Source organism: Heptranchias perlo, chromosome 8, assembly GCF_035084215.1.
Source record: "Heptranchias perlo isolate sHepPer1 chromosome 8, sHepPer1.hap1, whole genome shotgun sequence".
Taxonomy (NCBI): Eukaryota; Metazoa; Chordata; class Chondrichthyes; order Hexanchiformes; family Hexanchidae; genus Heptranchias; species Heptranchias perlo.
This window is the reverse complement of record NC_090332.1, coordinates 34,199,695-34,309,569: the sequence shown is the minus strand read 5'-3', so window position 1 is coordinate 34,309,569 and position 109,875 is coordinate 34,199,695. Positions and strand designations below refer to the sequence as shown.

The following is a 109,875-nucleotide window of genomic DNA, read 5'->3' as shown; positions in this document are numbered from 1 at the left end:
GGGCAGTCACTTGTCCTCCTCCACCAGAGCAGGCAGTCATTGCTGCGTTCTGCAGCCTTCCCAAACTGGCAGGTGCCAAAGATGCACTTCGAGTGCTGCAGGTGCCCACCAGGATTGTTTAAATGAGGGATCCTCTCCTGACCCCAGAAAGTCTGGCCGGGTCATTGGTGGAGGTTCCCAGCACTTATGCCGGGGTCAAAGACCTGCAGTTTTGCAACCCCCTTATTTTTAACAACTGTTGAAGAACCACTTAACTTATTTTTAAAAGGGATTGAGATGCATTTCCACATAAGTTTTTCACAAAATTCTATTTCAACTGAGAGGAAAAAAGTTGAAATCACTACACTGAAAATATTAGAAGCTTTAACATTTATTTTTGTAATTTATTATTCTTTTCCCAGTGCCACACCCCATTCCCAGCTAAGAGATGTGTTTGAAGACCTGTTCCTAGGCCTCTGCTAATGTCACTCTTTAGTCAGACACCGTCACGTGTATGAGTGTGAGTGAAGCAAGATGGCTGACCCTTCAAATAATGTCCGACCTCTGCTCACTCCCTCCCTGCTGCTAGTGCTGTTGTAGATTCTGTACATCACTATTAAAGCTGATTATCCTGATACTTTTGATGTTCTACCTATATGTAACATTGAAGAACCTCTGTCCCAGATATGTAAAGGTTTGACCTTAAGAATGTTACAAAAGATGTACTGTTAAGAGTAATCTCACAGCAAGAGAACCAATCCAGTCTGTAAATACTGTAACACAATTTCAGGTTAATGGCTAAAACCTTCCTATAATAGTACAGTACATTAACTGACTGACATACAGTCCTTTCAAGCTCAAATTCCAGTAATGGTGATTTCAGTGCATAAGAGATCCAAAATGCAAGCCCTCTGCACTACTCATAGCACTTCTTTGACATCTAAGCTAAAATATATGCCATTAAAAAGGACATTTAAAATCCAGAGTGCCATTTGCAGAGAGCCAGAGTGTGTTTTAGAATGAGAGGGAGTCACTTTTGTGAAATAATTGTAACATATAGTTCATTAAATATGTCGGTGTAAAATCCACATGAGTATACATGACTGAAGACTACAACAAAAATCTCATGCAACATTCATCAGATTTTACTTAATCATATGAAGGTGAGCTCAATGCATTTGGAAATATTCCTTATAGCCTTAGATCCAACATTAAGTGAGTCCAACTGCTCTAGTGTGCTTACATTCACAATACCATATGCTACATTTCTTAAAAAGCAGGCAACCCTCTTTAACAACTGCTTAAAACAGCCATCATGATTCTTAATGTAAGTGGATCCAGTCCTCCAAGTCATATTTTATCAAATTAAATGGCTTATTAAAGTTATGTTTAGAGCTTCTATTTACTTGAAGTTGGCAGTGATGTCGATGTAACTGAGCTTACTGTGCATTATAAGAAGTCAGATTGAGGATAATTCAAAAACTATTTATCATTTACTACAAACCACAATACACACATACAGTGATCACTAGCAGCAATTCTACATTCATTTTGCTCTTATGTGCAAAGTCCATTTTGGCCCATTTTTCATTTTGCTGGGACCATTGTGCATCCATGTACTTTGCAGTGCCCTAAAGCTGGCCTTGCCACCAACAACCTGTGGATTTCAACACAATCCTGACGTTGATGTCAATCACTGATCAAGCAACAATAAATGACAACAGTAACATAAACCCCACCCACTGAACTGGTCAATAAATTATGAAACCCTTTTTTCCATCACCTAGAGAATGAGAAATAAGTGCCTTAAATCACTATTATCAAGCCTTAATGAACCACAATCTAAAAAAGTCTGGAGATAATTAGAATGTAATTATGCTGTTGGGGGAGATGGTATGCTATTTTGTTAAATATCTTTTATTCAAACCTTTCTAATAGCTCATTAAACAAACTGAGAACGAACAAAAAAAAAATCAAAAGAATTTTCAAACTGCCTGAGACTGAAGTATCCTAACCCATCAGCAATGTTTCATATTAACACTGGCAGCTGTTATCATGTAACAACCCTTTTAAAATTCCTGATATCCTGCCATTAAAGGAAGGATGGCCTGGTCTTCATGGTCTCGAGCACACAGCTCCACACCAACATACAACTGAAATGCTGAGTGGGAGATAATCAGAACAGCATCCCCTCAAGGGGCTCAAATTGAGTCTTCTGTTTAACTCATCTGGTTCAGTTCCTGGGCCTTGCGCTTTTGTTGTCTCTTTTTAATTTTGATCATCCATTTAACACTCAAGTTTGCAAACTCTGCTGCCTTGAACAAAGCCAAGAAGACACCACACAGGATGGCAATCGTGTTCCACTGATTGGCTGTGATTATCTGCAAACATTCAAAAATGAAACAATAATTAAAACAGACCGTTTGGGACTTCTGTATAGCATGCAACAGTTTATATTAGATGTATGTAATACTTTACTTTCTATAGAGTACTGGTAAATACACTAGTGGTATTTCATGAATGTGGAAAATCTTTACCTCAAATACCACAAGCACAAGTTACAACAGTGATTTGCATCAACTTGTTACCCCATGAACAATTTAATAATTGTATTTTGTTTGTTCAATCAAATTCAAACAGAAGCTTATTTTACTCATTTGTCCCATCATTTAGAAGTTATATTTTCCTCTTCACTAATTTAACAAAAACGCAGAGCCAGGGATAAAGCAGGAAGCCTTGCCAGGCCACCCGAGATCCTCTAATTCTGATCTCTTAGCAGCCGTGCCTTCAGCTACCTAGGCCTTAAGCTCTGAATTCCCTCCCTAAACCTCTTTGCCTCTCTATCTCTCTCAATCCTCCTTTAAGAATCTCCTTAAAACCTACATCTTTGACCAAGCCTTTGGTCACCTGTCCTAGTATCTGCTTATGTGGCTTGGTGTTGAATTTTGTTTGTTAACACTCCTGTGAAGCATCTTGGGATGGCTTAATACTTTAAAAGGTGCTATGTAAATTAAAGTTGTTGTTGTTGAGATGACCACTTGGAGGTGCAGTGTAATGGTCTATTGTCAGCTTTCCCTCAAATATTCCCTGCTCTCTGGAAAACCATGGGCCTCAGCCAGTTAAAACGTAAAGACAAACAGCGAAAGCTGAACACACTTACATCTCGGACTTCCTGAATGAACGGATCCTTCCACTCAAATACAACAAAGAACAACTGGTCACTTTGTTCTGAATCAAGCCGGTGGTCATTATACCTCACAAGAGTAGACTGTGTGAACAGTAAGAGAGTAGTTTAGAATAAAAGCAAACATTAAATGAGTGTTCCCACAGTAATTTCAAAATGTATTCAGATTGGGACAGTGTAGGTCTAAATGGATTTATTAGCATTTAATCTGGACATCGGATGCCAATTCCAGGTAACAAACACATGAAGCTCCACTTGAATCTGAAGTTATAAATTATGCAATCCCCCATGAAATGTGTAGGCATCAGCTAGGCTCAGTTGGTAGCGCTCTCACTTCATTGTGGTTTCAAGCCGGACTCCAAAATAAGCACATAGCCTAGGCTAACACTGTAGTACAGTACTGAAGGAATGCAGCATTGTCAAGGGTGTCATGCTCTTAATGAGAAATTAAAACCAAGATCCTGTCTGCCTGTTCCTGTGGTTTAGGTGGATAGTAAAGATCCCATGGCTCTATTTGATGAGGAGCAGGGCGTTTTCCCCGTGTCCTTGTCAACATTCTCCCTCAGGCAACACCAACAAAAATGTCATTCATCTCATTTGCTGCTTGTGGAACTTCGTAGTGTGGCACATTGGCTGCCACATTTGCCTACAAAACAGTACTGCACTTCTAAAGTAATTATTGCTGCAAAATGCTTTGGGACATATTTTAGAGATGTAATAACATGTTTTAAAAATACAAGTTCTTTTGAAAGGATGATTGAGGTAACACTGGTGTGTTGCCCCAGATCCAAATCTAGTAATTCAAGTCACTAATAGAAAGAAGATGTTTAGTCTATGCACTCATTCTTGTGCCAGACATAGAGGACCTGGTAACCAAAGTTTGACTGAGTCAGAGCTTTTTAAACAGATGAATGTCAAAGATCAAAAGCAGGACGGCCAAACAGAGCCAAGACCAGAATCGTATGATCATTGATCCCCTCCTTTTTCTTGTTTACATTCTTTCCCTCAGACATTACCTGTTGACATGTTATCTGTTTTCACATGGATGCTGATGAAAAAAACCTACCTCTTAACTACAGTCCTAGATTCCACCATGTTGTCTAACTGCCTATTTGACATCAAGTCATGGGTAAGCCAGTAGAACATGGCGAAAACTGAAAGCATCTTATTTGCCTCCCACTAAAAATGCTGCCCCTTTGCAACCAACTCCATCTCCCTCCCTGACTACTCACTCATGTTAAATCAGATAGTGTGCAACCTCAGTGTGCTGTTCAACCTGATGTTAGCTTCAAATCCCATGCCCAATCACCAACACAGCAAATTTCAGTCCTGCAACATTGCTCTCCTTTGTCCCTGCCTCACCCACTCTGCCACTGAAAGCTTTATCCACACTTATGTTACCTCAAGACTCGGCTTCCCAAATGCTCCTCTTGCCAGCCTCAAGCTCTTGTTTACAAATCCCCTCTACTTCTTCGAGCCCAGTGTCCCAATCCATGCCCTACAGTACTCAGATTCTGGTTTCCTATGCATTCCCTCCATGCCCACGACCTTCACTTGGTTGCAGACTAGGTCCTACTCTGGAATTCCTTCCCCAAACCTCTTTGCCTTACTACTTCTCCGCCTCCCTTTAAAAGCCTTCTCAAGTCATCTATTGACCATGATTTCTATTATCTCTCCTAATTCTCCCATGAGTGCTCAATCTATTCTCTCATAAGTTAGGTGTCTTGGGAATTTTATTAAGGTAAATTTGCTATACAAATGCAAATCGTTTCTAATTTAGTTTTGAAGTATTTCACTGTGGTGACCCTTCTTCTCCCTACAGTGTTTGAAGCAAAGACACAATATACCAATGAGTTATCAATTACAACTCTCCTACCTGCTTGTTTGGTTCATAATAAAAGTAGAAAGGTGTCAGAGACTGCAGTAAGATTGCAGACTCCAAGCTGAGAGGGTAGGTCCAATTATATTTTACTGACTTAGGAACAAGAAATCAATCCAACATTTGTTTGATGTAGCAAAACTTTTATCAAAGGAGATAACATTATGACATTCCTGCAATACTAGCAGATCTATCCAGGCCCTAATCACAGCGCTCTCATTACCTCTTGTCGGAATTCCACCGATTCGCTTCCATCTTCCTCCGTCGTTTTCACCTGAGACATTTTGACCCAAGTACGAAAACCCCCGGAAAAAGTCCAGATAGAATAAGAACTTTCACAGTCCTGCATGAATTGCGCTTTATCAGAACTGAAAGACAAATGCAAACACAATATTCTCTGTTCAGTTTATAGGACTACTCTGCTATCTTATACAAAAACAATACAGAACAGCAGAATTCAGCTAGTGTTCATCCCTGCTCATCGATCAGTGTCACAGTGTAACAAGAGTTTAACTTTGTCACTTTTAAACGTGACATTAACTTGGCAGAAATAAAAGATTCTGTGTTACTGCCAAATATGTGGTAGAGAAATAGGTTGTCAGCTAGCTGGCCTCAGCGCTGCCCACAATATAAAACAGAAAATCAGTTGACATGTTGGTACTTCTCTCAATGCACTCCAATAGACAGTAATTCCCTATTGCCACCATTATAGGCAGTAGGAAAACTTGACAGTTTCTTAAAAACAGATAACAGGAAAGGGGAAGCTAGCTAAGTACATGAGGGAGAAAGGAATAGAAGGGTATGCTGATAGGGTTAGATGAAGTAGGGTGGGTGGAGCATAAACACTGGCATAGACCAGTTTGGCCAAATGGTCTGTATCTGTGCTGTAAATTCTACGTAACCTGTTGGTATCCCTACCCCAGACTGCTGCCAAGAGAGAAATCAATTAATTACTAAAATCCAGGCTACGGGAGAGATTAGCCATAATTTTTAAAAAGCTTGACAGCATGGATCTATTTAAATTTACATGTCATCTGCTAATATTGAACTGTTGAATTTTATGATATTCTGGTAACTAACAATGTTGTGCAAATAATATTGAGTAAATACATTTGAAGTGTGTTCGATTGATCGGCTGCTGCAGGCAGACTCCACGATTTGATACACAGGTAATGTACTTCAGCCGTTTCAAAAGTAGCCCTTAATAATAACAGACTTCAACAAAATATCAATTCTTCCCACCCCCCACAGAAGGAAAGACGGAGTGTGCTCCATATACTAGTTTCTCACCTCTCTTGAAACTCCTTGAACGATGAGAATAAGAGATAGCTGATAGCACTAAAATCTTGTTCAGTTTCATTTAGATGGAACTGCAAGAACACCAGCTCTTTCTTTCTCACATCTTGTGGTCCACGGATAATCAGGGCAGATTTCTACAGTCACAAAGAGCAACACAACTAATTGAATTTAAAATGGCCTAGTACTTTTTCTAAACAATGCAAGCTTGGAATTTAATCTGCAGTAATTAAAAATACAGTGAGGAAGAACCAGGCATCATTATTTATTCCAACCAGCTGGTCTTCAGATTGTAAACCATCCTGTGCCGCAGAAAGACTTACTGTGAACATAACAGAAGACATGTGGCTTGCTAGCAAATTTTAAATGTTCCCATTTATTGGCAATATTTCTCATTGACCTAAGAGATGCATTTGTTGAAAATTAAGAACTGTATTGTTGCACTATAGTCAGTCAGTGACATAATGAATAATCAACTGCAAACTTTCACTACTGAATCTCCCTGCTTGCTGCTCTTGATCTGCTCTCCCGACTAGAAATGATATTGAATATTCATAGAATCATACAGCACAGGAGGAGGCCACCCATTGTGCCTGTGCGGGCTCTTTGGAAGAGCTATCCAATTAGTCCCACTCTCTTGCTCTTTCGCCATAGCCCTGCATATTTTCCTTTTCAAGTTAATATCCAATTCCCTTTGGAAAATTTCCATTGAATCTGCTTCCACCACCTTTTCAGGCAGTGCATTCCAGATCATAACAATCTGTTATGTAAAAAAATTTCTTCTCATTTCCCCTCTGGTTCTTTTGTCAGTTATCTTAAATCTGTGTCCTTTGGTTACTGACTCTCCTGCCACTATAAACAGTTTCCCCTTATTTACTTTATCAAAACTCCTTATAATTTTGAACACCTCTATTAAATCTCCCCTTATCCTTCTCTGCTCTAAAAAGGAGAAAAATCCCAGTTTCTCTAGTCTCTCCACATAACTGAAATCCCTCATATTACAGAACAAATTGATGTTATTTGCATGAAAGCACTTGTGAGTAACATTGTTCACTAGTTCTCCGCCCCGCTTCAGCTCATCTGCTGTTGAAACCCTCATCCATGCCTTTGTTACCTCTAGACACAACTATTCCACCCTCTATAAACTTGAGCTCATCCACAACTCTGCTGCCTGTAACCTAACTCACACCAAGTCCCATTCACCCATGTGCTCGCTATTCTCATCCTCGTTTTCAAATCCCTCCATGGCCTCGCCCTTCCCTATCTCTAACCTCCTCCAGCCCTACAACCCTCCGAGATCTCTGCGCTCCTCCAATTCTTGCCTCTTGCGCATCCCTGATTTTCATCGCTCTACTATTGAGTGGTCGTGCCATTAGCTGCCTAGGCCCTAAGCTCTTGAATGTCCTTCCCAAACCTCTCCGCTTCTCTACCTCTCTCTCCTCCTTTATGATGCTCCTTAAAACCTACCTCTTTGATCAAGCTTTTGGTCACCTGTTCTAATATCTCATGTGGCTCAGTGTCAAAGTTTGTTTGATAATGCTCCTGTGAAGAGCTTTGGGACGTTTGACTAGGTTAACGGCGCTATATCAACGCACGTGGTGGTGGTGGTGATGGTGGTGGTGGTGGTGGCGGCGGTGGTGCTAGTAGCTTGACTGTCCAAATGCCCAAAATCTGTGACAAGGTGGCACAGGATGGCTAAAGTAGTTACTGAAATTGTAATTTTTCTAGCCCCAATCTGACAAAATATGGCAAAATTAGACAGACTAAAGAACGAACTTGCATTTATAAGCGCCTTTCATGACTTCAGAACATCCAAAAGTGCTTCAGTCAATGAAGTACTTCATTGAAGGGTAGTCACTGTTGTAATGTAGGGAAATGTGGCAGCCAATTTGCACACAGCAAGTTCCCACAAACAGCAGTGAAATGAATGACCAGATAATCTGTTTCAGCGATGTTGGTTGAGGAATAAATATTAGCCAGGACACCAGGAGACCTCCCCTGCTCTTCTGTGAATAGTGCCATGGGACCTTTTACATTCATTTGCGAGGGCAGACGGGGCCTCGAGTTAATGTCTCATCCGAAAGACGGCACCTCTGAGACTCCCTCAGTACTGCACTGGAGTGTCAGCCTAGATTATGTGCTCAATTCTCTGGAATGGGGCTTGAACCTACAACCCTCCGATTCAAGAGTGAGAGTTCCATCACTGGTCAAAAAAAAGCACAGCTGCTTAAATATATAGTATGAGAGACGCCAATCAGTACTTCAATTGTCATAGTTTCATGTTTTGTTTTCCGCTAAATTAGTTGTGGCTAAAGCAAGGTTTAGGTATTAGGCACTACATCAAGCATAGCCAATATTTGCTGACAATCTTAGTCGATAAGAAAGCTAAAACTTACTGAATGAAACTGCTCTAGTTGCTTAAAAAAAGTCACATTTAAGCCATCACATGAAGAATCAGCAAGAACACAGTATAAAACGCACACAATGTGTCATCTGCAGTACAACAGATGACTATAGGTCAAATGGGAACACATAATTAGGGATGGGCAATAAACGCTGGCCTCGCCAGCGACGCCCACATCCCGTGAATGAATTTTAAAAAATAATAATTGTAGCCCCGAAAGAGTTAAATCAACAGATGCATGCTGTACTTTACCAGTGTTTTGTTTCTGTATGGGTCTGCGTAACTGACATGCTCCTTGGTGCAGTTTATTTCTCCTTGTTGGCCTGGATTCACCATAAACTGAACATGATCATGATAATGATGCTTACAGCTCAGGAGCTCAGCCTTACCAAGATACAGTGCTATACCTGTGAAATGGATTGAGATACATTCATCAAGCTGACAATTCCAGAATGATTCAAATTTTATATATTTTCATCCTCTTCTCAAAAGAAACTTCCTTTTGCCAATTCCCTCTCTTTCCCCACCCATTCTGCTACCCTACCTGCAGCCAAGCCTCCACCAAAGCCCCTCTCCAGCCACTAGAAGGGCATGCAAGTGCCCTAGGGTCAAATCACCCTAAAAATTTTTCTTCTTTCTGTGAGAAGCACTTGGTCTCTACTTGGAACGTCCTTCCAGAAACCAGACTAAAAGTTGGTACTTGACGGTGCATCCTACCACAGCCATGGCATTGCACAATAATGCTCCAAATGTGCCATGCATTTCAGCACCCTCCCCACAAGCCATTTCCGTGCACCATACACCATAGACTGGGGAATCTGAATGGCAAAGGCCTGGAGGCAAGTTGATTGTCCATCCTCTCATAGAAGTGGTAAGCATTGTAGGAAACCAACAGGGAGGAGGGGAGATAACATTTTCTATTTTTCCAAATTCATTGTAATCTGTGAAATAAAGCTTTTATCTTTTTGCTAAATTTCATTCGTAAATAATGACAAACAACAAAAATGCAGTACATTCAGACTTTTTTCAATTCACAAATAAAAATTAGAAGGATTTGACTCTAGAATCGGCATTTTGGGAAGATGCGGGGGGGGGGGGGGGGCGGGGGGGTGGAAGACGTCTTTAAGAAAGAATCGCTGGAGACAATGTAGAACATTTTGTGGCAAAGTGCTGCAGGAGACAAAGTGCAATTCCTATTGGGAATACGAAGCACATGAAGCCCCACTCCAGAGACTTGAGAATATAATCGAGGCTGACAATTCAGCAAACATCACTAAAACAGATGATCTGGTCATTTAATTCATTTGCTGTTTGCGGGGCCATGCTGTGTGCACATTCGCTACCGTATTTCCCTACATTACAATACTGACTACATTTGTAGTCATTTATTGCAAGGGGAATGGAATACAAAAGTAGAGATGTTTTGCTACAGTTGTACAGGGCATTGCTGAGACCACATCTACAATACTGTCTGCAGTTTTGGTCTCCTTAAATAAGAAAGGACATAATTGCTTTAGAGGCGGTTCAGAGAAGGTTCACTCGGCTGATTCCTGGGACGAGGGGGTCATCTTATGAGGAAAGGTTGGGTAAGTTGGGCCTGTATACATTGGGGTTTAGAAGAATGATCTTATTGAAACATATAAGATCCTGAGGGGACTTGAAGGGGTAGATGCTGAGAGGATGTTTCCCCTTGTGGGAGAGACTAGAACTACGGGCCACAGTTTAAAAATAAGGGGTCTCCCATTTAAGACGGAGATGAGGAGACATTTTTTCTCTCAGAGGATCATGATTCTGTGGAACTCCCTTCCCCAGAAAGCGGCAGAGGCAGGGTCGTTGAATATTTTTAAGGCTGAGTTAGATAGATTCCTGATTAAGAAGGGAGTCAAAGGTTATAGTAGGTAGGCGGGTAAGTAGGGTTGAGGTCACAATCAGATCAGCTATGATCTTATCAAATGACTGAGCAGGCTCGAGGGGCCGAATGGCCTACTCCTGCTCTTAATTCGTATGTCATTAGTACTTCACTGTGTGAAGTGCTTTAGGACAACCGAAGGTCATGAAAGGTGCTATATATACATGCAAGTTCGTTCTTTCACATAAGAATTTTGGAAGTGAGGGCTCGAATAAGGTTGTCATGCAGTACTACTTTCTGCCATTGGGTGGCATGAGCACACTTAGTAAATTACTGAACAGTTCAGTCAATCAGCAATGGTCTGATTAACAAAGGGCCTAATTCCTATTGAGTCCACATAGGCCTCTTGCTACCAGTAAGAATCAGCCAGATTTTTCCCTTGGGCTCAATCTGCTTGCTGGTGGAAGAGACAATACCAACCATCGGCATTTTGGGGGCACAGTCCTCATGTTAGCTTTTGCTAACAAATTAGTACGGATTTAGTGCCTTTCCCCTTAGTACTTCTCTGACAAGAAGGGGAGGAGGACTACGACTAGTACTTATAAGACGACAACTTGCATTAATATAGTGCCTTTAACCTGAAAAACATTCCAAGGCGTGCCATAGAGACGTAATCAGACAAAAATGGATGACGAGCTAAAGGAGGAAATTTTAAAAGGGGTGACAAAAAGCTTAGACGAAGAGATGGATTTTAAGGATGGTCTTAAAAGAGGAGAGGTAGACGGAGAGGTGTTGAGGTTTAGACACAGAATTCCAGAACATAGGTCCAGACAGCTAAAGGCACGGCCGCCAATGGTAGAGTGAAGGGGCGAGATGCACAAGAGGCCAGAGTCGGAGCAACGCAGAGTGCTGGCGAGGTGGTACGGCTGAAGGAGGTTACAAAAATATGGTGGGGCGAGGCCATGGTGAGTTTTAAACACGAGGATGAGAATGTAAAACTGGGAGCATTGGGGGACTGCAACATAGGTCAGCAAGCACAGGGGTGATGGATGAATGGGACTTGGTGCTTGATAGAATACGGCCAGCAGAGTTTTGAATGAACTGAAATTTATGGAGGGTGGAAGATGGGAGGCCGACCAGAAGAGCACTGGATTAGTCAAGTCTGGAGGTGAGAAAGGCTTGGGTGAGGGTTTCAGCAGATGGTCTGAGGCGGAGTGGAGATGGGCGATATTATGGAGGTGGAAGTAGGTGGTCTTTGTGATGGAGAATATATGGGGTCATAAGCTCAGCTCTGGTTCAAATAGGACGCTGAGGTTGCAAATAGTCTGGTTCAACCGAGACAGTGGCTGGGAAGGGGGACGGAGTCGGTGGCAAGGGGACGGAGTTTTGGCAGAGGCCAAACACAATGGCTTTGGTTTTCCCAAGAAACTGCGGCTCGTTCAGGGCTGGATATCGGACAAGTGTTCTGTTTGGTCTGTTGGAAATGCAAATGTCATTTTTCTTTTTAGATTAAAAGTTGTAAAGCCTAAAAGTCCTTAATATTAATCAGAAAGCATCATTTTCAATATAAAACATTTTTTTTACCCGGGGATCCAGTAGGAATGCACCATCAATTTTGTACCTTCAGTATTTGGATTTCCCCTTCAGGTTATTACTTATGTTTTTTTCCCCCCAAGTGAAGAAATATTATGTGTACCTGCAACTTAAGTTACAAAGCCCATGTCATTACTGGTTTTCACATGCCATAGGCCAATAATCAGGGCTGTTCTAGAATTGCCAGTTTTTTGGGGCCATGTTAGCTTTTTTGAAGCTGTTGGTCAGCGTTTGCCAGGTTGGGGTGCATTGAGGATGGATTTAAATATTAAAAATTTATTACCAAACATCAGACATTTTACACAAAATATGTGGGTTCCAGGCAGCCAGAGGTAAGTTTCAGGGAGTGATGCTCTGTTTGGTCTGTTGAAAATTCCCCCAAAAACTGGCAACTGATTATAGGTCTCTTTTTTTTTTGAGAAATAAGCAGTTGCATGGCTTTGTAGCTTAAGCTGTAGATATACCTGAAACTCTTCTACTTTTATTGGAGGAAAACAGCAAATACTCAAAGCTTACGTTTATTAAAACAAAGTCCTGATTGTAGGAAAAGGCACAACAGCAATTCCCCATCGATGCCCACAAGACTCCTGCCATTTTGAACTGTGTTGAGGGTTATTTTTAATTTGACTGAACACCATTGCAAAACTAAAAGGCAGAAATTATGGCAGTTGTGAGAATTAAACCTCGAGAGCACTGAGTCGAAACCAACAGGCGCTTTACCACTTGATGCTAGTGGGCCAGTAAGCACACTGTTCACCTAAAGATGGGCCTCCTGATCTGTAATAACAGACGGTCAGTATGGCTGAGGTCAGATTATCGACAATAAAAAAAATAGCGACAAAGTTTGCCCAGATAATATTTAGGCCTTAGACTGAATTATTTTGATGTATGAAATAGTACATAGAAAGGTTACTTTCTCTCTGACAAGAAGCAAGATTTGACAGGACTGGGTGAGCTTGAATAGAAACTGCATATGTGCAATTAAGACACTACTATGACTAAATCAGAATGAAATGTCATCTGTTTTGATATTCTCACATGTTAACAATTTTGAAATGCTAATGCAATCTTACTATTACTAATGGAATATTACCCATGGAGCCAGATTTGCATTTAAGGGACAAAGTTGGGACAGTACAGAATGTACATTACTCTTCATCTAATTCATGCTGTATTTAAACCTTAAAAATACTAATTTTCCACAGATAAAAAAAAAACATTAAAAAAATGAATATTTGAAACCTACAGTCACAGATAAGGTCAGAGAATAAGGTATTAAATACAATATTTTATACATTGGTAATCTTAGCTGGGTTAGGGATGAAAGAAGGAGAACTTGCATTTAAATAGCACATTCCACAAGATGTTCCAAGGCACGTCAGAGCCAATGATTTTTTTTTGGAAGTACAGTCACTGTTGTTATGTACATAAACATGGCATCAACTTGCACACAGCAAGGCCCAAAAACAGCAATCAGATGAATGACCCAGTTAATCTGTTTTGGAGGTATTGGTTGAGAGATGAATGTTTGTTGGGACAACAGGAGAATCCCCTACATTTCCTCAAAAAAAATCTCAACAAGCAAACAGAGCCTTAGTTTAACGTCTCACCTGAAAGACATCTCTGACAATGCAGCACTCTCTGGGTACTGCACTGAAGCGTCAACCTAGATTATATATGAGGTGACGTTTACTGTGCACAATTGGCAAAAATGAAGTTTCACAATCAAGTAGTTATGGGAGAACATAAGAAACAGGAGCAGGAGTAGGCCATACGGTCCCTCGAGCCTGCCCCTCCATTCAATAAGATCATGGCTGATCATCTACTTCAACTCCACTTTCCCGCCCTATCCCCATATCCCTTGATTCCCTTAGTGTTCAAAAATCTATTGCTCTCAGTCTTGAATATACTCAATGACTGAGCATCCACAGCCCTCTGGGGTACAGAATTCCAAAGATTCACAACCCTCTGAATGAAGACATTTTTCCTCATCTCAGTCCTAAATGGCTGACCCCTTATCTTGAGAATATGACGCCGAGTTCTAGACTCTCCAGCCAGGGAAACAGCCTCTCAGCATCTACCCTGTCAAGCTCTTGAAGAATTTTATACGTTTCAATGCGATCACCTCTCATTCATCTAAAATCCTGAAAATATAGGCCCATTCTACTCAATCTCTCCTCATAGGGCAACCCTCTCATCCTAGGAATCAATCTAGTGAACCTTCATTGCACCCCCTTTAAGGCAAGTATATCCTTCCTTAGGTAAGGAGACCAAAACTGTACACCGCACTCTAGGCTTGGCTTGGTGGTAGCCAAGATGAAGTTACTTAGAAAAAGGCAAGTCCCATGAAGACCATCTCCCTGAACTGTTAGGGAACGGAGAAGGTATTCTCCCAGAACTGCAAGGAGCTCCAGTAAAATTGAAGTCAATGGGAATCAGGAGGAAACTCTCAGTGGCTGGAGTCATGCCTAGCACAAAGGAAGATGGCAGTGGTTGTTGGAGGCCAATCATCTCAGCCCCAGGACATTGCTGCAGGAGCTCCTCAGGGCAGTGTCCTAGGCCCAACCATCTTCAGCTGCTTCATCAATGGCCTTCCCTCCATCATAAGGTCAGAAGTGGGGATATTCGCTGATGATTGCACAGTGTCCAGTTCCATTTGCAACCCCTCAGATAATGAAGCAGTCCGTGCCTGCATGCAGCAAGATCTGGACAATATCCAAGTTTGGGCTGATAAGTGGCAAGTAACATTCACACCACCCAAGTGCCAGGCAATGACCATTTCCATCGAGAGTGAGTCTAACCACCTCCCCTTGACATTCAACAGCATTACCATCGCCGAATCCCCCACCATCAACATCCTGAGGGTCACCATTGACCAGAAACTTAACTGGACCAGCTACATGAATACTGTGGCTACAAGAGCAGGTCAGAGGCTGGGTATTCTGTGGCGAGTGACCTCCTGACTCCCCAAATGATAGAATATTCTCCATTTGCCTGGATGAGTGCAGCTCCGACAACACAAGAAACTCGACATCATCCAGGACAAAGCAGCCCGCTTGATTGGCACCCCATCCACCACCTTAAATACTCACTGCTTCCACCACCGGCATACCGTGGCTGCAGTGTGTACCATCTATGAGATGCCCTGCAGCAACTCGGCAAGGCTTCTTTGACAGCACCTCCCAAATCCGCGACCTCTATCACCTAGAAGGACAAGGGCAACAGGCGCCATCACCTGCACGTTCCCCTTCAAGTCACACACCATCCCGACTTGGAAATATATCGCCGTTCCTTCATCGTTGCTGGGTCAAAATCCTGGAACTCCCTACCTAACAGCACTGTGGGAGAACCTTCACCACACGGACTGCAGCTGTTCAAGGTGGTGACTCACCACCACCTTCTCAAGGGCAATTAGGGATAGGCAATAAATGCTGGCCTTGCCAGCGACACCCACATCCCATGAATGGAAAAAAACTGATGTCTTTCTCCTCCACTGAGAAAGTTATAAAGCAAATAGCTTGTTGAATATGAGGAGGAAGATTTTCTCTGGGTGCTATGTATAGCAAAATCAGAAACAGTGCTTTTTTTTTTTAAGATCACCTTTATGATTGCGCTACATGCAGTTCACAAAGGAAACCATCCCTGTTTCCTATTCCACTCCCAAGTTCTGAGTTGCCAACAATTCTCTAAATTTTGCTTTCTCTCTACTTATTGTTAAGAAGAAAAACAATAATTTGAGGCCTGAGACATAGTTTCAGGTCAGAGGGCACGTATTAATGACAGGCCCAGCAACTTAACTTTTGTAACAAAAGTAGTAGTCGCCAGTAACTCAAAATGTCCTCTGCAGAACACAGCTGATTCAAATCACTAATTATATAGTGAGCCTGTTGAAACAGGCCTAATTAAGTGCACTCATCAATTTGCTTCCAACTCAGTAATTAGGGCAACAAATATCAGGAGATTTCAACATACTGCTTGAAAAGCCAAGCACTACTTCACGTCAGCAATTTTAATAAGAAAAAAAACTGTAGTCTCACCAGGAGCATCATATTTCAGAACTTCCTGGAAGGAGACAGACATGACAGGATGCTTGAGCTTCTCTCTGAAGTCTGTGATGGTCTGATAGGCCAGGAACACTGCCACGGACATCAGGAGCAGGTATATGAAGATAAGAATCACAGAAAAAGTGTTCTTCAGACAGGCTTTACCAAAGACGGAAGAGTGACTTGTGGAGCTAACTTCATCATCTAGAACAGGGGAAAATAGTAATTTAACTGCTAATTCCTTCCCTCGTGTAATGACTTACTGTTCAGATCTAACATTAACACAACAAAGTAACAATTCATTCACATTTCACAGTGGCTATTGTAGGATTCAGTGTCAGCTCCTATACATTTACACATTAAGTCATACTCACTGTAGCAGAGAACTTAATATTCAAGGGATAGATGATGGAGCAGCAAGTTTTTCTTTCTGCTGCCCCAGTTGGACATAGCAGTTGTGTATATGGTTCCTACACAAACTGGTACAACTACCATATTTACACAGGGCCTTAAATGTAGTAAAACGTCCCACGGCTTCAGAGCCGAAAACACATGCTGAGCAGTAGTAGGAAGTGGCTGAACTTGTTGAAGAAATAGATTTTGATGAGTCTTTTGTAGGAAGAAAGGGGTTGGCAAGGCAGAGATGTTTAGGGAGAAGATTTCAGAGGTTGGGGCCAAGAGACAGTTGAAGGTTCAGCCGCCAAAAGAGAAGTGGAGTGAGGGGAGAATGCAAAGAAGGCCACAGTCGGAAGAAGAGGGCATGTTGTAGTGTATATAGAGGTGGAGCCGGTTGCAAAGTTGGGGAGCATCAACATTGCGGAGGGATTTGTAAACGAGAACAACAATTTTGAATTCAATACATTGGGAGATGGGGAGTTCAAAGGAGGTTGGTGAAGATAGGGATGAAAGGGGAGTCGACTTATAGCATGCAATATAATGCAGACAGTGGAGCTTTGGGTGATTTACAGGTTATGTATGTTGGGAGTCTGTTGATGGGAATGTTGGATCAACTGAGGTCAGAAAGGTGTTGCTGAGGGTTTCAGCACTGGTGGAGATGAAATAAGTACAGAGGTGGGCAATGTTATGGGGGGGGGGGAAATAGTCTTGGCAATGGATAGGATATGGAGTTTGAAACTCAGCTCAGGATCAAACAGAATACTGAAATTGTAGATGATCTGGTTCAGCCAAAGCGAACAACCAGCTAGGGGAATGGAACTGGGGTCTAGGGTACGGAGTTTCTGGCAAAAGCCAATCAGAATGTTGGAGAAACTTCTCGCTCATCCATAACTTGATGTCAGACAAGAGCTTGTGAAGTTGAAGGTGATGAGGAAGATTGAAGGGTTGGATGTCATCAATACACATATGGGAGCTGACCCCATGCCTACAGATGCTGTTGCAGAGGCAGCGTGTGAACAAAGAGTAGAAGGCCTGAAGGATGGAATCTCGGGTGACTTAAGATGAGCATGGAAGGGTCAAGTGTGTCAAATGTTGAGGAAAACCAAGAGGGGAAGCCTTCATGATTATACTCAAAAGGATGTTTTACCATGTAATTTTGGAGAAAACTGGACTGAGGAGATTCAAACAGGTGGCAATGGGAGAAATGAACAAGAGCTGGGTAGCGTTGACATATTAAAAGGATCTTAGAGAGAAAAAGATTGGAGAATTGGGGCGTTAGATGGAAAGGGCAGAGAACAAGGCTGTTGACCACAATTGTGAAAGTTTAATGAACAAAGCCTAAGGAAAGGGAGTTGTTGATGTCAGGGAACATTGGGCCAAGGGGAGAGTTATGTGGTCAGGAAATTTATCAGGAGGAGGTTGAGGGCATAAGGTGGATTTCCTGGAGGAGATGAGCTTGATGAGTGTTGGAAAAATGAAAAAGAGAGGGGAATAAGCTAAATCAATGAGTGTCTGGTCTGGGAGAAGAGGGAAGAAATTAAGGAAGGATGACCTTGAAACAAACAGTTTTACAAGCTCCTCACAATTGACATCTGAGGTGTAGATGAAGGGACCACAGGGTTTATCATTCAAAAATTTGAGATTGTCCTTACCCACCAAGGAGTAGTCGGGGAGATTTAGCATTGGAGGGGAAAGATATCCTATTGCTTAATGTAGTCCAGGCAGATCTGGCCGCACCAGGTGCACACAGACTTAATTCTCAGATGTAAAGGTGCAGTGATAGGAATGGTAATAAAAAAATGGCAGGAGTGGTGGCCATGTTGGGGACAAGATCATCAAAGGAAGAACCAAAGAAGCTGTTAAGCAGTTGAACAGCAGAGTGATGTCATGGCAGGTGAAGGGCCAGATGGGAAAGAATGTTAGAAAGGGACCTTGGCGGTACTTTTTATCCGGGGACAAAGGGTGAGGATAGTGGGGCTGGAGACAGGTAGGGAGATGTGGATAATGAGTGAGGAAATGATCAATGATAACCTTGTCAGTGATTGAAACCTCAGGAAGTTGAAGAAGTGACTGTGGACAGAGGTCATAAACAGCAGGGTAAGGTTCACTGATGACAGGAGTGTGGAGAAATTGGAATGGGGGGGGGGGCGGGATTTAGCTCATCGAGGATCAGGAGCCGTTCAATGCAGAGGTTAATTGAGGAAAAGAGGGAAGAGATTTAGTGCAGGAAGTTATGTAAAGACTTGGGAGGGCAGTGGACGAGAAAGACTTTGAAGGACAGGCAGAAAGGTGCAGAAAATGCCAGAAGAGGAAGGGAATGGGTCGGGTGAGATAGTAAGCAGATAACTAAATTACTTTTTTTCAATATACATATTTTATGGTAGTGCTGTTCTACAAGCATGTTTCATCGTGTATAAATTCACTTTCAACTGCTGGAGACATGTTTTTAGTTTGATAAGTAAATGTTTTCACATTGCAGTAAGTTACAAGGTAAAAAAATTCCCTCGAACTGTGATATTGTGCCCTGAATATAAAAGTGTATCTGAAGGACACAAAAAAAAATAAAGATAAAGATGGCACTGGAAGCATGAGCTCATGTCTGGCTCAGTCTTTTTTTTAAAAAAAGCATTCTCACTAACAAATAGTCAAACAAGTCCTGCCTCTCAAACACATAGCTAGGTGTTGAGTAATATTACTGTAAACTAGATAACATTCACACATGTAAACAGTCTCACTATCATCGCAGAGATTTAAAATGGAACCAGGGAATGCCGACAGCCTAGATACATCCCCTCAGCAACCCAAGACAGAAAGCAACTTCAGAACTGTCACAACAAGACTCAATTTGCTGACCGTTTCTTATAACCAACAAAAACCAGAGACAATGCAGCTATTATACTGGCCTTATTTTAATTAGGAATTCAGACACCAGCTGCAAACTGGCTCTCAACATTTGCACGACTAAATCCAGCAGCTGTATCCCAGTGGCAGACTCATGTACCCAGACTTAGCTGCGTATATGCCAGGAGCTGGTTCAAGGAAGCCACTTTTATGAACTCCAAATTAAAACAAGTATAAAAGCAGTTTAAAAACTTACCTTGCTTCCAAAAGAGCCCTTACAAGCAAGTGTGCAAGATACCAAATTAATGGATAATGTATCACACAAGAACTAAGGAGAACACTCGGTTTTATTTACATCAGTTTTTTTTTAAATGGAAGTGTAGTGCCATAGAATGGTGAGACGCGGGCAAAGTTTTTCAGTCTGCCTCATTCCTAACTGCACAACTATGGAAAAGTACAAGAGAGAGACCAGGTGCTTTCCTGCAGGGAGAGAAGGAATGCTAAGTAGAGCGCTTTTCTCAATACTTGTTTATACCTCGTATTACTGCTCCATTTACATCCACTTGCTCTGGATTAGTCTCATCACCGAGTTCAGAACCATAAGTTGTTTCCTCCGCTGTGTCATCTGCAAACTGCAGAAAAAAGTAAAAAATTTTAAAACATAGTTTTCAGATTCATTAGTAAACTGATCACGAGGGGCTCAAATATCCAGTGATCAGAGAACCTGAGGCCTGTGGAGATCTGGAGACTTTAGCATAGCAGCAACAACAACTTGCACTTATATAGCGCCTTTAATGTAGTAAAACATCCCATGGCGTTTCACAGGAGTGATTATCAAACAAAATCAAGGGCCCAAAGACTGTACCAATTGAAATCAGCTAATGTTCATTCAGGATTTTATAATTCATTATTCTGCACAGGGATTGAGAAAGAATTGATCCACTTTAGGGCATGAGGGAGACTGGCATAACCCATCCTCTCACAGCATTTTGCAAAGCTCATCGTGAACGTAATGGAGAAGTGGGAAGAGAAACAGCAGCAAGTACACGTCTATTTGAAGCAGGCTAGAGATGAAGACAGAAAAGGGGGCAGAAACCAATTCTGACAAAGAGTCTACACCCTGTTTTTTCCTCTTTTCAGATGCTGACAGGCCTGCTCTGTATTTCCAGCATCTACTGTTTTTAATTGTAGATTTTCAGTTCTTTTTCTTTTTATCTCAACTGGATATTTTGATGTGTTTATTTTCTTTTTAAAATATGCACGTATACAATAGTGGTTGCGGATAGGTAACATTTAGTTGGCAAATCACACCCATCTCCTTCATGTTTACTGTAGGAGTCACAATCTGAAAACATATCTGCTCAGCTATTATAAAAATATTATGAACAACATGTGATACTCCACCTTTCTCAGGACTCCTTCCTGAACACAAATATACCAAACCACAGCCATAAATTTTCACACCTACAAGTGTTCAATTGTTCATGTCTGGAATCTCTAGCCAGTCCTGTGTATAAAAAAAATACAAGGACATAGACTAGTTCTGATGGGATTTTCCCATTTATAAATCAGCCTAATCCCAAAACAGCACTGGACTGGAATCAGAACACCACCTCCCCAGGCCTTTAATTCCAATTCAATCTGAATTAAACAAATTTTAAATCCGTAACCCAGTTGCACTCACCTAAAACTCCAATTCTTGCTCTCTAAGTAACAGATGAAAAAGAAGACGACTAATTGCATTAGCCTCCAATTTGACATTTGCAGCTGCTACATTGAGTTACATCAAAACTACAGCACAGAAACAGGCAATTTGGCCCAAATGGTCTATGACAGTGTTTATGCTCCACACGAGCCTCCTCCCTCTCTACTTAATCTAACCCTATCAGCATACCCTTCCATTCCTTTCTCCCCCATGTGCTTATCTAGCTTCCCCTTAAATGCATTTTTGCTATTTGTCTCGACTATTCCTTTTGGTAACACATTCCAAATTCTTTGAGAAAAGAAAAGAAGTTTCTCTTGAATTCCCTATTGGATTTATTAGTGCCTATTGATGACCTCTAGTTTTGGACTCCCTGACAAATGGAAACATTTTCTCTACATCTACCCTATCAAACCCTATTATCTTAAAGGACCTCTATCAGGTCACCCCTCAGCTTTCTCTTTTCAAGGGAAGAGAGCCCCAGCCTACTGAGTAATTTGAATCGTTTAAAAATGGAAGTTATTGGAAAGTCCTACTCAGTTTACTTTTGGCCTGTGGTTCAACCTAATGTCTATAAATCCAAATTTTTTTTCTATTGTATTTTTTATTATTACTTTTAAAATAATAGTAATTCCCCTCTGGGAAATGTAGTACATTGAAGTCCTTGCCACATAATGATCAAATCTCAATTTACCGCTGTACCCTCCTTATCTCAAACATGCTGCTGTACAGAACGTCAAGCAGAGGCCATGCATTTCTTCATAGGTAAGGCCAGGAGAGGAAAAACAGCAGGACACTTCACCTAGGCCACCATCAGCATCTCCTAGCCGTTGAGTGTACAGTTGACACTAATGAATATGTGCCCACCTCTTGGCCAGGGATCGTGCCCAACACAGGGACATGCAACAAGGTGGAGGAGGAGGCAGGGGTGCTGGAAGCAAAATGACAATTGTAGAACAGACTATCCAAATGAGATATTTCTGATTCACCCATTTTCTTCACCCCTCACATGACTCCAACGATTGCTCCACAATCCCCCTGGATAACAGCACATGCAACTCTAAATCTGCAAGTCCCATGGATATTGGAAGAGATCAGACACCTTTGCCTCAAAGGGGGATCCCATCTCCAGCAAAAAATTGTTTTAAGATTCCTTAGCGCCACATACTATTCTCCAATATGGACATGGGTAAGCGACTAGCACTGAGGCAGAACTGTCCTGGAAGATGGAAGATGGGGTTTGGGAGAATTAGTAGTAGTGTTCTGAAACCTGGGTGTGAGTTGTTGAATTCCAGATGTACTGGGGGTACAAAAGGAAGCTGGGATTTGGGAGCATCAGAGAGGGGAACCTGGAATGTAGAAGCAATGAAACAGGGGATATAAAATCTGACAGTGGTTTGGGGGAAAACAGCAAAGGAATAACATGGAAGATGTTTCCAGGATATGGGAACAGAAGCAGGGGATGGGATTTCTCACTGTAGACTTTGGGGGAGCGCAGGGCGGGGGAGATGGGGGAGCGCAGTGTTGGGTCTGATATTATTGGAAGGAGGGCTCTGGGATATAGCAGTGCAGGGAAGGTGGTCCTGGTGTCTTAGTATGCTGGGAGTGGAGATGGGGAGTGTAACAATGGGACCAAGCCTTGGAGCATGGGGGCAAGAGGGAGAGTCAGTGGCTATGGGAACACTGGAAAGGGGATCCTAGGGAAAGGGGATTCTAGGGTCTGGGAGGAAGAGAAATTAATCTGGGAGTAGGTCTTGTCAATATTGGAGAGATCGAGGGCCAGCAGTGTTGAGGGGGTTGATAGCACCGGGGCGGTGGGGAAGAAGGGGTGTCCAATAGACTGTGATCCAACAGTGTTCCTACTGAGTTTAGGCTGTAAACTTCAGCTCACCAGACCCTTAACTTGAGAAGCAGTGGTGTGCTGACTTACCTCATGTTGAAATTGAACACGTGGGTATACCTGGAAGTTGGGTATCAGGTGTTGGAGCAGCAGAGGGAGTGCCAGGCTCTGTAGAATTAGGAGGGGGCTCATACCATGAATGAGGTAATGGGACCTGGGAGCAGAGTCGTGGTCTGTATGGTTGAGGCAGTGTTAGGCTGCAGGAGTACTACGAGGGAGATTCAAGGGCTTGTGAGGATTATGGGAGAGTCTGTTGTTCTGGGGGCAGTGGGAGCGATGTATTGGAGGTATGGAACTGGTAGGAGAAGTGTGTTTGGGGGGTGGTAGTGCTGCAAGTCTGGTTGCGTGATCCAGGAAGAATGGGAAGGGGTGCCAGGGTTTGGAAACAATGGAGTAGGTGCCCAGGTCTCAGAGCATTAGGGAATGCAAGCTGTGGGTGAGAGAGTAGTGAAGAGCAGTGCCAGAGTCAGAAACTACTGATGAGGAGAACTGGATGTGGGAGCAAGTAGGAGGGGTGGTTGTGGGTTGTCAGGAAGCATTAGAGGATACTGCAGTTTGGTAGTGTTAGGGGTACTGTATTTTGGGGGGAGGGGGGAAAGATACATTCTGGTAGTATTTAAAGAAAGGATATAGGAAAATGGAGGCTATGAGCTTTCCTTCATTCTCCCCTCCTCCCCCCCAATTTAATGTACACAAGTTTAAATGTAGTATTACAGGCAATTTCCCAATACTGAGCGCTGTGAACAAGTTTTTGGTTAATAAAGCACTTTGTGCACTTATACTATATTTGCTGACTGAAGCAGGTGCTATGCTTTTCTACGAACAAAGAGCTGGTTACTGACTCAACAACGTACATTTATATAGTACCTTTAATGTAGAAAATAAATCCCACGTTTCTTATATAGTGGCATAAGGAAAAAATGAATATCGAGCCAAAGAAAGAGCAATTAGGAGGGGTGACCAAAATGTAGGTTTTAAAGAGGGCCTTAAAGGAGGAGAGGGAGGTGATGGGGTTTAGGAAAGGAATTTAAGAGCCTACAGCTCTGGATGGCTGATAGCATGGCCGCCAAGGGTGCTGTGATGGGAGGGGGATGCAAAAAAGGCAAGAGTCAGAAAAACAGAGGGTTCAAAGGGGGTTGTAGCGCTGGAGAAGGTTAGAAAGATAAGTGGCAGAAAGATCATGAAGGGATTTAATTGGAGGATTTGGGGGGAGCAGGAACCAATGTGGGTCAGCGAGCACAGGGGTGATGTATGAGCATGACAAGTTATGGGTAGCAGAGCTTTGAATGACACTGGAAGATGGGAGGCCAGCCAGGAGAGCATTGGATTAGTCAGGTCTGGAGATGACAAAGGCACAGATGAGACTTTCAGCAGCAGATGGGCTCAGGCAAAGGTGGAGTCAGGCAATGTTATGGAGGTTGAAATAGACAGTCTTTGTGATGGAGAGGATATGAGGTTGGAACTCAGCTCAGGGTCGAACAGGAGAGAATGAGAGAAAATTGACCAACTTTTTGAAGTATCTACTGGAGCCACAAACTATGTTCCCTAGCCACCAACTCCATCCCTCTCCCTGGCCGCTGTCTGAGGCTGAACCAGACTGTTCACAATTTTGCCGTTCTTTGACCCTCAGCTGAGTTTCCAACCCCAGATCCTCCATCACCAAAACTGCCTACTTCCACCACCGTAACATCGCCGGTTTCCACCCCTGCATCAGCTCATCAGCCACTGAAACCCTTATCCATGCCTTTGTTACCTCTAGGCTTGACTATTCCAATACTCTCCTGGCCAGCCTTCCATCTTGCACCCTCCGTATACTTGAATTCATCCAATATATGCTAACTCGCACCAAGTCCCATTCACCTTTCACCCATTCTTGAAGACCTACATTGGCTCCTGCTCTGACAACACCTCAATTGTATTTTTCTCATCCTGTTTTCAAATCCCTCCAATGCCTTGCCCCTCCCTATCTCTATAGCCTCCTCCAGCTCTACAACCCTCCAAGATCTCAGTGCTTCTCCAATTCTGGCCTCTTGCGCATCCCCGATTTTTATCGCTCTACCATTGGCAGCCGTGCCTTCAGCTGCCTAGGCCTTAAACTCTGGAATTCCCTCCCTAAAACCCCTCCACCTCCTTTAAGATGCTTCTTAAAACCTACCTCTTTGACCAAGCTTTTGGTCACCTAATTATGTGACAGTGTCAAATTTCCTCTGATAACACTCCTTTGAAGCATCTTGGGACGTTATACTATGTTAAAAGGTGCTGTATAAATGCAAATTGTTGTTGTATCACTGATAATCCCATTTTCTATAAAATACTGTGCATTTCAAATGCAGACCCTTGATCAGACGTGTCTAAACCCCAGAAAGTTAAACTACCTTTTCTCTTGACAGATGGTGACCGACCTGGTACAACCCATCCTTTTAAACAAAAATGACTGGTATTTCCTGGTTTTAAATTGTTTTGACGAGGCTAAGAAGTGACTTTGGCCTGGTGCAACTTAAAGACGATGTGAAGTTGGAAGTTGCAGCCGATCTTCGGACCTTATTCCGGGAAGCCTTCCTACTCGGTGCTGCCGACCATCACTGCGGCCACATGAGCGAAGCGTCAGCAAGTTTCCGGGGCTACTCCCTCTACCGTGCGGCGGTGAAACCAGTAGTTTATCCCCATTTAAAGGTATTATCATATGAAAATCTATCAAAAGTAATTTTTAAACGGTATTGCCAATAGAGAAAAAGTATGTGATACACACTGTAAATAAAACCGGTAGGGAGTCTTTGAAACTATTTCAAACTTATTTTACATCCCCCCAAAAAACTTTAGGAAACTATAGTTTAAACTCAATGAAAGCCCGAAGCCCCCGCCTTTAGCGGCTGGTTTTAGTAAACAGCCTGTGGGAGGATCCCGCTCCTCCCGCCCCGTCCAAGCCTTTACCTCTCGGTAAGAGCCGGCGATCTGACTCCTTAACATCGCCGATGCCATCGGGAGCACTTAAGTCAACAGCCGCAGCCGGGCCTCGCACCCAGGAGACGGACAAATAACATCCTTCGGAACTGTTCACCCAGCCGGCGGCGAATGAAATGCCGAGTAACAAGTGAGGCGGCAGCAGCTGAAGCTCAGCGAGCGAGGGATGAAGTACAGGGCCGAGCACACCACTGAGCTCCCGGGGTGGAGCTCGCATCGCTGCTCACTGCCTCTTACCCAGGTTCATCTGTCCTCATTAGTCATTCAACCCTTGGTGCTGCGGCCTGGACCAGTCCGTGTTTCATTTGTTCACCGGGTGTGGGAGACTGCAGCCCCTGTTTGATTATTTGGAGGGGTTGCTCCTCAAGTTCTGGCTGCACTTCAGTCCCATGCTCCTGATCTTTGGCCGCCCGGTGAGGAGGGGGGCGGGCAGGTCGGCGGACGTCCTCCTGGGCCTGTCCAAGGTGGCCATCCACAGGTCCAGGTTGGTCGTGTCCCGTGGGGGCGGTCGCTCGGACTGTCTGCCTCTCTTCCGCGGAATTCTCTGCGCCCGGGTGGCCCTGGAGATGGAGCACGCGGTGTCTGCCGGTACGCTTGAGGCTTTCCGCGACCGGTGGGCACCGCAGGGGCTGGAGTGCATCCTGGACGAGGAAAATAAAATTTTAATTTGATACTTGGTTTTGGTTTCTTTGGTTTTTAGTATTTGAGCACACCCTACACCCCACCTTCTTATAAAAGGGGGGCCTAAAATCACAAAAAAAGGGGGAAAAAAAGAAAAAAAAAGTGCATCCTGGATCGACAGAATAAAATTATTATTTGTTAAAAAAAAGAAAAAAAAACCCTTGGTGCTGCATATTCACTGGGGATCCCCAAAGCAGTCAAAATTAGGGGCCATGAATAAGTGATAGTCACCAATAAATCCAGTAGGGAATTCAGGAGAAACATCTTTACCCAGAGAGAGAGGTGAGAATGTGGAACTTGCTACCACAGGGAGTAGTTGAGGCAAACAGCATTTAAAGGGAAGCTGGATAAGTACATGAGGGAGAAAGGAATCGAAGGATATGCTGATAGGGTTCGATGAAGTAGTTTGCTCGTGTGGGCATGGACCTGTTGGGCTGAATGACCTGTTTCTGTTCTGTAAATTCAATGTAATTCTATGTAAGTAGGGGTATCAATAAACTACTGCATATAAACAGCTGGCGGATCCAACCAGGCAATGTACTCAAGATTTGGCTACTTGTTCTTTAAATATGGTATCACATCGAGGTCTCTGGATGAATTTTGGACAATTTGGACCCCTCTCTTCAGTTGGAGCCTATAAATACTGAATTCTCCAGTTCCCCGTGTTGTGTTGAGTGTTAATGCAGTTATGCCTCTGTGTCAATGCAAAATTGCATTTGCACTCTCCCCTGATGTTTTATCCCCTGATAGCAAATAACTTGGTGTGGCGATATTGTGAGTACATGCAGGGTAATTGTCCTGTACTTGACTACAAATGAATGCATTAATAATGCAGATAAGGACCATCTCAAGTGTCATAGATATTTTAAATATGCATTAATTCCTCCCATGAATAACATCTGGTGTGAGTAATAACCCTGGGTTCATGCATGCGTACACACTCAAAATATTATCATGTAATTTAAATAATAATTATCATCCCATCTCCTGGTCAGATAATTGCAATATTGTAGCATTACAACTATTTATTCTCTACTAATCCAGTGCTTATTTTTGCAATTATGGGGCGGCTTGGGAGGGGGGTTTGGTAAAATTGAATCATGACTGTTCCTCAGAAATAAAAATTGTAATGTTCTAAAGATAATGAAATGTGTTACAGTGTAATATGCAAATCTATAATCTTGTTAAAAATTTTATGCCTGCACACATTTCCTGTTTACAAAATCTTACCTCCTGTTGTTACTTTCTCACACTTTTGTGTCAACCCTTTTCCATTATAAATTCCTACATCCACGTTTATAATGGAAATTGCCTATGTAAGCTTGGAATTGCACAATCTGGCTATGGGTGGTGTAGTATTATCCTTTCCCACAAATTGCTCAAAATTCTGAAAATTTTTCAAATGTCATTTCTTTCTCAATAACTGAAATTTCTAATGTTCAATTTTTTTTTAAAAAGTTGACTTTGAAGTAAACTAAATACATAGATTACATAGAATGTACAGAAACATGCCATTCGGCCCAACAGGTCCATGCTGGGCCTAAATTTTAACTAAGAGGCGGGATCTCAGCGGGGGGGGGGGGGGGGGGTCAATAATCGGGTGGAAAACCTGGAGAAAAATAATTGTGCGGTTTCCTGAGTGATCGCGACTAATTAGAAGCCACTTAACTCAACTTATGGGTTTCACGTCCTCAAGCTGCGCAGTGGGCAGACTGCACACCCGCATGACACGTTTAAAGCCCACTATTTAAAGGGCCACTCCAACAATGCAATTTGAAGGAGAAAGGAGGCTACAATCACCATGCCATGTTCCAGAGCCAAGCCAGCTCCCAGGTTCTCCAACGCCACCCTGGCGACATGGCTGGGTGCAGTGAGAAGCAGGAGGGAGGTGCTTTATCCACCAGACAGGAGGAAGAAACCTGGTTGCCACAAAGAAGCCGTGGCTGGAGGTGGCAGACCAGGTCAGCAGCAGCAGCACGGTGCCCCGGTCGTGGCTGCAATGCCAAAAGAGATTTAATGACCTTACCAGGTCAGGAAAAGTGAGTACAGCTACAAATTGACCTCCATTCCGTGGTGAACATTACCCCCCCTCACACTGCCCTGCAAAGCTTACTCCATCACATCACTCCTCACACCCACTTAAGGCTTAGTGTCAATTTACCTTCACTTTCTGTGCACTTCTTCACCCCCCACCCCTGCCATTTGTGCACCCACCTCTCCCACTCACCCCAATCCTGATCCAATGTGATCAATCTGTCTGATCGTCACCCTCTGATGCAACTGCTTCATTGTCATCCTGATCCAAAGCAATGCATCCATCGGGTAACCCTGTCACCCTCACTCACTCACGTGACTGTACTTTCTCCCCTTGTAGGAGGAGAGCAGAAAATGCAAGGGAGAGAGTGAGGACTGGAGGGAGGCCTCTACAAATCGTGGCCCTCACAGAGGCGGAGGAGGAGGCCTTGGAGATAAGCTGGACAGTAGAGTGCCTGGCCGTCGGGGATGCCGAGACTGGCACCCCACAAACATCTGGTGACAAAACTTTAACATCCTTCACACACAACATGGATTGATGTTATCAATGATTTATCTGTTGCACACCTCAGTATGCTCATCGCAACATTACTTCTGTGATGATTGTTAATACTGCTGTACGTTCTTTTCCAGGGGCGTCACGGACTGAGGGTGGTCGAGTGCGATTCCTCAGAAGAGCTCCCTGCCTCTGAGGGCGCACCGTCACATCTTAGCGAGCTATCCAACTGCACAGATACACCTTGGTGGGTCCTATTAGAGAGGTAGTTGGGTTGTCACCTGGTGAGTCACCACACACGAGTGAGCACGAGCAGACACTGGTGGCAGGGGCATCAGTGGAGAGTCCGCATTGGTGGGCTACTCCTCTCCAAGCTCTGCTCAGCTTGGCACAGATACTGAATCCCGGGGGCCAGCCTTTAAAAGGAGAATGTTAGAGGTGCAGGGGCAACTTTGAAAGGGAGTGGGAAAAGTGCCATGCACACTCTCCACAATAGCAGAGAGGATGGAGGAGTCCAACTCCATCGCTAGTGGGTTGGTGGCGCAGGAAAGTACAGGAATATCTGCAATGGAGAGAATGGCAGCCTCCATTGAGCTTCAACAAGGCTTACAAATAAGTCCATTCAGGCCCTGGCAATGACTGTGCAGACTCAGGGCGAACTACGTTCTGCTGCCTTAGACATGCAGACAGCTACGCTAACACTGGCCTTACAAGGCATCACACATGTCCTCCACACTGTTGTACAGCAGAGTGGTAGGAGTGATGTGGCCCTGGCCTAGGAGAGGGATGATGGCGAAAGGGGACATTGAAGTGGGGACGCCACTCAAAGTGCTCCCACGTCTCACCTGTTGCCCCCCCTCAACTGGTACCTGCAATGCTGCCTCCTCTCCAGAGGGCCGAGTTCGCCCCTGCACAGGTGCAGGTGCAGCAGTCTTTGGAGGGGTCCTCATGGGCTCCAAAAGCCAGAGGTCATAGGCCGAAAGCAACTAAGCAGTCAGGGCATGAATCTGAGCAACCTGCCACTACCTCTGCTGCAGCCACAGGGGATGCACCACGGAGAAGCGGTAGGAAGAGGAAGTCGAAGGTTTTGTAATCACCAAGAGTATATGCAAGGGTGTCTGAAAGACTGTCATGTTTTATTTGTGACTGTTATATTTGGTTTATGTTAATCATAACATTAAATGTGAAATTATCACCACCATTGCCACGTCTTGCACATTTTTGAGTTCCTTTCGTGAAAGCGCCCTTACATGTGGCTGCTCATGAATGGCAAGACTTGATGCCATTCATTGGGTGCATTTGCAATGGGTGTATGTGTCGTTGTATGACTGTTTTGTGCAATCTGGGGTGGGGGGGGCGGGGTTTGTGGTTGTGGTGGTCCTTACAGGTGGTCTGAGTACTTGGCTGTAGTCACTTTGCAAATCTCTCTATGAGAATCTATCAAATATGAATGACTCCCTGGCATGACGAGCAGCCAGGTGAGATGCTGCTCTGCTGATGGATCGCCCATCATCATCATCCTCCTCCTCCTCCTCATCTTCTACTTCAATTTTGAAGACAGGTGCGGCTGCTACTAGAGCGCATGGGACCTCATCCACCTGTAACCCTCTCTGTTGAGCGATGTTATGCAGGACGCAACACACGACTATTATTCTACACACATTCACTGGTGAATACTGAAGGGCTCCCCCAGATTGATTCAGGCCCCGGAAGCGCATTTTCAGCGTTCATATGGCTTGCTCTATGACAGACCTGGTGGTGATGTGACTGTCGTTGTAACGCCTCTGTACTTCACTGGTGGGGTTCCTCACAGGTGTCATGAACCATGTCTGCAGGGGGTATCCCTTGTCTCCAAGGAGCCAGCCCTTAAATGTGGAAGAGGGCCGGGATGTTGGATTCATGCAGAATGAGGGAATCATGGCAGCTGCCAGGGAATCTGGCACACACCTGCAGAAACCTCTTCCGGTGGTCGGAAACCAGCTGTGCATTGATGGAGTGAGATCCCTTTCAGTTAATGAACAGTCCTGGCTCATGTGGAGGTCTTCGGGTTGCTACATGTGTGCAATCAATTGCGTCATGTACCCGTGGGAAGCCAATCAGAGAGTGGAAGCCCACTGCCCTCTCAGACTGGCTGATGTTGTCGATGGGGGAGTTAACGTGGTGGGATGCCCTGGCAAACAAGCCATCCGTGACCTGTCGTACGCACTTATGGGCAGACGACCGAGAGATCCTGGTGATGTCACCGGTGGCGCTCTGGAATGATCCAGAGGTGAAGAAGTTGAGGGCAGTGGTGACTTTAACTGCGATGGGCAACGTGTGGCCAGCAGGCCCAGCCGGGAGCAGATCTGCATAAAGGAGGCCACAGATGTCTGCGACCACCTGGTGACTCAATCTGAGCCTTCATAGGCACTGCTCCTCAGAGAGGTCCAGGAAGCTCAGCCTCTGCCTGTAGACCCTCTCGTGGGTAGTGCCTCCTGTGACGTCGGGCCCTCCGTTGTCTCCTTCTCTGCTCTTCTGCAGGTCCCTGTGACGCACCTCTGTTTTGTGGAGCTGTAACTCCCAGAACTGCACGTCGTGCCTGCCACGGACAGTGATGTGCCTCCTCCTCAGATATAGTGCTGAATACATCCATTGCATCCCCCACCCTGATGGTGTCGGTTCGAGGGGGTCCAAAATGCAGACAAATATGTCTGAACAGAAGAATTCTGAGTTTGAACAAAGAAATCTCAGTCTAAACACTAAGAATTCCCAGCTAAATGTTTGTCTGAGAGAACTGCTTGTCCTGCTGCAAAAACTCATCGTTAATCCCCATTTGTCAATCACTGGTTTAAATGTCCCAATGACTGCCGGCTACAACTCGCCTCTATTTCCACGGCGTGTTTCAGAGGCCACGGGGAAACACATTCAGGCAGAGTTATAATCGTTTGTCTGCCTCAATCCCCACAAATTTAATTGAATTAAGAACTTCAACTGTCTTAATTCCCCCTTTAAATGTCATCCCGCCGGTTTTAATTGCCGATGGGACTTCCGTGTTTCTGAACTGCACACGCACCAAGATACGTCTGGGTGAAACTCATTTTTCGGACGTTGTAGTCGGGACTCGTTCCCACTCCCAATCTTTAAAATTTTTACTGCCCCCCCCCCCCGCCCCCAACCCACCCGTTCTTCGGGGTTAAAATCATGACCTTGGTGTTTATGCTCCACACGAGCCTCCTCCCTCCCTACTTCATCTAACCCTATCAGCATATCTTTCTAGTCCTTTCTCTCTCATGTGTTTATCGAGCTTCCCCTTAAATGCATTTATGCTAGTCACCTCAACTACTCCTTGTGGTAGTGAATTCCACATCCTAACCACTCTCTGGGTAAATGCCGGTGATGGACTGGGGTTGACAATTGTAAACAATTTTACAACACCAAGTTATAGTCCAACAATTTTATTTTTAATCCCACAAGCTTTCGGAGGCTTCCCCCTTCCTCAGGTGGTGTGGAAATTTCCTTTGTCATGAGTCTGCTATGTGTACCTTATCGAAGGCCTTTTAAAAATCCAAATATATTACATCTACTGCATCACCCTTCTTCCAAAATTCCCTAGATTCTAGAATGGTCCCAGCAGATTGGAAGGTAGCAAATGTGACCCCGCTATTCAAGAAAGGAGGGAGAGAGAAAACAGGCCAGTTAGCCTGACATCAGTCGTCAGGAAAATGCTGGAATCCATTATTAAGGAAGTGGTAACAGGGCACTTAGAAAATCATAATATGATTAGGCAGAGTCAACATGGTTTTATGAAAGGGAAATCAAGTTTGACAAACCTATTAGAGTTTTTTGAGGATGTAACTAGCAGGGTAGATAAAGGGGAACCAGTGGATGTTGTATATTTGGATTTTCAAAAGGCATTCAACAAGGTGCCACATAAAAGATTGTTACACAAGGTAAGAGCTCATGGGGTTGGGGGTAACATATTAACATGGACAGAGGATTGGTTAACGGACAGAAAACAGAGAGTAGGGATAGATGGGTCATTTTCAGGCTGGCAGGCTGTAACTAGTGGGGTGCCGCAAGGATTGGTGCTTGGGCCTCAGCTATTAACAATCTATATTAATGACTTAGATGAAGGAACTGAATGTAATGTATCCAAGTTTGCTGACGATACAAAGCTAGCTGGGAAAGTAAGCTGTGAGGAGGACACAAAGAGTCTGCAAAGGGATATAGACAGGTTAAGTGAGTGGGCAAGAAGGTGGCCGATGGAGTATAATGTGGGAAAATGTGAGGTTATTCACTTTGGTAGCAAGAATAGAAAAGCAGAATATTTTTTAAATGGTGAGAAACTATTAAATGTTGATGTTCAGAGAGACTTGGGTGTCCTCCTACAAGAATCACAAAAAGTTAGCATGCAGGTACAGCAAGCAATTAGGAAAGCAAATGGAATTTATTGCAAGGGGGTTGGAGTACAAAAGTAAGGAAGTCTTACTACAATTGTACATGGTTTTGGTGAGACCTCACCTGGAGTACTGTGTACAGTTTGGGTCTCCTTATCTAAGGAAGGGTATACTTGCCTTAGAGGCAGTGCAGCGAAGGTTCATTAGATCAATTCCTGGGATGAGAGGGTTGTCCTGTGAGGTGAGGTTGAGTAGAATGGGCCTATACTCTCTGGAGTTTAGAAGAATGAGAGGTGATCTAATTGAAACATATAAGATTATGGGGTGACTTGACATGGTAAATGCTATGGGGTTGGTTCCCTTGGCTGGAGAGTCAAGAACTAGGGGCCATTGTCGCAGGATAAGGGGTCGGCCATTTAAGACTGAGATAAGGAGGAATTTCTTCACACAGAGGGTTGTGAATCTTTGGAATTCTGTACCCCAGAGGGCTGTGGATGCTGAGTCGTTGAATATATTCAAGACTGAGATAGACAGATTTCTGGACTCTAGGGGAATCAAGGGATATGGGGATCGGGCAGGAAAGTGGAGTTGAGGTCGAAGATCAGCCTTGATCTGATTGATTGGCGAAGCAGGCTCGAGGGGCCATGTGGCCTACTCCTACTTCTTATGTTCTTATGTTCTTACCCTTGTCTACTCTTTCTGTTACTTCTTCAAAGAATTCAATAAGGTTGGTCAAGCATGACCGTCCCTTTTGAAATCCGTGCTGTCTATTCTTTGTTATATTTTTGGTTTCTAGTTGTTTTTCTATTACATCTTTGAGTAAGGATTCCATTATCTTTCCTACCACCAAAGTTAAGCTATAGTTCCTTGGACTGGTTCTTTCTCCCTATACTTCTTCCCGACTCTATTGATTACCGTTTTAAATGTTTCCCACTGCTTTTTTTTTTGTTTATTAGAAAATTTTTCCAGTTTTATTTTCCCTAGTTCCATTCTCATCCCCTGAAAATCAGCTTTCTTCCAATTTATTACTTTGGTCTTTGTCTTACTTATGTTATTCTCAATCTCCATCTTAAAATTTATTATGTTGTGATCACTATTGCCTAGATGTTTCCCTACGCTTACTTCTCTTATCTGTTCTGGTTCATTTCCCATTATTAGATCCAGCAGTGATTCCTCTCTTGTTGGGCTTTTTACATACTGGGTAAGAAAGGAATCCTGCACACATTGTAAAAACTCCATTCCATGTACCCCTTTACCTACCTCTTCTTGCCAGTTTATTTGGGGATAGTTAAAATTGCCCATGATTATTATTCAATATCTTTGACTTATTTGCTTACATATTTCTTCCTCCACCTCCTTTCCACTATTAGGTGGTCTGTAGTATACCACTATTAGTGTCGTCGATCCCTTATCTTTTATTTTAATCCATATGGATTCTGTTTCTATCCTTGTTAGTTATGTCCTTTTTATCAACTGCCATTATGTTATCTCTAATTAGTATATCTCACCTGTGTTTTGTTGACAGAAAAGATAAATATTCTAATTGCTAACACCCGAGAGAGAGAGAGACTGACACACATGGAGGCAGGGAGACTGTTTTTCCTCTTTCTAATTAGATTTTTAAAAAAGAACCAAGCAAGTTGAAATTTGAAAGCAAACAAAGCTGTTTGCGGGAAATGGGTTAGCAGGCAAAGTAGGAGGGAAACAAGTTGAGGGCAAGTAGACTATCCTTGCCATCCACTCTTGGAAGAGAGTGGCTGGAGGGTTAAGGGTGGGAGAGTGGCAGCCAAAGAAGGAGGAGGGGAGGATACAGGGATTGAGTGGGTAATTCGAAGGGGAAGGGGAAGAGGTAGAGGTAGTTATGGGTGTGAGGGGATAGTGGGAGATGATGGGATAGGGGATGCAATGGGAGCAAAGTGTTGGGGATGGGAAGGGAGTTGCTGAGGGCCATATTTTTGCCACAACCCCTTCCCCAAATGCAGCGTGCTGCCGTTGGCAGCTTCTTTCCCCCCACACCACAATACCCACTACCTCCCACCTGACGGGATTGAAGATAAAAATAGAGGAAAAAGCAGAAGAGGACAGAGAAACGGAAAAAGGAGTTAAGAGAAGAGAAAAGAGAGACATGAGCAGAAGAGGAGAGATAGAGAGAAACAGTAAAACTAAGACAATGGAGATACATAACCAAAAGAGCATATTCTACGACTTACCATGTATATATAGTATAAATGCATTTAAACTTGAATTTGACAATTGAATTCTATGACAAAGTTTCCACATTTGGATCCATAACTAACTTCACTAACAGATTTTCAAATTTTTTATCTAAGCAAGTTGTAGTTATAATACTGTTCTTCATAAAAGAAAACATCTCAAAGCACTTTCGGTGGAAAAAATGAGGACTCCACCCAGGAAAAAGAGGAAATTTTTCTTGAGATGGGATAGCAAAGGTATGGCTAAAGAGTTGGGTTTTTAGGAGGCTCTCAGTTTTGGTCCTTGCAACTCTATTTCCAATCTCCATATTTTATCCTCTAGCACCTTCTGTTCTAAAGTTATAATGTTTCTGAACTGATTTTAAAGGAACTACATTTTTTCTAAAAATATTAACTTAATGTGCCACAAGGTTCTTTTAAAATACTGGTTATTTTTTATTTTTTACAGTAAGGGGACTAATTCTCTAAAGTTGCTTTTACCATTTTCCATGTATCCTTTCTGAGTTAATTCAATCGATAGGCGCCATATGAGCTTATCCCATCCGTCACTGTACTCCGTGTTATCTGGAAAACCAGGTCAAGCTACACTTGGGCAGTAATTGTTTTTGATTTTTGTTTCCTTTCCAGTTTTTTTCTTTACAAGTTCAGAAGTACAAATTACCACTGAAGTGATACAAGTGTGTTGTCACTTCTCTAAGATTATAACTGGAACTGCATCAATTAAGCCAGCCTTTTATGTTTAAGCCAAGTAACCCAATAACTGCAGCACCTTATATCTCAACCTTCTGAATTGATCCAAAAAGCACGCACAGAATGCAAGTGATAAAATTTCACAGACTGTTTCTCCTGCTTGCGCAACTGTCTCCCAAGTAGTGTTATCAAGGAAACTTGTCCTTTGTATGTAGCAGTTTAAATGCAGAGTTAACTATCACTTACTGAGATAGTGTTGCTGTGTGGTCCCAGCAATGTCTTCCTGGCTAAAGCCCTCTCCCACCCCCATCCCCATCCAGTCCCTACCCCTTTAAATCATGGCACGTCTGATATCATATGTCACTTTGACAATTTCAGATTCTCTAGACCCACTCATCCTTTCACCATAGACACGGAGGCTCGCTAGATCTCCATCCATCTGCAGGACCTCCACTTTTCCCCAACAGTGGCCCAACCAATCCCCATTCAACATCACCAGCCTCCACCTGGCTGAACTTGCTCTCACCTTAAACAACTTCTCTTTTAACTTCACTCGCTTCCTCCACATAAAAGATGTTGCAATGGGAAGCCACATGGATTCCAGCCATGCCTGTCTAATTGTAGGATATTTGCAACACTCTTTGTTCCAGTCTTACTCAAGCCCCCTCCCTGGCCTCTTCCTCCATTACACCGACAACTGTGTTGGTGCTGTTTTGTTTGCTTTCACACTAATCTTTATTAACTATCCTTCCAATTTTGATCCATGCCTCATCTTTACATTGTCCATGTCTGAAACTTCCCTTCCTGGACTATTTTCTCACCATATCTAACAACAGACATGTATCACGAGCCTACATACTCCAACAATTATCTGAGTTATGCTAATCAAGTTAATCTCTTCCAGGAGACCCACCTCACCAATCAACTCCAGACTATTCAACTATCCCTTCAGGGCCCCATGCTAGCTGACATTATTAATGGATCCCTTTCCTCACACATCATCCCTCATCCTTTCAAAACTGCAATCATCTCCCCCAATTCCCCCCCCCCCCAAAAAAACTGGTGACCCATCCGTCCTCTCTAACTCCTGCCCGTTTCTAACTTCCCTTCCCTCTTTAAGGTCCTCAAACATAACTCCCCCCTCCATGCCTATCTGTCCAAAAATGCAGTGTTCCTATCTCTCCAGTCTGGGTCCTGCCCTGTTTGTAGCACTAAAACTGCCCTGACCAAAGATACAAATGACATTCTATGTGACTGCGAGTGGGCACGTTATCCCTTCTTCAACATCTCTGAAATGTTTGAGAAGGTTGACCATGTCATCCTCCTCAATCACACCTCCGCCACTGTCCAGCTCTGTGGGACTGCCCTTGCGTGGTTCCATTTCTGCCAGGCTGAATGTAGCCAGCACATTTCTGGCAATGGCTTCTCTTCCTGCCCCTGCGCCATGTAAGTGTGAGATTTTAAAGTGCAATTTTAGTATGCCTTGTATTATATACAGGCCTACCAAAGATAGAGGCTATTAGATTCTGAATTTAAAATAATCATGTAACTTTTGAATTGAAGCTGACCCTAACAGCACCAGCAGTTTAATTAGCCTTTTTAATGTTAACAATCCTCTCACAAACATACAAAGACCTTGGGAACCTCTGGAACCTGAGTGCATGTGAGACAGTGTGGCTACTTGCCAGCTCATCCATCTTCCCAGCTTCACAGAGATAGAGGGGATTGAGTCATTTTTATGATAATTAGGTGCCATCATGGAATGGTGCAGTGACAAACTGACATTCCCCTCACAGGAAGAAATGTTTTGTGTATATAAGTAAATATTGCCTTGAAATCTAATTAGTTGAGAAACCATATGGTTTAGCGATTGGTTTGAGTTTTCAGTTCAATTAGTTCCTGAAGCACAGCATTTGATCATTGGAAAGAGGACGATTAGTTGCAAAACAAATCTACAAGGCCGACATCTGTGAAAAGAATGTGCTGGCTGATAAAAGAACAGCAAGAGAATCCATTCCTTCAATTAGATTAGGTGGTCTTTCTTAGCTCATTAATTTTACCTTCTGGGATTGTTTGTTCTTTAACTTTTCCTTGGTATAATAATGTGGCTGGCAGATGTGTCAACAGTCACATAAGCTGTAGTTTGAAGCCTTAAATAGAGAGGCAGTTAGCAGCCTAGTTGAGTGTGTGACCTGGGATAAGAAAACTGACAGCAACAGTCACGGTAGAACATCTTCCGGTACCTTCCACATTTGGTAACTATCAATCTGTTCAGTTTGCGGATACAGCTTGTTAAATGAAGAACTTTACTACATGTATTGTCTTATTATATGAATTTTATACTAAGTGAATAACAATTTTTGAAGAATTTCTTGTATGGAATTACATAGAATGTACAGCACAGAAACAGGCCATTTGGCCTAACAGGTCCATGCTGATGTTTATGCTACACATGAGCCTCCTCCCACCATTCTTCATCTAATCCTATCAGCATATCCTTCTATTCCTTTCTCCCTCATGTGTTTATCAAGCTTCCTCTTAAATGTATCTATGCTAGTCGCCTCAACTACTCCTTGTGGTAGCGAGTTCCACTCTCTGGGTAAAAAAGTTTCTCCTGAATTCCATATTGGATTTATTAGTGACTATCTTATATTTATGGCCCCTAGTTCTGGTCTACTCTGCAAGTGGCAACATCTTCTTTATGTTTACCCTACCAAACCCTTTCATAATCTTAAAGACCTCTATCAGGTCAACCCTTAGTCTTCTCTTCTGTAGAGAAAAGAGCCCCAGCCTATTCAGCCTTCACTGATAAGGAGATCCTCTCAGTTCCGGTATCATAGGTTGTTACATAAGGTTAAATCTCATGGGATCCAAGGTGAGGTAGCCAATTGGATACAAAATTGGCTTGACGACAGAAGACAGAGGGTGGTTGTAGAGGGTTGTTTTTCAAACTGGATGCCTGTGTCCAGCGGTGTGCCTCAGGGATCGGTGCTGGGTCCGCTGTTATTTGTTATTTATATTAATGATTTGGATGAGAATTTAGGAGGCATGGTTAGTAAGTTTGCAGATGACACCAAGATTGGTGGCATTGTGGACAGTGAAGAAGGTTATCTAGGATTGCAACGGGATCTTGATAAATTGGGCCAGTGGGCCGATGAATGGCAGATGGAGTTTAATTTAGATAAATGTGAGGTGATGCATTTTGGTAGATCGAATCGGGCCAGGACCTACTCCGTTAATGGTAGGGCGTTGGGGAGAGTTATAGAACAAAGAGATCTGGGAGTACAGATTCATAGCTCCTTGAAAGTGGAGTCACAGGTAGATAGGGTGGTGAAGAAGGCATTCGGCATGCTTGGTTTCATTGGTCAGAACATTGAATGCAGGAGTTGGGATGTCTTGTTGAAGTTGTACAGGGCATTGGTGAGGCCACACTTGGAGTACTGTGTACAGTTCTGGTCACCCTGTTATAGAAAGGATATTATTAAACTAGAAAGAGTGCAGAAAAGATTTACTAGGATGCTACCGGGACTTGATGGTTTGACTTATAGGGAGAGGTTAGACAGACTGGGACTTTTTTCCCTGGAGAGTAGGAGGTTAAGGGGTGATCTTATAGAAGTCTATAAAATAATGAGGGGCATAGATAAGGTAGATAGTCAAAATCTTTTCCCAAAGGTAGGGGAGTCTATAACGAGGGGGCATAGATTTAAGGTGAGAGGGGAGAGATACAAAAGGGTCCAGAGGGGCAATTTTTTCACTCAAAGGGTGGTGAGTGTCTGGAACGAGCTGCCAGAGGCAGTAGTAGAGGCGGGTACAATTTTGTCTTTTAAAAAGCATTTGGACAGTTACATGGGTAAGATGGGTATAGAGGGATATGGGCCAAGTGCAGGCAATTGGGACTAGCTTAGTGGTATAAACTGGGCGACATGGACATGTTGGGCCGAAGGGCTTGTTTCCATGTTGTAACTTCTATGATTCTATGATTCTATGATCTTTGTGAATCTTTTTTGCACCCTGTCCGGTGCCTCTATATCCTTTGTATAATATGGAGACCAGAACTGTGCACAGTACTCCAAATGTGGTCTAACCAAGGTTCTATATGCGTTTAACATACCTTCTTTGCTTTTCAATTCTATCCCTCTAGAAATTAAACCCTAGGGCTTGATTTGCCTTTTTTATGGCCTTATTAACCTGCGTCGCTACTTTTAGTGATTTGTATTTCTGTACCCCCAGATCCTTTTGCTTCTCTATCCCATTTAGACTCTTATTATCCAAGCAGTATGTGGCCTCCTTATTCTTCCTAACAAAGTGCACCACCTCACACTTATCTATATTGAAATTAATTTGTCAATTGCACGCTCATTCTTCAAGTTTATTAATGTCCTCTTGCATTTTGATTCATTCTTCCTTTGGCATTATCCACACCCCCAATTTGGTGCCATCCTCAAATTTTGAAATTGTACTTCTGATTCCCGAATCCAAATCATTAATGTAAATTGTGAACAATGGTCCCAACATCGATCCCTGTGGAACACCACTTCCTACCTTTTGCCAGTCTGAGTAGATACCTTTAACCCCTACTCTCTGTTTTCTGTTTTGTAGACAGCTTGCTATCCATCCTGCTACTTGTCCCCTGACTGCACATGCTCTGACCTTAGCGATGCGTTTACTATGTGGTACCTTATCGAAAGCCTTTCAAAAATCCAAATATATTACATCTACTACATTACCTTTGCTTACTCTTTCTGTTACTTCTTCAAAGAATTCAATAAGGTTGGCCAAGCATGACTTTCCCTTCTGAAATCTGTGCTGACTATTCTTTATTATATTTTTGTTCTCTAGATGTCTATTACATCTTTGAGTAAAGATTCCATTATGTTTCTTACCACCGTTATGCTAACTGGTCTATAGTTCCCTGGACTTGTTCTATCTCCCTTTTTAAATATAGGAATCACATTAGCTGTCCGCCAGTCCTCTGGCACTATTCCTTTTCTAATGAATTTTTATATATATATGTAATAGTGCCTCTGCTATCTCCTCCCTAACTTCTTTTAATATGCGTGGATTCAATCTACCTGGACCAGGGATCTTATCCTCCCTAAGTTTGATTAGTTTATCAATGATCTCCCCCCTTTATATCTTAAATGTTTTAATATCTTTTTCGATCTCTTCTAATGTCCTGCCCACCTTGTTAATCTCCCTGGTAAATACGGAAGCAAAGTAACTATTCAATATTTCTGCCATTTCGCTGTCATTACCTGTGAGTTTATGTTGTGTATCCTTTCGTGGCCCTATCTCCATTCTGATGTTTCTTTTGTTATTTATGTGTCTGTAGAATACTTTACTATTTCTTTTTATATTCCTTGATAATTTAATCTCGAGGTTCCTCTTTGCTTTCCTAATTTTTTTTTACTTCTTTCCTAACCTCTTCCTATTCCGTTGTCATCCTCTCTTTTATTGTTTTTGTGTTTAGAGTATGCCTTTCTGTGCTAAAGGCACTATATTATATTAAGTTATTGTTATAATATTCTTTTCATTGCCTCACAGAGATGATCTTTCAGATCCTCTTACAGTTTGCGATTACCAGGTTGCAGATCATTATGAATGGAGTTTCTGTTGTTTCTCCCCCTTTTTGCAGGACTTGTAATGGGCCTGCTTATTTTCCAGTTCTAATTAAATGTAACACTCGAAACATTAACCTATTTTATCTGCACATCTTGACTTGACCGCTTTTTATTTCCAGCAATTCCTGTTCTCTGTTTAACAGGCTGGTTATTGGCTGAGTTCAGAAAACACTTTTCCGGTTGGCTTCAGTGTTTAGCAGGCTGGTTATTACTATCTGTCTGTATAATGTAGCAGGCTGGTATTGACTGGCTGTAGTGTTCCTGCAGGGATTGGTGTGAATAATCACCCCGCCCAGCAGTGGTAAAGGAGGCTGTTTGTGAGTTGGTTTTCCTGGTTAGGCGGCTGGTTATTTGCTGGTTGTATTGAATGACAGCCGGTATCAGTGTTCTGGGTGGGTTGTTCCGAGCCGGTATTTCCTGGTCTGTAAGAACTCGGGGACTTGACAAAGTGGAGAAATATGTCGGTTCTTGGAGTGAGGTGGTGCGTCCGTTTTATTTTTATTACTACGGCCACTTTAAACGTGTTGCTGGCGGAGGAAGTTACACTGAAATATACATCTTCTCCGCAGAAAGCCGTCCGCCTCTTCACTGACTCGGATTTGGCCAAATACAATGGCGAAGAGGTGAGCAAGTTTGTAAAAGTGACTTGTTAGTAAATTATTTTCTGCTGCAAGTTAAATTCTTCTCGATTTGTGATGCATATTTTTTTCAGTGGTTTCAATAATATCTTGTGAGATGCATAATGAATTGATGTATCATTCCATTAATTTGGAAATGTAGTTTTCTATGATCTGTACTAACCCTAATATTTCCCAATAATGAATTGTTCATTATCACTTGATAGTAAACATAATAGACCAGATTTTGCTGTAAGTTAGACTTGCACTGGCCCATAGACTTTTCCTGTGGTTTTGTAAGTTACTGTCAGTGGGAGGTCTACAGGGCATCAGGGATCTGTGTAAACAGGGCAAGCAACTGTGTACCTCCTTAAACAATCAGATTGAAGAATTGTTAATGCAGCGAAGAGTCTGAACCAGGAGGTGTAAGTTAGAATAGTGAATAAAATGTCAAATCAGGTACAGAAAGCAAAATAAAGAGGGGGGAAAAGATTGGATTAAGAGAGAGAGATAAAAGTGACCAGAAAGAAAAAGTAAAAAAAAATTTAAATTAAAAAAAAATCTTATCACACTGTTAAAAGGGTGCTTTTAGACTGGAATGGACAAGCCCAACCTTTTGTGGCGAGTTTAGTCCATATCTGCGATGTCAGTACAGGAACTTCACGCCGTTCAATACGTTTGAATGGTGAATCAGATGGCGAGATGCTGTTTTCGTGCAGTTCTCGGAGGAGCGATGCATCTAGGACGGCAACTTCTGGATTTTCACATTTCACTATACGTCACTGCTTGCCGGAAGTTACTGTCCGATTTGCGCATAAATAATGGTGAGCGCTATTAGCCTCACCGTTATTTTCACAGTAAAATCTGGGCCAATGTGCACATAGATCATAATCAGTTTAAGAACACTAAGCATTGCTTTCTGTTCTGAAAGTCCCTAGTGGTAAAAAAAAACTTCAAAAACAGAATAAAACTTTGCTGTGAACGTTACAATATTTTTGATAAAATTTTATATAATTATTAGATTGCTCATATTGTCCATTTGTGTCCTGAGCATCCAGACAGGGTAAATCTTATTGGATTAGTTGTTTTTCTTCTTCTATTGGTTAACTGTTTTCTAATTGATTAGGTTAGTTACATTAGTTTTATTATTCACCAATTAACTTGGGCAAAACCTTTTTCCAAAGTTACAATCAAAAATTTCTATTCAATCACATTGTAGCAAAAAATAATTATATCTTACAGCTACTATGCCCCGCCTCAAACTCAGACTGAGAAAGGAGCTTTTGATGGTAGCATTGCTTTAAATGTGGATTGATGTGTACTCCCAGGAATAAAATAGAGGTAACAACAACAGCTTGCATTTGTGTAATGGCTTTTAACGTTAAAAAAAAATTCTAAGGTGCTTCACAGAGGTGTAAGGGTAAAATGGATGCCAAACCAAAGCAGGAGATATTAGGTGGTGTGACAAAGCTTAATCAAAGAGGTGGCTATTAAAGACGGGTATAGGGAGGAACTCCAAGAGGATGAGACCTAGATGGCTGAAGGCATAGCTGCCAATCATGAGGTGAAGTGAGGGCATGAACAAGAGGCCAGAGTCAGAGAAACAGAAACAGTATTCAGGGGGTGGATTGAGAATTTTAAATCTGAGGCAATGGACGACTGGGAGCCAATGTTGGTCAGTGAGGACAGGGGTGATGGGCATGCAGGACAGGACATGGCCAGCAGAGATTTGGATGAGCTGATGTTTACAGAAGGTGGAGGATGGGAGCTGGCCAGGAAAGCATTGGAATAGTGGAGTTTGCAGGTGACAAAAGCATAGATAAGGGTTTTGGCAGCAGATAGGCTGAGGTTAGAGCAGAGGTAGGCAATGTTATGGAGGTGGAACTCTATGGTAAGGCCTCCACAAACCTCAGACTCAATTTAAGGAGCCTGTTCCCTGCTATGTGCTTAGCTCCTGGCCTTAACTTTATTTATTTAACTGACTTTCTTTTATAAATCTACCAGCCTCGCCTAGCCCTGTTCCGTGCACTCCTATCTTAATCTAGCACTAACCCTCGAGTCATGGTGTGGTTTCCCCCTGCCACCCAGACCCATCTGCTCCACGTGTGGCCTCACCGGGTACATATCGTCCACACCCTACAAGCAATGTTGCAAGAGATCCAAAGTTTTTTTTAAAAGTTAATATACCTCAGAATGATTTTGAGGCAGGATTGGCAATGCTATTTCTGCATGTATTTTGTGTGGGGCTGGTAGTTGGGAATTATGTTCCTTGTTCATGCAGAAAGGCACAGTTGTGATCTCATGACCGTATAAGTTGAACAGTAGCATCTCATGTTGATGAATTATCAAAGTGGAATGTTCTTTCATCACAAGTGGCCCTTGTAGGAAAGGATGGAGATGGCTTTTCTGAAGTGTGTTACTCAGCAATTGACATCTTTGTCTTTGTGGAGAATAATGAGATCCAGAAAGATTGATTTGAAAGTGCCAATTGAATTGTAAACATTTTTCTTTAAACTTTTATTTTAATAAAAGTAAAACCTATCTGAGGACTGCCCAAGATCTTAGAATTGAATAATGTTCTACAAAAGCTTGTCTTCATGTAGACTTATAGTATTTTATTTTGTCATCCTGTTCATGGTTGCACTTGTCTTATGGGCGTCTGATTTCAGGACCTTGAAGATTTTTTTTTACAGTGGTCTGCTTAATATTATTCCTCAGTACCAACTATCTGCAACAAGCGGACCTCACATCTCTAAATGGGGAATGACTTCTAGGATCAGAAAACCAATACTGTATAGCATATCAATTTGTTTTACTGATCTAATTTATTTTAAGAATTTAATTTGCACAAATATATTTTTCTACGTCATGATCTGCCGTCTTATGGAATTTTGTACTCTGCTGTACTGTCTTCTAAATTACCAGCTAGTTCCAAAAATTTACTGAACACATTTTTGGCCAATTTTTTTTGGAACTGTTCCCAGTGAAATTTTCTTTTTTGAAGGATAAGTGTGAGTGAATTGTCCAAATTCTATTTGGTAAATTTTCAATGTGCCATTAACTCTTTATTTTGCTGTTCTTAGGAAAATCAGCCCATCTACATGGCAGTGAAGGGAGTTGTGTTTGATGTCACGTTGGGAAAAGGTAAACACTATTTTGCACATAGCAACTGCCTCTTTCTTGGTTCTGCATTTAAGTTAAAAGTTTGTGTGTTAAATCTGCAACTGAAGCCTGATGGTAAATCTGTGATATTAAAAGATGTGTTTTTTTTGTAGATCAAATTTTTAATATCCTGATTGTCTGCAACATCATTATGGGTTCAATAAATAACACTGTTCATTCTGAATAAAATGACCTAAAACATTTTGTTAAATTTTTTGTATGGCTTTGTACGATTAATGTAAACTTTTGCGTGTGTGCGTGCACGTGTGTACGTCAGTGCATCTGGTGCAAAACTGGTTTAGCCATTCATCGCCATATCTGTCTGGGCTACATCAAACACTGTTGTGCCTTGCTCTTCACTGCCAAAGCTACTCCCTACTGGAATGCCAGGGTGACCCCCTGGCTTTTCTCCACTACAAACCATCCCCTTAAACCCCTGCCCTCTTCCACCCTCACCTCCAACAAGTATGAGGAGCTCAAGGAATGCTTTGTTACTAAGATTGAGACCATCCATTCAGCTACCTCTGTCACTTATCCACCAAGCCAAGCTTTCCCCAAGGTTCCCCCTTGCCCTACGCCTGAATCTGCATCTATCTCTAGTTTCTCTCCTATTTCCCCTTGTGCCCTCTGTGAGCTCATCTTGTCCGTGAGACCCACCTCCTCCACGCTCGACCCTATTCCCATTAAACTGCTGCCCACCCAACTTCCCTTCCTGGCCTCCATGCTAGCTGACATAAACGGTTCCCTCTCCTCAGATACTGTTCCGCTCTCTATCAAAACTGCCATCATCACACCTTCCTCAAAAAAACTGACTCTTGACCTTCCTGTCCTTGCAAACTACTGCCTCGGTGTTTGTTTTTGTTGTTGTATTGGATAGGGCAAGCTAGATGGGCCTGATGGTATTTTCTCACTCTTGTATGATTTGAAAACGTTTCTTTCTATTTTTATTCTCCACACTGACATAAACTGGGTGCAGTGTATTTTGCCACTACAATGTTTTTATCCTTTTTGTGGCAAGACTTCAGGTCTTGAAAGTCGAGAGTCCTTTTACAAGTGATTGTGATACTGCTATAATACTCTATGAATCTGGTGGATGGAGTGACTGTCTACTGTAAAAATGCTTTCTAATGCATTGGAAAGGAGGGAATTGTTCTAATGGCAAGGTGTATTCGCCAAACCTTTTACGAAGACATCGCGAGTACTTTGTGATATAGTGAAGACTAGGGATTTAATTCAAATCTCATTCATCAGCAAATATCATTATCTATCTCATACACTTCATTAATAATTTAAGTAATTGCATAAGTACCCAGGTCGTGAAGTTTAAATATTCATTTTGAGTCATTGTTTTTAAAAGTTTGATTTTGGGATATTTTTCCACCCCATTAACCAAAATGTACCACCTCACATTTATTGACATTGAATTCAATCTGCCATATTTTTGCCCATTCTACCATCTTATCAATATTCCCTTGCAGCTTCCTTTTAGTATTGTCTACAAATTTGTACACCATTCCCTCTAGCCCTATATCCAAATCATTGATGTAGGCAGTAAACTGAAGTGCTTCAGAACAAAACTCTGGGGCACTGTTATCCATTTCCAACCATTCTGAGAAACTGCCCTTAACTCCTACTTTCTGTTTGCTCCCTACTGAATGCCTTTCAATCCAATATGCTACACCACCATTTCTCCCCCCCGCCTTCTTTCCATACTATCTAATCTCCGTTGTGGTACCTTGTCAAAGGCTTTCTGAAAGTCTATGTACACCTCATTAACTGCATATTACCCATCCAGTATCTGATGGTGGGTGCAAAGACAAAAAACAGGGTCGGGGGTGGAGAGAAGAGAGAAGAGAGAAGAGAGAAGAGAGAAGAGAGAAGAGAGAAGAGAGAAGAGAGAAGAGAGAAGAGAGAAGAGAGAAGGTTAGGATGGAACATGAGTTGCAGACACGAGCCCGAGTCCAGTTTCTGTCAGATTGTTCCCTGTTTAAGGAAAAAAAAAACTTGTACTAAGATTTTTGATATATATTAATGACCTGGACTTGGGAATAGCGTGTATAATTTCAAAGTTTGCAGATGACATGAAACTCGGAAATGTAGTAAACAGCGTGGAGGATAGTAACACACTTCATAGACAGACTGGTGAAATGGGCAGACACGTGGCAGGTGACATTTAAAGCAGAGAAGTGTGAACTTATACATTTTGGTTGAAAGAATGAGGAGAGGCAATATAAACTAAATGATACCATTTTAAAGGGGTGCAGGATGCACATACACAAATCTTTGAAGGTGGCAGGGCAAGTTGAAAAGGCTGTTTAAAAAAACATGTGGGATCCTGGGCTTTATTAATAGAGGCACAGAGTACAAAAGCAAAGAAGTTATGCTAAACCTTTATAAAAACACTGGTTAGGCCTCAGCTGGAGTATTGTGTTCAATTCTGGGCACCACACTTTAGGAAGGAAGTCAAGGCCTTAGAGAGGGTGCAGAAGAGATTTACTAGAATGGCACCAGGAATGAGGGACTTCAGTTATGTGGAGAGATTGGAGACGCTGGGGTTGATCTCCTTAGAACAGAGAAGGTTAAGGGAAGATTTGATAAAGGTGTTCAAAATCATGAATAGTTTTGATAGAGTAAATAAGGAGGAACTGTTTCCAGTTGCAGAAGGGTCGGTAACCAGAGGACACCGATTTAAGGTGATCGGCAAAAGAACCAGAGGCGACATGAGGAAACATTTTTTTTACACAGCAAGTTGGAATGATCTGGAATGCACTGTCTGAAAGGGTGGTGGAAGCAGATTCAATAATAACTTTCAAAAGGGAATTGTATAAATACTTGAAGGGCTATGGGAAAGAGCAGGGGAATGGGACTAAATGGATAGCTCTTTCAAAAAGCTGGCACAGGCACAATGGGCTGAATGGAGGCCTCCTGTGCTTTACCTACTATGATACTATGAAGATGGTCCCAATTCCTACTCCTGTCTGTCTTGTTCCAAATAATGTATTTCTTTCTCGTGTGTCTGGATTTAGCTGCTTTCACCTTTTTTTCGTGTCATGAGCAATGAGCTCCTCAATTAACCAAATGAAATGATTGAAAAAGACCTAATTGTGATTCAGCTAAAGGTTGCAAGTGTTGAGTCTGTTTTTCAGTTGCATGTGTGAATTTACAATTAAATTAAACTGTCATATTTGATTTCATGGTAATTATGCCTACAGTTTGTGATGTCTTTGTCTATATTGACATAATTGACTAAATATCTGAGTCAAGATTACCGTTTACTGTGGTGATAAGGTTTAAAAAAAAGATTGTCAATAAAAATGTCTGGTAAAACTAACCAGAATGCGCTATTTTTAATATAAATTTTGAAAAATAGCCCTGCCTCCCAGACTCCCTTGGGAAGTTAGCCAGATGGGGAGAGTGTCGTATATGGACGGAGTGTGTGCAACTTTTAAGTTCGCTGCCTATACTGCTGGTGAAGAGAAAAATAACATTGTAACTTAAAGTCTATGTTTTTATCCATAGCATTTTATGGCAAAGATGCCCCATACAATGCATTGGCAGGGAAGGACTCCACTCGAGCTGTAGCAAAAATGTCCTTGGAATCTGAAGACCTCACACACGACACCGTAAGTTTTCCTTTCTGAATCGGTGAATTATTTTTCTCGTGATCCTTCACCTGGATTCATTTTGGCCATTTGAGGCAATAGGATGGGTCCTGTTTAGATGTGTAGCAAGGATAATTTGAAATCTACCATATATATGAGGAATTTCTATCAATTGAATTGTGGAATGTCCTTGTTTTAAGTATGACTACCTTGTGACTTCATAACTGCATTCTCTAATTAGTGGAATTATCCACCTTAAATGTGGGTGTAATCAAGAGCTGTTTCCTCAAGTGAAATGTTATTTTGTTATATTTAACACTTGTTTGAATTTCACATTATTTCACCTTACTCTATGGAGGGCAATATTTATTCACCCTTAAGGTTTCTGAGTTATATTTTTGATGCCATATTCAATTAAACTGTTAAAAACACTATGATTTTGTAATCCATAGAAAGTGTTTTCTTTATATAAAGCTGTAATCTCACAAAGTAAGACCCAATAGGAGTTTGAATACTTTAGGTTTGAAAAATGAGTGAAGTTAGAATTATATAGAATTAAACCCCATTATGATGAAGTTTATATTTACATTAACTGCTTTACTTATGTTGATGAAGTTGATGTCGTGAAACAATTCAGCTATTTTGGGAAAGGATGGGGAAATATTACCACTTCAAAAACAAAATATATTCCCTTTCTTTCACTCTCCCTCTAAAGGCCCTTCATTAAATCTGCCATAACTGTCTGAGGAAATGGCAATCAGTCCAGAATTACGTTTGATTTTGTGAGCACTCTTGAATTTGTCAAAACAGCAGTGCTTAGGGTTCTTAGCCCCTAAATACATTTCAGTGAAGAGGATACCACTGGGACTGAAATACGAAATGAATTCACTTTCAATTACTGGAGATTATTTGGCGTTGCCTTGCGAAACTAAATCTGGATTTGTTTTTCCAATTTTATAACAAAATCCACTGGAGGATTAATTTTGTTGGGGTAACTGCAGGCTTCCAATAATTACAGTGCAGGAGTTTAGCACCAGCTTGGTTTGAGTGCAAATTTTCTTTTGATCTTCATGGGGATGACCCTCTTATGAAGATCCCAACAAGTGTAAGGTTTAGAAATGTTTTAACCAGGGCCGCTGGGCTTAGGTGATAGAATTTGACTTTATATTCAATTACATGGGAACCTGAAAGTTTTTATTAATCGGTGCTTGGAGATTGGATTCTGTCGATTTACAATTCTGACCAGTATGTTATTGGCAACTGGATAATTTAAATTTGTTATTGCATAGGTTTATGGGATATTCCAGTTCTTTGGGATGTCACTTGGCAATTCTTCCCATTTTTCTGTTAAAAATGCAAACTAGTGGACTTGGTTGTAACCACAGGAAATGCTTTGATATGTACAGTGTGGATTGAATAGTGTGTGATTGTGAACCTCTTTTCAATTGGAAACTAATGATTTGTCAAATAGCAACTGCCATCAATAATTGTATACAGAGCTTTTACTAGTTGCAGAATCCACTGAGGAATATGTCTCCATCTGTAGAATTTTACCCTTACCTTTTTCCACACAGTCCTCCAAACTGATTTCCCAATGGTAATTGTGTAGGAATAAATGTGTGGTTTTCCGAATCTTAATCCTGTTAATTGACCCAAATCTTTTAACCTCACAGATTTGAAGCTCATTTAATGCCCATGCTTTTCATACTTTACCTGCTGAGCAAGCTGCTCTATTATCTATTAACCACAGTTCCTTAATCAGCCGGCTTTGCAGAAGCTCTGAATTCAGCCTCTGTGCCCTAATGTGCTACTCTGCCCAGCTTTTGTGCTTTAAATGTTTAAACTACCAGTATTTACAAAATTATATCTCCGAGTGTGGTGAATACAATTTTGACATCTAAATTTTCCTATTTAAAATTGCAAGTGTTGGGCCAGTGAGCTAAACCCATATTATTGAATGTAATACCAGCTGATTACTGTACCTATGTTAGTCAGCACTCTGAATATTGTAATTTTAAACTCTAAGTTTGAAATGGGAAAACTCAGTTTGAACAGCATTTTTAATGCTTCGGGTCTACTCGCCATATTAGGAAACATAATATTTGATTAAAAACTCAGTTTAGGTAGCTGCCTCTTAAAACCTAGTTGCCACTCCCTCGGCTGGTGAAAAGGCAGGTGAGATTATTGTATGTTAAATGGTACCCAACAGTGTAAATAGCTGTATTATTAACTGAGGCTGAGTACAGTAACAACTTTTAAATAATTTAAAATGTTTTCTTTTCCTAAACAAAAACACTTTATGTTGTGTTTTAATAAATATTTATTTGAGATATCCGTGAGCTGCGACAGACTTGATATTTTCATGGCATTGAGTTTGGCTGGGCTTACTGCAGAAATTGGTCTTGAAATGCTGCAGAATTCTAGAGGCCTTGATTATAGACAAGCCACCTTTTTATGTTGAAGGATTTTCTCACAAATGGCTGGTCAATACCCATTCTACCCTCACTGGAATGAAAACAGCTTCAAACATTTACCAACAAGTACTTACTCTGTTCAAAGCAAATGAACTGAAACAAGTAATATTAATGATGGATTGCCTCCAACTCCTGTCAAAATCGTGTCTGTTCCTGACTTGCAGGCACATTGCTAAGTGTGTAATTTAATTTATACCCTAATCCAGCCTGAATTTATTAAGTCAAGAGAGGAAAAGGTTGATGTGTTTAAAGGGCACACTGTTCTTCAGTGGGACATGATGTGGAGATGCCAGTGATGGACTGGGGTTGACAAATGTAAGGAATCTTACAACACCAGGTTATAGTCCAACAATTTTATTTGAAAATCACAAGCTTTCGGAGGCTTTCTCCTTCATCAGGTGAATGTGGGATTCCTTGAACGTTTCGCATTTATATTCAGAGAACAATACCTGGTGATTACAGATAATCTTTCCAACTGCCCGTTGTCAAGGCAATCAAAGTGTTCAGACAGAGAGGACACAAGTGCTAAATATTTTATGTACCTATGTCTTTGCTCCTTTGAAACCTGCTATGTAAACATTTCCAATGGGAATGCCAATATTAAAATATCAACACTTAACTGTTGCACTTACCTGTAATTATTACCTTTCACACCACTACTCTAATAGGAATTCCAATATTCAATGTCAACCCTTCCTTGTTGCTACTATCTGTTATGCCACTAGATGGTGCTGTTTGATCTTCACAGCATAAAAAACAAATAACTTATTTCACAATAACATGATTAAATTTACCCATTTCTTGTTATTGTGCCTTTTGAATTCTGTTGCTAAAGTGCTTTACTGCAACCTGTCTCAAAAGCCTCCTCCTTTCTTTCAGAAACTATTCACCATTCCTTGCCTTTCAGCTTTTACCACCCGCTTGCCACCAGTAACACCTCGGTAGCCTTTTTGTTTCATCTACTAAAATTTTGTACCAATACCTATTGTATATCCCACTTCACACCTGCCCCAAACTCCAACAGGACCCCAACCTTTTTTGTAAACAAATCTTCTACATAACACGCTGTGATGCAACACTTCTGCACATTCACCAAACAGGACACAAACTGACATGCCCACAAATATAAAATGCTATAAATATTTTAATTCAATATATGAAACATTCCATACAAATTATATTGAATACACACATTATATGAACTATATTCTACTCTTGATAATTCAGTGGCTTTTTAGCCTAAAAATTTTAATTATCTAAAAATAGGAATGTAATGGGAATTTATTGCTTATTTCAAATATTTTTATCAGATCATTTGGATTAAGAGTAGATTGTATGTTTCATATTTTAACTTTTTTTAATCATAATCTTCCACAACTATAAAGTATTACAATATATGATTGTCAGTTTAACCTCAGTTGTGGGGAAATTTTTAGAAACGATAATCGGGGACAGAATTAACAGTCACTTGGAAAAGTGTGGATTGATTAGGGAAAGCCAGCGCGGATTTGTTAAAGGCAAATCATGTTTAACTAAGCTGATAGCGTTTTTTGATGAGGTAACAGAGAGGGTAGATGAGGGCAATGCAGTTGATGTGTATATGGACTTTCATAAAGTGTTTGATAAAGTGCCGCACGGTAGGCTTATCGTCAAGATTGCGGCCCATAGAATAAAGGGGGCAGTAGCAACATGGATACAGAATTGGCTGTGACATGAAACAGAGAGTAGTGGTGAACAGTTGTTTTTCGGACTGGAGGGAGGTGTACAGTGGTGTTCCCCAGGGGTCGGTGCTGGAACCACTGCTTTTCTTGATATATATTAATGACTTGGACTTGGGTGTACAGGGCACAATTTCAAAATTTGCAAATGGGACAAAACTTGGAAGTGTAGTAAACAGTGAGGAGGTTAGCGATAGATTTCAAGAGGATAGAGACAGGCTGGTGGCATGGGCGGACACGTGGCAGATGAAATTTAACACAGAAAAATGCGAAGTGTCACGTTTCGGTAGGAAGAACGAGGAGAGGCAATATAAACTAGAGGGCACAATTCTAAAAGGGGTACAGGAACAGAGAAATCTGGGAGTATATGTGCACGAATCGTTGAAGGCGGCAGGGCAGGTTGAGAAAGCAGTTAAAAAAGCGTATGGGATCCTGGGCTTTGTAAATAGAGGCATTGAATACAAAAGCAAGGAAGTTATGATGAACCTTTATGAAACACTGGAGTCTTGTGTCCAGTTCTGGGCACCGCACTTTAGGAAAGATGTGAAGGCCTTTAGAGAGGGTGCGGAAGAGATTTACTAGAATGATTCCAGGGATGAGGGACTTTAGCTTTGTGGATAGATTGGAGAAGCTGGGGTTGTTCCCCTTGGAACAGAGACTGTTGCGAGGAGATTTGATAGAGGTATTCAAAATCATGAAGGGTCTAGGCAGAGTTGATAGAGAGAAACTGTTCCCATTGGCAGAAGGGTCAAGAACCAGAGGACATAGATTTAAGGCGATTGGCAAAAGAACCAAAAGTGACATGAGGGAAAAACTTTTTTACACAGTGAGTGGTTAAGATCTGAAATGCACTGCCTGAAGGGGTGGTGGAGGCAAATCCAATCATGGCCTTCCAAAGGGAACTGGATAAGTACTTGAAAGAAAAAAATTGGAAGGCTATGGAGATAGAGTAGGACTAGCTGGATTGCTCTTGCATAGAGTCGGCGTGGACTCGATGGACAGAATGGCCTCCTTCCATGCTTTAACCTTCCTATGATTCTACAATTTAATCTAATTTTTCAATTACATTCATTTTTGTCACAATATAATTTGTCCCTGTCATTGAATCTATTTTACGTTTATATTGTAAGCATTTTAATTTCCAATGCCTCTGCAATAATGCATCCTCCATTATTCTACATATTCATCCCCTCATCAAACACATTCTTTCAACTTCCCACAAGCAATACTACATCAGTTGTATAGTATCTATATCTATAAATCATTGTAAACAATTTTACAACACCAAGTTATAGTCCAGCAATTTTATTTTAAATTCACAAGCTTTCGGAGGCTACCTCCTTCGTCAGGTGAACGATGTGAAGTTCACATCGTTCACCTGACGAAGGAGGTAGCCTCCGAAAGCTTGTGAATTTAAAATAAAATTGCTGGACTATAACTTGGTGTTGTAAAATTGTTTACAATTGTCAACCCCAGTCCATCACCGGCATCTCCACATTATATATCATTGAGTTGGTAATGCAGTAATGGGAATACCTGCTATTCTTATTTCTTCGTAGTATGGAACTGTAAACTCTGAACTGATAGTACTTGCTCCAGATGTGGCTCTGTAACCCCTCTCAACCAGTTACAACAAACACAGCTAAAAGACATGCCATTTCCTCAGGCTAACTGTGAGCAAGGTCAAGGGAGATTCAAACGTAAGAGTTTACATTTTGTGTATGTAATAAGTTTTGCGTATAGCTCAAACTTCCTATGAGTTGCAATTTCTTCCGTTATTACTTTCTCCATCACATTTTGTTAATAACACCTGTATTGTTGAATAGTACATTCTCCAACTCCTGTTCCCTTACTTGTGAACCTGAATAGAAACCTTACCTGTGCTTACCAAGTCGAGACCAGGTATTTTTCTAACTCTTCTTTCTGTTTCCTGATCAATTTGATCTCCTGAAATAGTGGCATAAAACTGGACCCTCAGGATGTCCAAAAGTGCTTCACAATGAATGAGTTACTTTTTTGAAGTGCCATCACTATTATATAGGCAAACATGGCAGCCAGTTTGCACACCGACCCATAGCAATAAACAAGATGAATAGCTAGTTTCTGCTTTTTGGTGGAGTTGGTTGAAGAAAGATTGTTAACCAGGACACTCTTTGCTTTCTATTAAAATATTGCCATGAGATATTTTATGCCTACCATAGCAGGCAATCAGGACTTCAGTACAACGTCTCATCCAAAAGATGACGCTTTCAATAATGCAACATTTTCTCAGTACTGCACTGAAGTGTCAACCTAGATTATGTGCTCCAGTCTTGAGTGTTGAAGAAGTAAAAGATGGAGAAAATTGTGCAAAAGAACCTAATTGTAACAATAGTTCTTCAACTTCAGTGGCAATTTGGTCAGCTAGCCTCTCAATATTGGGCCAGATTCTGCTGCAGCCGGGCATCTAACAGCATCTGCCATTAGTTAGACTTGCTCTTCCACCCTTCAGCTCAAACATTTTTGCCTATAAGTTTGCTAAATGTGCGAGCTGATAATGGCGTAGCGAGGGAAACAGGGATCTGAGTGATTGGGGCACCAAGAGGGTATCTCCTTAACTAATGAGATTTAAGGACTGGGAAATAAACAGCGGAAGGACTGAGAAGGAGGGTGAATTAAATGGGGTGAATTCAATGTGAAATCAGATACAGAAAGTAATAGAGGGAACGAAAGATTGGATTGAGAGAGAGAAAAAAGAGACAGGAAAAGTAAGAAAATTTTTTTTAAATCGCCCCGAAAAATTCAAAACCTGAAGGAATGAGACTCTGCACTTATAGTTAATTTTCACTGCCAGCAAGACAGATTGACAGTAATTAACAATTATCAGGTTGTTATAAGGGTACTTGCGCTATTAATTACTAGCCCTAAATATCTGCGGCAGATTTAGCTCGTATCAACTGCGCAAATACAGCAACTTCATGACATTCAATGCATGTCAATGATGAGGCAGACAGCAAAATGCTGTTTTCGCAAAGCTAACAGCGGAGCGGTGGAACTCGGACAGCAACTTTTGGGTATTCTCATTAAACCGCACATCTCCGTCTCACCTGAAGTTCCTGCACCATTTACGCATAAATAACGGTAAGCGCCATTGCCTCACCGTTATTTTGCCAACAAATTCTGCCAATCTCTTTTCTTACCTCATGAGTTTCCACTAGGACATGTGAGCTGTGTTTCCTTTGGCGATTCCTTACTCTGTGATTTGGGATATAACGAATGAAAAGATGCAATCTTGATTTCAGCATTTATGCTGGAGCACGATATAGGACTTCTGATTTTGCATATTTCCAGGAACCATTGGCCCAGAATTTGCTGTAGCAGGGCAATGAACGGTGTTCGCTGTTAGTTAGACTTGCTCTTGCCCTTGCCCGTTTAATCTCGATATTTTGCACTGCAAGATGCTAGAAGTGCAAGATGGAAACAGCGTGGTGCCCTCTACAGGGCATCTGGAATCTGAGTGAACAGGGCAAGCAACTGTGTATCTCCTTAACCAATCAGATTGAAGTATTGTGAAATTAACAGCAAAGGACTGAGAAGGAAGTGTAAGTAAGAGTGGGTGAATTCAATGTCAAATCAGGTACAGAAAGAGAAATAGAGAGGGAAAGAAAGATTGGATTGAGAGAGAAAAGAGAAAGAAAAAGTTTTTAAAAAATGTTAATTTTAAATTTAAAAAAAATCTCCAACAACAATTAAAACCTAAGGAATGAGAATCCATTCTTGTAATGGTTAATATTCAGTGCCAGAGAGGTTGACTGGCAGTAAGTAACACTTATCACGTAGTTAAAAGGGTACTTATACTGAAACAACAAGACTTAACTTTCTGTGGCAAGTTGACTTCAAATACAACAACATCTTGCATTTATACAGCACCTTTAATGTAGTAAAACATCCCAAGGCGCTTCACAGGAGCATCATCAAACAAAATTTGACACCGAAACACATTAGGAGATATTAGGACAGGTGACCAAAAGCTTGGTCAAAGAGGTAGGTTTTAAGGAACGTCTTAAAGGAGGTAGAGAGACTTAGAGCCTAGGCAGTTGAAGGCATGGCCGCCAATGATGGAGCGATTAAAATCAGGGATGCGCAAGAATTGGAGGAACGCAGAGATCTTGGAAGGTTGTAGGGCTGGAGGAGGTGACAGAGATAGGAAGGGGTGAGGCCATGGAGGGATTTGAAAACAAGATTGAGAATTTTAAAATCGAGGCGTTCCAGGACCGGGAGCCCATGTAGGTCAGCGAGCATAAGAGTGATGGGTGAACGGGACTTGGTGCGAGTTAGGATACGGGGAGCAGAGCTTTGGATGAGCTCAAGTTTATGGAGGGTGGAAGATGGGAGGCCGGCCAGGAGAGCATTGGAATAGTCGTGTCTAGAAGTAACAAAGGCGTTACTTCCACCTCCGTAACATCACCCCGCCTCAGGCTGAGGTGGGGTGATGTTACGGAGGTGGCAGTAGGCAGTCTTGGTGATGGACAATGGCTTCGGTCTTCCCAATATTTAGTTGGAGGAAATTTTTGCTTATCCAGTAGTGGATTTTGGACAAGCATTGTGGCAAATGAGAGACAGTGGAGGGGTCAAGAGAGGTGGTGATGAGGTAGAGCTGGGTGCCGTCAACGTACATGTGGAGCCTGATGTGTTTTCAGATGATGTCGCCAAGGGGCAGCATGTAGATGAGAAAAAGGAGGGGGCCAAGGATAGATCCTTGGGAGCTCTAGATGTATCGGAGGGGAAAGAGAAGCCATTGCAGGTGATTCTCTGGCTACGACTGGATAGATAAGAATGGAACCAGGCGAGCGCAGTCCCAACCAGCTGGACGACGGAGGAAGAGGTTGGAGGAGGATGGTGTGGTCAACTGTGTCAAAGGCTGCAGACAGGTCGAGAAGGATGAGGAGAGAGAGTTTACCATGGTCACAATCACATAGGGTATCGTTTGTGACTTTGATAAGGGCCATTTCAGTACTGATGGGAGGGATTCAAACATGGAGTTGTGGGAAAGATGGTCGTGGATTTGGGAGGCGACAACACGTTCAAGGACTTGAATGGAAAGGCAGGTTGGAGATGGGATGGTAGTTTGCAAGGACAGAGGGGTTAAGGGTGGGCTTTTTTGAGGAGGGGAGTGATGACGGCAGATTTGAAGGGGAAGGGGACAGTACTTCAGGAGAGGGAACCGTTAACAATCAGCTAACATGGGGGCCAGGAAGGGAAGTTGGGTGGTCAGCAGTTTGGTGGGAATAGAGTCGAGAGAGCAGGAGGTGGGTCTCATGGTCGAGATGAGCTCGAAGAGGGCATGAGGGAAGATAGGAAATACAGCAACCTCACACTGTTCAGTGCATTTCAACGGCGAGGCAGTCAGTGAGATGCCGTTTTTCGCGAAGCTAACGGCGGAGCGGAGCATCTGGGACAGCAACTTTTGGATATCCATATTTAACCATGTATCTGCCCCTCGCCTGAAGTTACTGTGGCATTTGCACATAAATAACGGCGAGCGCTATTAGCCTATTAGCAAATTTTGGGCCATTCTTTCCTTTTAAACAAGGGCCTCCTCTTGACCAGAGTAGTAGAATGCCACCTCAGCTCTATATGTCTGGTTTGTGTTCTGTGCCCCTATAAATTTATAGCCCATGTAATACAGCTTTTAAATGTATTTATCTTCCTCTTTCCATTGTTTTACAGACTGGACTTACTGAAGATGAACTGAAGTCTCTCGACGATGTATTTAGCAATTTGTACAAGACCAAGTATCCTATAGTTGGCTACACAGCCCGGAGAATTCTTAATGAAGATGGCAGCCCTAACAAAGATTTTAAACCTGAAGATCAGCCCCACTTCAGTATTAAAGATGAGTTTTGACCTTTTTTGTATTAAAATGCATGTGTTTCAGTATTTGTATTGAAAATGTACTATCAATAGTTTATACACTATACAATGCTTTTGTACTGTAAGAGAATAAGAACAGGCTTCCTCTGAATGCCAGTGTTTAAGAAGTGACTTTTAATATCTTTTGAAAACTAAAAAGAAAATTCATATCAAATGTGCCCACTATATTTAAGATCTAAATTTTTTTCATACATTTAATAAAATGTATTTGTTTTGTAATTACGTTTAGTGTTTATTTTTGAAATTACCTGTATTTCTGAAGATCATTCATAGCTTGAGTGGACATAAATAATTATTAGTGCCAAATAAACACACCTGTACCGTCCATTTTTCATTTGCATCTCTTTCCAGCCCCCACCCCCCACGGAGTGACTGTTACTGGGGTACAGTCCCACATATTCCCCACCCCTCTCCGAGGAGCGACTATTACTGGGGTACAGACCCACATCCCCACCCTCCGAGGAGTGACTTGCTGGGGTACAGTTCCACAGCCACTGATAGCCCTAAAGTACTTAGGCCAAGTGGCCATGTTTTGTGTGCACCTCAATAGGGAGTATTGACAAGCTTGGTGGTATTTATTGTCATTTTTAAAAAAAATCAATGACAAATCTGATTTCCTACAGTAAGTGCTCAACTAAATGCAGAAAGTGGAGATGATGGCTGAAGTGATTTGATTAGTTCACCTTCCCTTTCTTACAGATTTTCGTTGGATGATCATGCTTGATTTTATCTGTTCTTATTTCTTTATTGATAGTTTTCTAGCCACTTTCCTCACATTTTATTTGTTTTTTCCCTACATTTTCGATCCCGATTTGTTATGATTACAAAAAATTTGTGTGCCACGCAAATTTTGTTTTTGGGTAAGAGTGATGTGCAAAGTGAGTCCCGATGTGTGACGTGCACAGGTATTTGTGATATGCAGGACTTTTGATCAATGTAAAGGGGGTGAGTGGTATTCATATGCTTCCCTTACTTCTGTTCCTATGGTAACCACAGCTATTAGTTTCTCAATGCCAGGTACTTTATTTTCCTTATGTGCAATCGGCTAGTCACAAAACACGAGGGGTTTTCACCCTGTAAAATCCTACAACAGGCTAGCCATTCAGTGAGTGCCACATGCACCCTTGCTCTTGTTGCTTTTTTCATATCTTCACGCTCTTCCTTTGGCGAATGGTGCGAACTAGTGGAAGGATTTTCAAGTTGATTCACAGTCTGACAGGCCATGACGTGAATGCTCCTTCCCTGGCCGTAACCATCTTTATACCAGCCACTAGGACATGTAAAGAACTAGGGTGGTTAGTCGTATACTGGGGTGGGTTTTATGGGCTCCCATAATCCTCCTGATTCCCCAAAGCCTTTCCACTATCTACAAGGCACAAGTCAGGAGTGTGATGGAATACTCTCCACTTGCTTGGATGAGTGCAGCTCCAGCAACACTCAAGAAGCTCGACACCATCCAAGATAAAGCAGCCCGCTTGATTGGCACCCCATCCACCACCTTAAACATTCACTTCCCTTCACCACCAGTGCACCATGGCTGCAGTGTGTACCATCTATTAGACGCACTGCAGCAACTCGCCAAGGCTTCTTCGACAGCACTTCCCAAACCCGTGACCTCTACACCACCTAGAAGGATAAGGACAAGGGCAGCAGGCACATGGGAACACCACCACCTGCACGTTCCCCTCCAAGTCACACACCATCCTCACTTGGAAATATATCGCCGTTCTTTCATTGCCGCTGGGTCAAAATCCTGGAACTCCCTTCCTAACAGCACTGTGGGAGAACCTTCACCACATGGATTGCAGTGGTTCAAGAAGGCAGCTCACCACCACCTTCCTAAGGTCAATTAGGGATGGGCAATAAATGCTGGCCTTGCCAGTGATGCCCACATCCCATGAATGAATGCAATCCTACACCCACCAGATGTGAGTTTCCCATTAGATATCAATCCAGAATTCAGAGCCGGAGTTTAGGTCTCTGCCGGCCGGGACTGTCTGTAGCAGGATTCGAGCCTAGCACCTTCTGAGTCAAAGGTGGGAATGCTATCACTGAGGCAAAAGCTTGCTCCACCCAAGCTCTTCTGAGCATCATAGATATGGCTATTCCCATACACCTCCCTCCAGCCTAGAGAATGGGCCACACTTCATACATTTAATTCCCAGATTACGGTATTGACCATCAATCAAACTTGTGACCATGCAGATAGAAAGCCAATGCCACATTGGCTAATTACTAAACTGTCTCTATGTATTCATATTTTGAGGAGTGTACTTTAGTTCTTTGGCATTTGTTAATTTTTGTGACCACAACTGAGTGGATCCTCAAGGTGGCAGTGTGTGTTAAACACCGTTTCTGCTGCTGGCTTCTAGGAGCTAAAGAAACAGCTGAATCTGTTTTTCAGACTTTAGTTTAAAAAAAATATAGTTTTCCTGTTACATGCAATGTTATTTTTATGCATAATAAAAGTATCAGTATATAATCTGAAAACGCATGGCACTGTTTGTCATCTTACAGGGGCTGATGTGATCCTGACAGTGCCTGTACCCAACTGACTTGGCCTCGCATAATAATGCGAGTTTAGCTCATTTACAGGTGCTCGTAGTGTATCACACATGATGTGGGAGTGCCTTGGGGTCAGGGGCTGGAATGTGAGGCCACCTGTGAAGGTTTGCTGGCTGCCCATGAAGTGCTAATGTTTTGATGTCGCAAATGTGTTGGGAATTTAAGGCCCCTTGCTTTGACTGTTAAAGACCCCCCGGCCCCAACAAAAAATAGAAAAATAAGAAAGAGTGGCCCTCGAAAGAGGAGAGATGCACCCTGGTTAAAATTCTCTTCCGTGCCCATTGGGCACAGGACTGTATGGTTGGAAGGATAATTAGGTGATTCAGGGGCTGCCTTATTTGCATATTTTTGGGGCCCTTAATGAGCCTTGCATACAATTTGTGTGAAGGTTCTGAACGTTGATAAGACTTTGGGCCTACGTTACAAGTAAATTGGAAGAAAAAAAACCCAGCTCTTGCACAACATCTTAATCACATTTTCATGAGGTTCCAAAGCACTTTACAACCAGTGAATTATTTTTGAAATGCAGTTATTTTTGTTAGGGTGGCAAATGTAGCAGCAAATTGCACACAGTGCCATTTCGCAGCTTTACCCACCTTACGCCACGTCGGACAAAGGAAAGGGTGGAGAAGGCAGGAGGCTGGTCCACCTCAGAATGGAAACAATACCCCTGCTCCCCTCCGGCAATTTAGAAATTGCGGCAATGGCGTGTGAAATTGGTGAGATTACTCCGGATAGGAATCCCTCGAGTTGTCAGCCTATCGCTGCTTCATAAATGCCCACCCCGACCTTAAAGCACGGGACATCGAGTCCATTCTCCGCTGTGCAATGTGTCCTAAAGTCCGCCGTGTATCTGCAAAGAGCATTACACAACAGAAACCTCCGTAAAGGATTTCTTGAGTGACATCTTAATGTTATTGGGTGCAGCTGCTGCTGTGAATAATTTTGCTGCATGTAGTCAGACCTTACAGCAGCCCGACGAACACTCAGTTGCTTTCAGTGAACACCTGTTTGACGTTTATACCCTGTCTCTAGCTGATGACATAGAACCCTCCTTGATCACTTGTGAGGATACCGCCTTCAAACGGTTGTTCCTCACCCAGTTACAGGACCCAGTCAGCTCGGGCTTAGATTTGCAGTTAGCGAGGAGGATGCATGGGACGACATTCTCGCGTCTGCCTTCAGGATCTGGGATCATGTGCAACGCACGGCCCCACCTATGAAACTAGTGTCCGCAGTCACAGCCATCGACCCCCAACTCTGCCAAGTAGGTCGTGATGGTTGAGGGACCCTTGCACCTGATGCCCCCGGTATGCGATGTTACAATCATCATCGACTTGGACGTTTTTCACGAGACTGCCATCAGCCTAGGGCTCGACAACCTGACTTTCAAAGGGGTGAATTGACAAACGGCCCCAAAACACTAGACCCGAGTGAGGATATGGTGGATAAAATCATTTCCATGCTGACTGCCAGCTTGGTGACAAACGGCCCCAAACCAATAAATCCGAAATGAGGTTAAATTTGACAAAATTCTTTCCTTGCTGACCACCAGCCTGGCGACCAATGATCCCAAGACAGTCACTGTGGTTTCTGTTTAAACCCAGCGACTCCAAAAATCTCACTCCATCTGCACCTCCGTTGTCTCCACAATGAAATTTTTCAGCCCCCTCCGATACGTCGGTTGTTGGATTCTGGCGGAAGGATGACGGTTGCCCTTATTGTCTTTGCTGTCCTTGAGGTGGGGGCTAACAGCAGAACTTTCTGGTTAACATTGGATCAACTGTCACATTCATTCATAATCCAAACCCTGATCGCTGTGCTTCAGCTTCAGACGCGTACATCGAACTTCACGGTTTCGACGGGTCTAGTCAGTACTCTCCTGTGATTGATACCATTCACGTCTTCCTAGTGGGGGTTGACATTCAATTACTCCGTCCAGTTGTGATGTCTTTGCCTGAGGAGCGTGGTATTGTTAGTCGTGATTTCCTTTATGATAACGGAATCCTAATCGACTACCCTAACCAGTGCTTACGCTTCGGCCTCAGCCTATTGGCTGAGACTCTGCTGGTCGCTGATGCCTATTCGGTTTATGCCATTAACAGGCCCGAGGTGCATGCCCTTCCTGACTAGCATGATCCGGCTATCCAGTCACGCATTCAGCGGTGGCCCGGTACGTTCGCTACTCACAAACATGATACCGGTAGACTTTCGGGAGAGGAGTCGGTCAACGGCCCTCCTCACCCATTCATGAAACAATACTCCCTTCATTGAGAAAGTTACCCCTACGTCCAATCTTTTGTACGGTAGGGTGTTGTTCGATCTGGCATGTTCACAACAAATTCTCCGATTCGGCCCGTTAAAAAGCCCGATGATCGTTGGCGATTGACAATCGACTATTGAAATTTAATTCGGTTACCCCTGCCTGCGCGCCTGTCGTGCGAGAGGTTCCCACTTTGCTCTCCCAGATTCCTCCAAAAGCCACCTGCATCTCTACACTTGATATTGTGAACGGGTTCTGGAGTGTGCCCCTCTGTGAGGAAGATCAATATAAGTTTGCGTTTACCTTCAACGATCAAAGATATACATGGACGTGCCTCCCACGAGGCTTTCGTAATTCTCCGACAATTTTCCACAAACGTGTGGCTCAAGCCATTAAAATTTTTTTCCAGATTGTTTGTTACAGTAGGTCGAGCACTTGCTACTTGCCACATCACCAAGTGAGAAGCACTTGGAACTTCTCGACGAGTTCTTGCGTCTACTGACAGAAGCGAGGCTGGAGATCAATCCACAAAAGGCACAGCTTTTACAAGATGAAGTCACATTCCTGCGTGTTTCTGTATCAGGAAGTGGATGTTTCCCTGATTGGCATAAGGTTCAGGTAATCCAACACTTGCCTCAGCCGGTGTTGGTTACCGCCTTGCACTCGTTTCTCGTTCTCGTCGGATCCCAATGATGTTTTATTCTGCGTTCGCTGAACCGGCTAAACCCCTGTATGAATTATTAAAGGGAGACACCGATGACCTCCACTCATGTTGGGAGGAGAAACATACTGATGCCTTTGAAAAGCTTAAAGTGGCAGTCATACAGGCCATTCCTCTCGTCGCCCTAACCCGGCCCAGCCCTTCCATCTCGAAGTTGGGTCCTCGGACTCCAGCCTCGCTGCGGTGCTCTGTCAAGGTGTCGAAGGGAGGCTGTTTCCAATTGCTTACGCGCCTCGCCTTCTGACCGGTCCCGAGAAGAACTACGATCGTTGCTCATGACATATGCTGGCGACATTCTGGGCGGTCAAACACTTTACGTATATTGATTACAATCCCTTGTTCTTCACACTCCACATAGCCCGCTCAAATTGCTACTGCGGCCGGGTGACTCGTTTCATCTGCACGTCTCAGCTGCCGGACAATCGTGCTCATGAAATGACATATCGACATCACCCCTCAGCACACTATCCTGTTGCCTCAGTCTCTGCTCTACTATGGGGAGCTGCACTCATGTCCACCCCCTCAATGAGTTTTGATACTGGCCCAGTGCTATCGACGATTATATTGATGGATCTTCCTACCACGATGCCGGGACACCACATACCAGGTTCTCTGGTTGTTCTCCCCTCTCAAACGATCCAGTAGAAGTGTACGCCACATTCCGCACAGTTGCACTGAGATTGCAGCACTAGTTTCTGCTGTGCGCATGACCACTGATCAGTCGGTGAATATTTGGTCTGATAGTGCCTATGCCATCAACACCATGCTGTCTCTCACTATGTGTTAGACACAAAAGGCATCAAGGGCTATGGGGAGAGAGCGGGAATATCGTATTGAGATAGAGGATCAGCCATGATCACATTGAATGGCGGAGCAGGCCTACTCCTGCTCCTATTTTCAATGTTTCTATGTACCATAAAGCTGATTTTCGGACATCGGACGATAAGTCTCTGATTCACGGGTCCTTGTATCGTTGGTAATGGCAGGACCTCGGTGCCCGTTCCGCACCTTGTTATATAGGTGTAATCAAAGCCCATACTAAGGGGGCAGATCCCCACTTAGTATGGGCTTTGATACTAAGTGGGGATCTGCCCAAGCTGATATTGCCGTGAGAGAAGCCGCCAAGTGCGACCTGCTATGGGACTTGCCAGTCCTAGTTTCATCGGTTAAGTCCCCGGCTGATGCCATTGATCTAACCTCCCTACAGGCTTCGTGGCCTGTCGGTTGGCTATCTCCTGGCACGTCAAGGGTCAGCCACTACCCCAGCCCACCCCGTGGGCCTACATTTCACATGAAGGGCTCCGACTCGCTTCTTTTTTCAACCTGACCCCTCTGCTGTTCCCATTGTCTGTGTTCCCTCTGTTCTCTGTGAGGAGCTGTTCAAGCTTTTCCATTCCCATCCGGTTGGCAGGCATTTTACTGCCGACGCTACATTTGCCAAGATTACGAGGGTGGCCTGGTAGCCCGAGTGTAAATCTCAGGCCACCAGGCCGATCTCCCACCAGCTGGGTTGCGAGCTGCCTGCAGCATAACCCCGCATTACATTCAAATCGAGCATTTCTCCAGAGTGCCCCGCCACCCAGTGACCTGCGGACACATCTTCAGATCGATTTCATCGGGCCTTTGCAGTGTACTCCTTCGGGCTACCTGCACTGCCTTGTTGTGGTTGATCAGTTGACTAAGTTCTCCTGCAGAAACAATATCGCCCTGACAGCAGACAAACTCCTCTTCTCCGAGGTGTTTTGTAAGTGGGGACTGCCGATTCAAGTCGACAGTGACCAGGGCCCTCACTTCACGGGAAAGGTCTTCACTGAACTACAAAAGCTTATGAAGATCGAAGACAAGCTCCACACTTCCCACTACCCTCAGTCGTCCGGGGTGATAGAACGGGGGAATAGGACCCTAAAAATGATCCTTAGGAAGTTTTGCACTGAGAATCCTACTCAATAGGCTCAGCTGCTTCCCATGTGCCTGATGGCCATCCACTCCACTTCTCATTCAACCACTGGCATCTCACCATACCAAGCTATGACTGGCCGGTTGATGCAGACCCCCCCAGGCAGCTCCCTGTACCCGACGCCTCACCCCTTCTGCTGGGTACAACCAGCCAGAAATGGTTGGATTGTCTGGTGGAACAAGTTAACACAACTAATCATTTCATTGCCACCGATATAGGGCGGGCCAAAGCACGAATTAAACAACACCTTGATAAGAAGGTCCGTCTTGCCAAGGTCAACGTTGGGGATCGGATAATGGTCCTGAACTATGGCAAAAGGGCTCACGCCTTTAAACCAAGGTGGCTCGGTCCGTTTCCAACTGTGGACCGGGCCAGCCCATCCGTATACCGGGTACGATTTCCAGCCAAACGCAGGCGCTCTACCGTTAGCAAATAGTATCATATCAATCAACTGAAACCTGTCACTGATATGTAACCTGATAAGCACCGATACTGTTCATTTGATCTGCCACAGGGTATCAGCTATGATGATCAATCTCTTGTTGATGCTGCTGCTGCCGTTGCTAGAAGCCCGACCTGCATCTGTCAACGAAGGAGATGATGCAGAAGTCGACCAGCACGTTCCTGTTCCCCTGAGGGATGGAAAACAGGGTTTCGCCATCAATCCGATAGATGCTAACTTTGTCTTACAAAACATCACACGTTTATGGTACTGTTTCACCGTTGCCTTCACCTCAGGACAACTAGAAATGATAAAGAGATTTGGACAGATTTGGAGCGTGTGTGTCGAAAAAGGCCACGGCCTTCAACTGGAGTGTCAGTGCATGAAAAAGGGCACAAAACTTGGGGTAATCTCTGGCAGCCTGTGGAGGTGGGAGTGCAGCGTTAGGAGTGTTGATAGAGGTTTGCACCAGATGAATCGGTATCCAGTATTCGAGTGAGATTGTACGCATTGCATCCAAACACCCGAAACTCGTAATTGTCTCGCAGACTTTAAATTGGCCTCAAGTATGGCACCGACATGCTCGCGACTTTCGGTGTGTACCCCCGATCAACGAACATCTGGGAGGATACAGGGGATCTCTGGCCGTAGTGTTCGTGGAGCAGGGGAGGATATGGGGGATCTCTGGCTGTAGTGATCGTGGAACGGGGGAGGATATGGGGGATCTCTGGCTGTAGCGATCATGGAGCAGGGGAGGATATGGGGGATCTCTGGCTGTAGCGATCATGGAGCAGGGGAGGATATGAGGGATCTCTGGCTGTAGTGATCGTGGAACGGGGGAGGATATGGGGGATCTCTGACCGTAGTGATCGTGGAACGGGGGAGGATACAGGGGATCTCTGACTGTAGCGATCGTGGAACGTGGGAGGATATGGGGGGTCTCTGGCTGTAGCGATCATGGAGCGGGGGAGGATATGGGGGATCTCTGACCGTAGTGATCATGGAGCAGGGGAGGATACGGGGATCTGCCTGTAGCGATCGTGGAGCGGGGGAGGATACGGGGGATCTCTGACCGTAGTGATCATGGAGCAGGGGAGGATACGGGGATCTGCCTGTAGCGATCGTGGAGCGGGGGAGGATACGGGGGATCTCTGACTGTAGTGATCGTGGAGCGGGGGAGGATACGGGGATCTGCCTGTAGCGATCGTGGAGCGGGGGAGGATACGGGGGATCTCTGACTGTAGTGATCGTGGAGCGGGGGAGGATACGGGGGATCTCTGGCTGTAGTGATCGTGGAGCGGGGGAGGATATGGGGGATCTCTGACTGTAGTGATCATGGAGCAGGGGAGGATACGGGGGATCTCGGGCTGTAGTGATCATGGAGTGGGGGAGGATACGGGGGATCTCGGGCTGTAGTGATCGTGGAGCGGGGGAGGATACGGGGATCTCTGGCTGTAGCAATCGTGGAGCGGGGGAGGATACGGGGGATCTCTGGCTGTAGCGATCGTGGAGCGGGGGAGGATATGGGGGATCTCTGGCTGTAGCGATCGTGGAGCGGGGGAGGATACGGGGGATCTCGGGCTGTAGCGATCATGGAATGGGGGAGGATACGGGGGATCTCTGGCTGTAATAATCGTGGAGCGGGGGAGGATACGGGGGATCTCTGGCCATAGCGATCATGAAGCGAGTAATACACCACCCAGAAGACTCTCAGGCTGGCTGCCCTGCCCAATTGCAAACGACACTCGCAACGCTCTTGTGGTCACTGACTCTGGTCATGTAATTTATAATGATGTGTGTTTCGAGGTGGTACCCGTTGTTTTTGATTTGTCGGTATTGCGTGTGCCCAAGGTTCTATGTCACGGCACCTACCTAAACCTTTTTGCGGCGTGCTGGCAGAATTGGTCTCTGAATTTGAGGCTCGCAGCCCAGCTTCCGAAACTTACTTCAGTCAAACAGCAGACTGACCTCCGACCAGCCCGCGACCTTAGCGAGTGGCTGGGCATCAGCGTGTCGGCGGGTGTAGCGGCGATGAACCACCTTGACCATCGCCTCTATGTGGAAGCATGATGAGGTCATGCAGAGCTAGCTAAAGGGTCTTATGTCCCATATGGATAATCAGCAAGTTGACCTCATTCTTGAGGAGTAGCAGAACTTGTTTTCTATCAACGAAATGGTCCTGGTCATGTGTAAATCAGCCAATAAAGTCAATGAAATGATTGCCGAACATAATGCCGATGTCCGGAACCAAAATACATCCTGGGCTGTCGCATGTAGTATGTATGGGTCCTTTATTCTATCGTTAGTACAAAAGGGCCTCACTGATATAGCTGCCAACCAAGTCCCCGCGTTTGTGAGAAACTAACATTTCCAGTAGTGGCTGGGAACCAACTTAAATACTGCAGTCCTCCAGCGTGTCTGCACGCTTGGTTTAGCCTTCCCAGCTCCATGCGTCTCTTCTGGCCATTCACAGGCCAAACTCACCGTTGTTTTAGCCCTTCCACTCCCGAAGAGTCTGGAAAAGGGTCCTGACTGCCTTTACCAAGTAGACTCCATGGGAAGCCTGGAAAGGGGGAATACCTTTATAATTCCATGACTTTTCCCCCATGGCTTATCCGACGGGAATCCTGGCTGAGCCCAAAGCTTGAGTGCCGCATGCAGCACCAGGCAGAATAAATCTGCCATTGTGACATAATTCAGCACTCCATCCCAGCATACGGTTTTACCCTGGACGAAATCTCTCCTGGGTGTACCATTATTGTCACCAAGTGGGATGGGGAACAAACCAGATTGGTTTACATGGGACAAGGATGTCACTGCATGACCACCACTGCAACACAGATGGTCTCAGGAGAAAACTCCTGGCCCCATTGACTCTCAAATGTTCTGTCTTATTCCAATTTCCCCGGTGCAGATTGGGAGTATCACCCACCTCCCTGTCCACCATCACAATGTTACAGGGAACTTAGGTGGGAGTTACCCCTACAGGATGAGGCCTTGTCCACTTCAGTCATCCTGTTCATCTGCAATCTGTCCTCGACAGGACAGTCACTTCCCAAGTTCTTCTGGTCCAGATGTTCCAAGACAATGATGACATCGAGAAAGACACTGCCAGCCTGAGTGATCACCAGTGGTGGGATGTCATTTACAACGTTGGTCAGTTTGTTTGGGCCTAATTGCCTTGGGCATTCTGGTCCTCGCAGTCGTCATTGCCATGTGCGAGACCCTCCAGCTGTAACGGAGGCTCCAGGCCACCTTATAGACTCAAACTCAAGCCATGCAAGTGGCCAGGCTAATCGGTTCCCACAGGAGTACCACTCAGAGGGAGTGAAAGTAGAAGAACATGGTTTGAACTGGGCATAGTAAATTGTTCCACCCCCCGTAGCATCTGAGCATTTAACAAGAGGACGGTGCAGTTGGAGACGAGGGTGCTGTCTAAGAATCAGCATGGGGGTGAGATAACTTACAGCTAAGGGAAAACCAGAGAGGTGTGGTGCCGCCCCATCAGCCGAATAGTGTGTTTACATGACAACTTAAACTGATAGTTTTACACTGCCAAAGGGCGGACTGAAAGGAAATGAGACCCTCTGTTACTGGGTGTACGTTTCTACTTTCCATTTACTTATTTACAGTTAACTTTGTTTATACTGCACTCAAAATATATAAAACCACAATACGTAACCACAATATTTCCGAATCATTAGTATGTTAAGACAGTTTGGGTAGGTAGTTTGGTCAAACAAACAACGTGTAATTTAAACTTGATCATGATAGTTTCAGTAGCTTGAACCATGTAATCATTAATGTAGTTGCACATGCTTTTGGATGTCTCTGTAATTCATTCATAATCATAATGTTTCCTTGTAAGTTTCTTAACATAACAGTGTCTTTTCAGTCTGGGATAGGGTGCGCAGCTGCTAAGAGCGGCCTTGACAAAACAGTAACTTACAGAGGCCCATGTCCGGGAACAGGCATGGCTACGAGCTGAGCAGCTTTATGAAAACTGCAGGGTCTTCAAGAAAGTTGAACAAAGAAAGGTTAAAGGTGAACATCACCAGCCCTGGGCCGACTGTTGGCAGCCCTCCATTGACCCACTCTAACTAGAGATAGGGAAAAGTAACCTGAATGGGTTAATGCCTGTTGATCATCAGGCATCATTTCTAATATAAGGATAAGCCCAAAACTCATGCTTGTTGCAGAGAAATAGCGCGACTAAGGTGCGACAGTCCAGAACAATTGCGCTGGTGCCAGAATACAACTCTGCCCTGAATACCACCCGGGTGAGCTTTGCCTTTGTTGTTCAGAAATCGCTGTTTGATGTACTGTGTGTACTTGACTCTGTTTATATTCCAAATAAAATACTCAACTGTTACCAATTGGTTTGTGTCAGACTTTCTTAGATCATAGAGATTCCCAAAGGCTCGCTGCTGTGAGACCTAGGCTATGCTGTTTTTGTGGCCTCCGATGGGGATTCTTACACCACGAGCATCAAGTAAGATGAATAAAGAGTTAAATGTCTTTGGTGGTTTTGTTTGTTAAGAAGGAGGAATGTTTACCAGGACAACAGGAGAGCTCCCTACTCTCCGAGTAGCACCATGAGACCTTTTACATCACCTGTTTAGTGTCTCATTCAAAAAATGTTAGCTCCAACATTGCAGCACTCCATCAATACCATACTGGAATTGGTTGTTTTAATTCTGTAGTCATGTTGCTTGTGACATCTTGTTACATTTGAAAAGGAACTAACCACAATGGCTTTAATTAATACAAGTAATTATTATAGGAGCACAGAAAATTTACGGCACAGAAAGAGGCCATTCGGCCCATCATGTCTGCGTTGGCCGAAAATGAGCCACCCAGCCTAATCCCACTTTCCAGCACTTGGTCCGTAGCCTTGTAGGTCACGGCACTTCATGTCCACATCCAGGTACTTTTTAAATGAGTTGAGGGTTTCTGTCTCTACCACCCTTTCAGGCAATGAGTTCCAGACCCCCACCACCCTCTGGGTAAAAAAAACTTTTCCTCAGCTCCCCTCTAATCTTTCTACCAATCACTTTAAATCTATGCCCCCTGGTTACTGACCTCTCTGCTAAGGGAAATAGGTCCTTCCTATCCACTCTATCTAGGCCCTTCATAATTTTGTTCATCTCAATTAAATCACCCCTCAGCCTCCTTTGTTCCAAAGAGAACCCAGCCTATCCAATCTTTCCTCATAGCTAAAATTCTCCAGTCCTGACAACATCCTTGTAAATCTCCTCTGTACCCTCTCCAGTGCAATTACATCCTTCCTGTAATGTGGTGACCAGAACTGTACACAGTACTCAAGCTGTGGCTTAGCCAGTGTTTTATACAGTTCCAGCATAACCTCCCTGCTCATATATTCTATGTAAGGAGTCATACAACAACAGGTTATAGTCCAACAGCTTTATTTGAAATCACAAGCTTTCGGAACTTTCCTCCTTCGTCAGGTGACGAAGGAGGAAAGTTCCGAAAGCTTGTGATTTCAAATAAAGCTGTTGGACTATAACCTGGTGTTGTACGACTCCTTACATTTGTCCACCCCAGTCCATCACCGGCATCTCCACATCACATATATTCTATGCCTCAGCTAACAAAGGAAAGTATTCCATATGCCTTCTTAACCACCTTATCTACCTGTCTTGCTACCTTCAGGGATCTGTGAACATGCACTCCAAGGTCCTTCACTTCCTCTACACCTTTCAGTATCCTCCCATTTATTGTGTATTCCCTTGCCTTGTTTGTCCTCTCCAGATGCATTACCTCACACTTCTCCGGATTGAATTCCATTTGCCACTTTTCTGCCCACCTGATCAATCCATTGATATCTTCCTGCAGTCTACAGCTTTCCTCCTCACTATCACCACGTGGCCAATTTTTGTATCATCTGCAAACTTCTTTATCATGCCCCCTACATTTAAGTCCAAATCATTACTATATATAACAAAAAGCAAGGGACCTAGTATTGAGCCCTGCAGAACCCCACTGGAAGCAGCCTTCTAGTCACAAAAACACTCCTCGACCATTAAACTTCGCTTCCTGCCACTGAGCCAATTTTGGATCCAACTTGCCACTCTCCCTTGGATCCATGGGCTTGCACTTTTTTGACCAGTCTGCCATGTGGGACCTTGTCAAAAGCCTTGCTAAAATCCATGTAGAATACATCAAATGCTAGTCTGTTTATTTAATTATAAGTCTGTTTATTCATGTAGCAAAGGGATCCATGAAACTGATTGAAATAAAATTGGCTCCTTGGTTCCTTTTTGGTCACTGAAATACTCCTGATTCATGAGAAAAATTACACAAGTAGATTACAAATGAATGGTTCTCAACACTTGCTCATTTAGCCTTCGCACATTTGGCTCTAAGCCAATGGAAGCTTCTAATAGAGTCAGTTTTGTAGGTGTATGGAGTTTGGGGCTGAATCCTACATGTTGTTTCATGAACCGGATTCACCAGGAATCTGAGATAGATCAGGTCTCATATCAGGATCTAAGGTGGGACAGGACCAAGTTGCTAACTTTTTGGAAAGTTTATTGTTTCAAATGGACATTAAATTTGATAATCACTACATGAATTTGACATCCTTTTGCTGCACTAAACAGCATGGTGAGGAGAGATTTATACCTGATTGACAAAATAATTAAATGTAAGGGGTAAATTTTACAAATCAATGCTCTTAGCACAGAGCTTTGCACAAGAGTAGCATATAATGGTTATGTGGGGTAGAGGTCAGTGCGTCCCGTACAATTTTCTATCCATTAAAATGAATGGGCAGGGAACACTGATTTGCACACTCAAATTCGTGTAACATTCCACTTCAAAAGTGCTGATTTGTAAAACCTATCAAATTCCTAACCTCATAAGTTTAAGGAACTAAACATTTAGTTTGGAATCAAAACTGATTTCTATAGTTATTGTGATTCACTACATGAATAATGCTTTCTTTGAAATGGCCTTCTCATGGAGGAGAAGTGGTTCCACCAGTGGTAATTAAGGAGAACTTCACCTTTTGAAGTTGCAGCTTTGGAGGTCCTTCACAGAAGGTTTTGGAGCAGAGAGACACCCTGCAGGTAAGAAACTGAAGAAAGAGTGAATGAAGTCTTGCATGCTCCAAACGTGGGAATAGATGAGGAAGAAACTTGGTGGTCCCTGAAAGGTTGCCAAGGTGAGTGCGTTCACATTTTGTCCACTTTTAAATAACACTATACGGTATGTGCCAACGGCATGTCACTTTAAGCTTTGCAGCATCACAAAGGGAGAATGCACAGCACTCTTGACAACCATGCACTTACTTTATAAATGCACAGGCATATCCATGTTTTGCAGGGCACACTTTTGCTGCCATATGAATACACTTGCACTGTCATCCATTAAATGTTACAAGCTACAAACACCAAGCACATTGCCAATCCACGTTAACCTGCATGTGCTTGTTCATGGGCTCTACTAAGGTGGCTCATGGGCTGGGCATTTGGGTGACAACATCTTTTCTCATCTTCCTCATTACAATATATTTCCCTTACTTGCAAGAACAGGCGATTGCTTATACAAACCAGAAGCACTCCAGCACACCCAAGACTTTCCACCGCCAAAGAGGAGAGAGTCCTCCAAATTCTGGAGTAGGCAATCAAGGAACGGTGAGGTTGAAGGTCTATCCCCAGCTCACATCTAGTACCATCTATTGCTTTTTACAACGTGTTCACTTCCTCACATACAGACATGTGTTGCAGTGCTGCAGCATAACAAACACGTAAATTCTATTTTTAGGGATGCCTCACTGGTAAGATTTTAAAATATGTTATTCCATGCGACTAGAGGAGGGGGAGATGGTTAAGTCTACAAATTCCAGCTTCAAGCAAGCACCTCACCGCACCCTGTGTCACCCACTATTCAATTCATGGGAGTCAGTCTGAGAGCTCCAGGAAGGGACATTTGGTGAAGCACAGCACATGAATGAGGAGTAGCAAATGCGGGTGAATTTGGAGGAAGCATAGCACATCCCCAGATGTCCTGCTCAAGGCCTCCTTCAGCCACTGAGGCTAGGGAATCCAACATCACAAGGCCTGCTGACAAACACAGTTTAATAGCTGAACATCAGCCATTTATACAGTCGTTTGGGAGTGTGCTAAGCCACCTGTATGGTTTGGGATTGTCTATTGAGGAGTCCACAATCCATGTGTACTGTGTTGCTTGAGTGCCTGATTGAGCTGGAGACCCCCAGGCAGAGCATGCCCGTTCCAGGTCCCTTTGAGCTGAGTCCCCCTTGGCTGAAGTCCTAAGCTCAGGCATAGTTTCCATCATCATCAACAACTTGCATTAATATAACACCTTTTAATGTATAAAAACATCCCAAGGCTCTTCACAGAGGGGCGAGGATAATGGATGCTGATCCGAAGAAGAAGAGTTTGGAAGGGTCACCAAAATCTTGGTCTAAGAGATGGGTTTCACGAGGCGTCTTTAAGGAGGAGAGGAGGTAGGGAGGTGGAAGAGTTTATGTAGAGAATCCCAGGGAGTAAGGCCTAGGCAGCTAAAGGTGGGGCAAATAAAAGGGGGTTGCAAAAGAGGCCTGAGTCAGAGGAACAGAATTCGGAGGAGGATTGTAAGGCTGGAGAAGATTACAGAGATGGGGGTTGAGGACATGGAGGGATTTAATATGAGGACAAGAATTTAAAGTAAAAATATGTTTAATTAAAGTAACCATGTATTCACTGTTCCAGAAAGACAGAGACAGAGAGTCAAATCTTTACATTTAATTTTGCAGCTGTGGTATTTATTTATCTAAGGAAAATCTTTATCTCAGAGAGCCATGTAAACCAATGAGTAAAGTGATCCTAGCTAGTCAAACCATAGAAGCTTATAAGTGTTCTGTTCTGTTAAACTGCTTGGTTTTTACTGTTTAAATTCCAGCAGTACCTTCATGTGCCAGGCACCATTCTGACCTGGTACCCAACAAGACTACTTACCCGCTCCAAACACCCCGATCTGACACAAGACCCCTGGTAAAGAAAGACAGAGGGGGTAAATTTCCACAGGAGTTCTCCTGTTTGTCTGTTATAACTTCGGCAGCAAGGCCGCGAAAACCCCAGAAAAATGGCGTCAACGGTGTTTGTGCGTTTTTTTCGCAGTTTCTGGTGCCCTACCACTGGTTACGATGGACGAGTATCCGAACCCACACGGCATTTCACCCCTATGACTCTGCAAAATAGTCCAGGAGTGAAGATTTGTATAATCATATATGGATTCGCATGTTTAATTCAACCTACAAGCAACATGTACTCTGTTACACAGTTTTCTATTTATACCTGAGAAAGGGTGTAAATTCTAGCATAACTCAGTGACAACAAAATAAATTTATTTGGAAAAAAATCTGAAAACAAAGTCAATTTATAGGGTCAATGTGAATGTGAAACAGAAACATTCAGTAGCAGGCAAGACAAAATGGGAATGGGAAAATATGTGGCACTTGAGAGGTGCATATGCTCTTGTATTTAAGTTGTTTGTAATTGAGTATCTGGATCATTGCAGTATAATCACCTATGAGGGAAAGATGTGCTGGTTGAGGGTAGAATTCAGATGCAAGCTGTCAAAGATAGAAGAATTATTAGGAGTGACCTATGGTAAAGGAAACCAAAAGAAAATCACAAAGAGAAAAGCAGGAGAGGAGACTCAGTGTCAAATGAAAGATAATCTGTCCTGTATGAGTCAGCAAAACCCAGAGTAATATGAGAAAGAAAGAGAAACAGAAAAGTTGAGTGTGGGAGGATGTAGTGATTAATCATCAGCTCATATGGGTGAGGACAAAGAAATCAGCTTTAAAAATAACTAATAATGGGGGAGATTGTCTGCTTCCCTCTAATTGCAGGAGCCTCACTCACTGGCAGCACACATCGGAGATTTGGGGACACGCTGGAAGTGATTTTTCAACCACTTACAGTAAGGGTTAGCAGAATGTGCGCAGCATAGGCCCGAATTTCTGATATATGCTACTGAAGGGTGGGTCTACCTGCCTGGAGCACAATTATCTCAATCGTTTTCTAAATCCCTGAGTTTTCTAAACAAATTTTGTGTGTGCCTGCTCCCCTCACCAAACTGAGTTTGGCACCCCTGATTTATATAAGATGTATTGTATTTTAAAATCCTTCTATTCTTTGTCAAAAAACCTCTTTCCAATTTCAGTACAATAGCTCATGCCAAGTAAACTTCCAGCTTTAAATTCTAATATCCTATTCTGGGGAAATGTTCGGTGCCTTGTAATAACAAATGTCCTGTACATCAGTGGGGGACGCACTGAGTCTGCATCATTGAGTACAATTCTATCAAGTATTGTGTTTCTGGAATGTTCCAGGTAAGGGTAAAAATAACAGCTGATTGATGTAGCAATTGCTTGATCCTGCTATTTTGCCAATTATCACTGCGAGCTACATTTCCTGTCTATAAGTCACAGCGTGTCGAATATTATTTTCATTATCAGATTTGGAAACAATGCAACTTTGCTGACTAGCAATGTTCATCCCAGCATAATAGAGGCAACATGGTTTGTTAACCTTAAGTATGTTGGAAACTTGAAAATCACTTGGATATACAATGGAGATCTGTGTTTAAGGGTTAATAAGAAGGCAGAAGAGAGGATCACTGACCTTTAAAGTAGTTGTATTTCTTTACTAGCATTGGTAGTGGTGACAATTTTGAATATGTTGTCAGCTGTATATATCTATACACTCAGCATAACCATACAGCACAGGTGAGGTAGCTACATATGGGTCAAATGGTAACCGAAAGAGCATTTATAGAGGAAGTAATGTCAGTAACACTTGATGTGGGGGAGTCACCACATGTCAAAGAGTCCATCCCTAAAGCAGCACAAAATTTGTTGGGCTGTTTGCCCTTGAGGAACTTGTTTCTTTGGTACTGTAAGTAACACCATCCTCTTTCCTATTATAAAAGCCCAATCATAATTTAGATTCATAATTTAGGGGTTCAAAACGTACAATGTTAACAAATGGACTCCAGTCTACACTGGAACATGAGCCCAGTCATCAGGCCTGTGTTTGCTCTGTCCAAGCAAAAATATACAAAATATATAAAAACAGGAAGAATGCCCCATTACCTTGATGCCGCCTTAGAATGAACCCCAACACTCATGTTTCAGTGTAGTCGAGAGTCCATTTGTTATCATTGTAAGTTTTGAACCCCTAAATCATGAATCTAAATTATGATTGGACTTTTATAGTAGGAAAGGGGATGGTGTTACTTACAGTACTAAAGAAACAAGTTCCTCAAGGGCAAACAGCCCAACAAATTTTATTATCAGATGTGGAGTACTGAGGCCTACTATGTGACCCTAAAGTGCTTGGAACCTGATTATTATAGACTACAATTTTAGTTTAGTGAAGGGTCCGCTCCATTGGGGGAGTGGTGAGCAGGGCCCATTAGGGAGGCCTGTTCCCTTCGGTTGGATGCTTGTTGCAGGTACATTATTGTTATTGCTGCATCTCTTAGCATCTCTGATGGAGTCAGTTTCGGTCTTGTTGGATAAAGGAAGTATTAAAATTTGTTTTAGCTGTAGATGGAAGGCAGCAAGAAGCTGAAGAAGAAGATAAGGCCGATCATGAGAGAGAAAAATTGCCTTCTGAGCAAGCTGTTCATCAGCCAGGATCTAATTATCCAAATCTTTCCGATCAAGAGATCAAAAAGTAAGTTTTGGTTCAAAGTTCAAAGTGATTTATGTCCATAATTGAATGATTAATGTGAAATGGTAAAGAATGTTTGGCACCTTTGCAAATAGGTTTTAGAATGTGCTGATCAGATTGCATAAATCTTGTCAAGTACCACCTACTGGGATTTATTCAGACCATGTTGCATGAGTATTGCTAATTATATTTCAGTGTGCAACCTTGTCAAGTTTTGTCTTCAAATGGATCGAGTAATTAAACACAACATTGAAAATGTACTGGAAGGCTTGCGGAAATTGAGATTTATTTGGGGAAGTTCTCAATGACAGAAGTCATGTGCTGGAGTCAAAGAGAAGAGATTCTTTTTCATCATTCAACACAAATGAGCAGATTATTGTACTGCTTCAGGGGAAGTCACTGAAAAGGGTAAATTAAAACAGGAAGAATGCTTGAACATTACTGTTTCTGTTATTCCTATTGGTTACCCAACTCTGGAAGGACAAATTATGGAAAAGGTACAGCTTCCAGGAAATACAGGAACTGCTGTCAAACCGTTCAGGGAGAAACAGTTCTATAAAAACTCAATTGTAACAGTGAACAACAGAGAAATGTTTTAAAGGTAAGATTGAAAACCTGAAGATAACATACATTCTGATGAGAAGTGAATATTTAGACAAAGACCTAACTGGTTGAATAGCAGGGTCAGTTTCAAAATATCAACCAAATCAAAATGAAAAAAAGACAGTGTTGAATGTGAAAGGTGGATGAGGATTACAATAATGAGAACGAAGGATGAAAAGAAAAGCAATTTTGAGTACAGCAAGGGAAATAAAAAATGTTTCAATTATATTTCTGGTGAGCAGCAGATTAAAGAATAAGTTTCTCCTGTAAAAGGTCATCAGGGCCGGGGAAGATATTAAGGACCAGGAACTGACAGAGACAGTGAATGAATTTTTCACATGGTTTTTCATGAGGGAGGACTACAGGAGGAGATTTAGGCTCTGTTAAGCGGCTTGAACCATTCACAAAGGCTATAATTAATGTAGATGCCAGAAATGGAAATGCCACAAAGAAGCTTTAGAAATTGAAGTTTGACAGGAACTGATGGACTGCACCCAAGAATTGTACAGGAAGCAATGGAGAAAATAACTGAGGTTTGACAGGAATTTTCCGTAGTTTCTAAAAAAGGAATATACTGGAGGATGTGAAGGCAGCTAATGTGAAATAGAACTTTTAAAGGAAGTGACATAATGCTGCGAATCATCTTAATAAAAAGGGATTTTTTTAGCCCAACACATGTTTGGCACAGAAGTATGTGATATAAAAGAACATTTATATAGCACCTTATCATGTCTCTCAGAGCACTTCATGTGCATAAAGCAAAATCCCACAAAGAACGATGAGACACATGACTAGTTAATCTGTTTTTTGTTGCTGTTTGATTGAGTAATGTAGGACTCTGGGAGAATTATTTCTCTTCTTCAGATTCTTAACGACTACCTGAGGAATCAGATTGGTCCTTGGCTTAACATTTCTTCCTGAGGACAGTAACTCTGACATTGCAGCATTCCTGTGGTACTGCACTGCAGCGTCAGCATATATTATGCATTCAAATTGTAAAGTAGGATTTGAACCCATAATGTTTTGAATGAGGTGAAGGAGCTACCAACTGGGCTAAGCTGACACTTACGTGCATATAATAAATTTATTTATAAGTGAATATTATAGGAGTAGATGACTGTACAAGGTTTCTTTATAAAGGATTTACCCGTTAACCTTGTGGAGATTGTCTACTTGGTCCCATAAAGCACAGTGTATACTTGACGTGTACATGCTGACCAGGGATCATCTTTTCATTTTCAGCCTGTCTGTGTTAAGTTTTACTGTGACACTAACAAGTATAAAAGCTTAATGGGAACAAATATAAACTAAAACTGATTGCTTCAAGTTGACTTACATAGGCAGTACTCAGTGCCAGCTTACATACAGGAGAATCCCTCTGTCTGATGTCAGTACAGTATATTTGCTTCACTGACACGTCAGGCAATAGCACTCTGTGGTATGTAAAAGTTATATATTTTTTCAAACTGCATCAGTGGAGGACACTTCAGGGAGTGAGGACTTTGCATTGAAAGCTGGCAGGATTCAGGTCCATTTGCCACATGGCCATGGTTTCAAAGAGCAGTGCCAAATAGAGGCCAAATCATTCTCCTAAGGAGTAGGGGGAATTTTCCACCCTGGGATCTTCTTTGAGATCCTTAATAATTGAATTCAGAATGGGCTTCCTGCATTCCATTGCCCCCTTACCCTCCATAGGAAGAGAATGGTACAAACAAAGAGGGAACGACATTGCAAAATGAAACAAAAAGAAAAATAATTTTCATCTTCACTGCCATCACTCTTTAATATATTTCTACTTTGTTGTCATTAAAAACTATATTAACATTCAGAATTGTTTTATTGTAGTTTTTAAAAAAAAGTTCAGATCAGTAATTGTACCATGGTACTCATAGGGTTAGGGTGTTTGCTGAAGCTGATTTAAGATTTAGAACATTGTGTTTTTATGTGTCTGTGACTTGTTTATTTCCTGCAGTGAGAGAATAACAGCCAAGTACTCTCATGTTTTGCAAGAAATCTGCAATTACCATCACATGACTAATGAGCTAACTCTGTGGATTGTGGTGCTACTGGTCAGGTCTGGTAAAGCTGGGAAATCCCCAGCACATGATCACTGCCTGCATCCTGCCATCACTCAGGGGTATTAATCACACACTGCAATGGTGTTCTTGTTGTTTGTCTGCTCAAAGCATCATGATTTGTGTTTTTGGCTTGAAACGTTTGACCAAACTCGCACTGCTGTTAAGAACAGAGAGATAATCAGAGCAATGGAACAGGAAGCAGCTGCACACGAAAGTCAGACTGTCACCTCACAAGCACCACTTTTGGGTAGAGTGCACCCACCTTGGAATATTCTGGAAAACAGATACTAAAAGGCATTTTTTTCCCTCAAAAGAAGGTGAAAGGTCTCTTCTTTTTGGTTTGTTTGTCTTGGAATGAAACCAGGCTGAAATCACATGGCATGGAGGAGAAACGGAATGCACACAACATAATTGGAGTAAAATCCTTAGGGGCTGCACAAACCCTAATCTTGAGGATCATTTTCCTTCTTCCTTTACACTTAACCCGTTCACAAGCTGAACAGGTCTTCTTGCTGCTGTAAAGTTTCTTTTGGTTATTATTCAACTGCTTTAAGACATAGGGGTGGATTTTCACTGGGAGCAGGTTTCTGGCGAGTTCATTTCCCACCTGCCAGAAGCAGCAGGAGGCCACAGCAATTTTAACTGCTCATTTAAGCACCACTGGTCCACTTCTAGCTCGGAACGGGCGGGAAGAGGGCCCAGAGTGGCTGCTGGCAGGGGAAACTCCGGCAGTGAGGAGCCACCCGTTATCTTCTAGATAAGTGGTGGGGAGCGGGGTTTCAGGGCAGGTGGGTCTCATGGGAGAGAAGAGGGGGAGGCCGTGACTTTCCTTATGTGGCCTGGGTTGCCAACTCTGGTTGGAGGCATTCCTGGAGATTTGATCACGTGACATTCTGACCACATGACATCTGACCATGTGACATCTGATCACAATACATCGGCTCGCATGACTTCTACAAGTGTTACTGCATTTACCTTATCAAGGTTGGGTACCCTGTAGTTGAGTATTTTTGCTTGTGGTTTCGCGCCAGCAGCTGTTGCGCGACAAGTTCCAAGGACCAGGAGGTCACCCATGAGCACGCGAAGAGGGGAAACCGAGGGCGGGGAACAGGGGGAACCCGTGGGTGGGGAACAGGGGAAACCGAGGGTGGGGGAGTGATTCGCAGAGGGGAAACCAGAGGTGGGAGGAACTTTGATTCCATCAGTAACTAATAGTAATGCACTGAAATTGCACTGATAACTAATTGTAATACTGGTAACACTCCGATTCCCCTCATAACCAACAGTAATACAGTAACTCACTGATAGTCCATATGTGACTGGTAGTAATAGGTGTAATGCCCCAATATCCTACCTGTAACTAGTAGTAATCCTATATCCACCCTGAAACAATAGCCAGAATCCCCCTGCACTGCACAAGGTGCGGTCAGGCTCCCCAGTCAATGCCACTTTTAACAAGCCCGATCTCTCTCCCTATCTCCTTGGACTCTGGTTTGGACTCCATTTCCATGTAAGGTGGCACTCTGAACTGGGAACCTCAGTCAGAGCTGATCTGTACTTGGACTTCACACGTCAAAACCGGGTGGTACATTCTCACTGGAACCAAACCAAGAGATTGCACAAAGAGCAGTGGACTCAGTGCTTGGGGCAATTCTCACAGGGCACATTGTCCTAAACTCAGCTCCGCACCAACATTTCTAAATTACTTCCTGTAAAGGAAAGTTTTCATGGAATTACAGAAATTACAGCACAGGAGGAAGCCATTTGGCCCCTGGTGCTGATGCTGGCACCCACTCCTGTAACCCCATTTCCCCCACAAAGATCTTTTTATATTCCTCCTTCTCACCCCCCGAGCCCTCATTCCACAGTCTCCATCTCTCCCCCTGAGCCCCCATTCTCCAGTCTGCATCTCTCCCTCTGGTCCCCAGTCTCCCCCAAACTATCTTGCCCACTGATCCTCATTCCCCAGTCTCCCTCTCACTCCCTGAGCACCTATTCCCCAGTCTCCCGCTCTCCCCCTGATCCCCCGTTCCCCAGATTCCCTCTCTCCCCGAGCCCCCATTCCCTGGTCTCCCTCTCTCCCCCTGATCCCCCATTCCCCAGTCTCCCTCTCTCCCCGAGCCCCCATTCCCCAGTCTCCTTCTCTCCCCCTGATCCCCCGTTCCCCAGTCTCCCTCTCTCCACGAGCCCCCATTCCCCAGTTTTCTTCTCTCCCCCTGATCCCCCGTTCCGCAGTCTCCCTCTCTCCCTCTCTCCCTGAGCACCCATTCCCCAGTCTCCCTCTCTCCCCCGATCTCCCGTTTCCCAGTCTTCCTCTCTCCCCGAGCCCCCATTCCTGCTCACCGTGAGAATTGCTCATTAAACTCGCCACACAAAGTTAAGTCTTGTAATTAACAGCTTAAGTACCCTTTTAACGACATAATTGTTAATGACTGCAAATCAACCTCTCTTGCCCAGAAAGTGAATAATTATAAGTGTGGAGTGACATTCCTTCATGTTGTGAATTAATATATAGGTGTCTATAAATTAATATATAGGTGTCTATATTTGGGTCTTCATATTAACTTTTATTTCAATTTCCTGGGACTTTTTTCGTTTTCCTTTAAAGCAAATAAATATACAACCTGAATACATAAAGTGAAATTTCACAAGTCTGGCTAGTGGAGAGTGTGGGAGTTCTAATCTAGAGCACAGATCGGCATACCCAATTCTCAGAGCACCACATTTCACGACAAAGAAAATTTCAAGGTTTTTGGAGGCTGTACTGCCAACCAGCTCCCGCCTAATTAAACCTCCAATAATAGATTTAACGGTTTTTGTGCTACCTTGCTTACAGCTCAGCTCAACTTGTATGAAATGGGCACAACACTGTCTGAATGGCCTGACCTGTAGGAATTGGCTTCTTAAAGGTCGGTATTATGTTTGTGAAATGCTAGCACTTTTTGTTTACTATATATATTCCTTTAATCTGCATTTTCATTTGTTTATTGCTTCTTGTTTGATTTTTGCATTGCAAGACTTTTATTTACAATTGCTTTTCTTACAACTGTCTTGCTTCCAGCTGCTTTTCCACTGGCAGTGGGCAAAGAGGGCAGGATAAGCAGCACACCTAGATGTGGAGGAGCAAGAGCAGTTCTTGAAGAAAGGAAGAAAGACTTGTATTTATATAGTGCCTCTCAAGACGTCTCAAAGCACTTAACAGTCAATGAAGTACTTTTGAAGTGTAGTCACTATTATAATGTGGGGAAACGCGGCAGCCAATTTGCACACAGCAAGCTCCCACAAACAGCAACGAGAGAAAAGACCAGATAATTTTTTTTAGTGATGTTGGTTGAGGGATAAATATTGTCCAGGACACCAGGAGAAGTCCCCTGCTCTTCTTTGAATAGTGCATTGTAATCTTTTACATCCACCTGAGAGAGCAGATGGGGCCTTGGTTTAACATCTCATCCAAAAGACAGCACCTCCGACAATGTAGCACTTCTATGGTACTGCACTGAAGTGTTAGCCTAGATTATGTGCTCAAGTCTCTGAGTGGGACTTGAACCCACAACCTCCTAACTTAGAGTGCTACCACTGAGCCACAGCTGACACCAAGGAGTGAAGAGTATGAAAGACAGATGCAACTATACAACAATAACTTGTATTTATATATCGCCTTTAATGTAGTTAAACATCCCAAGGTGCTTCACAGGAGCATTATTAAACAAAATTTGACAGCGAGCCACATAAGGAGACATTAGGACAGGTGACCAAAAGCTTGGTCAAAGAAGTAGGTTTTAAGGAGCGTCTTAAAGGAGGAGAGAGAGGTAGAGAGGTGGGAAGGTTTAGGGAGGGAATTCCAGAATTTATGAGAAATGAGAGACAGTGGAGGGGTCGAGAGAGGTGGTGGTGAGTTAGAGCTGGGTGTCGCCAGCGTACATGTGGAACCTGGCATTGTGTTTCGGATGATGTCGCCATGGGGCAGCACGTAGATAAGAAATAGGAGGGGGCCAAGGATAGATCCTTGGGGGACTCCAGAGGTAACGGTGTGGGAGCAGGAAGAGAAGCCATCGCAGGTGATTGTCTAGCTATGACTGGATAGATAAGAATGCAATCAGGAGAGCGCAGTCCCACCCAGCTGGATGAAGGAGGAGAGGCATTGGAGGAGGTTGGTGTGGTCAACCTTGTCAAAGGCAGCAGACAGGTTGAGAAGGATGAGGAGAGATAGTTTACTATGGTCACAGTCACACAGGATGTCATTTGTGACTTTGATAAGGGCCGTTTCAGTACTGTGGAAGGGTCAGCAACCTGATTGGAGGGATTCAAACATGGAGCTGTGGGAAAGATGGGCACATTCAAGGACTTTGGAGAGGAAAGGGAGGTTGGAGATGGGATGGTAGTTTGCAAGGACAGAGGGGTCGAGGGTGGGTTTTTTGAGGAGGGGACTGATGACGGCAGATTTGAACAGGATGGGCCAGTACCTGAGGAGAGGAAACCGTTGACAATATTAGCTTGGCATCAAGGAGCCCTAGTAAAATTGAAGTCAATGGGAATCAGAGGGAAAACTCTCCAGTGGCTGGAGTCATACCTAGCACAAAGGAAGATGGTGGTGGTTGTTGGAGGCCAATCATCTCAACCCTAGGACATTGCTGCAGGAGTACCTCAGGGCAGTGTCCTAGGCCCAACCATCTTTAGCTGCTGCATCAATGACCTTCCCTCCATCATAAGGTCAGAAATGGGGATGTTCGCTAACGATTTCAGCGTGTTTAGTTCCATTCGCAACCCCTCAGATAATGTGGCAGTCCGTGCCCGCATGCAGCAAGACCTGGACAAAATCAAGGCTTGGGTTGATAAGTGGGAAGTAATATTTGCGCCTGACAAGTGGCAGGCAATGACCAACTCCAACAAGAGAGATCCTAACCACCTCCCCTTGACATTCAACTGTATTACCATCGCTGAAACCCCCACCATCAACATCCTGGAGGTCACCATGGATCAGAACTGGACCAGCCACATAAATACTGTGGCTACAAGAGCAGGTCAGAGGCTGGGTATTCTGCAGCGAGTGATTCACCTCCTGACTTCCCAAAGCTTTTCCACCATCTACAAGGCACAAGTCAGGAGTGTGATGGAATACTCTCCACTTGCCTAGATGAGTGCAGCTCCAACAACACTCAAGAAGGTCGATGCCATCCAGGACAAAGCAGCCCCCTTGATTGGTACCCCATCCACCACCTTAAACATTCACTCCCTCCACCGTGGCTGCAGTGTGTACCATCTACAAGATGCACTGCAGCAACTCGCCAAGGCTTCTTCGACAGCACCTCCCAAACCCGTGACCTCTACCACTTAGAAGAACAAGGGCAGCAGGCGCATGGTTACACCACCACTTGCACGTTCCCCTCCGGGTCACACACCATCCTGACTTGGAAATATGTCACCGTTCCTTCATCGTCACTGAGTCAAAATCCTGGAACTCCCTACTTAACAGCACTGTGGGAAACCCTCACCACACAGACTGCAGCAGTTCAAGAAGGCGGCTCACCACCACCTTCTTAAGGGCAATTAGGGATGGGCAATAAATACTTACTTTGCCAGCGACGCCCACATCCCATGAATGAATAAAAAAAAGCTAACATGGGAGCCAGAAAGGGAAGTGGGTGGTCAGCAGTTTGGTGGGAAGAGGGTCGAGGGAGCAGGTGGTGGGTCTCATGGTCAATATGAGCTCAGAGAGGGCATGAGGGGCGATAGGAGAGAAACTAGAGAAAGTTACGAGTTCAGGGCTAGGACAGGGGGAGAACCTTTGGGGAAGTTTGGCTTAGTGGGCTAGGGAAGGGAGGGAAGCAGCAGAGGCAGCTGAACGGATGGTCTCAATCTTAGTGACAAAGAAGGCCATAAGCTCCTCGCACTTGTTTTTGGAGGTGAGGATGGAGGAGACAGGGGAGAGGGGATTAAGAAGATGGTTTGTAGTGGAGAAGAGAAGCTGGGGGTTATCTTTGCATTCCAGGATGATCCTGGAATAGTGAGCAGTTTTGCTAGAGGTGAGCAGGACCCGATAGAGCTTTATGTGATCCAGCCAGATCTGAAAGAAAAAAGAAAGACTTGAATTTATGTAGTGCCTTTCACGACCTCAGGACCTCCCAAAGCTCTTAACAGCCAATGGAATACTTTTGTATTCACTGTTGTAATGTAGGAATGGCTCTCTGGTGATGAATGGCTAAACCAGTTGTCCGCCATAAACTTTCAAGAATGTGTCCCTTGGACTTAAGGGAGTGGAGATGAGGGCTGTACCAGGGGGAACGACCAGGGTGAGAGAGGGTAATGGTTTTAATGGGGACAAGGGCATCAAAGATGGAGGTGAGGGTGTGATTGAGCAGATCGGTAGCTGTAGAAATGTCATGGTGAATGGAAGGCCAAAGACTAGACAGTTGGGAATTTGAAAGTGCCGTTATAAGTGACTTGGTGGAGAGTTTTCTCAAGGGGCAGACACAGAAGGAAGTGGGATTGGGAGGGGGAAGGGGGATGTGGGGGATTACAAAGAAATGATCAGAGATCAGAGATGGCCTTATTGGTGATTGATAGGGTGGGAGTAGAGAGGCCACGTGAGATGGCAAAGTCGAGGGGTTGGCCATGAATATGGGTAGGGGAGGTTATATGGAGGGAGAGATTAAGGGAGGATAGGAGGGCAGTGAACTCAGAGGAGAGGGAACATGATGAGTTATGTAAGTACCTGTTCTTACTCCAAACTTATATTTACTCGTCCAAACAGTCCTTTGGGGGATTTCAGAGGAACTCAGTCTTTGGCACCTCTGCTTCACAAGGGAGGCTTTCACATGGCTGAGCCATTGCGCAGAGGCTGACCTGCCAACAACTTGTAAACATGGACGGCTTTTCTCATGGATGTCAATATCGCTACTGCATTAAATCATTTCATCATGGCGTAGCTCCGAGTGGCTGTTAGCAACTGATAATAGAGTGACTTTTCTCTGTTGCACCTGGCTGTCTGTCTCTTGCAGCTGAGGGAAATTGGAGAAAATAATGTACGCCTTATTTCTCACGGTCAAGTGTTTCTATTGCAATTCTGGACAAAGACTTTCTTGTTACAACACCCTCTTTCCTGTCAGATGCTACTGGCAGCACACAGGCAGTGCCATTATCGTAATGTCACTAAGATTTACAAAACAAGTTGCATATATTATAAAAATCAATATGTAACAAAAGGCTATTTGGCCCATCGATCTTGCACCTTTCAACCATCTGTATACAATTCACACATGGGCTACCCCCAGGTTAATCTCCCAAAGGAAGTAAATAATCTACAGTAAATCTTCCAGAAAGATAAAATATGAAATTTGTCCTCAACCTGCCAGCCCCCAAGATGATCAGATGAAATGCCAAAATATCTTTCTAACTAGTAAAGCTCCTGTGGCATTGTGCATGTTAAGTTGAAGAATATGGCCTCTTCTCTTCCCTGTCTCTGTTGTTTTTCTATTGCTATCTCACCTCTTGTGCTTTTGGCTCCCTGTTTCTCTTCTCTATCTGCTTCTGTCTCCCTCACTCATATTTTCCCTTTGCTCTCAGTCTTTTCTTTCTTCTTTCCTTCTGAGTGGGAGATGGGTTGATGTTGTAGTGTGTCATGGTGGGGAAAGGACCTGGCAACAGCTGTTGCCTGCAATTTCTAGTGGAGATTGTGAGCAAAATATGGCCCTCAGGAGTTCTGTTTCCAATATCCTACCCCCATCACTCATGCTTCCCCCTACCCCCTCAGTCTCATCACATCCCTTCATTAACCACTTCTCTTCTTACCTCCCCTTCACTCTCATCACTAACTCTACTCACTTATATTACTACCCCTACTTCCTCCCCTTTGAACTACCTTTCAACTCCTTTATGCTTCTTTCATCCTCACTCCGTTGACACTCCCCTCACTCTTAACCCTCCATTCACTCCCCCCCACTCTCACTCACTTCACAAGGGCCCCCTCTCCCCAAACCTGTTTCCCTTCTCCTCCTATACTCTTTCCTCAAAGAAGCTCCTTTTTGCTTTCAAAATTCAACTTACCTGTGTTTTAAAAAAAATCAAAATAGGATGAGGAAAGACACCCTGTCTGTTTCATAGGTGTCAGCAATTATAACATTGACATTTTCTGTCAACAAAACAAACCTGAGACAATTAGGAGCTTTCTGTTTGCTTCAAAATTTAACATTTTTTTTTGAAAATGCAGTGGATGTGGTGTACGTGGACTTTCAGACAGCCTTTGACAAGATACCACACAGGAGACTATTGGAGACGATTAAAGATGATGAAAGTAGGAAGAGGATAGCAAATAGGAGTTAAGGGCAGGTTCAGAAAGTGATTGATATGGGTAGTGATGTCCCACAGGGTTCTGTTCTGGTACCACTTTTGTTCACTCTGTACATCAACGATTTGGGTATAGGATTAGAGGGAGTTTTCTTCCTCCTCTCCTGAATGTCTTTGTTTTGGTCAGCTTGGTGTCTGGCACACATAGACACTATCGCCCAGTTTAAGTGTCTCCAAACCAAGCTGGTGAGAAATACACACTGGTAGAGTTTCTGTTTGCCCTATATGGTGTGTGCGTTGTCTCCCCAAAAGGAAGCACGTCACTTACTTAACTCCAGGTGCAGGTTGGCAGAGTGATTTCTTAGGGATGCCTGAAGGGATTCGCAAAATTTCACATGTTCCCCCCCCCCCACTGAAGATTTATTGGAGTTATTGAAGAAACCCTGGTGTGACTGTGTTTTAAAAAATCCAGGGTCTTTCAAAATGGCTGCGGTCAGACACATGGCCAAGGGCCTGCAGCATTTGAAATTGGATTCTCTGACAGCTTGGCAGGCTCCGTGTTTCAGACAGGGCTCTTTGAACAATGCAGTTGCATTCACGCCCTGAGGCAAGCCATCAACGTTGCTGGCCTACACAATCAAAATTCGAGCAGGAATAATCCCAGGACTAAGGTAACCCATTAAGGAACATTCGGAACAATGGAAAGCAGTTATGGAACAGATCAGCACAGGTACCGGCCATTAATGTAAATGGGTCAAGATCGGGACCCCTTTTGTCTTACGTTTTCACGCCCAAATTGGACAATGGAGCAAACTGATGAGGTGCAAAATTAACCTGTTACCGGGAGGGTATAACTGGGGCGTCCCAGAACCTCTCTCTCTCTCTTCGCCTCGGCCTTGTCTGCTAGCAACCAAGAAGGAAGGCCGTCCAGTAAACATCGCAACCACATGTCGACGGCAGCAGCAGGGCACAGGGGCCAGGCCTTTTCATCTGTTTCACCGGTGAGCATTATTTTTTTCGGGCCGTCACAAGACAACCTAGCTAGGTGTAAGGGTGGGAGTTAAAGGGGTATTGCTAAAATTGTGATTTTAGAATTTTCCCTCGATGTGTCCGTTTCTTCCACCCCGTTAAGTGTAAGACTGTATTGCATCCATCGCGATTCCTTTTATTTTCTGTATAATATTGTTTACCTTATAGATTTAGTTTTCTTATTAATAAACATTGGTTTTCCTTGCACCAATCCACTGGTCTGTTCGTCTGTCCTTATTACAGCTCGATAAGTCCTGAGCTCAGAATCAGGAAGGGGAAAGCGATTCGAAACCGCACAGCAGGTAGGGCAGCTCAGGAAAACATAACTGTCTGACCTACAATAAGCCCCGGAAACAAAACCCCTTACATGCCCAAATGTGCACAAGGATATTGCTAAAGTCTAACCAGCTAAACTTACACAGCCTACCAGCACAGAGCACTGATAAGTTTTCTGCCGCTTGTCCAGCTAGGACCACCCACCTCTTAAGGCATTGGTTTTCAGGGTAACCTGGAGCAGAGTGGGAAAAATCCAACCCCTAATGACAGGTATATCCCTTCAGGTTCCATTAGTGAGCCTGGCTGGCTAATCAATAATCAACAGTGCCCTGGAGTACTGTGGATCTGGCTAGCTCAGGTATCAGATTACTAAGTATACCACAAAGGCTGACTTGTTTCTGCCCTTCCATCACCATTTTGAAGCTACATTGACCCCTCAGAAACCTAGATGTCTCCCCCAAGGAGCCTATTCACTAGGTGGTCACTGAATCATGCTGGAGTATGGTTGCTTGGGTAGCAGCAGTCCTTTGGTACTTCGTACAAGTGACTTATCTTTATGTGTAAGCCTATAAAATGAGTTTTAGTGGATTATTTGACAATAGAGAACATCAGAGTTGAGCCTGATCCTATTCTCACCTGATGTCCACACACATGCACTTTCCAGCAGGAGACTGCAATCAGGAGTGGAAATTTTGACCAGTATTTTCCCTCCCAGGAGCCCTCCGTCCAAGTGTAGCAACCCACTTCTGCCCTGGTTGAGAACAGCCAACTCAGTGTAGACCTGGAAATCAAACGTGAGACCTTCTGGTTTGCCTGGCTTGGTGCCAAATGAGGTGATGATTTTACTGCCTGGGGCATCGGGGCATTTCCAACTTTAAAAGTTAAATCCTGTAAACATCCTGGTCACTTTTCTCTAAATCCTTTCAATGTGTTAATGTCATTCTGAATGGAGGGTGCCTAAAATTGCACACAATGTTCCAAATGTGGCCTTATCACTAATCTACATGGGATCCTGTTAATCTACTTTGACTTTTAACCAAATGTCCTTGAGAAGCATCCCATTACTAGTTAAGCCTAGTTGATAATTGCTCCTCATTGACCTAATACTTCCAGTATATGGTCAGTAAGCGCATTCAAACTTTCCATTGCCATTCCTTAGCATGTATAGCCGTTTACTTTGACCAGATACATTTGAATAATAGCTGATCAGGGTCCTGCAGTACAAGGTGTAACCCAATCTTGGAGTTACAGAAATCCATCTCTGACTGATATCTGTGAAGTTTATTGCATAGCTGGCAGATTGCAGTTATACTGCTAAGTGTGCATCCATCCAGATTGCAATAAGGTCAACCATAAAAAGGTTCCAGGCATGCATGCTTGGACATATGCCCAGAATTTTGTTCCCTGGGCTGCTAATTTTTAATGTTGGAGAGCTGGGTGCATCCGCACTCTTGTAATGTTAAAAGTATTCTATTCAAAGTGTTAAATGTTTGCAAGCACTCCGATCTACTGCTAGGGCATTTCTAAATTGAGGTTTCATACCAGGTTAGAATTATACGGCAACCAGTGCAAACTCAAGCTGATGCGAAATGTTCTCCTGGGGTGAGGGATGGGACTAGGAAGACATCAGATTGGGATTTGACACTTGTGTTATACTCTCACTTTCACGTTGATGCACACCCAACCCTCTTTGCATCGATGCCAAAATGGGTGTATAACTGCAAGCCTTTATAAACCACTCAAATATTACTCTCATGGTATATGACATTCTCTGAAACCTTCGATTACATTCTGATAGCTCGCTCCTAACTGCCACCTTCCAGTTAGTTGTGTTCCAGGTATATTTTTACATTTTGTCATAACTGCATCAGTATATTGGGAAACCCCGGCCCATGAAGGATGATTCTGTCAAATGCTCCTGTATAATATTCAGAACTTTTTTGAATATTTACATTGAACTTTTCCACCCATTATAGTAATTGAGGGGAAATTCCACTCTAGCACCTGGCAGTAATTATTTTAATTATTCCCATACACAGTAGAAACATGTTTCAAAGTGGCAATTTTCTACTTCCAGGCATTGATCTTGATTCTTGAAAGTCTTTTGTTAACCTGTTCATGGGGAAAACCAGAAATGGCACCAACTGGGGCGGAAGGTCCTTAGTTAAAAATCGGTTTTCTTGGCAGTGGCCAAGTTTGTTGGAATTTTCCAGTGGTTGATACAACAACATTTATATAGTGCCTTTAACGTTGTAAAACATCCCAAGGTGCTTCACAGGAGCATTATCAGACAAAATTTGTCACTGAGCCACATAAAGGAGATAGCAGGACAGGTGACCAAAAGCTTGGTCAAAGAGGTAGGTTTTAAGGATCGTCTTAAAGGAGGAGAAGTAGAGAGGCAGAGAGGTTTAGAGAGAGAATTCCTGTGCTTGTGCCTAGACAGCTGAAGGCATGGCCGTCAATGAAAGGAAATCAGGGGTGCGCAAGAGGCCAGAATTCGAGGAATGCAGAGTTCTTGGTGAGTTGTGGAGCTAGAGGAGGTCATAGAGGGACGAGGTTATGGAGGGATTTGAACAGAAGGATGAGAATTTAAAATTTGAGGTGTTGTTGGATTGGGAGCCAATGTAGGTCAGTGAGCACAGGGTTGATGGGAGAACTGGACTTGGTGTGAGTTAGATACGGGCAGGAGAGATTTGGATGAGCCCAAGTTTACGGAGGGTGGATGATGGGAGGCTGGCCAGGAGAGTGCTGGAATAATCAAGTCTGGAGGTAACAAATGCATGGATGAGGGTTTCAGCAGCAGATGGCCTGAGGCAGGGGTGGAGACGAGTGATATTACGGAGGAGGTCTTTGTGATGAAGAGGATATGGGGATAGACGCTCAGCTCAGGGTCAACTAGGAATCGAGGTTGTGAACGGTCTGGTTCAACTTCAGGCAGTGGTCAGGGAGGTGGCAGGATTCGGAGGCTAGGGAACAAAATTTGTGACTGGGGCCAAAGGCAATGGTTTCTGTCTTCCCAATATTTAATTGGAATAAGTTTCTGCTCATCCAATATTGGATGCCGGACGAGCAGCATGACAAATCATAGGCAGTGGATGGGTTGAGAGAGGTGGTGGTGAGGTAGAGTTGGGTTTTGTCAGCATACATGTGGAATCTGACATTGTGTTTTCGGATGATGTCGCCGAGGGGCAGCGTGTAGATGGATCCTTGGGAGACTCCAAAGGTAACAGTGTGGGAGCGGGAAGAGAAGCTATTGCAGGAAATTCTCTGGCTATGACTGGATAGATAAGAATGGAACCAGGTGAGGGCAGTCCCATCCAGCTAGACAACAGAGGGGAGGCTTTGGAAGAGGATGGTGTGGGCAACTGCGTCAAAGGCTGCAGACAAGTCGAAAAGGATGAGAAGGGATAGTACACATACTTACATATTTTGTAATGGTCTTATTTAACATCCATCAAGTAAAAATATTTCAAACCACATGGGTGAGATAGAGTAATATCAGGAATAAGCCAGCAAAATTATCACATTGGACTCGATTTTACATCTTTACTAACCAGCAGTGATAAAGGCAAATAAATACACGTCTTATCACCATATTGCCCTTACTGTATTTCTTAAACCCATCTTATTTCATGTACAGTGTTGGCTGTCCTGCACAGCAGGATCATTGCAGCAATGACTACACTAAGTGATGTGGGACAACATGGAAGTATTGGATACTAAGTTCAAGTTCCACTGACACAGGTAATGAACTGAAAGAAATGTTTACTTTTCCTATGGCCCCATTGAACTGTACAGTGGGGGACATGAACAGATAAGATGCTACAACTCTTCAGCTTGCAATCCCCCCAGCATATGTAAAGTCGTGCCAACAAAACAAAAATAGTAGAGAATTACTGCAATATGTATATGCACTGCAATATTTGTACAAATGACTTCTCCAGATATCTGTGTGTATATAATATCCTAGAATTTAATAAATATTTTAAATGTCATCCCAGCAGTCCACCCTTTTACAATTTTCATGACAACAGTAATGACTGCAATGATCCATTATGCAGGGCAATGAACAAATGACACATCATAACATAACTAATATAGGTGAGATTTAACTTCATCTTTTACCTAAAGATTTTCCAATTATGATTATTTACAGGGAAGAACTCCTTAATATGATGCTTTCCTAGTTCATGCCTGTTTTTTCACCACTGGGCCAATCATCCCTCTCTCCATCTCTGGCATTCTTCTATTCCATTATTAAGGTGCCGAAACACTACTGGTGAAAAATGTCAATACTTAAAATATGTGCTTAGTGCTGATGGTGAAAGCTAGTTGTGGTGAACATCCTAACTGTTAATATTACTGCTATGTTAATCAGCCACTATAAAATCAGCCCCAATTGTCTAATATGTTATTAAAAGCAGGTCTTTGATGTCATCGCCTGGTGATTAAAGGTTACCAGTTAGTTGCGGCCTATACTTACTGCAAAATGTTAATTTTAAAACTTGTTTTTCTGTGCAGCGGAATTTTGAAGAATTTTCTATTCATTAAACTTGCATTGTTTAGAACCTGGAGTGTTCCTTTAAAAATGTGCTTCTGGGCATATGTGTGGCTGTGCACATTTGTATGTATTTGTGTTTTGTGGTTACCTAGATACAGTTTCCTGCTACTTGTCCCTATTAATATCACCACTAGCCAATCAGAAAACACACTGATGGCACACACTAAGAATGCCATGTATGGATCTCAGTACTGTATTCAGTTACCCATATTACAAAAATAGTGTATGTGCATATTTGTGTGGCCACTAATTATAGTAACAAAAATAAACAAAATGCAATTCAATTGGTTTAGACAGAACTTCAGTTTTAGTAATAGCATTGTAAAGATGTCTCTGGTTTCCATTTTTTCTCTGTTTTTTCCAACTTAGAAACAAGAAAAAATACACTGCCGCTTCTAATGAGGCTACAACAGTAATATATATATAAATATATATATACCCCCATGATGTTGCTCACAGTGAGTCACAGGTTATACTGTTTTATAATAATAGGGTGTTTTTGCCATGGAGAGAATAATGTCAGTGCCATTGATTTACAGAATCTAATTCAATTTTTATTAAATGGTATTCTGCAATTTTTGCCAATGCTTTGGGGATCGAATTCCATGGCTCTGTCCATTATTGTGTGAAAGCCGTAAGTGATTGGCCTTTGTTTTACATAAATTTCTTTACCTATGTATTTAATTTATCCTTTACTAGTTTTAAAGCTGAGAATATATAGCAAGGTGTTATTCAAGATATATTAGTTGGAGTTAGATATCTATGGGGGTTCTTCTGATTTCACGCCATAACTTTGGCAAAAGGTTTGTGGAAATCCCGAAGAAACAGCCATTTTCACCATTTCTCTGGAGTTTACACAAAGTTATAGCGGGAGATTGGGGAACTATTACGGAAATTCTACCCCCTGATATTTAACCAAACAAGGTAGGGGGAGTGGGTTTAGCTACACTGGTGGTGGTTCTATGCTTTCTTAGAGTTGAGGAATGGTCCTGGGCTTTGGTAATACTAAAGAATGTTCTTGGGCTTTGACAGAACTGGGGTTAGGAAGTTTTTTTTTCATTCTTCGGAAGTTGAGGTCGCTGGCAAGGATGGCATTTATTGCCCATTCCTAGTTGGGCTAGTGGTGTGATACAACTGAGTGGTATGGGACTGGAGTCACATATAGGCTCGACCAGGCAAGGACATTAGTGAACCAGTTGGGTTTTTATGACAATCCTTCATGGCCACTTTTACTCAAGCAAGCTTTTTATTCCCAGATTCCAGAATTGAGAGTTTCTTTTTAAATAATTTTGAGAAAAAAAAAATAGATTTTGTTAGAGACTGAGAGAGAAGTATTTAATTATTTGGCTAACTAAATGCTACTGATGTATCCTGGGAAATTGTGCTCACAATGCACAATCTGCGTGCTGCTTACAGAGTCACGGGGTGATTTTAAAACGGAGCCGGGAAGGGGGTGGAGGGGTCAATTTGAGGCCGGGAAACCTATTAGTGCGGGTTCCCCGGACATCCTTGCGATTTTGACGTAAGGACGCCTTTTATTTTTTTTTGTCAGTTTCCCGTCCGACTGAGTGGCTGATTGACAGGCTGGTCTCAGTCGGATGGGAGACCAGTTAGGGAGGGGACGTCTTCAGGTAAGTCTGCAGGTAAGTCTTTATTTGCATGGATGGGGGGGCACGAAGGGGGCATTGGTGGGGACGGGGGCAGGGGTGGGCAAGGGGCGTGGGTGGGCACAGGTGAGCATAGGTGGGCATAGGTGGGCACAGGGGGTGTGAATCATGGGGGATGGGATTGGTGGTCAGTCATGGGGGGGCCAGGTTCGGGGGTCATTGCAAGGGTCCGCCATCGTTGAGGAGGAGGATCGGGGGTTGGAGGATCGGGGTCGAGGGATCAGGGATCAGAGGGGGATGGTCGGAGAATTGGGGGTTGGAGGGAGAGAATCGGGGTCGGTGGATCGGGGTTGGGGGATCGGGGGTCGGAGGGGGAGGATCGGGGTCGGGCGATAGGGATCAGGGGTCTGCGATCGGGGGGGGTCGGTAATCGGGGGGTGGGTGGGGGTCGGATCAGGTAGGCTTGTTGGGCCTGGGGGAAGCACTCCTGCTCCTCTGGGCCCACAGCTGTGCCTTTCTAGGCACCTACCTGTAAGTCTCGGGACTTCTCACCTCCTTTCACAAGGCATAAAACAGAAGTCCCAGGAATCCTGGCCCTCCAGGGTTGAAATTGGGAATTAATGAAAAATGGAGGCCTGAAGCCTTCTTGAAAGGATTTAAGGCCCGACCCGCCTCCTGGGAGCGAGTTGGTCGCCCGCCCCTCATCCCATCCCCATGAAAACCGGAAATGGGAGGGTTGGAGGCGCGTTGGGGGTGGGTCTGAAATGGTGGCAATTTTCAATGCCCCTCTGCCCCCAACCCACCTGTTTTTTACTTTTAAAATCGAGTCCACTGATCTGGGCAAAAATGTCAATTCCAAGCCCAAGCTTTTGGAAGAGGCTGAGGCCTTCCAGGAAAAACATTAGGAAGGTGTTAAAAGATACAAAAGACAAATAAATTGGTAAATTTAATCATTTTCTTTGGTTAAATTCTTATTTTGGACATTAGAAATTTCATGTACATAAGCTTTCCCCTTTTCCAATATAGGTAAAGGAAATTTCAGTTACTGAAAATAAATGACACACTAATTTTTTTTCAGAAAGTATTTTGTGTTATTCTTTTGGTTTATCAATTCACAATGGCGGCAAAATGTTGATATGTTGAGATAGGGTTTTGCCATTCTAAATGTTGACATATGATTTCCATTAAAAATGTGAACTTAAGCAGTTTCAATGTTAAATGTTGGTATAAAAAGTGTAACTCAAAATTGTGACACAGGAAGAAAGGTTTGTGGACCAGGAGGTAGTTTCCATATACAAGGTTTTTAATAAATAAATGTATATTCTTTGCAAAAATAAAACAGCTACTAATATGATTGGCTAAATAGCTTCATTTTGACTATTGGTTAATTTAGTGCTTACAAAGGAACGGTTTCAATAATTCCTGCCATACATTTTCCATGATGATATATGTACAATTTTGGGTTCTTAGAGAACTATTTTCTCTCATAACTTTGGTGGTGGTTCCCATAAGTAGACCTTGTCCCCTTTGATCGGGAAACTCTCAATAATCTGCACTTGGCAGAATTATGTACGACAAGGAATAATAATTACTCCACTTGCAGTAATCTGCTTACTTGAATAAAAATAGTTTTGCACTATTGCTGCCAATCTTGCTTTAGAATGATGAATATTAAACCCACATAGGTTTTATAGACTGAAACACTAATATATTTATTCGCAATTAAATTGAAGCACAAAAGTTTGTCAAGTACTGAAAGTACAATATAAAACATGCACATAATAAGAAGAGGCTCTAATGGATTGACTACTCTTCATAACAACTTCTTCAATTGGAATTTTTAAAAAATCTCTTCAGTTTTGAAAGACAGTGTCCTGCTCACAAATTCAGTCAGTGTCATATTTTAATGGGCCTCAGTATTCACAATATATATCAATGATTTGGATGAGGAAACCAAATGTAATATTTCCAAGTTTGCTGACGACACAAAACTAGGTGGGATCGTGAGTTGTGAGGAGGATGCAAAGAGGCTTCGAGGTGATTTAGACAAGTTGAGTGAGTGGGCAAATGCATGACAGTTGCAGTATAATGTGGATAAATGTGAAGTTATCCACTTCGAAAGGAAAAACAGGAAGGTAGATTATTATTTAAATGGTGATAGATTGGGGAATGTTGATGTGCAAAGGGACCTGGGTATCCTTGTACACCAGTCACTGAAAGTAAACATGCAGGTGCAGCAAGCAGTTAGGATGGCAAATAATATGTTGGCCTTCATTGCAAGAGGATTTGAGTACAGGAGCAAGGATGTCTTCCTGCAGTTATACAGGGCCTTGGTGAGACCACACCTGAAGGATTGTGTGCAGTTTTGGTCCCTTACCTAAGAAAGGACATACTTGTCATAGAGGGAGTGCAGCGAAGGTTCACCAGACTGATTCCTGGGATGGCAGGACTGTCGTATGAGGAGAGATTGGGTCGACTCAGCCTGTATTCACTCGAGTTTAGAAGAATGAGAGGGGATCTTATTGAAACATATAAAATTCTGACAGAGCTGGACAGACTGGATGCCAATGAGGATGTTTCCCCTGGCTGGGGGCTCAGAACGAGGGGTCACAGTCTCAGGATATGGGGTAGGACATTCAGGACTGAGATGAGGAGAAATTTCTTCACTCAGAGGGTGGTGAACCTGTGGAATTCTCTACCACAGAAGACTGTGGAGGCCAATTCACTGAATATATTTAAGAAGGAGCTAGATAGATTTCTAGACACAAAAGGCATCAAGGGGTATGGGGAGAGAGCGGGAATATGGTATTGAGATAGAGGATCAGCCATGATCATATTGAATGGCGGAGCAGGCTCCTATTTTCTATGTTTCTATGTAAACTCTTTCCTAATATCATATTGTATAATTCTATTTCCTTCAAGTCGGGACTTCAACATCCTCGTCTGAGCCAGAATTTTAGAAGAACTCCTGAAGGAATGAAAGACTAACCTATACCTATTATTTCTTTTGAAGTCAGATTTTCATGACCTTAACAATCTTACATTTATATAATACAGTTGACAATGCTATATACAAATATATGCATAAGTACATTATGCAAGTGTGGAGCAAGTCTGGCTTCACACCATAAACAACAACAAAATACATTTTTGACCTTGAAAATCCACTCAAATGTACATGTTTTTATAAATGTAACAAGAAATTCACAACAAACAATCATCTCTTTCAAATTCCAAGAAATCACTGCTATTCACATTGATGTAACCATCAGCAATTTAAATTATTGAACCAAACTGGTCTAGAATTGCTGCCTCGATATACTACAGGAAAAACTCTCATAAGAAGGGCAGTTCCCACCTCCATTTTTAAAAATTCATTCTCAGGATGTGGGCGTTGCTGGCAAGGCCAGCATTTATTGCCCATCCCTAATTGCCCTTAAGAAGGTGGTGGTGAACCTTCTTCTCAAACCACTGCAGTCCGTGTGGTGAAGGCTCTCCCACAATGCTATTAGGTAGGGAATTCCAGGATTTTGACCCAGCGACATTGAAACAACTGTGATGTATGTCCAAGTGAGGTTGGAGTGTGACTTGGAGAGAAACTTGGAGGTGATGGTGCTCCCATGCACATGCCCTTGTCCTTCTAGGTGGTGGAGGTAGATGCAGAAATCTCAGCTATTAACTCTGAGAGGGCATTGGGGCAAGCAGTGGGACTGGTTGGAATGAGAAAACAAAGAAATTGTATTTACTAATAACAAGGCTTGCATTTATGTACAGCATTATCACATCAAAACACTTCACACAATGAATCACTTTGGAATGCAGTGACTGTTGTTTTTATTTTATTTTTATTTCTGAAATAGATTTGTAATTGTCAAGCTTGGACTAACAATCCAGAGAACATGAGTTCAAATCCCACCATGGCAATTTGAAAATTTGAATTCAGTTTTTAAATAATTTGGAAATAAAAAAGCTGGGTTGTCGTAAAAACCCAACTGGTTCACTAATGCCTTTAGATAAGGAAACCTGCCGTCCTTACCCGGTCTCACATATACGTGACTCCCATCCCACACCAATATGGTTGACTCTTAACTTCCCTCTGAAGTGGCCTGGCAAGCCACTCAGTTGTATCAAAATGACTATGCAGCAGTTCAAGAAGGCGGCCCACCACTACCTGCTCAGGGTAACTAGGGATGGGCAATAAACGCTGGCTCTGCCGGTGTTGCTCACATCTCGAGAATGAATAAAAAAAAGTGTTAGCTTGCCAAGTTTTCCACACTTCAATTAGCAGGAAAATAACCTTTGCGTCTGCTGAGAATCATTCTATATATATGATTCCAGACATTCATAATGGATAAACATTTAACTCATTCAACACAGTCAACCTATTAACCATATTAAGGCATCCATTAGCTTTTTAAATCGGTGACCCAAACAAATATTTTGATCTGTTGATTAGAAGCAATCTTTGGACTGTTAATTGGAAATAGAATGGGCACATTCAACAGATTTCTATCACTATGGTCAATCATTTTAGTAGATTCCAGGTAAAGACTGACTTAATGGATGTTGGCTTAAGGCAATGCCAAGGTGACAGTAAACATATTTTATTTACTTAAAACCAAAATAAATCAATTAATAATCAATTATGACTGCTTTCCTGCACAGTACTCCACCTCTCTGTGATTTATTTAGTCAATCTAGTAAAAATATTAGCATTTTACAAAGAAAATATCAAATATTTCAAGCTGACTTTTAACTATGTCAAATATTTCAGTTAGCTAACTCTGATTGGTTAGATATTAAAAACTGTTTTGCTGATTTTTATTTTATTAAAAAAGTTATTCTTGGAAAGAAATGGATAGAGCACTTGGCCTGTGTCACTTAAGGCCATTTCCTCCACAAAGTTTTTTGTGGAATTGAGCATGACCATAAAAAAGTACAGTCCATTGGTTTTGTTTTATTTTCTTTCTCTCCCAGTTTTTGATCTTTCCCTCCAGAAGGTGCTAACTCATGCTGAGGTACAGATCCATAGGCACAAACTGCACTCTGGTGCCTCACCCAAATGCCCATTCTCATGTGTGAACATAGACTGTGAGTTTCAGGCTATTCAACTGTATTACAGTCCTTACTGAACATCTACACGCACACTTTCCAGCAAATGTCACTGGCTAATGATCAGGAACTGAAATATGCTAATTATTCCCATCCACAGCCCAGATCACAGACTGATTGCTAGCTGCAGTTGAGATCAACTAATTCTACACAGTCCGAAGATAAAAGCTGGAATTTTTCTGGTCTATTTTGTCTCATTTCTACACTGGACAAAGCCTTTACCAAGTGAACTAACAGGACAGCTTATAGAAACCCATTTAAATAAGAGAATGGACATTAAAGGGTGAGACATTGCCTCATGTCACTATGAAGTATCTGTACACTTTGTAACCATGCTGGCAATCTAAAATATGCAATTCCCCTAAGTCCAAGTGATAGGTAGACCCGATGGTGGGTCAGAGGATGCGTACAAGCTATTTTATAAACACTCTGAACAAATCAGGAATACCTGTTCCCTTTTGCAGTTTTGAGAGATAGTCCCAATGAGTGAAGAGATACCTGGAATATGCTTCTCAACTGCAGAGTGTTCTGTTCCCTCTTCACCTCTATTAAAAGTTCTGGGACAATATTTAATGATCTAATAATGGCATTGGGAAAGCTTTTTTCTGGCTTAAATGTGAGTAAGATTTGCTTAAATCTTACTCACACTCAAAGAAGGGGAGGATTGGAAACTTAATATTCCTGGCTACAAGTTATTCAGGAAAGATAGGGAAGGAAAGAAAGGGGGGGGGGTGGCAGTATTGATCAAAGAAAGTATTATAGCATTGGAAAGGGATGATGTAGCTGAGAGGTCAAAGACAGAATCTATTTGGTTAGAATTAAGGAACAATAGAGGAACTATTGCTCTACTGGGTGTATACTATAGGCCACCAAATAGTGAGAAAGAGATAGAGGAGCAAATTTGCTGGCAAATTACAGAAAGATGCAAGAACTATAGAGCAGTGATAATAGGGGACTTCATTATCCCAATATAGACTGGGTTAGTAACAGTGTAAAGGACAAAGAGGAGTAGGAATTCCTGAAATGTGTATGAGAACTTTCTTGATCAGTGTGTTTCCAGCCCAATGAGAAAGGAAGCAGTGCTGGATCTAATTCTGGGGAATGAAGTGGGACAGGTGAAGCATGTTTCAGTGTGGAAGCATTTGGGGAACAGTGATCATAATATCATCAGGTTTAAAATGGTTATGCAAAAGGACAAGGAACAATCAAGCGTAAAAATACTTAACTGGAGGAGGGCTAATTTCAATGAGTTGAAAAGGGATCTTGCCCAGGTGGATTGGAATCAAAAATCGACAGGCAAAACAGTAATTGAACAATCATAGAATCATAGAAGTTTATAACATGGAAACAGGCCCTTCGGCCCAACATGTCCATGTCGCCCAGTTTATACCACTAAGCTAGTCCCAATTGCCTGCACTTGGCCCATATCCCTCTATACCCATCTTACCCATGTAACTGTCCAAATGCTTTTTAAAAGACAAAAGTGTACCCGCCTCTACTACTGCCTCTGGCAGCTCGTTCCAGACACTGACCACCCTTTGAGTGAAAAAATTGCCCCTCTGGACCCTTTTGTATCTCTCCCCTCTCACCTTAAATCTATGCCCCCTCGTTATAGACTCCCCTACCTTTGGGAAAAGATTTTGACTATCTACCTTATCTATGCCCCTCATTATTTTATAGACTTCTATAAGATCACCCCTTAACCTCCTACTCTCCAGGGAAAAAAGTCTCAGTCTATCAAACCTATCCCTATAAGTCAAATGGGAGGCCTTCAATGAGGAGTTGGTTCAGGTGCAGAGTAGACACATTCCCACAAGGGAGAAAGGAAGGGCATCCAAAGCTGGAGCTCCCTGGATGACTAAAGATACAGAGATTAAAATGAAACAGAAAAAGGAGGCTTATGACAAATATAAGGTTCATAATATAGTAGAGAACCAAGCTGAATACAGAAAGTACAGAGGAGATCGAAAAAAGGGAATAAGACGGGCAAAGAGAGAAAATAAAAATAGATTAGCGACTAACACAAAAGGGAACCTAAACGTCACTTACAATCATATAATCAGTAAAAGGGAAGTCAAAGGAAGGGTGGAGACAATTAGGGACAAAAAAGGAGATGATCTTCTGGAGGCATAGGGCATGGTTGAGGTACTAAATTAATACTTTGCATCAGTCTTCACTAGAGAAGAGGATACTGCCAATGTAACAGTAAAGAACGAGATAGTAGTGATATTGGATATGATAAAAATAGATAAAGAACATAAGAATATAAGAAATAGGAGCAGGAGTAGGCCATACGGCCCCTCGAGCCTGCTCCGTCTAATGACGTTTCTGGTGGCTGCATGGCTCTCATTGTACGCCAGCTCTGCAGCTGTGCCCAGGTTCCTGACAGCAGTTATGAGCCATGTCTGAAGGCGATAGGCTTTGTTGCCCAGTAGCTAGCCTGTGACCGGACGGCCTGCTTGGAATAAAGGGGGCATAGGGGACTGATGCAGAATGAATGAACCATGACTACTGCCAGGAAACCAGGCATAGACCCGCATGATGCACCGCCTGTGGTTGCAAACAAGCTGGATGTCGAGCGACCGGAATTCCTTTCTATTCAGAAAGATGCCAGGAATATGATGGCCAGCACGCAAAGCAATGTGGGTGCAGTCTATGGTACCTTGCACCCTTAGGAAGCCTGCAATGTGGGAAAAGCCTCCTGCTTTGCTCTTTGGATTGGGAAAGAGATGTAGCTGTTCCCCCTGGTTTAGAGTGCCTCATTTTCAGTTTTTAACTAATTTTCTCCAATAAATTCTCTAATTTTAAACTATTCCTGATAAGTTTTTTTTAAATCAATTTTTACCTAAAATGTTAATATTTACCACTAAATGAGAATTGGTACCTGTGACAATGGTGAACAGAAAACTGGGAGATGTCACCTGCTGCAGCCCCCAAGTGAAAATTATTTTTCATCATTACTCTTTCAAAAATTTTGAACATGCATCAGATTCCCCCTAAACCTACTCAGCTTCAGTAAATGTAGCTCCAGTTGTGATTTTTTTAAATAAAGTCTCATCATAATTGTATCATTGCCATTCTAGTGAATCTAAATTGCATCTTTTTTGTGGTTCTAATACTCTTTCTAATAATTGACATCAAGGCAGCATTTGACTGAGTGTGGCACCAAGGAACCCCTAGTAAAATTGAAGTCAATGGGAATCAGGGGGAAAACTCTCCAGTGGCTGGAGTCATACCTAGCACAAAGGAAGATGGTAGTGGTTGTTGGAGGTAAATCTTCTCAGCCCCAGGACATTGCTGCAGGAGTTCCTCAGGGCAGTGTCCTAGGCCCAACCATCTTCAGCTGCTTCATCAATGACCTTCCTTCTATCATAAGGTCAGAAATGGGGATGTTTGCTGATGATTGCACAGTCTTCAGTTCCATTCTCAACCCCTCAGATAATGAAGCAGTCCAGGCTTGGGCTGATAAGTGGCAAGTAACATTCGCGCCAGACAAGTGCCAGGCAATGACCATCTCCAACAAGAGAGAGTCTAACAACCTCCCCTTGACATTCAACGGCATTACCATCGTCGAATCCCCCAACATCAACATCCTGGGGGTCACCATTGACCAGAAACTTAACTGGACTAGCCACATAAATACTGTGGCTACAAGAGCAGATCAGAGGCTGGGTATTCTGCGGCGAGTGACTCACCTCCTGACTCCCCAAAGCCTTTCCACCATCTACAAGGCACAAGTCAGGAGTGTGATGGAATACTCTCCACTTGCCTGGATGAGTGCAGCTCCAACAACACTCAAGAAGCTCGACACCATCCAGGACAAAGCAGCCCGCTTGATTGGCACCCCATCCACCACCCTAGACATTCACTCCATTCACCACCGGCGCACTGTGGCTGCAGTGTGTACCATCCACAGGATGCACTGCAGCAACTCGCCAAGGCTTCTTCGACAGCACCTCCCAAACCCGTGACCTCTACCACCTAGAAGGACAAGAGCAGCAGGCATATGGGAACAACGCCACCTGCATGTTCCCCTCCAAGTCACATACCATCCCGACTTGGAAATATATTGCCGTTCCTTCATCGTTGCTGGGTCAAAATCCTGGAACTCCCTTCCTAGAATCATAGAATCATAGAAGTTTACAACATGGAAACAGGCCCTTCGGCCCAACATGTCCATGTCGCCCAGTTCCTAACAGCACTGTGGGAGAACCTTCACCACACAGACTGCAGCGGTTCAAGAAGGCGGCTCACCACCACCTCCTCAAGGGCAATTAGGGATGGGCAATAAATGCTGGCCTCGCCAGCGACGCCCACATCCCATGAACGAATTTTTAAAAAATCTCCATCCAAAGCTGCAAACAATACTTTAACGGAGGCCCGATCGATGTCTTGTAGAGATTCATCATTGCTTCCTTGTTGATGTAAAATAAAAAAAATTTAAACAACTATGTGGTATTGAAACAGTAGTACTATGATTCACAAGCATTATAAAATGGACAACACACTACATTTTTTAAGAACATAAGAAATAGGAGCAGGAGTATGCCATACGGCCCCTCGAGCCTGCTCCGCCATTCAACATGGCTGATCTTCGACCTCAACTCCACTTTCCTGCCCGATCCCCATTTCCCTTTATTCCCAAAGAGTCCAAAAATCTAACATTCTCAGCCTTGAGTATACTCAACGACTGAGCATCCACAGCCCACCAGGGTAGAGAATTCCAAAGATTCACAACACTCTGAGTGAAGAAATTTCTCCTCATCTCAGTCCTAAATGGCTGACTGCTTATGCCCCCTAGTTCTAAACTCCCTAGCCAGGGGAAACAGCCTCTCAGAATCTTATATATTTCAATGAGATCACCTCTCATTCTTATAAACTCCAGAGAGTATAGGCCCATTCTACTCACTCTTTCCTCACAGGACAACCCTCTCATCCCAGGAATCAATTTAGTGAACCTTCATTGCATCTCCTCTAAAGCAAGCATATCCTTGTATATTATATATATATCACAGGAATTTGCAGTAAACATTTTCTTCCAATCAAATTGAAATATTTTTCTTAATTTCAATATGATCCTAAAGCTCCATTAAAAACAATGCTCCGATCTCACTGGAAAATCACTGTGTTTGTGCTCGAGTGATTATTCTTAGTTATCGAGGGTCATCTGATATTTCGTGGTTTCGGGACTCATGTCAGTATCACGTGGAAACACAAACACAGTGAGTCAGCAGCCTCTGATGTAAGACCGGCAATCTGCACGGCAACAGTTAATACCAGTACACCTTTGATAGCAATAATAAGAGGCGATGAGTCATCGTATATAGTTGTCAAAATACTGATAGTATTAATTTCCACATTCCACTTTTTATACAAAAGTGATGTCTGAATCGAATGGATGTTGCTGCCTTACAAATTATAAATATGGACAAAGAATTGCAAATGTGGCAATAATGGGTAATCGACATTAAATCTGGATTTTTACTTATCATTCTCGTTTCAACTTCTTCAATTTATTGACTTTCCTACCTCTGAACTTTCTATGTCTATTTGCAATAGCGCAAAGTGTCTGATTACAGTAAACATTGTCTCAGTGCAGCAAGTCATTTTTTATTGCACTTTACTTGTTACTTTCCACTCGATCCGTGACAACACTCGTTCCCGGTCTTGTCTTGGGATCAATATAATTAATTATCTTTCAACAGGTCCTAATGTCTTCACTGGATGAAATGACGTCAGCTTTTATCGGCTTTAACATTAAACAAGGGCTAGGTGCAGTATGAGTAATCGGCCTTACGAGAATCAGTGCGGCATATCAAAAGCGGAAAGAGTATCGCTGCCCTGTCTCGCTGCATCGCCGCGGGCTGCCTGGGTTCTTGTCAGTTTCATTACTTGTAAATATCCAATAGCGATTACATTGGCAATTTGATCAACATCGTAAATCTGGACATTTAAACACTTGGTAACAATTCCCCTAAACGAACGAGCACATCCTGTTCCAGGAACCCAAACATATGACGTGTCAACGATTGCAGGAGTTAATCATTTTCAGACCTTAAATCATCGTAGTCATCATTACTATTCATTTATTAGCAATCGGTTCGGAAAATACAGTAATTGAAAACATTATCGTGCCCTGAACTGACTAACTTTATCACGTGGAGAGTTACAAATACGGACGTCCCAAGGTGTTTCAAACAAGAATTATTTGCAAGTTCGCAGAAACGTCAGACCGCCTAAAGAGTGTGATTTTTATTCTTATGCATGTATCTGTAATTCGAATTTCGACTTTTTACTGTTACTTTCAAAGCTGCTTTTATAGTCACATAAGAGTTTAAACATCAACGACAACTTGCATTTATACAGTGGCCTTAACATAGAGAAAGGTGCCAAGGCGCTTCAGACAAAAATGCACCCTGAACCAGAGAAGGCGATACTAAGAGGGTTAACTAAAAGCATGGCAAAGAGGTGGGTTTTAAGGAGGGTCTTAAGGAGGAGAAAAGGTGGAGAGGCAGAGGGGCTTAAGGAAGGAATTCCAAAGCTTTGGGAAAGGGGGGGGGGCGGGGGGAGGCCATGGTGAGAAGAATTCTGTGGGTAGGGGGGATTGTAGGACCGGAGGAGATTACAGAGATAGAGAGCAGGATTTAACCACACGGCTGAGATTTTTAAATTGGAGGCACTGGGGGACTGGGAGCCGATGTGGGTTGGTGCAAGGGCAGGTGTGATGGGTGGGAAGAACTTGGTGCAGGATTGGATACGGGCAGCAGGGTTTTGGATGAGCTGAATTTATAGAACATAAAGGACTGGAGGACGGCCAGGAGAGCAATGGAATAATCGAGCCTGGACGTGACAAAGACATGGATGGGGATTTCAGCAGCAGATGGGCAGAGGCAAAAGTAACAATGTGGAAGTACGTGGTCTTTGTGATTGAGGGAATATAGGCTCGGAAGCTCAGCTCAGGGTCAAGTCGGATGCTGAACTTGCAAAAAGTCTGGTTCAACTTGAGACAGTGGCTGTTCTTTCTTTCTCTCTCTACTGTTCAC

At 43.0% G+C, this 109,875-nt stretch overlaps 2 protein-coding genes across 6 annotated transcripts; one reads left to right on the top strand and one right to left on the bottom strand.

Moving 5' to 3' along the window:
- Positions 1-354: 354 nt before the first annotated feature.
- On the bottom strand, positions 355-26,432 carry pacc1 (proton activated chloride channel 1). Of its 2 annotated transcripts, XM_067988938.1 has the most exons (8): positions 25,998-26,432; positions 20,000-20,096; positions 16,222-16,431; positions 8,995-9,149; positions 6,333-6,475; positions 5,266-5,410; positions 3,140-3,247; positions 355-2,360 (listed from the first exon to the last, which is right to left on the bottom strand). In XM_067988938.1, exons 1-8 carry the CDS (start codon positions 26,043-26,045, stop codon positions 2,199-2,201), a joined length of 1,068 nt encoding a protein of 355 aa, XP_067845039.1. In that variant the 5' UTR covers positions 26,046-26,432; the 3' UTR covers positions 355-2,198. The 2 variants fall into 2 exon arrangements, with proteins under 2 accessions (XP_067845039.1, XP_067845040.1); XM_067988939.1 differs by lacking the exon at positions 16,222-16,431 and having other exon boundaries at positions 25,998-26,431.
- nenf (neudesin neurotrophic factor) lies at positions 25,569-59,843 on the top strand. Of its 4 annotated transcripts, none has more exons than XM_067988941.1 (5): positions 25,569-25,739; positions 42,708-42,761; positions 45,839-45,899; positions 49,437-49,540; positions 59,421-59,843. In XM_067988941.1, exons 1-5 carry the CDS (start codon positions 25,659-25,661, stop codon positions 59,595-59,597), a joined length of 477 nt encoding a protein of 158 aa, XP_067845042.1. In that variant the 5' UTR covers positions 25,569-25,658; the 3' UTR covers positions 59,598-59,843. The 4 variants fall into 4 exon arrangements, with proteins under 4 accessions (XP_067845042.1, XP_067845045.1, XP_067845043.1 ...); XM_067988942.1 differs by lacking the exon at positions 25,569-25,739 and adding an exon at positions 25,969-26,268; XM_067988944.1 differs by lacking the exon at positions 42,708-42,761 and having other exon boundaries at positions 25,572-25,739.
- Positions 59,844-109,875: the final 50,032 nt, after the last annotated feature.

What these genes read in the sequence shown, in the direction of transcription:
- nenf (XM_067988940.1), top strand. Translation starts at nt 42,597, where the DNA reads ATGTCGGTTCTTGGAGTGAGGTGGTGCGTCCGTTTTATTTTTATTACT. An exon ending in CCAAATACAATGGCGAAGAG is followed by an intron (nt 42,762 to 45,838) that starts GTGAGCAAGTTT and finishes TGCTGTTCTTAG; the next exon opens with GAAAATCAGCCCATCTACAT. An exon ending in TGATGTCACGTTGGGAAAAG is followed by an intron (nt 45,900 to 49,436) that starts GTAAACACTATT and finishes TTTTATCCATAG; the next exon opens with CATTTTATGGCAAAGATGCC.
- pacc1 (XM_067988938.1), bottom strand. Translation starts at nt 26,045, where the DNA reads ATGGCATCGGCGATGTTAAGGAGTCAGATCGCCGGCTCTTACCGAGAG. An exon ending in CATACAGAAACAAAACACTG is followed by an intron (nt 6,476 to 8,994) that starts GTAAAGTACAGC and finishes TTGTGACTGTAG; the next exon opens with AAATCTGCCCTGATTATCCG. An exon ending in TCATTCAGGAAGTCCGAGAT is followed by an intron (nt 2,361 to 3,139) that starts GTAAGTGTGTTC and finishes GAATGTTTGCAG; the next exon opens with ATAATCACAGCCAATCAGTG.